This window comes from Oryctolagus cuniculus, chromosome 20, assembly GCF_964237555.1.
Source record: "Oryctolagus cuniculus chromosome 20, mOryCun1.1, whole genome shotgun sequence".
Classification (NCBI taxonomy): Eukaryota; Metazoa; Chordata; class Mammalia; order Lagomorpha; family Leporidae; genus Oryctolagus; species Oryctolagus cuniculus.
In genome coordinates this window covers 21,513,946-21,635,841 of record NC_091451.1, presented here as the reverse complement: position 1 = coordinate 21,635,841, position 121,896 = coordinate 21,513,946, and the positions used below count along the sequence as shown (strand labels likewise).

At 51.5% G+C, this 121,896-nt stretch overlaps 2 protein-coding genes and 1 long non-coding RNA gene across 5 annotated transcripts; 1 reads left to right on the top strand and 2 right to left on the bottom strand.

The window, feature by feature from the left end:
* Nucleotides 1-514: 514 nt before the first annotated feature.
* Nucleotides 515-63,739, bottom strand: FLVCR2 (FLVCR choline and putative heme transporter 2). Its single transcript, XM_002719577.5, has 10 exons — nucleotides 62,752-63,739; nucleotides 32,598-32,739; nucleotides 29,783-29,923; nucleotides 14,965-15,032; nucleotides 13,308-13,411; nucleotides 8,385-8,495; nucleotides 7,186-7,291; nucleotides 6,952-7,063; nucleotides 6,333-6,388; nucleotides 515-2,365 (listed from the first exon to the last, which is right to left on the bottom strand). The coding sequence occupies exons 1-10, from the start codon at nucleotides 63,418-63,420 to the stop codon at nucleotides 2,294-2,296; spliced, it is 1,581 nt and encodes a 526-aa protein (XP_002719623.1). The 5' UTR covers nucleotides 63,421-63,739; the 3' UTR covers nucleotides 515-2,293.
* On the top strand, nucleotides 40,242-42,153 carry LOC127484603 (uncharacterized). Its single transcript, XR_007911666.2, has 3 exons — nucleotides 40,242-40,375; nucleotides 40,471-40,566; nucleotides 42,073-42,153. It is a non-coding gene; the product is annotated as an uncharacterized lncRNA (long non-coding RNA).
* Nucleotides 63,740-85,541: 21,802 nt separating the features above from the next.
* Nucleotides 85,542-106,537, bottom strand: BATF (basic leucine zipper ATF-like transcription factor). 3 transcript variants are annotated; one of them, XM_002719638.5, is made up of 3 exons: nucleotides 106,249-106,537; nucleotides 104,176-104,280; nucleotides 85,542-86,074 (listed from the first exon to the last, which is right to left on the bottom strand). In XM_002719638.5, exons 1-3 carry the CDS (start codon nucleotides 106,309-106,311, stop codon nucleotides 85,865-85,867), a joined length of 378 nt encoding a protein of 125 aa, XP_002719684.1. In that variant the 5' UTR covers nucleotides 106,312-106,537; the 3' UTR covers nucleotides 85,542-85,864. The 3 variants fall into 3 exon arrangements, with proteins under 3 accessions (XP_002719684.1, XP_017204981.1, XP_069921748.1); XM_017349492.3 differs by lacking the exon at nucleotides 106,249-106,537 and adding an exon at nucleotides 104,602-105,124; XM_070065647.1 differs by lacking the exons at nucleotides 104,176-104,280; nucleotides 106,249-106,537 and adding an exon at nucleotides 88,757-89,006.
* Nucleotides 106,538-121,896: the final 15,359 nt, after the last annotated feature.

Sequence of the window (121,896 nt, the reverse complement as noted above, 5' to 3'; positions counted from 1 at the left end):
CCCAGGTGAGTTAAAATAGAATTGTAAGAGTCTTTCCCCAACTGAAAATTGCTAATAATTATGGTGGCAGAAGCCTACAGGCCCCAGTGCAGCTCTCCAGGGAAGTCACGTACAGAAAACAGCAACAGGCCCAAGGTTAACACAACTCGGCCTAAGGTAGTGGCAGTCAGTAGGACGGTTGGGAAGAAAAATAGCACGGAGCCACAGACACGGGGACAGATCTGTGGACTCCAGCCAGAGCGAGATGATCGCAGAACAAACACTTCAGCCACCTTGTGAGGCACGGCCGGTAACGGCAGTGGGCTGTCCTCGCAGTCATGTTCAGACCTGTACACAGGCCGGAAAGAGGTTGGGGGCACAGGCTGGACCCGAGAGACAGCAGCCTTGGCGCACTCCAGGATGGCAACGTCCTCCCATGGGAGCTGCCTCACTGCTCCTCCAGGCCTCCCCACCCCTCAGACACAGCCCTCGAAATATGTGGTCATCTTGGGGACACCGTCAAATGACAAGGAAGACCGCTTTGAAAACCGTTTATTGCCTTAAAAGATCTGGTGGTACAAATAGTACAAATTTTATTTTTAAAATAAAGCAATAGATTCAGTAAACACTTTGTTAATATTAGCTCCAGGGGTAGAAGAGTAAACACTTTTCTCCTGATCAGAAAGTAAGAAAAAGTAAGGCACGTGTCTCCCACCCAGAACACTCCCTCCACCAACAGTGTGAACTTTCATTACAGTCACCCACACGTGCACCTGTGCACATGCATGTGTGTGCACGCTCACACACACACACACACACACACACACACGGCTCCCTGCGGGAGATGGGTCCAAGCACCCCAGCACTGCAGCCAGCACAGGCCGCTCTGATTTGCTGAGGCCAGGGGAGCGGCCGAGGCAAAACAGCACAGTGGTCAAGATCCCAGCTGCGTGAGACACAGAACTGCGGACATTTCTCTTATTCAGGAGGCACGTGAGAAAAGCCTTGACAGTAGCCCAGGCCCGAAAGGAGGCTGGCCCACACTGGCTGAGAGGACTCCCTTCACAGTTCGCGAGCGGTAGGGTGTTGGTTTCACCCGACTCTCGGGGTCTGTGTGGTGACTCCGCGCCTCTTGCTCCCACCAGGCTGCTCCTCTCAGAAACGAATCCACTGCAACATTGTTGAGAAATCAACAGCAACAGTAGGGAATGTCCACCCCACATATCATCTGGTCTGGCCCTGCCAAGGCAACGGCAGGTGAGACTCAAAATTCATTCCATCTATAGCAGGCTAATTTGTAAGCTGGTAATTCTGTAGGGCCTGCAAGGCTCACCACAGAAAAAGGGTTCCCCACCCCTGCCTGAGACTGATAAACAAAACATTACTGCCAGCAGGGGGTGTGTATGCAAATCCTGACCCCAGCAGAGGTGAGTAAGGCTGGAGTCCAGCAAACTCAGTTCCTGCTGGGGCCCCTTTCTTCTGCCCCTCCCTTCACAGTTCTCAGGACTAAACTTGGACTTGGGGGAGGAGCCATGAATCAGGACTGACTTTCAGGAAAGATGCGGGTTAAGGTGGCTGGGCTGGCCCTCGCAGGCCCATGGCAGTGTTTCTCACTGCAGCCTCCAGAGGAAGGCATCCATCAGAGGTGACAGTGACAGTGACACAGAAGTCCCTGGCCATGGACTTGTGTAGAAGAAGCCCTCCCATCCCCAAGGCAAGCCACCAGAGCTCCCAGACACACTGAGAAGTGGGCCCTCCCACCTCAGCTAATCCTCAGTGGCCACACAATGTTTGTGTCCAGTTTATTGACGTTTGGTTCAATCAGCTTTAAGAGGACCTGGAAACAGACCCCAGCATTAGGCAGGCTGCTGACCCTGGAAGGGCCCTTGGGCACGGCAGCTTGCCTTACAGCTCCTCAGGGGTCAGCTTTGCCTGGGCGTCTTGGGAGACTAGAAAAAGTGAAAATCCTGAATAAGCTTTCTTCCTGTGATAATTCTGCAAGCATGGAGTTAGAAAGGGAAGGCGAGGAGCTGAGGTAGGATCTGCTGTATGTCCTCCTCCAGCCTGCCCCAGCACCAGCTCCCATGACCTAAAAGGGGGCAGGGAGCAAGTGGACTGCATCTCATGAAAGGCCCCGGGTAAACCGCGCGAGCTCTTGAGCGGGTTCCAGGAGGCACGGCCATGCAATCCACAGACATTCCAGCCGGTTCCCTCCCAAGGCTTCTCCAGCAAAGACCTCTGTGCTGGCAGTGAGAGCTGTTCTGAAAGAGGTGGCTGTTTGCTGGGCTCCCTGAGTTGCCACCACCTTCTTCTCTCAGAGATGATCATCGGACACAGCAGTGGGCGCCTTGCTGGTGTTGCTCTCCTCCTCCTCCTCTGGCAGCTTCTGCAAGGCAGGGCAAGGGGCAGCCCGGTGGGTCAAAGGCCCAGGGCTCCACCCAGGCTGGGGCAGCTGCCTGCCCACAGCTCTAATCAGTGTGCACACAAGAGCCAGAGGCTACTGAGCACCCCTCAGAGTAAACAGAGGCCACAAGAAAGAACCAGCCCCTGCCTGATGCACTCCCCAAACACATGCACCCCCAGTGACACGGCCTCACCAGAGGCGGAAAGGCCAGCATTCTGTGTTGCCAGGGCTACCACAGCCCCCCACCCCGAGTGCCACGGGTCCAGAAGCAAGCCCACTGTCCCTCCCCATTCTGACAGCAGACACGTGCCTTGACTACCCATCGACAGCTGTCCAAAGTGCCAGGGCTGTGATACCTTGGTGCTTCCCATTCCCCCCTTTTGGGGGAAGCCCTGGGATAAAGAATGTTATAATGCACATGCAAGGAGGCCCCAAAGAGGCTGGATCACAGGCAGCCAGCACAGCTGGGTCTGTCGACTCAGTGCCTATGTGTGCACGTATATTCTACACAGAAGAGGAGATTTCAGAGCAGGTTGGCCCTGAATTTCTCAATGGAGGATGGCACAGATTCTCCTGGGTCACACTTGTTACATGGGCTGGGAGTTAAATATGGTCTGGACCTAAACCTATGGGCCTCAAGGTACACACTGCCAACTTGGACATTTATCTACTCTTTGGGTTTTTTAAAATGTATACATTTTAATGAACACATAGTGAATGTGTAATTGTCACACAGTAATTGTATGATTGACATACAGTAATTACATAGTGTTATATATGGGGTACAGTGTGACATTTCAATGCATGTATGCAATGAGTCAGGGTAACTGTCATCACTATCATTTCTTTGTGTTGGGAACATTCAAAATCCTCTCCAGCACCTATTTTGAAATAGCTGATAAATTGTCGTCAATCACAGTTATCCTACTGTGCCACAGAGCATTACAAGTTATTCCTGCTCTCCAACTGCGCCCCTGTAAGGCTACAGTTTTAACAAGTGCTTTGCCTCTTACCTCCAGCGGACTCCTAATTAGCAAGCAGGCCTTGGGCACAGGCTCAGCGCTGCACGGCCAACAGCACTCAAGGCCTGGAGGAGCATGTGCAAAACCAGGCTGCATCCAGTGTCAGTCACACCCCCAGTGCTTTCCTTCCCAAGGAGGGTTGCAGGGCTGGGCCAAGGCAATAGCAACAGCTGTGGAAACCTAACTTTCCCACTCTTTGCCTTGCCAACTTTTTGGCACCAGTTCAGCCTCAACCATGAGGAGCCTTCATTCAGGCTACCAACAGCCTATTTAAGTCAGTCAGTCAGTCTCTCCCATCTGCTTGACAACACACACACACACACACACACACAGGCCTGCCTCCTGCAAAGCCATCAGCATGAAATCATTATCAGAAACAGAGGTTAGTAGGGGCAGAAGCACAGCTAAATCGCCCATGTGATGGAAGAGAATGAAAAGCCCGAATCAAAATCCTTTTCAGAGTCAACGTGGGTCATCACCCTTGTCCCAGAAGTTTGATCTCTTTTCACCTAAACTGTACATCTCAGGTCTGCTGCATGCCCTGTCTTCACCTGGCTCTGACAATGAACTTGTCAGCAGGTCTCTTGAGTTACACTGAGTGCTTTTCTGGGATGTGTAACGACAGGTGTCTGCAGGAGGGCTGCTCTGCATCAGCCCCAGCAAGACCCTGACCACCCCGTGAAGCCAAGTTGCCACAGCTGGCAGTAGGCCCAGTGACAGAGTGAGTTATCCAGGGACACAGGACAGTTGAACGCCATTGACAGAACTTAAGTCTCCAGTTGCTGTTCACTTTTAATTTCCAGCTCCTCCTGTCCAAGGAGATTGAACCAACAACTACAAGCTCACAGACAAATGTTCCCTTTACACAAGCGTCTGGCTACAAGAATCATAAAAGATTACGCCAAAATATTAAGCAAGATGGAATTTTGTAGACATGAGGTTCTGGTAGAATGTTAACAGTGCGGAAAAGTTGTCAGGCTATATTTAGTAAACAATATAGCCATCAACTGATGATCAGATAAAGAAAATGTGGTGTATATATACACAATAGAATATTACTCAGCCATAACAAAGAATGAAATACTGACATCTGCAAAAAATGGATGCAACTAGAGATCATTATGCTAAGTGAAATAAGCTAGATCCAGAAAGACAAATATCACCTGTTCTATTTGTGGGAATTAATATAAAGACTATAAAAAAACAATATAGAGGGAAGGGTAGAAAATGAAAATATAAACAAGCAAACCTATAGACCTCAACACTAGCAAATGGACTAGAATGCTTCTTGGTGATCCCTAGGATGAAGGATTTAGGTGACTTCTGTTTCCTCCTTGTTTGCCTAAATCTGCCAGCATAAACACAGATCATAAAGTAAACACAGCAGAACCTCACGTCACCTGACACAGGGCATCACATCCCCCTTTATAACAGACACTCTCCCCAGGCTGTTTCATCTGCACATTGACCAGCGTGTGCCAAATCAGCACAGGTCCAAGCCTGCATCCACGGTGGCCCTGGGTTGCCATGCAGGTCTAGAGAACACTGTTCCTGCTGGAAGGCCTTCCCTGTCTGCCTAGCAAGTCTGCTGTTCTAGGCTCCTCCTTCCACATGTACCTGCTGCTGCCTGCCGTGGTATCAGAAGACAATGGTAAAGGACTGAAGATGACGATCTTAGTAGACGTAAATGCTAAAAACCTCTGCTGCAGAAAACTATTTTTGTTTTGGAAAACTGGCCAAGATTTTCAAAATGAAACAGTCAATGTTGGCGCTCTTACACAATGCTATAACCTTATTGGCAGCACCTTTCTAGAGGGTGGTTTAGTAACACATACAGGGCTTAGAAATGTGCACGACCATTGATCCAGTTCTCAAAAAAAATGCGTCCACTGAAGAACAGTCACTAAAATTCAGCTTCCAACATGTGAATCACAATATTATCTATAACGACAATTCAAAACCACCTAATGTCCACCAACAAAACTATTAAATAATAGTTTATCTATATAATGGGACACTGGAGCCAGTAAAAGTGTGCTGTCAGAGCAGCTGCCTGATAACATGTTTGCAACAGAAGCAAACAGAACAGATCCCATTGTCTCAAAAAAGGAAACACACACATATTTGGATACAAAAATAAATGCAAAAAAAATTAAGAGCATCTCATTTCATCTCTAGATGATGGAATTACTGGGTGAATTTTAAATGTTTGTATATTTACTATGTTTTATTTTTTAGCTTTTCTACGAAGAACATATATTACCACTATAATATGTTTGCTATTTTTGTTCTTTTAAAGTATTATCCCATTCTTGCTGTTGTCATATTTGTGATTTTTTATCCTTGCCCAGATTTGACATCATTTTGGCTAAAGTGGGTCTGTACTTTTCTATTCTAGATCCTTCTCCTGGCTGGCTCCTCTCCTGTCACCATCAGCTCCTGATTCTTGACGTGTCCTTTGAGAGCCCCACTGACAACCTGTTGGTTCCACCCCATGGCCCTGCCTAAGGAGAGCCACTGTCTTAAGGCTACCATGTCAAGGAGGTCAAGCAGCCTCCTATCTTCCCTCCCCGGCAATTGACCCCAGGCTGCCAGCAGTAGAACCAGGGCCACAGGGTTTGGCTGAGGACCCAAGGGGAAGACACTGCTCAGCAGAGTCTGACAACAGTCACACGCCCTGGGGACCAGGACAGAGGAGTCACAAAGAGGACAGGAAGTGGGCGAAGAGCCTGGGCAAGAGTAGCAGGAAAGCAGTGCAGGAACACCAAAGAAACCTTTGCATGCTGTGTTTGTGAGAAGCGAGCTGGCCTCAAAGCCACCACAAACCACTCCCTCCGAGAGCATCTCCTGGCTCCATCTGTGTGGCCACATCCTCACCAAACGCCAAGGACCCAAATTTCAGCCCCACCAAGCTCCAGTGTACTCACAGTCTCAGGAGTTTCTTTGTTTGCCTTCTGCCTCCGGAGATCCGCCCTAATGAACGCTGAGATCAAGAGAGAAGAGTGGCAGAGACACAGTCACCAAGCAGATCAATGGTCAAGTTCATCCAGGAGAGGGAACCTTCAGTGGCCTATGGGTCACAGCTATCCCTAACCTACTTCAGATATTGAAGGCAGCCGGGGACACCATCAGCTAACTCAAGCATGCCCAGGGGTCCCTGATGTCCCCAGAGGCAGAAGCCAGTCATGACTCTGGCCTTCACTGATGGGTCACTTACAGTTACCAGGGGCTGCACGCATGTCACTAGCCATCACAACAGTTCTCACTTGGCAGATTAGGAAACTGAGGTTCCCAGAGATGAGTCCACTTGCCCAAGGTCAGTGGCCACAGAAGTCAGTGTCACAGTCTGTGATTCAAGCAGGAGTCTTCTGGATCCACAGCCCATGCTTGTTCTACCAAAACATGTCATTGCCTCCCAACGAGATGGCCCAACACGCCCTCCCATGTGCCCCCTGCATGTGCACTTCCCATCTCTGGGGTCCCAAACTGCCAACAGCCTTGCCCATAAGCAGTCCGTGCCTCCTCTGCCCTCATGCCCCAACTCACCAGTGAGGGCTGCGCCGAGGCCAAGGAACACGCACAGAAAGATGTTTCCAGGCATGGTCCCAAAGTTGTCAATTATCTGGCCCTGGGAGATGGTGAAGATGATCCCAAATACCTGGAGGGACCAAAGGAAGACTGGAGACAAGGCCCCAGGCAGCCGGCCCACAGGAGGACAGGGCCGCCACGATGCAATGCCAGCCCAGCCAGGCAGGGAACAAGACGAGGTGAGAGCTGTACCTGTGCGGACACGTTGAGGAGGCCGGATGACATGCCTTCTGACTCTGGGTACGTGAGCTCCACGGCAAACTCAAATCCCAGAGGGAGATAGCCAGTCATAAAGAAGCTGAAGTTCAGAGCAGAGAGACGAGGTGATGAAGAAGCTCCCCAACAAGCAGGATGGGGAGCCCCCTCCTCCCTTAGAGCTCCCTCTCCTGCTTTTTGTCTTCCCATTGGTGCAGGCCGGGCCCTTGAGCAATCTGATCTAGCCAAGCCGAGGTGGCAATGCCAAGGGCAAGGAGATCCTTGCAGACCCGGAAGAGGGTCCCAGGTGGACCTTGTGCTCAGGGGGCCACTTGGGTCTCCTGCATCTCCATCGAGCCACCAACGGCAGGGTCAACATTTACAGAAAGGGCAAGGATGCCTGCTGGGTTAAGCTGAGAGACTCCGTGCCCTGGGCCCCGTGCCCTGTGCTGGCAGTGGGAAGTCCCTGGGTGTTGAGCAGCAGCTCCACGGCTCTCTGGTCCTGGCAGGAAGAGCTTCAAGTCCTCCCATTTCCCTCCAGAAAGTGGCCAGCTGAGATGGACTGCATGTCCAAGGTCATTCCTTCTCTCTCTCTCTCTCTCTCTCTCTCTCTCTCTCACACACACACACACACACACACACACACTTCCCTGGCCACAGGAGAATACCTGGAAGATGAAGCTCGTCAGAGACCTCTTGTGGTTTCTCATCCCACGGGCCTAGAAAATTCCAATTCTAATTCCTTACAGCCATGCCACACTTCTTACTGCTTTGACATCCATTCTTTGCCCCTCAACAACTCCACGAGGCAGACCACTCTCATCCTCACTTACGGATGAGGAACTGAAGGTCAGCGGTCAGTGAGTGCCTGTGGTCTAACAAGTAGTCAGCGGTGAAACCCAGAGTTTCTGACCCTAAGCCCTGTGTATTTTTTGTGACCCCAGCTTGTCCTGGGCAGAGCTAAAAGAGACAGAGCGTTTGGAAGCAGGGTGTGCTCCACACTTCCCTCCATCCCCATAGCACAGCCAGGCTGCCTTCAGAAGTGCTGTGAGGATTCACAAGCCCCTGGGTGCCACTCCCACATCTTCTGAGGCCAGTGCGAAGGCTGCCAAAGGGTGTTGCATCCAGGAACACTGGCAGCTCCGGGAACCATGGGGTGGTGTTTTCCAACTGAACGGGTCAGAAGTGGAACTTACCCCATTGTGCCAGCAGTGATGAAGACTATCCACAGGTGTCCCAGGTTCAAGGTCAGAGTGTACACCACCATGCCCACCAGAGTCATGATGTACACCACCAGGGTCGTCTCCCTAGGGGCAGAGGCAAAGAGCTTGATGCTTCCGACTTTACAAGGAGGGATCATTTATGCTTTCCATAAGTATGTACCGGGTACCCACTGTCTTGAACCTCTCTGTGGGGATGGGCCATGTGCTGTCACAGAACTTTCTTCCACGAGAGTGATGGACACTGCACCTATGATCACACATAGCTTTTTAATTATATCATCATCGACGCTACAGAGGGTGAGGCCAGGCAGCTGCGAAGCCCAGTTCTCTTCCTGCAGAACCCTCCCAGCAGCAGAGCAAGCCACCCTGGACTTGTCACATCCTTCCACAGGCAAGAAGGGCACAGCCCTTCCCTTCCCTGCCCCGGACCAGAGGAAAGGGAAAAACAAACAAACACAGGACAAACACTGGCCATAGTCAGGTGGAGTGACATTCAAGACTACCCCCGAAGCCCCCAGTTCTGCTTGTGTGCTTTGTCCCAAGACCCCCAGGCAATGCTGGACAGTGATCTGACTTTCAGACGCTGTCACCTGTACGTTCTTCCTGTTGCCTCCTGCACAGGCCCAGCCCAGCTGTTCCTGCTGGGCCCGAATGACTCAGTCCAGATGGAGAAACAGAGGGGACCAGCGCTATGGCGCAGCAGGTTAAGCTGCAGCTGGCAACACTAGCATCTCATATCAGAGTGCCAATATGAGTTCCAGCTGCTCCACTTCCGGTCCAGTTCCCTGCTAATGTGCCGGGGAAGGCAGTGAATCATGGCCACATACTTGGGCTCCTGTCACCCACGTGGGAGACCCAGATGGAGTTCCTGGCTCCTGGTTTAAGCCTGGCTCAGAACTGGCTTTTGTACCCACTTGGGGAGTGAACCAGTGGATGGAAGACCTCTCTCTGTCTCAATGATTCTTTCAAATAAATAGATAAAAAAAATTTTAATAAAAAGGACTAAGAGAATGTTCTCTAGCCTTGAACTAAGGGCCTGAATGCAAAGCCAAGGCCAGAAATCCACACTCTGTTACCTCTCCTGTGTCAGTCCCCTCAGAAGTACCATCAGCAAGTTCTGGTTTCTAATTGAGGCTCAGCCCTGTGGTGCCGCTGCACACAGCTGTCTCCCTGTGGTGCCAACCCAGGACTCTGCTGCGGCCTCAACTCCCACACGTAGACCATTACTGCAGGGTGCAGGCTCTGCACATTCTTCTTGTTTTTTATTTTATTTTATTTATTTATTTATTTGAGAGGTAGAGTTACAGAGAGAGAGACAGACAGACAGAGACAGAGAAATAGATCTTCCATCCACTGCATTACTCCCCAAATGTCCGCAATGGCCAGAGCTGCGCCGATCCGAAGCCAGGAGCCAGGAGCTTCTTTCAGGTCTCCCACATGGGTGCAGAGGTCCAAGCACTTGGGCCATCCTCCCCTGCTTTCCCAAGCCATAGTAGAGAGCTGGATCGGAAGTGGAGCAGCTGGGACTTGAACCGGCATCCATATGGGATGCTGGCGTCACAGGCTGAGGCTTAGCCCACTATGCCACAGCACCAGTCCGTGCACAACCTTCTGAACACCAGGTTAAGAACCTTCACACATCTCCCCTGTATCCAGAAACACAGTGGGGCTCCAGCAGCACACCACAGTTATGCCAAACTAATACCTACATTACTGGGTGCCAAATTCCATTAAGTGCTTTACATACGTTTATCATTTCAACTCAACCCTCATAAAAATCTGGCAAGAAAGAGATGGCTATCCCTGCTTTTATCAATGAGGGAACCGAGGCTCAGGCCACTTAAGTCCCCTGTCCACAGTCACTGACAGATAAATGCAAAGCTGGGACTGGAACCCGGAGCTGAGCTTGAAGGCTGTGCTCTCTCTCCTGCTATGCACAGGAATGACATACTAGGCAGTTACCCATCTGGAAAAACTCAAGATCACAGTCTCCGAAGGGCACGCTCCCACCCGGTGCTTCCAAGCAGGTGTCAAGGCAAGAGGAGCTTCTCCTCTGCCTCACCTGCTCCCCTCCCACCCACCCTGCAGAAAGTAACTTTAGTATATGCCGGCTTTTCCCAGTGGTCCAGCAAGCTCACCAGATATCAAACGTTATTTGAGGCCATGCTTGTTCAACTACAGAGTCTGCTTAAACCACTGGCCAGTTGAGGACAACTACTGTTGTCCCATCCAGAAATTAAAGGGAACTCTCCACCCAATTTCCAGCCTCCAAAGTAAACTGGACACACACAAGGGCCTTTGGGAGACAGGGCATGGAAATGACAGAGGCACACAATGCCATCAGCCCACTGAGGGCTGGCCCTTCCCAGCCTGGCCAGAACAGGGACAAGACTGTCTCATGCTGACCACTGGAGCTACACATCAAATGACGTTAGGAACTGGTGATGCTGAGCTCCCAAGAGGGCCAAAGACGTATTCTCCCCATCCTTTCATTACATATTCAATGAGTCAGCTGGTTGCCCACGCCTCGGCCCAGCCAACATTCCAATCCCTCCCTTCTCCTGCCACAAGGCCAGCGCTGGAAGAAGGAACAGTGCCACTTGCTGCTTCGGGGTGGCCAGTCCTTATTGCCCTTGTGTCTGCCCGAAGCAAGCTACTAACAGATGGCAGAGACGAGATGGCAGCCAAGCTCCACCAGCGGTCATTAAGCCGAGCCAGGCAGCCACGCCCCTAGGCATGGCCTCAATCAGCCTTTGACGAGGGCTCCAGAGTGAGACCTGGTCACCCAGAGCCTCACAGAAGCGTGTTTGTGTGGCAGAGAACAGGTCTGCCACTGTCTGTCATCCCCAGACACTGGGAACTTTGGAGGCCTTGACAAAGCAGCCCAGAACGCCGCCCTGCCCCAGCGCAGGGCAGTCCTGGCAGCTGCCCACCGGCCAAGGAGCACTGGGCAGTCACAGCACCAGGAGGATGCAGTATCTCCAAGGCTGCCTACGGTTGCCTTTTTTGTTTTTTTTTTAAGATTCATTTATTTATTTGAAAACCAGAGTTCCAGAGAGAGAGAAGGAGAGGCAAAAAGAGAAAGTTATTTTCCATCCATTGTTTCACTCCCCAGTGGCTGCAACAGCCAGGACTGGGCCAAGCTGAAACCAGGAGCCAGGAGCTTCATCCAAGCCCACTTGGGCATTCCTCAGCTACTTTTCCCAGGCCATTAGCAGGGAGCTGGATTGGAAGTAGAGCAGCCAGGACATGAACTGGTACCCAAATGGGATGCCAGCGTCACAGGTAGCAGCTTTACCTGCTATACCACAGTGGGCCCCTAAGGCTGCTTGTTACACGTGCAGATTTCTCTAATGAATTCGCATCCATGGAGGCGGGGCCCAGGGATCCTTATTTTTAATTAGCATCCTGGATTAGCTGATATTTGCTAAGACCTTTTACTTTTTTTCCTAAAGCTCATCCTTTATTTATTTCTTTATTATTATTATTTTTTTTTTTTTTTTGAGATAGAAACAGTGAGACAGTTAGACAGATCTCCCATCCACTGGTTCGCTCCCGAAATGCCTGCAACACCCAGAGCTGGGCCAGGCCAAAGCCAGAAGCCATAAACTCAATCAGGTCTCCCATGTGGATGGAAGGTACTCAATCACTTAAGCCATCACTGTGACCTCCCAGGATCCTCATTAGCAGGAAGTGGGAATCAGAAACGGAGCCAGGACCTGAACCCAGCACTCCAGTATGGGCTGCAGGCATCCCAAGCAGTGTCTTAACCGCTACAGCAAACATTCATCTCCGCTAACACCTTTTGAGATGGCACTGGGCTCTTGGAAATGCACTGGGTATTCAGGTCCAAAGCGTGTCACAAAACTTACCAACAAAGTACAAGTAAAGCAAGTAAGATAATTTCTGAGTGTACTTCAAAACTGGCATGGAAACTGGAGTTAAAAAGGGAAGTTTGGGTGCAAATTCTTTTGAAACCAATGGAAAAAAAAAAAAGAAACCAATGAATACAAGATGATCTTCAAAAAGTCTGTGAGGGGCAGGTCTTGTGGTACAGCCAGTTAAGTCCCCTGCTTGCGATGCTGGTGTCCCATATCGGAGTGCCAGTTTGAGTCCCAGCTACTCTACTTTTGATCCAGCTCCCTGCTAATGTGCTTAGAAAGCAGCAGTGGATGGCCTAAGTACTTGAATTCCTGCTACCCAAGGGGAGGCCCAGTTGGAGTGTCTTGCTCCTGACTTTGGCCCGCAGTGTTGTGGGCATCTGGGGAGTGAACCAGCAGACAGAAGGTGTCTGTCTCTCTCCTCATCTCTCCCTCCCTCTCTGCCACTCTGCTTTCACATAAATTCATTAACTTTTAAAGGTTTGGAAAACTGAATATTATAAAAATATGCATGGGTCCTCATTTTTTTGCACCGGAATAAACTTACCTTTTAGTTCCATTTTCCATGAACTTTTTGAAGTGCCCTGAAACTCTGCAAACTGGAGCAAGCACCCAGCACCTCCATTAACGCCAGGGAGTCCACAGGGGGCCCCAGAACAGAGTGGTGGAGTCACTTCTTCCTCTCCATCTTTGGGCTTTCCAAGGCTAAGATTTTTCTCACCTCATTTCATTTCTCCCACGTTTGCTCCTTCCTCAAAGCTACTTGAGAACGGGGGTGGGGAAAGGACTGAGCTAGGCCTTCTGTCCACTCTCTCTCTCATCTTCCTACCATTCCCACAGGGCCAGGAGAGTTTCCCTAGCTTCAAAAATGAGGGAACAAGCTAGGCTCAATGATGAGAAATCTCAGGTGCCTACTAGGCCACAGAGCCCCTGGTGGGGAGCCCAAAGCCTTGCAGTCACATTGCTAAGGAGTCTGTCACGTCCATCAGGGGTCCCCGGGTCCCAGTCCACTCACTTGTAGGTTTTGGACCTGTCCAGCCAGACGCCTGAGATCACAGCCCCGAGCATCCCTGCAATAACGATGGTCAGGCCGATTCTTCCAGCGTTCACTTCTTCCCCCTGGAGGCACAGCACAAAGATCACCCAGTGAGGGGACAAGACCCGGGACACAGCAGTCACCATGGGTGAAGGGGCACAGGCACAGAACCGTGGGCTCCACTGCAGCCAGGATGCAGAGTCAGGACGAGATGGCCTGGAAGGAGGCGCCAGAGGGCAGAAAATCCTAAAGTCGCAGCTTCTTCTCCCAGCACCACAGCCCTAGATGTGTGTGGATGATCCTGGAGGCTGCAGTGACACGCTCAGGCCGACTTTTGTTAATGTAATCCTTATAGCAACTCCTCCATCTCATTCATTATTATTCCCGTCTGACCAATGGGTGAACTGACATACCTATGCCCAAGTAGTCCAGTTGTAGGCTTTGTGAGCTATAAGTACCAAAAGAAACAGGAAGATACCTACTGTTGAGCACTTATAATAAGCCAGGCACCAGGCCTAAGAGCTTACATCATTATCTCATTATCTCATCAGTTCTCACAATCCCCCACCATAAGGTCAGGGCTCCATCTTCCCCATTTTACAGATAAAGAAACTGAGGCCCAGTGAGGCTGGCCTGCTGGCCCAAGGTCATGAGGCGTAGATTATATACAGACGTAGGATTTGAAGTCAGACCTGTCCACCTCCAAAACTGGAAGACTTAACCATGACGGCCCTACCAGCTCTGCGAGGCTGAGAGCCTAGTCCTTTGGAAACACAGGGGACCTTTGCACTCCTAATTCTGAGACACTCGGTGTCCCATCCCCAGCATACAGCTTCTGGTAACTTCTACAAAAAGCGTTCATTTATGCAACTGAGGTCAAATAAAATCTTACCCTTATTTTACAAGTTAGATATTTCATCTGGAATTTTATATATACACACACACAAACACAAGTTAGATATTCCATCTGGAATTATATATATATATACACACACACACTCGTTAGATATTTCACCTGGAATTATCTATATATAAATGCTGTAAATCTACGTATTGACTAGCAGCACTGCCTAGCCCTGTGCTCTATATTTTATACATATCATATGTAATAAATAAGATTTTAATATATGAGGGTCTTCCCAAAAATTCATGGAAAAATACAATTGAAAGCATGATTTTGGTGCAAAAAATGTTTGAAATCCATGCACAGCTTTTTCAAAATATACATTTTCTGTATATTATGCAAAAAAATTTTGTACCAAAATAAACTCATACTTAATTTCACTCCATTTTTCCACTAACTTTTTGAAGTACCCTTGTGTAGACATAGTCATACATGATATTATTTATTCTCCAACCCTAAAAATAATCCTGCAAGAAATTATCATGCTTCCTTCTGCAGGAAAGAGAGAGCTGAGAGATGCTAACTAGCTTGTCACACAGTCACCCCATCACACAGTTTAGCACTGTCCCAGCTGGGGCTGAGTCCCAGGGCACCCCCCTCCAAGTCCCACCAGCATTCCACCACACCTCACTGCCCAGAACTGCAGGGAACCAGGAGCTGAGGCCCAGCTCCCGCTGAGACGGGGTGAGAAGTGGCAGAACCAGGCCGAGCATGCTCAGGGAGCTCCCTTACCGGGTAGTGCAAGATCACCATACGATTCAGCAGAGTGGACAAGGCATAAAAAGCACCAGCATTCAGACCTGCAGGGAGGAGGGAGAAACAGATTAGGGCCAGCCTTCTCCTGGGGCCATAGCTAACCTCACCCCCCAGCCATTAGGGAGGTCAGAAATCTTCATCCCCTTTGCCACCCTGAGTGGTGTCATCAGAGGAGAAAAATCCAAATAGAGATGAGGCTACCTGTAGTTTTTCTCAAAGAAATACTTCAAAGCAGCCAAAAGTAATCATCTTAACCTTTTCTTGGTTAAAATGATTTTCTTGCCCCTGGACACAGGCTCTGTACGGTGCTCTTGGGACTCTCAGATCAGGAGTAGCCATGCTCCTGTCCCAGGCGTTGACCAGACATATGGGGTCAGCAGGTCTAACAGACACCCTCCACCTGCTCCTGACAACCCTGTCCCTCTCTAAGCTGCTCTAGACCTCAGGGGTGACCCCGAAGGCTGGCAGTTTCCTCTTCCTCCTACAACTTTCTTCTCTGATTCGATGTCACACAAAATCTATCAAGTGAAACCAGAAGACGCCTTCAAGAGCTACTTCATCAATTCATTCAACAAACAAAGGCTACATCAAGAATGTGTCCTTCAAGAATGAGGCCATTTGTCCAAAGCCATACACTGTGTTAGGAGCTGAGACTGGAACTGATCCCGAAGAGAAAGTAACTCCTGGTCTCCCTGCAAGAAAACCAAGGACAGTGGCAGCAGCACATACGTGGGCACTGGACACTATTCTAAGTCCCTTCCATCTTTTTATTTATTTATTTTTATTTATTTTTTTGACAGGCTGAGTGGACAGTGAGAGAGAGAGGCAGAGAGAAAGGTCTTCCTTTGCCGTTGGTTCACCCTCCAATGGCCGCCGCGGCTGGTGCGCTGCGGCGGGCGCACCACGCTGATCCCATGGCAGGAGCCAGGTACTTATCCTGGTCTCCCATGGGGTTCAGGGCCCAAGCACTTGGGCCATCCTCCACTGCACTCCCTGGCCACAGCAGAGAGCTGACCTGGAAGAGGGGCAACTGGGACAGAATCTGGCGCCCCGACCTGGACTAGAACTCGGTGTGCCGGCGCCACTAGGCGAAGGATTAGCCTAGTGAGCTGCGGTGCCGGCCTCCCTTCCATCTTTATAACACTTGCAAAGGCAGGGAGTATTATCCTCCCCATCTCAGACATGAAGAAAAGGCACACAGAGTTAACCAAACAAATCTAGTCCCTCCACGACTCCCACCAGGAGTCTTTTTAGCTTTAACTAAACATTAAGGCTGTCAGCACACTTGACAATGGGTGTACTTAGGCGGGTCAAAGACAGGACACATAGCTAGCAGGTCGGACAGCCTCTGGAGCTGCTCTGTAGTGGAACCAGCCCAGAGAAGCTCTGTCCACCGAGCATGCAGAAGCTGTTCTCTTTGGCCCTCAAGGTGATGGCTGAGGTGCCAGGAAAGGTGGCTCCTCTCAGAGGAGTCACTATCACTTGGAACACGGGCAGTTTCCAATGTCCCCATAAAGGACACACAGGTGAAAAGTATCACTGTTCTCCGGAAAGCATGAATAATGGCTCCCTACCAGATATGATTAGATCTCTGTGTCTACTCTTATCACAAGAGGTCATTTTTAGCATATGCAAGTTTGCCCAGATGTAGTTGAAACACTCCCTTTATCAGACTCCCAGAGCAATGAGATACAAAGTTAAGTGAAGGTCAAATTTACAAGCAAAATGAGAAAGAATTTGCCTTACCACTCCTACTACGACATAGCCATGAAGTGCTGGGGCTGAGTTTGAAGGCAGATCCTGCAGCTCCAGAGTTCTTGATCTTAATTACTCTACATCTGCCCAAAGCTAACACCCTAAATCCAGATTGCCCCAGCACAGGCCACCGAATCATTTCCTCCTGCCCAGCCTCTCCCTGCAGGTTACTCCAAGGATGCAAAAAGCTGGGCTCAGTGCAGCCTCCTGAGCATCACGGGGCCAGGGCGGGCCAGCAAACCCCGTGTCACGAGAGCTTCCAGGCCGGCGGCCATGATGCCTTTAAGGCTCACCCAGCAAGGATACCTGAGGAGCCTTCATGCCACACACCAGACACTTGGGAATTCCATTCCTGAAGTAAGAACCACATTCCTAAAAAGGGGGCGGGCAGGGAGAAGCAAACAGCTTCCTGTCCTGTCTGATCCCTCATGTGTCTCTCCTTGCCTGCCACACACGAGGCAAGCAATGAAGCAAACCAGCTCAGCTGCAGGTGCAACAGTTGCTCTCTGTTGGGATGAATAAGAAGAGCAAAACCCACAGCAAACAGCAGGAAATTAACCAGAAGGATGGGGAGCAAGACATGCACCAGCAACCTCATGACCCTGGAAAAGGCCCAGGGAACTGGGTTCTGAGCAGGCTGAGCCACACTGGGGAAGCTGAGCAGCTGCGGGGACTCAGGGGGTTGTGGAAGGTGCTCTGAGGCCCATCAGCACCTCCTGGGAGCTTGTCAGAAATGCACATTCCTGCCCCCACCCCCAACACTGCAGCAGAAGCTATGAGACAGGTGCTGGCAATGTGTGCTTGAGCAAGCCCTGCAAGAGATCCCAGTGCTCAAGCCGGAAGCCCTGGTTCCACCAGCCCCATATGGCTGACCAGCAGCAGTCCCCGTTCCCAGCCAGCAAGGAGAATGAACAGGGGGGTGGGGGGCAGAGGAAGGGGGAGCAGAAGTTCTCCCTGGAAGGCTGCCAGTCCTTCCCCGCGTTTCCCAGTTCCACCCCAGAGGAACGGTGAGCTTCTGTGTGCTTTCTGAATCAAACTGTAGTCCAGATGGCCCCCTCAGACTGTTCAACTCAACTCCATTGCCCAAAGCAAGGGGTGGGCACCCCACCAGGGGGAAAATAAAACACAAGCTCAGCCCTGAGTGAGTTCCCCTTCTGGGACCACAGGGGACTGCACCATAGTAGATCTAATTATCCCCATCAAGGGTGTGCTGGGTCAGACGACCCACAAGGAGAGGCCTGGTCACTCCTGGTCATTGTGAGAGAAGAGCTGGCCACAGGGCAGAAATGACCCAGTCATAATCCTGAGTCTCTCTCCTCTCTCTCTCTCTCTCTCTCTCTCCCTCTTTCCCTTGCTATGACCAACATTTTCACTTTGGTCCAGAGACTACTTAACATTAGAATGCCTTAAAGTTTAAAAAACACGTATTTTGGGGCCCTGCCCTAGACCTACTAAGTCAGAATGTCCTTGTATGGGGCTCAAGGATCTGTATTTTTTACATTTGGAACTGACCCACTAAAACTGTACATACGTATAGGGCACCATGCAGAGTTTTCATACTTGTATAACATTCATGTCATGGAAAACATATCTATCTCATCAAACATTTAACATTTCTTTATGGTGAAAACATTGAAAATTCTTTCTTCTAGCCTTTTCTTAAAAAAAGAAACATACAGTCCATTTTTACTACTTAGAGACATCTGACTGTGCAACAGAACACCAAAGCTTCTCACTCCTATCTACGGACAACTTGGTAGGAATCTGCATTCTAACAAAACAAAATAAAAACCCCAGGAATTCCTTAAAATCTCTGGAGGGTGGGAAGGAGTGACCTTGGGAACCAAAGATCAAAGATCAGACCCAGGCACCCAGGCGGCAGAGTGGAAGCAGCAGGAATATAGGAAGGGGTTTTAAGACCCTAAGAATGTTCTAAAACACAGCTACTTGAGCGGTTTCAACTGCGCTCCAAATCACAAATTGCCTGCACTGCTTATGAAAAGCGACCCCAAACAGACTTTGCACATGAGTTTCCAGAAGAGAGGCGTGGAAATCCACACACACACACTCAGCCAAGCACTGCAGAGATCCCACCCTCACCTTGGATCACACCTCGGGTTCAGTGTTTTCCCTTTGTCTTTCCTGAACTAAAGTAAAACCTTGTGAAAGGGCCGGTATGACCTCAGCAAGACTCCCAGCAATCTCAAGAAGGATTTTACTTTATTTCATTTTTAAAGAAATAAATAAATTTGCTTGAAAGGTAGAGCAACAGGGGCTGGCGCTGTGGCACAGTGAGTAAAGCCATTGCCTGCAGTGCCAGCATCCCATATGGGCACCGGTTCGAGTCCTGGCTGCTCCACTTCCGATCCAACTCTCTGCTACGGCCTGGGAAAGCAGTAAAGATGGGCCAAGTCCTTGGGCCCCTGCACCATGAGGAAGCTCCTGGCTCCTGGCTTCAGATCAGCGCAGCTCCAGCCATTGCAGCCATTTGGGGAATGAACCAGCAGATGGAAGACCCCTCTCTGCCTCTGCCTCTCTGTAACTCTGCCTTTTAAATAAATAAATAAATCTTTTAAAAAAATTATTCATCACACACATACTTAAGTAAATATTGATTTACTATCCAGAAAGTAAAAAAAAGAAAGGGAGAGCAACAGAGAGAGAGGGAGAGAGAGAGAGAGAGTGATCTTCTATCTGCTGGTTTACTCCCCAAATAGCCACAACAGCCAGGGTTAGGCCAGGCCAAACCAGAAACCCAGAACTCCATCTTGGCCTCCCATATAAGTGGTAGGGGCCCGAGGACTTGGGCCACCTTCCGTTGCCTTCCCAGGCACATTAGCAGAGAGCTGGATTGGAAGTGAAGCTGCTGGGACTCAAACTGGTGCCCATTATGGGATGCCTGTGGCGTTGCAAGCAGCGGCTTAATCTGCGGCACCACCACAGCGCCCTGCAAGAGGATTTTATGATTCATTCTTTGGCCAGGATCTTCAAGGGGACACAGAGCCCCCTCTCGAGGCTCTTGTAGATGGGACAATAATGAAGAGCCTGGGCCTCCAGGGAAGGTGCTTTCTTGGTTGAGCCTCTGAGTTCAGATGCCAGACGCGCTGGAGGCGAGGCTGGGGGTGACAGGGGAAGGGTATCCCTCTTTGACGACATTCTCTAGAAAAGGAGGCTTTCTATGACTCAACGGTTACATCACTGATGAAAAGACAGCAGAGGAGGCCATGCGAAAGTTACGCTCAGAGAAAGCAACCCAAGAAAAGTTCTTTTCTTTATCCCATCCTACCCCACCCCAGTGTTGACCCACATTCCAGCCCTGCCTTTTCCCCCAGACACTGGTGGACCCTTGGGATTTCTGGATCCAGCCCCAGATCTTCCTGCATTGCCAAACATGGAGAAGGGTGGGTAGCTTCCTGTGCCGCAGTGTTTCAGGAACAACAAACACAAACCCAGCCCTGGCATCTCCGCCCTGCTGAGCTGGATTGCCAGGTTTAGGGAAATGCTAATACTAACAGGACAGCTGGGTAAATTTGCATTTCAAATAAATGAATAATTCCTGAAGGATAAATACACCTCAACTATTTCCTGGGACATGTTTATACTAAAAAAGTATTTGTTGTTTACTTGAGGTTCATATCTAACTGGACAGCTATCACTTTATCTTTCCACCTTCCCTCTAAAGCTGTGGCCAGCAGCCTGGGGCACTGCCAGCAATACCTGGACCTTGAGTTTCCAATCGTGGTCAGTGCTGACCCCCTGTAAGCTCCTCAGTTGCTATCGGTGCACATGAGCTCCGAGCAGCTCAGTTCAGAGGATCCCTCGGAAGCCACTTCAAATAGAAATACACTACCACCAGCTGCAGGAGAGGTACTCCCTACTTGGTGAAATCTAGTTCAGACCCAAAAAGGATGTTAGAGATCGGCAATGGGTGCCTGCCATGTCTTTCTTCTTAACTGCTTTAAAGCTTTCCCTTCCATTGAGAGCACCTCAATGGGAAGCATACATCATTATTATTTTCTGGCAGAGGTGGGGCGTATTCGAGAGATGAAGGAGGGGCACTCAGTAGCTGGCAGAGCTGACACCAAAGCTCAGACCTCTCATTCCTTGTGAGTCAAGTCGGAATTCACAGGTCCAGCACTCAAAGCTCTTCCTGCAAGAAATGTCCACCCAAATCCAGCACATGTGCCCACGAAATGCTGTTTTCTGCCTGGTCGCCAGCTCCATGCTCTTAGGTACATATATGAGGGGTCTTCAAAAAAGTTCATGGAAAACATGCATTATGAAAAAAAGGTGGAGCCGGCACTGTGGTGCAGCGGGTTAATGCCCTGGCCTGAAGCGCCGGCATCCCATATGGGCGCCAGTTCTAGTTTCAGCTGCTCCACTTCTGATCCAGCTCTCTGCTGTGGCCTGGGAAGGCAGTAGAGGATGACCCAAGTCCTTGGGCCCCTGCACCCACATGGGAGACCTAGAGGAAGCTCCTGGCTTCAGATTGGCACAGCTCCGGCCATTGCGGCCAATTAGGGAGTGAACCACCGGATGGAAGACCTCTCTCTCTCTCTCTGCTTCTCTTCTGTGTAACTCTGACTTTCAAATAAATAAATAAATTTTTTTTTAAAAAAAGGCAAAGAAAGTACATGTTTTTCAAAATTTTTTTGCACCAAAATAAGCTTATCTTTTAATTCTATTTTCTCACAATTTTTTTTACATGCTGTCACAATTTAGAACAAAATAGAAACACTACCTGCACAATGCAAAAAGCATGGCCCATTTTACTCTCCAGAGGCCAACCTGCAAGGAGGTTTGGGAGGCTTGGGATAATGCTGGGGGATTTCAAAGCCTCTGGTTAATGTGGAGAGGACTTTGTGGTTTGTTTGTTTTAAATGGAGCAAAGGCAGTGGAAAAAGAGAGCAGAGATAATCAGTTGGATTACATGTCAAACCCTGCCTGTATAGAACCTGTGAACCTTAGTCACACTGAGGCTGAGATACCAATATCCCCAAATCCCAGAGATGTATGCTGAGGGTTCCTTCTAAGACCTTCCAACTCCAGACTCTGACCCTAAAGTAATCAACACCCAGGCAACTGGTCAGGAAGACTGGGCCTGAGAAGGACATACTCCCCTAGACCAAAAGGAAAATGCAGGCAAGTGCAGCCAAGAAAACAGCCCCGGCTCCACCTGCACGAGGCTCCCTTCTGCACCATCAGGCAAAATGGTGCAGTGTTAGGAAGACAGGCTTTGCGTCAGACGGAGAAGTTTAAATCTAAGCTGTCCTGGTTATGGACAAGGAACTAAATCTCTCAAAGCCTCAGTTCTTCACATATAAAATGGATGAAAGGATTTACGTTGTGGATTTGTTTTGAAAATAAAGTGATAATGGTGTCTGACATACAATAATGGCTCAATAACTTTATTTTTTCAAATCTCTGAGTACACTTAAGAATCATCTTCTTTTTGGCAAAGAGCCCTGTCACCAAGTCCAATTCTCTACCATGGCTAAAAGGCTTATAGTTCTGTGGCTGTAATGAAATGTATACAAACACCCAGATTAATTTAACTCACTCTCACTGGGATAATCTGAGACCTTCAGATAAATGCTGACACTGATACATTCTATCTATGCAAGACAGAGCCAAGTGTTCCAGAGCTCAGATAGTAGCACTATCTTGATTTAGATAACAATTTACTCCCACCCTATTCTCTTTCCTCTCCTTCTGAGACTTCCGTTTTGCATTTATTTGGTGGTATCTCAGAAGTCTCTAAGCCTCTGCTCATTTTTCTTCATTCTTTTTTCTTTCTGTCCCTAAGACCAGATAATCTCACTTGACTTCTCTTCAAGTTTGCTGTTTCTTTCTTTTGTAGCTCAAATCTGCTATAAAGTTTCCTAGTGAATTTTTCATTTCAGTTACCGTGATTTTCAACTCCAGAATTTATATTTCTTTCCTTTAAAAAAAAAAAAAGATGTATTTATTTTAAAGGCAGAGTTAGAAAGAGGGAGAGAGAGAGAGAAATCATCCACCTGCTGGTTCACTTCTCAGATGGTCACAATGGCCAGCATTGGGACCAGGCCAAAGCCAGGAGCCAGGAGCCAGGAACTTCTTCCAGGTCTCCCATGTGGGTGCAGGGACCCAAGCACCTGAGCCATCTTCCACTGCTTTTCCCAGATGCATCAGCAGGGAGTTGGAATGGAAGTGGAGCAGTTGGGACATGAACCAGCCCCCTATTTCTTTTTTTAAAATTTCTCTTTATTGATATACTCTATTTGATGAGGCATCACTCTTAAGTTTTTTCTTTAATTCTTTGTATATGATTTCTATGTTCTTTGGCCACACCTATAATAGTTGATTTACAATCTTTATTATGATCAGTGTCTGGGCTTCCTTAGGGCAGTTGCTATTTACTGCTTTTTCTTCCTGTGTATGTGTTAGACTTTCCTGTTTATCTGCATGTTTCAAAAGTTTTTATTAGAAACTGGACATCTTATGTTTTTAAATTTGTATTTTTTTTAATTTGTTTAAAAGGCAGAGATAGAAATCTTGCATCCACTGGTTTACTTCCCAACTGCCTGCAACAGCCAGGGCTGGGGCAGGCCAAAGCCAGGAACCCAGCACTCCAACTGGGTCTCCCATGTGGGTGGCAGGGACTCAAGTACTTGAGCCACCACCTGTTTGCTCCTAGAATACATGTGAGCAGGAAGCTGGAATCAGGAGCAGAGCAGAGACTCAAACACAAGCATTCCAATATGGAATATGGAATATGGTGATCCCAAGTGGTCTCTTAACTGCCAAGGCAAACACTTGCCCTGGAACACTGGACACTGAAAATAATACATGATTCTGGAGATGATATTCCCCTCCCCAGGACCTGCTGCCCTTTGTTTGCTTGTGTTGCTTGTTTATTGACTTTCCTGGGTTAATTTTGTAAAGTCTGCATTCTTTGTCACGTACAGCCACTAAAGTTGGTGGCTTGGTGATAAGATAATAGTTGGACAGAGATCCCTTCAATGTCTTACACCAGTGTGTCTCCCACCTTTGCTGAAGAGCCGTGTGCGTGTGCGTGTGTGTGTGTGTGTGTCTGTGTGTGTGTGTTGGGTCACCTTCAACACCCCAGTGGACAACTCTGCTTTAGCCTTTACTTGCTGCTTGTGCAGAGCCTCAAGGCCACGCAGAGGTGAGAGCTCAGAGCTTTCTCCACGCAGTCTTTCCTGAGCATGAGCTTTTGAACATGCAGGAGAACTTCCAAATCCCTAAGGACATAACAGAAGTTTTTCAAAGCCTTCTATGGATATTTCAGTCTCCAGATTGTCTTTCCAAAACTATAACCAGTCTCTTATTTGTCCCACCTAATACTGTTACCTTAGATACCTATGTGTTTTAACAGTGCCACTGACTGTTTACAACAAATACCATGGAAATAGGGCTTTTCCCACATTAAACAAAGACACAGCCTGGGAACGGGGCTTTTCTAGGCATCTACCAGATAAGTCAAATAGCGATAATTCTTAGGAATGGGGCTTTAGGGGAAGCTTCCGTGGCTGTGAGGGCTGGTTTTCACAGCTACCATTGTGCAAGGCTGCTTGTTGTCAAGGCTACTGCAGAGTCCAGGAAAGGAGAATGAAATAGGGAAAGTTAAACAACAAAGTCAAGGTAGGCACTCGGCTCAGCAGTTAAGACACGGCTTGGGATGCCCACATCCCATACCGGAGTGCCCTCAGGTCCCTGCTCCACTCCTGATCCAAGTTTCCTGCTAATGTGCATCCTGGAAGGCAGCGGGTGATGGCGCGAGGACTTGGATTTCTGCCATGCACATAGGAGACCTAGAGGAGTTCTTGACTCCTGGCTTCAGCATGACCCAGCCCCATTTATTGCAGGCTTTTTGGAAGTGAACCAGTGGATGCAAGATTTCTCTCTCTCTCTCTCTCTCTCTCTCTGCCTCTCTCTCTCCCTCTCTTTTTCTCTTGCTCTCTGTGTGTCTTTCAAATAAAATCAATGCCTAATCTCAAATAAAATCAAAATAAATAAGAATTCTTAAGTGCACTGTTCTTACTGATATTCACCTTTTTTTTTCTTGAGTAAATGTTGGTTGCTAGCCTTTGGCTGAGAATCCTGAAAAACAGTGATTTTGGCCATTTTTGACAGTGTTCTTGTTACTTTTATGGAGGAACAGATTTTCTAAGGTGCTTAATCCACCATTCAAGAAGTGCTTCTCTATCTATTTCCTGTGTTATCGTTTAACTAAGCAGATAGGAAAGAGTGTTCAAAAGTACAGGCTGTTAACCACTGTGCCAGACTAAGGACCATATAAAGACCCAGTCGTGCAACACTGAACGAGGAGTTGCTTTTGGTCTACAGCAAGGGCCTCAATGATCTTTGTTTTTATTTCTTGCTTTCATGGGTCAGACAGTGACCCACCCTGCCACACATGGCCTGTGGAATGGGACCACTGCCCAGCTGGCAGCACTATCAGATTTTCAGCCACAGAATACATTTATTAAGCACTCATCCGCCCTGGAATCCTGAGGTAGGCCTCAAATACCCTGTTGTCACTGCAGTAAAGTTTATGGAGGTAAGAAGTCAATGCACTCAAGATGTGTAACTCTAGAAAAAAGAAAAAAACCCTTGGAGTCATGGAATCCTGAGTCTGGAAGAGATCCAAAAGTCATCTGCTCTTTCTTTCCACCTGTAGCCTGAGATTGCCCACCACAGCCCCTCACCAACTAGTCGTTCCTGTCTATGCTTGGCCACCTCCTGGTGACCAACAACTCACAACCTCTTTAGCTGGACACCACTATGTGTAGGAAACTCTATTATGGGTGAATAAGGAGATCTACTTAGAGAGAAACAAGAAGTTGGAGGAAATGAGAAATGGAGAACTGAGACTTGTAAGACTAATCTGGATATGTAGAGCTACTCCAGGAGAGAGGTCACTTAACTACTGTGTATGACTTAGAAAACTCCAGACTGCTACTCTTACCAGGTGCCACGGCAGAAAACCACTTTGAGATAAAGGGCATCCATCAGCCTAAAATGAAACCCTGGACCAACTCTAAGCCAGAGTATACGGATGATGACAGAATAGGCATTAAGAACACATCTTTGGAGTCAGACAAATCTAACCTATCTGAGTTCTGGCTCTGCTACTTTTTAAAGTGCCGTATGGGGGCCGGCGCCGTGGCTCACCTGGTTAATCCTCCGCTTGCGGCGCCAGCATCCCATAAGGGCACCGGGTTCTAGTCCCGGTTGCTCCTCTTCTAGTCCAGCTCTCTGCTGTGGCCCGGGAGGGCAGTGGAGGATTACCTAAGTGCTTGGGCCCCTGCACCCGCATGAGAGACCAGGAAGAAGCACCTGGCTCCTGGCTTCGGATTGGTGCAGCGCTGGCCGTAGCGGCCATTTGGGGAGTGAACCAATGGAAGGAAGACCTTTCTCTCTGTCTCTCTCTCTCACTGTCTATAACTCTGTCAAATAAATAAAAAAATGAAAAATAAAAATAAAGTGTTGTATGATGCTGGGGTAGTTAGCCCGGCTCTCTGAGTTTCATTTTCTTTTCTTTTTTTATTATTTTTATTTTTTTATGATTTTTAAAATTTATTTGAAAGTCAGAGTTACACAGAGAGAGGAGAGGCAGAGACAGAGAGAGAAATAGACAGAGGTCAGTCTTCCATCTGCTGGTTCACTCCCCAATTGGCCACAACAACTGGAGCTGCGCTGATCTGAAGCCTGAAGCCAGGAGCCAGGAGCTTCCTCACGGTACAGGGGTCCAAGCACTTGGGCCATCTTCCACTGCTTTCCCAGGCCACAGCAGAGAGCTGGATTGGAAATGGAGCAGCCGGGTCTCGAACCAGCGGCCATACAGATGCCAGTGCTTCAGGCCAGGGTGTTAACCTGCTGCGCCACAGCGATGGCCCCCTTTTTTATTTTTTTTTGAATATATTTCTTTTGATTCTTTTCTTTTAAGATTATTTGCTTAAAAGGCAGAGTTACAGACAGAGAGAGAAAGAGACAGAGACATAGAGAGACAGAGATCTTCCATCCACTGGTTTACTCCCCAAATGGCCCCAATGGCTACAGTTGGGTGAATCCGAAGCCAGGAGCCATGAACTTCTTCTGCATCTCTTATGTGGATGCAGTAGCCCAAATATTTGGGCCATCTTCCAGTGCTTTCCCAGGCACATTGGCAGGGAGCTGGATTGGAAGTATAGCCCCTGGACTCAAATCAGCGCCCATATGGGATACTGGAGCTGTAGGTGGTGACTTTTCTCACTACACCATCATAGCACGGGTCCCTGAGCTGCGTTTTCTTCATCTGTTAATGGGGATAATCATAGTATCTATCTTTTTTTTTTTTTTATCTATTTGACAGGTAGAGTTATAGACAGTGAGAGAGAAAGACAGAGAGAAAGGTCTTCCTTCCATTGGTTCACTTCCCAAATGGCCGCTACGGCCAGTGCTGCGCTGATCCAAAGCCAGGAGCCAGGTGCTTCTTCCTGGTCTCCCATGCAGGTGCAGGGCCCAAGCACCTGGGCCATCCTCCATTGCCCTCCCGGGCCACAGCAGAGAGCTGGACTGGAAGAGGAGCCATCAGGACTAGAACCTGGTGCCCATATGGGATGCCAGCTCCGTAGGCAGAGGATTAACCAAGTGAGCCACAGTGCCAGCCCCACCATAGTATCTATCTTACATGGGTGTGGCTGGAGTTACAATAAAATCATATATTAAAAGTTCCTGGCACACAGTGAATGTTATTGCCGTCATAAAGCATTGGTTTGTGAGGCCTGTCCTGTGGCACAGCTAGTTAAGCTGCAGTTTGAGACTCTAGCATCCCACATGAGCATCGGTTCAAATCCCAGCTGCTCCACTTCTAATCCAGCTCCCTGCTAACGCACCCGGAAAAGTACTTGGGCCTCTGCACCCATGTAGGAGACCCAGGAGAAGCTCTGGCTCCTGGCTTCAGTCTGGCCTGGTTCTGACCCGTTGCACCCATCTGGGGGATAAACCAGCAGATGGAAGATCTCTCTTTCTGTATCTGTCACTCTACCTTTCAAATTAATTAATTAATTAAATTTTTTTCTAAAGGCATTGGTTTGTGAGCCTACTCAAAGCATGTAGCCACAGCAACTAGAGTTTCACCAAGAATAAGTCATGTCAAATCAATAAATTTCATTTCTTTGTTTCATACAGTTGCATACTTATTGACTTAATTTTAATCAAACTTTAACCAGCAGGTGAAACGGTCCAACGTGATCTGGATAGCAGCACAGCTGGGTGGATCTGTAACTGCCTGAACTAAGAGGGAGTACCAATGGATAAACTGGTGTTCACCAGGAGGAGACCTTTTAATGGAATGGCAGGAGGCTCTGTCTTGCCCTTTCCCAATTCACTAGTCTTATTAAAGGTTGGAAAGAAGATACAGAAAATACCGTGCAGGCCAGGCAAGTCAATACAGCAGCATAAGATCCCAATTTATCCTGCCCAAAACCAAGAAAATTAAATAAAAAAGAGGGATACTGTCTTGCACTCAGGTTTTAAAAAAAGTGATCACAAGGTGAGGGAGGACTGGGTGAGGAGTGAATCATGTAGCAAGACCCATGCATTCATTCATTCATTCATTCAGTAACGACTGGCTTAGCCACTCTGGATCGGCCCCTGCTGACATCCTCTAAAGATGAAGACAGGAATGCGTGTTTGGCCTAGTGGTTAAGACTCTGGTGAAGATACCCACATCCCTCAGGGATGGCGCTGCGGTGTAGTAGGTTAAGCCTCCACCTGCAGTGAGCGCTGCAGGTTCAAGTCCCAGCTGTTTCCCTTCCAATCCAGCTCCCTGCTGATGGCCTGAGAAAGCCCTGGAGGACGGCCCAAGTGCTTGGGCCCCTGCACCCAAGTAGGATATCTGGCAGAGGTTGCTGGCTCCTGGCTTTGGATTGGCCCAGCTCCAGCTGTTGTGGCCATTTGGGGTGTGGACCAGTTGATGGAAGACTTGTCTGTCTCTCCCTCTCCCTGTCTGTGGCTCTGCCTCTCAAATAAATAAATAAATCTTAAAAGGAAAAAAAAAGATGCCCACATTTCACATCGCGGTGAATAGACTCAACACCCAACTCTAGTTTCCAACTAACGTCAACCATGGAGGAATGCAGTGCTGATGGCTCAGCTGACTGGAGTCCTTCCACTCCCATGGAAACCTGGACTGAGGTTCACCCCAACCCAGCCTGGCTAGTGCAGGCCTGTGGGCAATGAAGCAGCTGACAGGAGCACCCTCCCTGTGACTTGCTGCCTCTCAAATAAATAAATAAAAATTTTTAAACATATGAAATGACATAAATCTCTACTCTCACAGAGTTCTGTCTAATGGAGAGATACCCCTAGAAATGGCATTTTTTTTTTTTTTTTGACAGACAGAGTGGACAGTAAGAGAGAGAGACAGAGAGAAAGGTCTTCCTTTTGCCGTTGGTTCACCCTCCAATGGCTGCCGCGGCTGGCACACTGCGGCCAGCGCACCATGCTGATCCGATGGCAGGAGCCAGGTACTTATCCTGGTCTCCCATGGGGTGCAGGGCCCAAGCACCTGGGCCATCCTCCACTGCACTCCCTGGCCACAGCAGAGAGCTGGCCTGGAAGAGGGGCAGCCGGGACAGAATCCGGTGCCCCAACCGGGACTAGAACCTGGTGTGCTGGCGCTGCAAGGCGGAGGATTAGCCTAGTGAGCCGCGGCACCGGCTCAGCATTTTTTTTTTTTTAATGGTAAGTTTTAAGACGTAAAAGGAACAGCATGATCAGAGAAGGGAGGTCACCTGACACTGTTTTCCAGAGATGACAGCAAGACGAGACTTGGAGACTTGCATTTGTCAGATAACCTGGCATAGGAAGGAATGATCTCCCAGGTAGATTCTACAACATGTGCAAAAGCACTCAGGCACAGCTGGGTCTCCTGGTTGATCCTACATCTACATGCACATTTGGGATTTGGAAACAGGAGGAAATGGAGCTATCAGGCCTCTCATTTCACACTCCCAGTTCAAGTACACTCCTGGGAACGCCTGCCCCTTACCATATGTGATGACAAGCAGCACGAAGTTGAGGTTTTTGAAGAGCCGGATGATGGAACTCAAGTATGAAGCATCAGGGGACGCCAAGGCATAGCTCAGGGACTGGGCCCTGCTCGGGGGATGTTTAGGCTTCTCCTTGAATACTGAAAAGAAAGAAACAGAGGTGACTGAGAAATCCTGTAGGCCCACCCAGCAGGGCTGGCTGCACACAGACGGGAGCTGGCTCCATCATCTAAGAAGGGGCTGAGACAGCCAAAGGAAGTGTTAATTCTCCAATTAAATCCTTGCAGCCTCCTCTCTTGAAGCTGCCTCCCATTGTCTGAGGCTGAGCAAGTGGTCCTGGGATTACTTTTCCTTGACAGCCTCTGGAAGACTGAACTCGTCTGGCCTCCCAGGCAGTGTTCAAAGCCCAAAGAGTTCCATAGTGACCAGCAGATAACCTATCACAGAGCACTGAAAAACACAGCCACAGTGCCCGGCTGGGAAGGGAGCAAAAGCTGAAGCTTTGGGACTAGTGAGCCCAGTTACTGGCTTAGAACACAGCTCCTACTGAGGGTGTCGGAACTGTGCTGCGTGCTTAGCACAGAGCCTGGCCACTGACCAATAAATACTCCCTGAGTAAGTAAAAACGATCTTCAATAGAAGAAACACCTAGATCCCCCTCCTGGCTTCACAAAGTCTGAATTCAACATCTTTCCTATGAAGGGGACCAGAGGATCAACAAGCTCCTCTGGGAGTGGACACTTGAATAAGGGCTGGAGAGGGACGGCAGAAAACCACTCCACGTCTATACTATTTTCAGGACCACTGGTGCGATCACTTTGACTGCCGTGATGACCACTCCACTTTCAGGGCAGGGGACACAGATCAGTTTAACTAATTGTTTGCTAAACTGGTCCCCGGATAAAAGTCCAAGCCAGCAACACACAGCCTCCCCTACACCCCCTGAGCACACTCTGAAAGGCCATTAGACCGTGTCCAGTTAGAGGAAGCGCTGCATATGAGGTTGGCTCTCTTGGCAGATCAAAGGGCACCCCCCTACACTGAGAAGACGCCCTAGGACTGATTTCAGAGCCCTGCTTCCTCCATCCCTGGAAACAGTCCTGGGTAACTTCCACACATTGCAACCCCCTCCACTGTCTTGCCTGTTGACTTCCCCTTCCTCGGGGGAAGAAAGCTAGGCAAGAAGGTTACCTATCTCTGCATCAGCAGGTGTTGTGGCTCAAGGATTTGGCAACTGAAACCAAAATTCAGATAAGATTCTTCAGCTCTTTACTCAATGAGCTCTTTGCTATGATTGGTAATAATAGGTCAAAACACAAGAAATATCTTACCCTCCAGGTTCTCAATTACAAAGACCCAGGCCCCCATCTGCTACAAACACAAGAATCTGGAGCCAGATACTTGACAGTTTAAAAGTCTGGCTGGGTAAGGAGGAGGCTACTGGTTACATCATCATCTCCGCTCTCCCCCACAGTTCCCCTGCTCCTCGCCTTTGCAGGAGCACCAGAGCTCTGTCAAGGACATGCTGCCCGCAGCTCTGCCTCAGCCTGCAACCAGGGATGGGAGGATACGGGGAGCGGCAGCTGACTCTGGGGGTGAGGCCAGGGGGCAGGAATGGAACCTTGAACACGGGAGCTGGAACTTCAGTTATTAGGAGGGAAGCTGGTTAATCTTTAGACGGTGACTAACTGGAAAGAAAAACCTCAACCTTGTTGTTTCGGATTTATCAGAGCCCACAGAACATTACTCAGATGAAAAAGAAGTAAAATGCTGTCAATCAAACACCTCAGTGTACCTGCATATAAAATAGCAATGGCAGTACCTGAGGTTGGAGGAGTAACTTTTTCCAGGAGAAGTTCATGGTCATTCCTTTCTTTATGCTATGTTTATTATTTTAAAATCCTTTTAATTTATTCACTTGTATGTATTCAAGAGGCAGAGAGAGAGCTTCCATCTGCTGGCTTACTCCCTACATGTTGCAATGGGCAGGAGCAGGGAACTCAGTCTGGCTCTCCCACATGTGCCACCTCCTGCTGTCTCCCAGGTGTATGTTAGCAGAAAGCCGGAATCAAGAACTGAACCCAGGCACTCTGATGAGATTCTGCTGTCCCAAAAGGCAGCTTACCTGCTGGGCCAAATGCCTGTGCTGCTACTTTCATTTTTAACATTTTCCCATAATGACCATACACCACTCTCATAATTTTTAAAAATGCATTAAAAATGTGATCTCCAAGTACACTCAGGTTAACCTATGAGATTATTGGTGATTCTGGGTCATTTTCTGTTTTCTTTTGTTTTTCAGAAATGCAGAGTATGAAGTTAGACAAGCTTAGACTTGAATCCAGTCTCTGTCAGGAGCTACCTAATCTTGAATGACTCCCTTCAGCTCCCTCACGTCTTCCTCTTTGTTAAATGGGACTGATAACAGTAGCCCACACAGAGGGTTGCGGGGGAGTGTATCCCATCAGGCATATTTCACACCAAGGGCCTAAGTGCCCTAAGTGATACCCTAAGTGCCCACTGATGTCATCAATGAGACAGGAGTGTATCCATTACCTCTGTGAGACAGGACCGCAGAACAGCTCAACTGCAGTCAAGCCTGTTTGGATCTGCTAGACAAGTGCACGAGACCAGTGTGTTGGGGAGAGCTACTCAGGTGAAAACGTTTGAAGACAGAGAGAATCCCAGCTTTCAGTTTCTGTAAACATCCATGGTGTTTTACGGCCCTGTTCCCAAGGGCCCCACCCAAGATCGCAGAACATTCCATACCTCTCCACCTCTCTGCCCCTGGCCCTTTCAGTCCAATAACCTTACCGATGATGACAAGGATGAACAGGAGAGTGGCCACACCTCCTATTATGTAGAACATGATGCTGATGTGGTAGGCAAGCTTCTCCTGGTCTTTGATGTTGGGTACCAAAACAGGAGGGACCAAGAACCCAATTGCAATTCCAAGCTATAGAAGACAGAGACAATCAGTCACAGTTAGCAAAGCCTAAAAGGTGACAGTACAGGTTTAAAGAGGTTCCTAAAAAACAAACAAACATAATTCTCAACTTCCAATCCATATTCAAACCCAAACAGGGATCCCTGCCCCATTCCAAGATAGCAGAGAAATCTTTCTTTTGATCGACCACTTGACTCCCCCACTACCAACACCTATTTAAAACACTGTAGTTGGGGGTCTCAGTGCAGACTGGTCCTTCTCTAGCTGCAAACCAATGAACCATGGTTCCTTTATCCCCATCTCTGGAGAATAAAACAGTGTTGTTTTTTGCCTTGTGCCATTTAAATTTCTAGTTGCACTGCTTCTGCTTACTTGGAGCTGAGAGATCAGCTGGGGACACGTTCTACACATTCCAATCCCAAGAACTTGTACTAAGAGTCAGAAGTCTAAAATTGTTACCACATTTACAAACATGAAAGCTCAGTTCATTGTGTGAATAACTGAGCAACTTCCCAAGCACCTACAGCATGAAGTCACACACAACTGCATGAATCTATACACCCAGGACATGGGCACATGCAAAATGGCTACACACACACACACACACACACACACAAACACACCTCAACAAATTAAAACATCGCCTATCTGGATTGGAGTCCAAACGCCAGGGACTTGACAGGTAACATGACTTGAGGTGTTTCTGAGGTCAGAAATGCTTTGCTTCAGCAGTACTTGGCTGTGATACAACTCCCAAAAGTGTGCCACACATAACACCAAGGCAGAACCCGGCAAACAGCTTGTGACTTCAGGGAAGCTCAAACTCCTTTGCTGTGAGGTCTCTTTTGTTGAATCTGGAAGGAACTGCAGGTAGAGAAGCAATCTGTGCTCACTACACACAACTGCACGTTCAGCAGCTGCCAATCTGCTGATGGCCTTGACTGGTTTTCCAATCTGTCCATTACGGACACTCAGCACGACTCCTGGTGGGTCTCAGCTCTGACGATTCACAAAAGGTATCAGCAAAAGGCTGAGTGTAGGGCTCCCTCTGCCAGAGTATAAGCGACACATCAGACATATCTTTAAAAACTTCTAGTTTGTGGAAAGGACTCAGCTAGACCTCTTAGCAGATAATGAAATGTATTAAGCAAGGCCCTTGCTTGGAAGGAGTTGTATGATAGGTGTGGGGGTGGGAGGGATATAAAATAAAAATACAGAAGATACCACAGATGGCCATGTTTGTGGGTTGAAATGATGGAATGTAACAGTTCGAAAGCTCTTTTGTAATCCTCTAATACAACCCCAAAGTGGAAGGACCCGACTGGAGGCTCGGTGAGGCTAAGCTCTGGGTTGTCCAGGGCTCTACCACAGTTGAGATGCTAAGACAGATCTCCTGGCCCCTCAGGACAGGGCTCCTCCACCTGGCCTGCACCAAGGCCCTCCAGGACCAAGACTCTTGAGAAAGGCCCCGGAGAGCAGGCACCTCTGGAGGAGCAGCTATGTCATGACCTTGGAGTTATCCCTGTTGCTCAGGCACAGCGATCTGTCAGGGTTGGTCTGGCTTCTTAACTGCTGATCTCTAAGAGTTGACTGGCACTCAAAACCAGTCATAGAGTAGTGTGGTGGCTGGCCTTATGGTGTCAGCTTGGGTGGATGAAGAAATACCTAGAAACATGGAAAAGTGTCATTTTGTGTGCATACATGAGGGTGTTTCCAAATGAGATTAGCACGTGAGTCTGAGTGCAGGAGGTGGGAAGACCTGGCCCTGATGCGAGCAGCTGGAGTCTGGAGACAAAATCCAGGGGGCGAACTGAGAGCTGGAACACACTCAACTCCTACTTTTTTTTTTTTTTTTTTTTTTTTTTTGACAGGCAGAGTGGACAGTGAGAGAGAGAGACAGAGAGAAAGGTCTTCCTTTTCCGTTGGTTCACCCCCCAGTGGCCGCTGCGGCCAGCGCACTGTGGCCGGCACACTGCGCTGACCTGAAGCCAGGAGCAGGTGCAGGGCCCAGCACTTGGGCCATCCTCCACCGCACTCCCGGGCCATAACGGAGAGCTGGACTGGAAGAGAAGCAACCGGGACAGAATCTGGCTCCCCAACCGGGACTAGAACCTGGTGTGCTGACGCCACAGGCGGAGGATTAGCCTAGTGAGCCGTGGCGCCGGCCTCAACTCCTACTTTCAATGGCAGCTGCCAGTCTTTGGACGCCCAGGACTTTAGCCAGCACCCGCCTTGCTGGCACTCGTGCTTTTGGCCTCAGAGTCACCTCAGCTTCCCGCATTCCGAGGCTCTTGGACTTGGCCTGGGCCATGCCACTGGCACCCCAGAGTCTCCAGTCTGAAGGCGAGACATCTTAATATTGCTTAATACACCTCGATACCTGCTGAGAAGTCATAAGACTTTTCAGATGCCATAATGATGTTAGCCAGCTCCTCTAACAGATCTTCCTCCCTATGTCTACATGGATTCTGTCTCCCTAGAGGACCTGATTAGTACGAGGGGCAGATGCAACCTTCTTCATGTCTGGGACCCCGGGTCAAGTCCACATCGTCTGGCCTCGTAGACCCTTTGGTGTTGGAAATCCAGAAGGTAAGGAGAATTTTTGGTGGGTCCCATTTGTGAGTACAAGGAAAGACACAGACATCACTCAAGTCTCTGCCACTCCCTCATTTCCAAAATGGTGACAAGAACCCTGAGACCTGGAAGCAGGATACCATAATCCCTGGTCAGCTTCTGCCTCCCTCTGTAACTCTTCCCAGCAGGAGTCACACTACAGACCTGACCCCGCAGGCTGGACTCTGTTCACTCCATCTACACACCAAGCCAGAGGGAGGCTCTTCTACTCCCACACCAGCATCCGGGCTGGCTGGCTGGCAATACTGTCTCATGGTGACCTTTCTCAAGAGGAAGGTGGCTTGGGATTGGAATTGGCAGAAATCTGGCTTTTATGCCCTGGGCAGAAAAACAAGACATGGGGATTTGACTGTAAGCTGCCGAGGCTTTGTGCTTTCCCAGACACATATTTTCCTGCGCTTTGAGAGCAGTCTTCCGTGGGAGTCCTCAGCTCTATTTCCAGATCCCAGTTTCTAAGTTTGCCCCATAGTCAGTACTCAGTCTGTGGGTGGGTGGCTGGCTGACTGGCTGGACAGACAGATGGAGGGTGCATGGACTGATGGATGGATGGTGGGTGGATGGACGGGCAAATGGTGGGTTTGTGAACCAATGGATGGACGGATGGTGGTTATGTGGGATGATGGATGATGGACGGGTAGATGGGTAGATGTATGGGCACATGTTCAGATGAAAGTGTTAGAAAAATCTTGCCTACACAAAGGTCTGCCCACTAAAATAGGTACAGGTTCTTTCTATAAACCACACTGTGCCCACAGTGGTAGGGGGAAAAAATTCAAGTACGGGAAAGTAAGGCTGGCCTACCATTTCTTGAGCATCTACTATGTGCTGGGCATCTAATATATTTTATCTGCTAGTTTTACCCTGATAATGTTACAACTGAGAACAAGTGTCCAAGGTCACATAGGCAGCTAACAAAGAGTTGGGATCCCAAGACAACTGTGTCTGACCCCAGAACCCAGCTCAACCCCCTGTCTCCCAGGAAGCATCAGTGTGACACTAGCCAGCCCAGAAGTCTATGCGTTTACCCATCTGAGTTCTGACACATATCTGATAGGCTACCTGTAGGATAAAAGTCAGAGACCTGGAGCCCAAGTCAATGCAAAGTTAGCTCCAGAAGGCGGGAGAATGCTGCTCCTGGGCGGGAGTGATGCAGGCACCTCTCCTGCACTCACAGCAAAGCCAGAGACCAGGTCAGAAACATAAATGACTGAAAATTACCACTGACCGGTTTTGAGCTGACTTATGTCCCTGTATTCATTCTAGTTTTATCGTTCTCAACAAAGTACAAAGTCATGGGCAAAATACAAAATTCAGAGGTGGGTGCTGTGGTGCAATGAATTAAATTGCTGGTTAGGATACCTGCATCCCATATAAGAGTGCCAGTTCATGTCTCAGCTACTCTGCTTCTGATCTGGCTCCCTGCTAATGCGCCTGGGAAAGCAGCAGAAGATGGCCCCAGTTCTTGGGCCCCTGCACCCATGTGGGAAACCCAGATGGAGCTCCTGGCTCCTGGCTATGGCCTGGCTCAGCCCCCCTCATTGCAGCCATTTGGGGAGTGAAACAGCAGATGGAAGATTTCTGCCTCTCCTTCTCTCTCTCTCTCTAACTCTGCCTTTCAAATAAATAAAATCTTAAAAAAAAAAAAAGATGGCACAAGTACTTGAGTCCCTATCACCCCTATCACCCACGTGGGAGACCTGGATGGAGTTCCTGTCTCCTGGCCCAGCCCCAGCTATTGCAGCCATTTGGCAAGTGAGCCAGTAGATGACAGCATTCTCTCAATTTCATCTCTCTCTCTCTCTCTCTCTCCGTCACTCTGCCTTTCAAATAAATAAATAAGAATGCAAAATCTACAGTCACACCAAGTCACAGTCCTAGTCTTCAGAAGCTTATTCCAAAAACTGCTTTTACAGTGGAGTGAGTGAGGCTCTCTTCACCTCCACCCATCCCACAGCAGCAATTCCCAAGCTCGCCTCCTGATAAAGGTCACCGGCCCCACCCCTGCCATCCTCCCTCCGGTGGGGCAGTCCAGCATTTTCGCAAGCAGGCAGTCCTTATCAGCCAGCATGGGTGCCTTCCAGCGGCTCCCTCCAGGGGTTCCCCGTGAGACTCCGTTCCCAGCCATTCTCCACGGCAGCTGGTGAGCGTGGGAAACATGACCAAAACTGGGGTCTCCTCAAAACCCCACCAGGACTTCCCCTGCTTTTACATTAGGGGCAAAGGTCCTAAGCACAGCCCACCAAGTTCTGTACATGGGGTCTGTCCACTGGTCAGCTACGGGTCATCTCCTTGCTCTCCAAGACCCTGACACACTGGACTCCTTTGTAGCTTTGAAATGTTCAGAGCTCCCTCACAGCTGAGACCACAGGGACTTTGCACAGGCTCCTCTGCCTGGACTGGAATGCCAATGCACCCCCCCACCCCCGCAATGCAGACAACCCTTAGGTCTGAGGTCAAGTTGCACTTCCCCAGGGACCCATTTTCTGAAGCCTCACCCCAAGTGAGCTCCCTGCAGAGGTGACCTTCTCTCTGAATGATTATTTATCAATATCCCTCTCCCCAGGCAGACCATGAGGGCTCACATTCATCTCTGAAGTCTAGTACCTAATAATGGCCATCACAGTAAACCATACAGTGCTTTACGGGGGATGTCTCAGTCCCCACAGCAATCCCAGACAGAGGCTGCAACACAGTCTCAACTTGACAGATGCGGGCACTGAGGTCCAGAAGGGTTCAGACACTTGTCCGAGGTCACACAGCTGGAGCTGGCATTTCAGCACACAGCACCTCGGAGTCCAGGGCAAGCATAAAAATATCTACAGCTTACTTCACCCCCAAAAGACGGTGCTGGCAATGATGTGGTGAGCAAAGGGACGGAGAAGCAGCCTTGGATGCCCCATTTTCATGATCTATTTCATTGTCTGCCTTTTCTGCAAACCCCAGGGTGATACCTAGCGCTGCTGCAGTGGCAGCGGCAAACATTTCCCGAGCAAATGTCACAGTCGCCAGCACATGTGCACAGCCTCAGAGCTCCGGGTGACGGGAAGAAGCCACAGCTCGCCCCCGTCACCTGTCGTCTGGTCCACCCAACTGGGAGAGAACAGAACTGGAAAAGCACAAGGCTGCACCTGGAGTAGGATGTCCACCCGTCACACAACACAACACGTCAGACAGCTCCGATATCCATGAAGCCTCTGCCCCCAGCCGCCATCAACAAGGTCACAACTAAATTAGAACCACAGCATAAAGATGTCATTCTGAGTTTTGGGGTCAAGAGAGAGCCAGGCCTTCAGGGGGAGGGTCCCAGGGCTTCCACAAAAGGCAGGGAGCCCTCTGTCAACACAGGCACCTGGCAGTGTCACCTGAGCCCTGGAAAGGCTCCCAAGGCCTCCTCCAGGCTGTTGACAAGGTGGACCCTGCCCTTCTGGTTAGGAGATAACGATCCCAACCAACAGGTTCTCACCGACCCAACCTCATTCTTCCCTAGGCACAGGCAGCCCACCCCGGTCGAGGCAATCGGTCTCTGGGTTGGGCCCCTGTGGGATTCAGAGCTCCCTGGCGTCCCCTTGTTGGGGCAGCATCTTTCCCTGCGGCATAGCCCCTTGGCCCGAAGGCTTCCTCCAGGCTGGGGCTCCTCATGACCTCCCGTGGGTGCACTCCGCTCCTTAAGGAGCTCATTGGGTGCTCTGCCCCTTTTAGCGGAAACCCCCACCTCTCCTGCTTCCTGCGCCAACACTGGCATCTTCATACTGGCACAGGGATGAAGGGCTCACACTCTGGGGTCAGGAAGATGAGTTCAAAGCCCAGCTCCGCCAGTTACTCAATGTCTGATCTTGGCAAGGTCATCGGCCTCTTCCAGCCTGCCTGTTTCCTAACCCACCAAAGGAAAACGGACCAGTTAGGGTTCATTCTCTACAGGCAAGCTCGGCTCTCCAAGCCTGCACATGCGCAGTGGCAGTGGCCACAAGGGAGGCTTCTGGGACAGCCAAGATACTTGGTTTGTGTATGGTGCTCATGCAAACCATGCCACCTCTCCACTTCCGTGTCAGCTCGCTCGCTCTCTCTCTCTCTCTCTCCCTCCCTCCCTCCCTCCCTAAGATACTATTTACTCGAAAGACAGAGTAACCGGGAGACAGACATTCCATCCACTGGTTCACTCCCCAAAACGCACAGCCACATCAGTCAGCGCCAGCTCCAAGCCAGGAGCGCCAGGTTCTCCCACGTGGGTAGCAGGGGCCCAAGCATCCCCGTCATCTTCCGCTGCTTTCCCAGGCACATGAGCAGGGAGCTGGATCAGAAGTGGAGCAGCCAGGACTCCAACCAGTCAGTGCCCATACGGGACGCCAGTGTCACAGGCGGTGGCTTAACCCGCTGCGCCACACACCGGCTCCCTGTTCTCTCTCAACGCTCCTGCTCATCTTGAATTCTGCCTCCTACATTGGCTCCATCCCAGCCCCTCCCCAGTCGTCCCTCCAAGTCCCCCAGGGTGCGTCCTCTCCCCCTGCAGCCCTGCCGCGCCTCTCCTCCTCAGGCCTGCGCCCCAGGGCCACCTTCCTCAGCGACCTGCAGGCACCGACGGCCCTCACGCAGGAAGTCCCGCCCTGCGGCGGGCAGGAAGTCCCGCCCCGCGGCCTGCCGCTCAGGGCTTCCTCCACCCGAGGGTTCCCCAGCTTTCAAGTCCACTTGCTCCTCGGTCCCTTTGCAGCTCTGTGTCCCGGTCGCGGCCCCAGCCTTTCACCCTTCCGCGCTGCCCTTTAGCCGCGGCTCCGCCTGGTTTGTTCTCTGAGCCCGCGTGGGCGCTGTTCCCTCGGGCTCCTGGCCAGCCGTGACCTCCTTCTGATGGTTTCCCACCATTTTTTGGACACATTTTCCTGGTGCCAGGCAAATGGAAGAGGCGCTTGCTCAAGAAATGGGTGTTGGTGACGTAGGCGGCTGCAGGTCAGCCAAGGAGACTTCCACGCGGATGCCTGGGGGAGCCCAGAGTCACAGAAAGATGCGGATGGAAACTGAGGTCTAGGCAAAGGTCCCGGGGACAAGTCTGCTGCATAACCTAGCGTGGTTGAGAGTCCTATGGAGTTTTGAAATTTTTATTTCTTTATTTTAAAGGGAAAGAGAGATAGAGAGTCTTCCATCCACTGGTTTCTCCCCGAATGCCTGCAACAGGAGAAGCCAGGAGCCAGGTTCTCAACCCAGGTGGCCCAGGTAGGTGGCAGGGACCCAGGTACTTAAGCTCTCTCCCAGGGTGCCCGTTAGCAGAAAGCTGGAATTTGAAACGGAGCCAGACACTCAGATGAGGGCTACTGGCATCTCAAGCAGCCTCTTAGCCACTGTGCCAGACACCTGTCCCTGATGTCAACGTTGAACCTAGGTGTCCACGTCAGACTAAGGTCCAGGAGCGCGGATGAGCAGCTTGAGAGCATGTAGTGTGCTGCCCGCACCAGCTCCCCCACAGCATGTTGTCCACGATGAGAAGCCAGGTAAAGGTGTGCATCTGCAGCTCCACACGCACTAGTGGTGCCTGAGCACACAACAGGACGGTGGAGGGAGCTGCAGACTGCCTTAGTGTGAGAAGTGTTACTACACATTTACAGGCACCAAAATGTGCTAATGCACTATGTCCAGTTTCCATTCCACACACAGACATGCCACATTGGACATGGGGCTGCACAGCCTGGCACTGTGTCCCTGGAGAGCAAGGCTACCACCAAAGCCCCGTCCATCACCCAGGACCACGTCCACATGGGGAATTACATGGGAGCGACTTCTACACTCACTGTTCTGTCCCCACTGGCATTGAAAGGCCATGCAGAGCTGCACACTTCACTCGTCTGGTGCCATACATACCACATTCTGTCCTTTGGCTGCTGTCACTTAGATGTTTGTTTTCACCTGCTAAGTGGACGCTCTGGGCGTGAGCTCCGGGACCCCAGCTGGGTGGGGTGAGGTGAGAGTGCAGGCCCTCTGCTGGGCGGGGCACCTGTGGGCCTGTGCAGAAGGCTCAGCCGCGGGTGCCCCAGAAGGAATGCAGGGAGACCAAGGAGGCCGCAGGGACTCCAACACCCCAGAGTCGAGAGTACAGGGCTTGCGTTTCCCCAGGAAAGGGAGTCCCCAGCCTCCTGGGCATGCCGGGCAGCACCGGGGAACTGGGGGGAACGTGCCCGTGGCAAACAGTAAGCACACACAAACCCTGCTCATAGGACTGTGTGTCTGTAACCCCCAAACCCAGGCCCTCGGCTTCTTTCCTAAAGGCCTCCCAGGATTAAGGAGGTGGCAGGCTTTCAGGCACAAAAGCAGCCCTAGAGACTCGGGGGGAAATCACTCATGACAGGACTTTGTGCGTCTGAGGGCTAAGCTTCGTCTCTAAGGACTTAGGAAGCGGGATCACAGCTGCTCAGTCCAGATATCCTGGGTGCTCCCTCCCCCGTCACCGGGTCCGGCCTCAAAGCTGTGATTATGCGGTTTTGCTCTTGGGTTCCCGTAAGCCCTCTGAAAGGAGAAAGGTGAGGGAAATGCTTAGGGTAGCTCGTGATCACTGGTCCTAGGGAACAGAACAGTGGTGATGAGAGCTGATGCTTCGGGCTTGCAACACGACAGGCACTGCCCTGAGCACCACACACATGTGCACACATGTACACATACACACACACATGCATTTCAGAAAGTTCATGGAAAGTGGAACTCTCTTTTTACTTTTTTTTACTTTTTCAGAGAAAAGCAGGATTTAAGTTGGAGACCTCCTGCTGAAGCGGCCAGGCAGGGGTTCCAAGAGAGGAAGACCCCAAAGTAAACATTTTATGCTTATGAGAGTCTTCAAAAAGTTCGTGAAAACGCATGTTATAAAAAAACCACACATGCATTTCAGAATCTTTTGCAGCAAAATAAGTGTACCTTTTAACTCCATTATTCTATAAACTTTTTGAAACGTCTTCGTGTGTGTGTGTGTGTGTGTGTGTGCATGTGCACTCTTTTAATCTCTATTTTAAAGTTGAGGAAATTGGCACTTAGGTAGCTGGTCCAAGATCACCTAACAGTAAGTGCTGAGGCTGGACTGCTAGGTCAGGCCATCTGCAGCGGAATGTGTATTCTCACCTTCTGGGCTGCAAGCTCTGGCCAGGACTGCTATTTAAACTATGCTGAGCACCTACCATGTGTGAGGCAGTGTGCAGAAAGGTATTTCACTGGTATCTCACTTAAGCCCTCACAACAACTCCTTAATGCTGGCAACAGCATCTTTGGTTTGGTTTTTACAGAGAGGAAAACATCAGTAATTCACCCAAGGTCACTCTGCTTCTAATGCCAGCCCTGAGATTCAAATCCATGGCTATCTGACTCCAAGGTCCTGCATGGACAAGGTGGAGGCCACAGAAGCATGGCTGCCCTCTCAGATCTGACCATTCTTGCAGGCTTGTGTGCTCAGTTTTGTAGTTCAAGGGTCCCCCCCACACATCCGGCTGCTGGAGGAGGCAGTGCCGAGAGGTGACCCCCACTAGTCTGGTTTGTTGACAGCATAGTTACACCCCATGGGTTTCTTGTTCTTATGGAATGCCTCATTTAATTTTGTTTCTCAACCTGTAGGGTGTTGTCTCCCCAACTAGACTGTTAATACCACGAAGAGAGAAGTAACATTGACTGATATTTCCTGTGCAACTCCTCTTACATGGTGTTTGGCACAGTGGCAAGAACAGAGATGGTGCTCACAAAGTATTTTCTGAGTAAAGCTATGACTCCTAGAACTGTGCAGCTCACCACTAACTCAAGCATTTCTAGTCTCCTCTGCAGCAAAACTATTGGGCCCAGCAGCAGCTTGCTGCATAGTGAGAATTGACCAACAGGAAGCAGACAAGGGACCAGCATGTGGCACAGGTTAAGCTACCTCCTGCGATGCCAGGATCCCATAGGAGCCCCAGCTGGAATCCTCCCTGCTTCACTTCCAACCCAACTCCCTGCTAATGCCCCCGGGAAAGCAGCAGAAGACCCAGGTAGCCGGGCCCCTACCATCCATGTGGTAGCTTAGGATTGAGTTCTTGGCTGCTGGCTTTGGCCTGGCCCTGGCCCAGCTGTAGCCCCAGCCATTATGGCCATCTGGGGAGGGAACCAGCAGATGGAAGCTCTGTTTTTCTCTATCTCTCCCTCTCTGTCTGTAACTCTGCTTTTGAAACAATTAAGTAAAACTTTAATTAAAAGAAAGAGGGAAGCAGACATGAGGTTTCAGAGTAACCAAGGAAGCCCTGACACAGGGAAGACCTCACATCTGGGGCTCCCGAAGATCAGGCCTGGAAGTCACGGGAATCTCTCCATCGAACCTACACTCAAAACGTACTGAATCCCAAGCACCCTTCTGAAGAGTAAGGGAGGAGACAACAGGTGCAAGACAAGGCACTCACTCCCACCAAGTAATTGTAATTATAATTTTTCTGATATAGCTTGATCTTGACCTGCAGCCTTGGTGCTGCATTCCCTCCTCATCTCTGGGGGTGGGGGTGAGGGGGGTCGGTGGGTACAGGGTAGCTGAAGAGCAGAGACACCCTAGGCTGTGAACGGAGAGCAGAGAGGCCCGAGTTCTGTAGGGAAACTTTTCTGCTTTTGATGCTGACACAGGAGTTGTTTTCTTTTTAACTCTTTCTTTCTTTTTTTTTTTTTTTCCTGAGCCCCTATTTATGCCTGCTTCAGAAATCACCAACTCGGGAGCCCCTCCCTTGAAGGGCTGGGTGCTTCTCTTGAAATCATCCTCATGGTGAACCCTGGGAAAGGTCATGCTAGGTCTCCCCAGGGCACACAAGTGGAGCCCCCTCTGCCTCCCCTCGCACTGAGAACACAAATCACTGTGGCCTCAGCACACGGATGTCCCTTGGCTCACCGCGTGGATGGCTGACCGCCATGGGCTTGCCGAACTTCTCCAGGACTCGACCAGGAAAGAGGGGAAGTGGCAGGGTAGCTGTCAACCCGCACAGCCAGCTGGGATGGCATCACACAGTCCTCAGCTTCTCTGGATTTTTCATTTCCTTTTTTTTTTTTTTTAAAGATTTATTTATTTATTTGAAAGGCAGAGTTACAGACAGAGAGAAGGGATCTTCCATCCTCTGGTTCACTCTCCAAACAGCCACAATGGCCAGGGCTGTGCCAGCCCAAAGCCAGGAACCAGGAACTGCTTCTGCACCTCCCACGTGGGTCTAGGGGCCCAAGAACTTGGGCCATTTTCAGCTGCTTTCCCAGGCCATTTGCATAGAGCTGGATGGGGAAGTGAAGCATCTGGGACTTGAACTGGCACCCACATGGGATACCGGCACTGCAGGCAGTGGTCTAACCCACTATGCCAAAGTGTGGGCCCCGATTTCTCACTTCGGAAGCAGGCAGCAAACAGAATTCTGTTGAAATGCTTTGGCTCTGTTCCAGCCACCAGCACTCAACAGCAGATAGATGCTAGGGCCCTCCCTGCCCTTTGACACAGAACAGCCCAAAGGAAAAGAAGTCTTTGCTGTCATTCCTGAAAGTGGTGCTCATGTGACCCTCGGTGATCCTGCTAATCTCTAAATCTGGAAGGACTTCCCTGGTGACAGCCCTCCCACTCCAACCCGGTAGTGAAACTTGGGCCCAGGCAGTGACTTATCGACAGGCTCTGGACACGTCATTGCTTCATGGACTGGCACGAGGAAGACCCAGTTCCTCTTACTTGAGTGGACACTTCCAAAAATAGACAGGGTAGACCTCAAGTAGCTTTTTCATAAGCAGCCAACTTCTTGGGTGAACTGACCCTGCCTCATGACCTCAGAGAGAAGTTTGGGGAGGAAAAGAAATCTAAACCTATACCAACAGGATGATTAGCCCGATACCTACAGCATATGATGATCAGCCACCCCCATCGTACTCCGCCCCGAGAGAGCGGCACTCTCAGCTCTGACCCTGACGCTCAGGGAGTTACCCAGGGAGCTCTCACGGAGAGGCAACTCCCAGCATCCTGCTCTGCAGCCACCTCCCCTCCCGCCCGGCCTGACGCTGCCACCAGTTCCCCTCGGTAAGGGACAGGCGTACTGTCCAGTCTCTCCTCCCTTCAGTGTGGGCCCTGTGAGACCTGGGCCTTCTCTTTCCTGTTCACGGCGTCATCCCCAGTGTTCTGAACGCTGCTGGCCCATGAGAAGCTCAATAAATATCTGTTCAATAAATAAAAATAAAGGCTGGAGTGCACCCTCTCAAAATGAAACCCAGCCAAATAGGACAGGCCAAGGAGTTGAGTGCCTCTGTCCTCTGGTGCTAATGTGTCACATTCCCTGCTGTCCACTGGGGAGACAAAGGGTGGCTGGCTGGAGGAGTAGTGACCTGGGACAAGTAGGATTCAAGCCAAGATAAAGACTGCATGGCCGGGAGACAGAGATTTGGCCCAGGCTGGGGGCATCCTAACATTGGATGGGTTTTTATGTGGGTAACATGAAGATACAGGACCAGGCATACCGAGGGCAGAAACTGAGACCCTCTCCATGAAGAGAGACAGAGGAAGCTGGAGATGCCAGACAGAAACTGCGACACCTTCTTAGGGCTCTGACCTCTTCCCGGGGATACCCAACCCCGCGCATCCCCAGGGTTACCTGGATCCCTACCACTTGCTCTCTGAGTAGCCCCTCAGGAGAAAATGCCTTCCTCCCAGGCCCTGTCTCCAGGGAGGGGCTAAATGAGCTCTGTGCCGGGCCACCCCCACCACCTTCCCCCACGGAAGCCGGGAGCGGGCTAGGTGCATGCCGACTGCAAAGCTACAGCCTGCTGCTCCTCTGCACAAGTCCTTCACAGCCAGCTATGAGCTCCGTGAATCAAAAGGTGTTTGGCTCAGGAGTTAAGACACTGCCTGGGATGCCTGGCTTTGAGCCCCAGCTCCACTTCCAATTCCAGTTTTCTGACAATGTGCACCCTGGGAGGCAGAAGGACTTGGATCCCTGTTATCCACATGGGAAACTCGGATTGAATTCCTGGATCCTGCTTTCCATCTGGCTCCTAGGGGCATTTGGGGAGCAAACCAGTGCAGGGAAGATCGATCTCTCTCTCCCTCTTTCAAGTAAAATGAAAAAATAAAATTTTAAGAAGAAGAAGAAAGGTCCACTGGACTCCTGAAGCTGCAGAAGGATCAAGTCAGCCAAGACCGCCGACCCCCTTTATGGCTGCAAGGAATGTTCTAGAACAGAGAAGCTCAGGGAGACGTCCTACAAGCAGAATGGCCAGAGTTCACTCTGACAGTGAGCTGATGGCAAAGGCAAGCATGCTGAGCCCTCTACTTGAGGGTGCAGCCCCTGACCCAAGCTGCACCTCACCAGACAGACAGGGCATGGCGTGTGCGCAGGGAAGCCCTTTCATTGTCCTGTCAAGTGGCGAGTCCAGAGTCTTTGTTTCAAGTTCAAGCAAAGTCACTGAAATCAACACTTACTCAACACTCATACTTCACCACGCTCGAGGCACCTGCACCTCCCCAGCCTCAAGCAACACCGCGGATCAACCACAGGATGCCTAGCACACTGTATGGGAGAAGCCCGGGGGCCGCCGCCTTGTCCGTTTCATAGCTGAGTTTAAGCAACTTGCTGAATTCCCAGAGTTAACAGGTGGCGAGGTCAACACCAACACCTCAGGATCCATTTCCAGTCCTGCCCTCGTGCCTGGGAACCCCAGTGAGCTTCAGCAAGGCACTCCCAGCGTCATCCAGAGGGGGTGATTGGCAGCTGAGGAATGTGCTGCCCTGTGCTCTGCCTGCAGAAAGCCCGGGTCATTCTAAAGAGATAGCATTAATTAGTGTGCACCCCTTATCAAAGTCCTTTCTGAGTCAGAGGGCATTCCAGGGAAAGCAGCAGATGAGAGTGCGCCCCCGAGTCCCTGCGTGGCCTCCCAGCCGTGACCTGGGCCCTGGGAGCACAACTCCTGCACAGCTGCAGCCTGCCGAGAGCCAAACATTGGCACGCAGCACCGGCCTCACGCCAGAAGGAAGCAGAGGGTTACAAGGCCGCCCAGCGGGCCAGAGGCTGGGGATGTCTTTGGGGGACAGGGCAGTGGCACGAAGGGAGCTGGAGGGTGGTGAGGTCTGCCGGAAAGGAAGCAGCTCCAGGGGAGGGGCGGCCCCCAGCCCAGCCAGGCCCTGTCAAGCAGGGGCTCGACCACCTGCTGCTCTTCCCAGAAGCCACTTCAAAGGCTTTGGGAATTGAGGAAGTCAAGTGCAAGGGATTTTCTCACGGGACCAGCTACAGATAAAAGGTAAGAAAGATCAGTGAGAGGTTTGGGGTAGGCTGTACCCTCCCCCCACCATAACCACAGGAAACGCTCTGGAATGTTCTCTCTACAATGAGGAGATCTTCCATGGTGAGGCAAGAGACACCCAGGCTGGAAAGAATGCGAAAGATAAAAGCACAGCGCGACTGCAATCAGCACCTTGTGGTCCATGCGTTCTGAGTCCCCCGTGTGGACACGGCCTCTCCAGGCCTTCTGTCTCAGGGTCCCTGTTGCTGATGGGGCTGACTTCTGTCTAGAAGCTTGGTGCTGCTGGCCCCACCTGACTCTCCAGGAGAGACAGTAGACAGGTGGATCGGCTCAAATTCCCAGTGTATACACCAAAGAGGGGGGATCTGTCCCCCAAAATTCCAGGGAGGGGCAGCCTTAATTGAAGAGAGCACTGGATTCAAAAGATGCCATGAGGACGACTGTTAAAGCAGGAGTTTGGGATAAAAGGAGAAGCTGGAAGTGCATTGAGGAAATGTTTAGGGAAGGTTCGTTGGGTTCCAGGAACGTTCATGGGGACACAGCCACATTTAACTTTCATGGTAACCCTACAGGCTGGCATTGATGAAGCTGATGGCCAAAGAGGACAACTGCTGGAGGCCGCAAACGTGGCTGCTGGCAGAACTGGTCCAGCTGCCCTGCCTTCCCCTCCAAGAGTTCTCAAACTTCCGTGGGCGTCACAACCCTGGAGAAGACTCAGAAACAGTCCTGGGCTAATTCCTGGGTCTGCCCTGGTGCCTGCCCTGGTGTCTGCCCTGGCCTGCATCTCCAGTAGACACTTTAGGTGGTTTTGTTGCTGAAGGTTCAGAGACGACTGCTTTCAACTGCCCCAAGGGAGGGGACCAAGAGGCAGCTCCCAGCGCTGGATTCTTCCAGGTCTCACGGGAAGGGGTGGCAGTGAGAGAGAGAAGTGTATTCCTGTCCATATCCAGTAGATGATGGTTCCTGGAGTGCGCTCCCATGGGTAGCTCCACACACATGTCCAGCCGCAAACAGGAAGCCAGGACAAAGATCTGAGGCGGCCTGGATCGCTCACCAAACAAACAGCCCCTGGGAATGGGCCCTGCTGTACCATGGGCTGCTCACTCACCACATTTCTCTGAGTAGATGGTCACAGCCAACAGCACTGGGCACAGATACGAGGGTACTCCCGAGAGTTCATGGAAAATGGAAGTAAAAGATAAGTCTATTTGGGTGCAAAAATCCAGAAATCGATGTGTAGTTTTTTTCATAATATGGATTTTCCCACAAACTTTTTGGAGTCCCCTTATATGCATGGATTTCAATTTTCTTTGCATTGAAATAAACTTATCTTTTAATTCCACTTTCCACGAATCTTTTGAACCTCAAAGCTGCCTCTGGTGCCACAAAGGAAACCCAGCCATACCAACTCGGTTATTTTGGGCACAAATCAGGCATTTCCAGGAGGAGAGGAGGACAAGAAAGGAGGAAAAGCCCCCACCTGGCCCCAGCTCCCTCCCTTCTGGAGCCAACAAGGCTGCCCAATCCAAAGCGCTCTCCTGGGACTGAAAGGGGTTTGTGTTCACCTCTCTGGAGGAGGAATCTGACCGGAGCCAAAGCAAACACCACTGCCCCGGGGACACTGTCTAATCCCCAGCCATGTCCATCTCCCCCTCTGCAAACACGGGCGGCACTGCGGCTGTCTGCCCTCTGGCTGGAGCAAGGCGAAGGCCACGCACGACTTGAGTGACTTGAGTGTGGGGGTGACAGCTGAGCTCAAGGTTTTGCACAGTAGGAAAAAGGAAAGACACCTGCGATAAGGTCAGAAAACAGAAGCGTCCAGCTGGGCCGCCCCAGCCTGCAGGGAGCCCTCCACCTCAGAATGACTCACCAAAGAAAAAGACCCTGGGTTCTGCAGCATCAAGGCCACCCTGTTAGGGGGAGGGCAGGAGGGGTGCCAGGTAGAAAGCCCCAGACAGAGAGTAAGTGAACAAAGAGGAAACACCGCCTTTCACCTTGACCCTGCCTGCCGCTCTCCATCAGCCCTGATGGGGCTCCCACCCTCATCCTGCATCCACATGGGGCTGTTTGATGTTGGAGCTTGGGGGCAGCTGAAGTATGGAGAAGGACATCCTGTTAACACCATTGCTGGAAGAAGATAAAGAACAGGGCGGTGGAAAACAGCTGTGCGCACCTGATAAGGCTGGGTGTACTCCCCCACTGAGGAGCAGCTCAGGTGTAGGAGACTAAAGTCGGCAATGCAGGCATGAGAGTGGCCCACTGCCCTCCTCCCAAGGTCCTCATCACAGACAACAACAGCTCTCACCACCACACTCCTGGGAAAGAACACCCTCTCCCAGCACCTGAGTGTTAGTAAAATGGCGCAGTCTTATCTATGGCACGATCTACACCCTGACACCATCCTAGGCTCTAGCCCCGTCCGCCATTGCTAGAAGCCAGGTGGCCACATGGCCCAACCACTGCTGTCAGCTCCACCCCTGTCCTAATAGGATTCGCTGCTCCTACTTCCCTGCCCGCCCCCTGGCAAAGTTTTAAAAGGACCTGTTTGTTCCTGGACACGTGTGGCTCTCTCTGCATCTCCTGATCTCTGTCTCTCTCTCCATCTCCTGACCTCTGTCTCTGTCTCTTGATCTCTTTCTTACGCTCTCCTTGCCTCTCTTTTTCTCCTTCTTTGCCCCTTCCCTCCGGTCTGTCAGGTTTCCTCCAATAAACCCTTTCCCTTACTCCGGTGTTTGGTGTGTTTTGTGGCGGCCCTACACTGAGGAGCTCTCAAGAGAGGCAGGTCCCCAACAGGATGGTACTGGAAACGTCCTGGAAGGGCCCATCCTCTGCGTTCAGCTCCTGGTCACGTCAGGCATTAAGAATCTGCTCAGGGACAAGCATTGTGGCACAGCCTGCACAGCTGCCCAGGAAACCTGCAGCTCACCTCGTGGTGCCTGGGATTGAGTGCTGCCTCTGCCTCTGATCTAGCCTGCCGCTAATGGGCACACGACCTGGGAGGCAGCAGGTGAGGGCTCAGGTACTTGGGGCATTGCCACCCACGAGGAAGACTTGGATGGAGCTCTTGGCTCCTGGTTTCAACCTGGCCCAGCCCCAGCTGTTGCAGGCATTTGGGGGAATGAACTAGTGGATGAAAGCTCTCTCTTGCTCTTTCAAATAATTAAAAATAAATTAACTTTTTTTTTTAAAAAGCATTAGCTCAGAGAGGGATTTGGCTTAGCAGTTATGCCCATATTCTATATCAGAGTGCCTACACTCCTGTACCAGCTCTGCTCCTGATTCCAGCTTCCTGCTAATGCAGACCCTGGGAGGCGGCAATAATGCCTCAAGTACTTGGGTCCTTGCCACCCCTGAGGGAGACCCAGATTGAGTTCAAGGCTCTGGGCTTCAGCCTGGCGATCACAGGCATTTGGGGAGTGAACCAGCAGATGGGAGATCTATCTGTGTCTCTGCCTCTCACATAAATATCTAAAAAAAATACTGTTTTAAATAACGGCAAAGTGATCAGCTCAGCATCTACTCATTGGTGAAGGAAGCTGTCCTGCTTGCTCCCCACTGCTGTCCTGCGGGGGTAAAGTCCCCCTGCAGCTGCGCTCCCCTAACAGCTGTGCATATACACAGACACGGTTCAGTGTCGCCCTCGCCTTCCAGATCAGAACACACAGGCAAACACCTTACCTGCCGCAAAGGCGCAGAACACCTGTTCTTCCTTTCACACACCTCATCTGAAGAACTCTGCTGGCTAAACGCCCTCCACATATTGTCCCGTTCAATCTTCTGCACCATGTGCAGAAGCCAAAAGTTAGCACAATTATGGAGCCATCAGAGGAAACACAGCTGAGCTCCAGATGGTGGTTCTCAACCACCCCGGGGCTGGCATTGCTGGATGCACACGGCGAGGGCTTAATAGTTCTTCAATATGACATTGAGTAATATCAAGAAAACAACCCAGGCATGCTAAGTCTTTCTTCCAATTGTCTGCACTCAGTTAACATGATTGGTCACTTTAATCCTTTTCAGGAAGTGAAAGTCTGTAATTCATCCATCCATTTGCAAGCACCTGTTCTGCCCAGTACTCTGCTCTGAGATACAGAAGAGATGCAATCAGCCCAAGTCCCCAGCCTTGGGTAAGTTTGCCATTCAGCCAGAAAAGCAGGTGGAAGAGGAGGGAAGAGGGATGATGGAGATGGAGAAATACACAAACCAACAGAAAACAAAGACCACTGGTTGAGTAAACAAAGCAGCAGGTACCCAGGCCAAAAAATGTATTCCTCAGAGCACCCAATGTTATGAGGATGCTGGCAGAGGTGAGCAGGTGCTCCAGGTGGAAGGAAACACAGTCATAGGCAGTGGTTTTTGTTTGTTTTTTTTTTTGGTGGTGGTGGTGCTGTTTCAATCTACACAGTATTCAGCTTTAAAATTTTAACTGTAACAGTTCCTTCACATCAAGCACAGTCCAGGTGTGTGCAACCATCACCTTACTCCGTCTTGTTTCATCTTCCCAAACTGAAGCTCTGTACCCATCAACCAGTAACTCCCCATGTCTCTGCCTGCCCCCATCCACAAGCAACCACCATTCTACCTTCTGCCTATGAAGTTGACTGCTCTAGGCACCTGTGATATAACAGAAACATCGCTTGGTCATTATCCCGGGTGCCTGGCACAGAGCTCCACAACACCTTGGGATTTCCTGAGTGATAGGAATGCCTTTGGTCATTCATAAAGAGTCCCTTTCCAACACCCTGATTTATGATGCTACGTGATTTAGCTTAGGGCCCCTCCCTAGCCTCAGGATGAGGTATTTAGCCTTATGAGTGAAAGAACAAGGGGGCCTTTCAATCCCACCCCCGGGGAGGAGGAGAGTGGGCTGCAGATTGAGCTGGAGAACTCCTGGCAACGAGTTTCAGACAGCTTTGAGGCTGAGCAAATGAGTTGCTGGGAGAGCGATGCCAGGACAAGGCATGGGTGCTCCACACACACCCCCTTCCCCACATCTGGTCCCATTTGGCTGAGCTGCATCCTTTATAAGAAATGGGCAAATGTAAGTTGGTGTTTTTCTGAGATCTGTGAGCTGCTGCAGCAAATCAGACCTCTGAGAACCTCCAACTCAAAGCCACTGGGACTTGCAAAGGGTCTCTGCAGTGGGGACAGCCTTGTGGGACTGAGCCCTGCCCCTGTGGCGTCTGCCAACCAGGGGAAGTTGGTGTCAGAATTGAACTGAACTGTAAGACACCCAGCTGGAGTCCACAGGGTGAAACTGGTTGCTCTCAGAAAAAAGCAAAAAACAAAAAAACTTCTGTATCTCATATAATCAGAATGACAGTATTTGTCCTTATGTGACTGGTTTATTTCACTTAGAACAAGGTCACCACAGTTCAGCTGCATTGTAGCATGTCTCGGAATTTCCTTCCTTTTAAAAAAAATATTTATTTATTTATTTAAGAGGCTGTTAGATTAAGACAGAGAAGAGTGCGCACACATACTCTCACTCACTAGTTGACTTCCCAAACACCCACAACAGGATGAGCAGGCAGAAGCTGGGAGCCGGGAACTCAATCCCAGTCTCCCTGGGTGGCAGGAATGCAGCTACTTCAGCCAGCACCACTGCCTCCCAGGGTGTGTCCTGGCAGGAAGCTGGAGCCAGGACTCGGGTCCAGGACTCGAAGCCAGGCGTTCTGATGTCAGACCCTGGCGTCTTAACTGCTGGACCACACATCAGCTCCGAAGGCTCAATAAAATCCCACTGTGTGCACATTCTGTTTCTTCACCTGTGGCTGGACAGACACCCGAGATGCTTCCACCGTCCAGCTGTTGGGACTCGTAGCGCTATGAGCACTGAGTACACAAATACCTGGCGAAGCTCCTGCTTCAATTTTTTGGGTATTCATACTCAGAAGTGGAAGGATTGCATCATGTGGTAATTGTACTTTTCATTTTTTTTTTTTTTTTTTGAGGAACTGCTGTACTGTTTTCTATGGTGACTGCACCATTCTGCGTTCTCACCAGCAATGCATAGGGTTCCACGTCTGCACCACCTTGCCACCACACACACACACACACACACACACACACACACAATTGCACAACGGCAATCCTAGTGAGTCTGAACTGGTATCTCATTGTGGTTTTGATTTGTATCATTCTAATGCTGAACATCTTGTCATGTACTTATTAACCACTGGCATATCTTCTTTGGAGAAATATCTATCCAAGTTCCTTTACCTAATTTTAAATTGGGTTATTCATTTGCTGTCGAGTTGTAGGAGTTCTTTGTAAATTCAGCATATTAACCCCTTATCAAATCTGATTTATAGATAAGTTCTTTCATCCTTGAGGTTGCCTTTTCACTCTGTTGGCAGTGTGCTTTAACACACAACAGTTTTAAATTTTTATTTAGCCCAATTTATTTTTTCTTTTGACACCCCTACTTTTGGCATCATATCTAAGAAATCACTACCAAATCTAATGTCATAAAGCTTCTCCTGCTTTTTTCTCTTCTAAGAACTCATGTTTTTGGTTTTTATGTCTAAGTGTTGGACCCATGTTGAGTTAGTTTTGATAAGTTTGAATTAGTTTTGATCTTATAAGGCAAGATTCTAATTTTATTAGATATCTAATGTAGATATCTAGTTTTGACAGGGATTGCATTGAATCTGTAGACTGCTTTGGGTAGCATTAACATCTTAATATTATTGAGTCATCCAATCCACAGACATGGCATGTGCTTCCACTTAGGTGTATCTTTTTTTTTTTTTTTTTTTTTTGTCAGGCAGAGTTAGACAGTGAGAGAGACAGAGAGAGTTATAGACAGTGAGAGAGAGACAGAGAGAGACAGAGAGAAAGGTCTCCCCAAATGGCCACTACAGTTGGCGCTGTGCTGATCCAAAGCCAGGAGCCGGGTACTTCTTCCCAATCTCCCATGCAGGTGCAGGGACCCAAGCACTTGGGCCATCCTCGGCTGCCCTCCCGGGCCACAGCAGAGAGCTGGACTGGAAGAAGAGCAACCAGGACTAGTAGCCAGCGCCCCAGGACTAGAACCCGGGGTGCTGGTGCTGCAGGCGGAGGATTAGCCTAGTGAGCTGCAGTGCCAGCCCAGGTGTGTCTTCTTTAATGTCTTTCATCAACATTTTGTAATTTTTGGAATATGTCTTTTATATCCTTGGTTTATTCCTAATTTTTAATGCTATTTTTAGGTGAAATTGGTTTCTGAACTTCCTTGTTGGATGGTTCATATTAGTGCACAGATATACTGTTGTGTTAAAACTGATTAACATGTTGCAAAGTCAGTCTGCTGTGCCCTCACCAGCTTGCAGAAGGGAGCCAGGGACTAGAAGGCACAGCTTGGGGGAGGAGGTGAAGCAAGAGGGAGTTCAAAAGCGGTGACATTTCCACATTTCCTACCATTCTGAGTGTGACTTTTTCTTAGTTGGATGTGCTTGGTTGCAACAGACCTTTGATTTCCAGAGCACCCGTAAAGAAGTGATTTTAGGATCCCTGATCATTTACTGAGTGTTTCCATGGGGCTTGGAGCCTCCAAGGCATCTCGCTAGTGTCACATTCCACATTCCACAAGGAAATAGATCTTCAGGGAGACAGGGAGACGCAGAGGAGAAAGCTTGGAGATAACAAGAGATAGGCCAGAGAGGACAAGGGAGGGAGCAGGTGTCCAGGAGTCCTAACTGAAAACTTAGATTCAATCCACAGAATTAACAGGCACCTGTAACAACGCCTGGCCATTTCCACCTGGACACCAGACCCAATACACAGCAAGAGAACAGTCGGCGCTAGCAAGGCCTGGCGACGAGCAGGACAGTCCCTTCCTGCACACACTGCTCCTCAGTCCCGAAGGCTGCCAAAGTGCCTGATCACGAACCTTACCTGGAGTCCGGGCCCCTTCCTTAAAGCCTCTGAGAGACGCACACGGGGCCTGGGCTTCTGTATTTTCACCCAGCCCCTCCCTCGGTGACGGGAAACAGACGCCACCACTGAGGATGACCAGGTGAGTTTCCTCCCCATGGCACCGGCCCCTGAGCTCGGTTCACCTGCCTGCATGTTCAGGAAGAGTTCAAGAAAGTTCCACTTGGCTCGGCTCAGAAACTCCAACCCGGCAATTTTATCAGACCCATAGTTTTGAGACATAAAATACAATTTAAAAACTAACTTCAATTTAAATTGTATTTAAGATACAATTTAAAAACCAGGCTTCCAGCTGGACCCCTGGAACTCTCAAAGGATGAGGCTCTGAACTGGGAGAGATAATATCTGTATTCTACACTTTGTGTTACCCAGGAGGAAACAACTAGAAGCCATCAAACTCCAGGTGGTACTCCAGATGACGCCCCCAGGAAACCTGCATTCCCCAGATCAACTCTACAGCAGGAAGCAGCCAGAGCAGCCGGCACCCCCCATGTCCCTAACAGCAGTTAGGGTCCACTCTTCTGGGGGCAGGTGACAAGTTAGATGGGCTAACAGGTAGTTAGGCCACGTCCCTGTTGGATGAGAAACAGCGGAAGTCTCTTTTTTAAGAGAGTACAAAATGCAGGCTTCTCCCAAAAAGCCACCTTCAGTGAGACAAAAGTGCCAATCCTACCCTCCTGAGTTTCTCCTTTTCTCATGAGACTAGAAAGAAGAAGTTACCCTTGTGATGGCTTTTTGGTTTTGTCATCATCGGGCTAGACAGGATTACAGCTCTGGCCTTCTGATGGGTTTTGTCCCCACCCTTTATTGCCTGATCCTGAATTATGCCTAAAAACTCCTCTCAGTTTCTCGGGTCGAGCCCCTCTCCTGGCTGTTGCATCAGGTCTCTGACTTAAATAGACCTTGCTTTGCTCAAAACAAACTTAGAGGAGGTACTAGAACAGGGACAGGAAATACGATAGAGGCTATGGAGGCAGGGAGTAGCACTGGAAACGATGAAAAGTTTTGAGTACAGGTAGTGGTGACAGTTCTAGAATACTGTGAAGCTATGCAATGCCACAGGCTCGTACATTCATGGTTAATGTGACAAATATGTTTTACTATAATTTAAAGAAGAACAAATTTCACTAAAAGTCTTGATTTCTGGTTTTTCTTTAAACAAAAGTGAAAATCTGACAACTCTGGGTCATGCTTTGATATCAACCACTGGTGGGAGTGGGAGCAGCTGCTGCCTTCAGGTGGGACACACGTTCTCCAGTTCACTGGGGCTCAGCCAGGCTCCAGTGTCACTGACGGGGCCCACTCCACTCACTCTGAGGACCTGACTGGCTCCCAGGGCATCTGAGAGGATGGTCTTGGACCTACCTCACCCTACTTCTATCATCACCAGCCATGTTCTGCTCTCCCAGCCGCTGGCTCATTCTGACTTTTTTTTTTTTTTTTTTTTTTTTTTTTTTTTTTTTTTTTTTTTGACAGCAGAGTGGACAGTGAGAGAGAGAGACAGAGAGAAAGGTCTTCTTTTTCTGTTGGTTCATCCCCCAGTGGCTGCTGTGGCTGGTGCACCACGCGGATCCGAAGCCAGGAGCCAGGTGCTTCTCCTGGTCTCCCATGGGGTGCAGGGCCCAAGCACTTGGGCCATCCTCCACCACACTGCTGGGCCACAGCAGAGAGCTGGCCTGGAAGAGGAGCAACTGGGACAGAATCTGGAGCCTCGACTGGGACTAGAACCTGGTGTGCCGGCGCGGCAGGCAGAGGATTAGCCTATGTCATTCTGACTTCTTAAAAAAAAATTATTTATTTGAAAGGCAGAGTGATGGGCAGGGTGCAGGGAGAGATCTGTCCACTGACTGACTCCCCAAATGTCCACAACAGCCAGGGCGAGGTGAGACTGAAGCCAGAAGCCAGAAACTCCATCTAAGTCTCCCACATGTGTCAGGAACCCAAGTATTTGGGCCATTACCTGCTGCCTCCCAGGTGTGTTAGCAGGAAGCTAGATGGGAAGCACAATAGCTGGGACTTGAACCAGCACTCCCATATGGGATGCAGGTGTCCCAAGTGACAGCTTAACCAGCTGGACCACAATGTCCACCCCCTTCCTGTCTTCTGATGCATAAAGAGAGGCCAGAAAACAGGGAACCGTGTGGACAAGCACTCTGCATGCCAGAACTAACAAAAGCCATTGAGGGGAGTAAACAGAAAAATTTACCTTCCTGCCTCAAACTTCACTCTGATCTTAAAAGTCCTCTGACATTAAATCCAGCATGATAAGCCTGGACTTGAACATCTCCACGTGGCCATGACTGTGGACTAAGACTGGTGGGACCACCCTTCTTCTAATTCTTACTCCGCAGTCATCTCAGAAACTCAGCTGCTCTGGGTGACACCACAGGACCAGCCAGTCCAACAGGCACAGCCTCTGCAAGCCCAGAGTCAGTTCCCTGGAGCACATTCTTACCTGGCAGAATCTGATGTCCTCTGCTGAATAGCATCATTGTTCTGGACCTGCACTGCCCACCTGGTGATGCAGCACAGCCCATCGCTTACTGGGAAAGGTGACCAGTCTGTAAGTGTGAAACGCACGCCAATTTGCAAGGACTTAGTAATGAACAGAAAGTAAAATGGCACATTACTGATTTTACTATATTGATAACATGCCAAAATTATATTTTGGATACACTGGGTAAGGAAAATATATTACTAAACCAGTTTCACCTGTTCTTTTTACTTTTTAACATTTTTAACATGGCTACGGGACAAGGTAGCTAGATATCTGGCTCACATTGTATTTCTAAAGGACAGCGCTATGTATTTTTGGCATCAGCATGGCTTCTGTAAGGTTCCTGTATCTTCTGTACCTCTATAGGCAGACAGATTGTCTCCGACTCTCCAAATATTTCTAGGTGGCACTGGGCACTGGGCTGAGAGAACTGAGGGGCCCCTAGGCGGTCCCTTCCCCTCCCTCTGCTGCATGCCCTTTATCTGAGTTGGAGCTGGCCTTGACACTCTCTTGCAACTCCTACTCTATCTTGTCCTGTGCGTCACACTATCTGATGCTAACATAAGGCTTTCTTCCAGTGCTGGTGCAGTAACAATGTGTGCATGTCACTCAGACCCCCACAGGGATCTGTTTCCCTTGAAACAATGCTGCAAGTGTTGCTTTAAAAAAAAAAAAAGCCAAGCTGTTTCCATAACCTGGAAGCAACTGGGCAGAGTTTACCAAGAAAAGGAAAGAGCCTCAGTTACAGTCTAGAGCCTCCTCTTCCCTGTCAGCCCAGTGAATCCGGCTGCACTGGTTTCTTTCCCCAGACATGCTGACCGCACCTTCTAGACCATGCAGTGTCACTCTGCTAGGTTAAGAGGTGGAATCAGCCCTCTAGCAGGAACTTCCAAACAGAAGGCATTTGGCACAGTAGTTACATCACTGCTTGGGATGCTGACATTCCACACTGAGGAGTGACTGGGATCAGGATCCCAGTTCCAGTTCTGATTCTAGCTTCCTGCTGATGTGCACCCTGGGAGGCAGTGAGTCACTGCTCGAATAGTTGGGCCCCACCATTCATGTGGGAGACCCAGATGGAGTTTCGGGCTTCTGGTTTCAGCTTGGGCCAGCCCTAGTTGTTGTGGGCGTTTGGGAAGTGAATCAGTAGATGGAGGATCCACGTCTACTTGTCTCTGCCTCTTTGCTTTTCAAATAAAAATAAATAAGCAAAGAGAAGGCAGTACTAGGAGAAGTGTTGGAAACTTTAACACCACCACCAACTCCTGGAGACACAAAGGGCAAAATGAGACCCTCAGAATCCCACTTTCCTTTTTTCCACACACATGGATTTTATTTTAATGGCTACTGACATGAGCTTTAGAAGTGGAGTTGAATTCAAATCTCCCTTCCACCCCTCGGGGATAAGGTGGCTAGATTTCTATAGGTCTGCATTGCCTCGTCTGCAACACTGAGACAATTCCACCGACCTCACAGAGTTGATCACATTAAGCAATGGATGAAAAAGTGCCTTGCCTATAGTACGTGTTACACAAACATCAACTTCCTTCTCCTTCCTCACCCTTTACCATAGCAACTAGGCAAGAAACTACTAAAAACCTCGTGGAAAACTGAACATAAATCCTCTATTTTATGATCTGGTTTGAATTTTTTAGTAACCTGAATCTTGGTGCTGATAGTTTTAGTCTGGTATAGGCACTCTGTGAAGGCAAGGCCTACTCTGCAGCCCTAGGCCAGTGTCTGGCAAAAGGCAGGCGCGAGGTAAATGCTTGTTGAATGAATGTATGTTGAATTTAATGCAAGCAGAGGTCAGTGCCTGTGTGGGTCATGTAAGAAAGCTTCCAAGTGATAGATCAGGGGCAGGCTCCATGGCACAGCAGGTTAAGCCTTGGGACACAGACATCCCATATCTGAGTGCTTGGGATCCAGTCCTGCCTCTGCTTCCAATGCAGCTGCCTGCTAACACGCACCTGGGAGGCAGTAGATGACGGCCCAGTACTTGGGACCCTGCTCAGATTGGGTTCCACGCCCTTGGCTTTGTTCTGGGCCAGCCTCAGCCATTGTGGGCATTTGGGGAGTAAACCAGCAAAGGGAAGATTTCTCTCTGTCTGCCTTTCAGATAAGTAAATCTTTTTCTTTTTTTAAAGAAGAAGTAATAGGTCAGAATCACCAGAATCTTCTGCACAGTCCAAGTGAATGAAGCTGCAGGCCGTGAAGAACGATTCTGCAGAACGACATCTGAAGTCTGCTGACAGCTTGTAAAGTGTTTTTTTCTAAGCACCACGGCTCAAGGTGCTCTGTTAATAGTTCTCCTCCATCCAGCCCTACTTTACCACAGAAAAAGCTTAAATCACATGCAAAGAAACAGCCGTCTCTACGTGAGGAAGTACACACAATGCAGTTTTTATAATGTTTAACTTAGCACAGAGGATTACACCTAAAAGATCAAACCTAGCAGATGTCTCTCCACGCCGCAGATAAAGCCTCTGTTTGCAGACCTAAAACTCTTAGCACTTCCTGACCTTATCAGGGGAGGGGATGAATAGTTATTCCTATTACATTTTAAAGACCCGTCCAGTACTAAACTCCCTCGCAGGGTGTGAGAAGCCTGTTAGATTGCACTCTATGGTGAACAAATCGCCTATCTTGATGGCGACTGAGGGACTTCTCCAATTAGTGATCCTGCCCTCCCCAAACAGTGGGGCTGGGATGGTGGCGACCTAGTCTAAATCCTATTCTGCTGCTAATAGGTTGGAAGCCCCCATCCTTTATCCCCCAATTCCACTGTCCTATAAAGGAAAAACCTAATGCAATGGGGATATTAAAAATCCAGTCAACCACTTTGGGGATAGGAGGATGATGGTGTGGTCCTCCACACTTGCTTTTAAGTTGCCCTGAACAAAAAGCCCATCTGGTTTCATCCCCAGGCTTTAAGTCCACAAAATCTTCAAAACATTCAAATCTGCAGGTTTGGGCCAGGGATTACCGCTGTTTATATGCTAAAGGTGGCCTCTCTGTTTGCTTCCATTGATTGCTTGCACTAACACCAACTAGCAGAACTCACTGATAGAGGGAAATTCAGCTCAAGTTACCATCCTGGTGGTGAAGACTAACAGAACCAAAATGTGCCTTTAGGGAAGCTTTGGACAGTTTCTGTCCCAAATGACAATCTGACTGATATGAGCAGATGCAAGAAAACAGGCCTATGAGAATTGGGGGCTGCTGCTCATGTGAAACACACAGCCAGGACCTCCCGTGCTTGGAAAAATAAGAGAGCCGGGCAGTAGTCCCATGACAGAAGACCCAAAAACCTGTGCTTCAAATACTTGGAGAAGGCAGTCATTTTCATAACATACCAACTTTCCGGATCAGAACTACATGGAGATGCAAAGAAATTTGAACTCTGCTTCCAAAAAGAAGGAAAGAAAAAGGATTAAGAATATGAGCTAAGGGGGCAAGTGTGTGGTGCGGCGGTTACGACACCACTTGGAATGCCCACATCCCATAACAGAGGGCCTGGGTTCTAGTCCCGGCTCTGATTCCGGTCCAGTTTCCTGCTAATGCACACTCTGGGAGGCAGCAGTTGATGGCCCCGGTAGCTGAGTCCCCACCACCCACATGGCAGATTGGGACTGAGTTTCTGGTTCCTGGCTTCAGCCCGCTGCAGCCCCAGCTGGGCATTTGGAAATGAATCAGCGGATGGAAGATCTCTCTCTCTCTCTCTCCTCTCCTTCTCTCTCCCTTTCAAATAAATGTTTTAAAAAAATCAAAGAAAAGAAAAAAGAATACGAGCTACTTATACCAGAGCCTTCTTGGAAATGGAGAACGAGATCTCTAGCCATCCCGTGGGTCTCGGCTCTCAACCCCAGGGAAGGAGTCTGGCACCAGACGTTGGTGCTCCTGTGCTGGCTTCTGCTGTGTGTAAAGGAGGTGAGAACAAGGCCACGCAGCACCAGGCGTGGCTCTGCTGTCCTGTGCTGGGCAGGAGACACAGCACTCGAGGGAAGCTGCTTGGTCCAGCTAAAAACACCTGCCAAGTTCTGATGACCCCAGAATGGTCGGATGCCCGAGTCTGCTGGCTGAGAGAGAAGAGCTCTCCGGAAGTCAAAGGTCGAAGCTGGGGGCCTGCATGGTGGCGCAGGGAATTAAGCTGCTGCCTGGGACAACCGAACCCCACGTCCAAGTGCCTGGTTTGAGTCTGAGCTACTCCAGTGCCAATCCAGCTTCCTGCTAATGTGCCTGGAAGACAGCAGGTGATGGCCCTAGCACTTGGGTTCCTGCCACCCACATGGGAGACCCCGATGGGGTTCCAAGTTCCTGGCTTCAGTCTGTCCCAGTCTGGCCTGGCTGTTGTGGGCATTTGGGGAGTGAACCAGTGGATGGGAGATAACTCCCTTGTCTGCCTTTTACACAGAATGAAAATGAATAAACGTTTTTTTAAAGGTCTAGGTTTGTGGACCGACACAGGGTAAGAAACAACACCACCACAGCAGAGCATGCTCTGGGAGCTTGCTGTCTGCTGTGGTTGACCAAAAATCGCCCCTGCTCTTGCTTGCCATTTACCTTGCCATGTGACCCTGTCACAATCACCCAATGACACTACCAGTCACAGGCAGGCATGGAGTCCCCCGGAGTCACAAAGGCTGTGAGGTGCACTCAGGTGCACAACCTAACACACCCCTCCCAGCCACCGGGGCAAGCCGCCCACTCCTCTGAACGCCCACCCACCCACCGGCTCCTCGGCTCACCTGATTGCCAAAGACGGCCACCGAGCAGGCTGTTGAAACCTCGTTAGCTCCGAACCAGACGGAAGCAATGCGCGAGGGCATGCCCAGAATGAAGACCTGGGCCACCGAGCAGATGATCTGGCCAAGCACGGTGACCGGGAAGAGATGCGGCTGCAGGCTGCCCAGTTTCACCCAGGCGCCCAGGCAGTTGAGCGCCGAGCCCGTGAGAGCGATGGTGCGCAGGCCGAATTTCTCCAGCAGCCAGGCCACGGGTAGCAGCAGAGGGATGTAGGTGATCATATAGCACATGGACAGCCAGTCGATGGCGAAGGCGCTGACGCCGTAGAAGTGCATGAAGATGTTGTTGATGGAGCCGTACTGGATCCACTGGAAGGCGTTGCACATGGAGTAGCAACTGAACACCAGCACCACGGGCCAGCGGCGTCGGCTGACCTTGATCACGCTGTCCTCGGGGCCCGAGCTGCTGGGGTGCGCCAGGCTGCCCCGCAGGGCCAAGGTACTAGGGTGGGCAGAGACGCTGGGGTGCACCGACACGCTGGGGTGCACCGACACGCTGGGGTGGATGGACACGCTGGGGTGCACCGACACGCTGGGGTGGACCGACACGCTGGGGTGGGTGGAGACGCTGGGGTCGCCGCGCTCGTCCTGGCTGGGATCCTCGTTCCCCATGGCCGCAGCCTCCCTCGGGAGCCCTGGGCAGGGGCGGACTCCGGCAGTCCCAGGGCGCAGTGAGTGGCCTTTTGCTGGTCGCCTACAGCCGTCCACTGGCTACTAGTGAGGAGACGCGAGGCCGAGTGATTGCAGCGCGCGGAGGCGCCCCGCGCTCACCCCTAGGCTCCCGCTCCCACTTGTCCTCGGGAGCGGTCCGTCTCCCACCCGTGGCCGCAGCTGTCCCCGGCCGCAGATGCCTCCGCGCGCTGTGGGTCGAGCCCGGGACAAGTCGGCTCCCGGCGCAGCCACTTTGCCGGCCCTGTGAGCGCTGGGGCCGGCTCGGGGCCTCGCCCCCTCGGGCGCACGTGACCGCCCCGCCCCCTCCCGCCCGGCCGCCCCCACCCCCGACGCCCTCCGCACCCGGCCTCTCCCGCCTTCCCGAGCTAGCCCCGGGGCGGTGCAGTTGTTTCGCCATAGTTTGCGGGACATATTCCTCCCCCACGCCCTGGGCGCCATGGAAACCGCCCGCTTAGCCTCCCCCCACCCCCCGCAGGGGACCCCGCAGCAAGACGCCCCTCCGCCCCGCCGAGGTCGCCCTAGCCCGCCCAAGGAGCCTCCCGGGTGCGAGTTCGCCTGCCCAGCGCGCGGGCGCGGATGCGCGGCGCCCCCGGCGAGCTCGGGCGAGTCCCGCCGGGATCCCCAACTTTCTCCCCCTGGCCTGGACTCCCCAGCTCCTGCCCGAACTTTTTCGGTGTAAAGAGACTGGCAGGTTTCTCGGTTGGCTTGCGCTCCGAGGTCAAGAGCGGTTGCAGAAATCTCGCGTTTCCGCTGCCTTCCCGGGTGGACGTGGGCTTGCCTCGGGGAAGTCGTGTTTGAACTTGGGACGCGGGGCTCTGATGTCCTGACGAGCCCCGGGCAGCTGCCACGGCGAGGACCCGAGGATGGCGGAGCGGCGAGACCTGAGAGCTTAGGAACTCGCGGGGGCAGCGCGGCAGCGCCCACCCTCCCGCCGCCCTAGGCACGGTCTGGAAGATGATGCTGGTCCCCAGCTAGCTCGCGGCTGCCCCCTGCCGGTGCCAGCGCCTTCAACCCCTGCCGCTGGAGAGCCGGGCTGCACGGCGCCCTGGCAGGTGCGCGCCGGTTCCCTCGGGGATCTCAACCGTAGCTCAGAGCTCCATTCCTGTAGTAAAAATGGGGATGATGAAAGAACAGCACCCCCTCTCATCGTTGTTGTTGAGGCTTGAGTGAGGGGATACAGAGAACGACTGGCAAGGTAGTCAGTCAGCGTCCCTTGAGCGCAGGCTGTCCTAACAGAAGGCTGACGTCTGCTGTTCGTTGAGAAACGTGTTGCGCGCACCAGCCCGTTTCAGCGGCACAAGAGTTGTGTGAGGGGCCCGGAGGTGACGTGCGCCCAGCCTTCCTCATCCAGCGATCCCACGTCCCGGGGCTGCTTGTGGCCTGGGAAAGCAGTAGAAGATGGCCCAAGTGCTTGAGCCCCTGCACCTGCATGGGAGACCCGGAGGAAGCTCCTGGCTCCTGGCTTCGGATTGGTGTAGTTCCAGCCGTTGCGGCCAATTGGGGAGTGAACCAGAGGGTGGTCTTTCCCTCCCTCTATCTGTAACTCTACCTCTCAAATAAATAAATAAAATATTTTAAAAATATACAAGAGAATGTGCATAGATTGAATGCAAATTCAGCACCATTGGATACTAGTGTACTTCCAAAAGGTCATGAAAAATGGAACTAGAAGATAACTTTATTTTGGTTCTGAGGCTGTTTAATCTATTCATAGTTTTTTTCATAATTACATTTTCCATAAATTTGTTTATGGAAAAACTATGCATGAATTCAAATATAGTTATTTCTTTATTCGGAAGGCAAAGACAGAGATCTTCCATCCTCTGGTTCACTCCCAGATGCCCGCCTGGGCCAGGCTGAAGCCAGAAGTCCAGAACTCAGTCTCAGCCAGCCATGGAGGTGGCAGGAACCCAACCACCTGAGCCATCCCCGGCTGCCTCCCAAGGTGTGCTTTAGCAGGAAGCTGACACAGCAGAGCTGCAGCTCCAGCGCAGGCACTGGAATATGGGATGCAGGTATCCCAAACGGTGGCTTCACTAGTGTGCTGCACGCCTGTCCCTCAAAAATAATTTTGCACGAGATAAACGTCTTTTAATTCCATTCTCCATGAACTTTTTGAAGTACCCTCATACCCTGGCAGATGGCAAGCGGCTCCTGGAGTCTTGGCCGTCCATGGATTTTAGTATGGGAGAGGCAGTGTCCTGGCAACCATTTCTGTGGCTATCAAGAGAGACTGTAACTTCTTCAAGGTCCCAAGCTGGCCTGCAGAGCCATAATTCTCATTCAAATCTGAAATCACTTGAGCTATCGCCCATTAATTCAAGTATGGTCTCTGTGGGTAGTAGCAGGTGCACCCGGTGAGAGCTGTTGGAAAGGCAGAATCCTAGCCCTTCCTCCTCCTGAATTAGGAGCTGCATTGTAACAAAATTCCCAGGGCCTTGGTTTGCACGTTGATGTTTGAGAGCCATAAGGCACCACTCCTTTCTTCTTCTTTGTTTTTTTTTTTTTGTTTTTTTTTTTTTGTTTTTTTTTTTTTTAAACTTTGGACCACAGATGAATGATTTAAAACTCTGGAGCAGTAGTTCTGAACTTGGGTTACAGATTAGAATCACGTGGGGGCATTGTTAAGATTCCCAGTGCCCTGGCCACACCCACCTGAGAACCTCAGAAGGTGGACCCGAGCCTCTGCGTACCAACAGCTCCCAAGGTCATCCCAATTTAGAGCCAAGTTAGAACCGCTGACTCCCAGGAGAAAACTGGGCTCAAACTGTCACTCCCTGCTGGGAGACACCCACTTTTTGGTAGAAACTGTGGAACGTTGAATTATAATCGGACTTTGGTGTCTAAGAATTTCTGTAGTACTCACATCCTAGATTCTCAAAATTCTTCACTTTGCTGTATCGGTCTCCATGGACAGCAGCACTTCTGTTGTCTTGGAAGGACTTCTGAGAACCTTCACTGTTTCTTTTCCCTAGATCATCATGGGCCTCCCCTAAAACTCTTCCATATACATTATTTTTTTTAATGTATTTATTTTAGAGGCCGAGACAGACAGAATTCTCATTTGCTGGTTCATTCCCCAAATGCCTGCCGTGGCCAGAGCTCAGCCAAAGTTGGGAGCTGGGAGCTGAATCCATGTCTCACGTGGGTAGCAGGGATCCAGTTATTGGAGCCATCACCTGCTGCCTCCCAGGGTCTGCATCAGCAGGAAGCTGGAGTCAAGAGCCAGAGCCAGGAGTCAAACACAGGCACCCCAGTGTGGGACAGGGGCATCTTAACTGCTAGGCCACACTCCCACTAATAATATTCCGTTGTATGCAGACTTTGTTGATTCACCCAACAGAAACTTGGGTTGCTTTCACGTTTTAGCTGTTGTGAGTCGTGCTGCTTATAAAATGACTGCACAAATATCTTGGCCTTTTTTTTTAAGATTCTATTTATGTATTTGAGAGGTAGAGATACAGACAGAGAGAAGGAGAGAAAAGAGAGAAAGGTCTTCCATCTGCTGTTTCACTCCCCAAATGGCTGCAACGGCTGGAGCTGGGCCGATCCGAAGCTAGGAGCCAGGAGCTTCCTCTGGGTCTCCCACGTGGGTGCAGGGGCCCAAGGACTTGGGCCATCCTCTACTGCTTTCCCAGACCATAGCAGAGAGCTGGATTGGAAGAGGAGCAGCCAGGACTAGAACTGGTGCCCATATGGGATGCCGGTGCAACAGGCAGGAACTTAGCCTACTACTCCACAGCACTGGCTCCAAATATCCTGTTTCAATAATTTGGGGCACACATTCTCAGAAGTGGGTGCACATACTCAAGAGCAGGAGCTGGGTATCAAGCCCAGTATTCTGATACGGCATAAAGGCATCTTAACCAACAACTTAACTCCTAAGCTAAGCACCTGTTCCCGTTATATTCTTAACATCATTTTTGCAAAACTGAGGCCAGAGGCAGGTGTGCTTCTCAGGGGACTGCAGCCAATGAGCATCAGAAGAAGCAGCAGCACTAACTCTCCCCCCGGTGTGGCCTCTGGGACAACACTTCATTTTGCTGACAACCACAAAGCTCTAACCGGGAGTCACATGGTCTTTGATGTTGCCTTCGTGGTGGAGGAAGTCACATCTGTTGTGAGCTCTGGGTTGGTTCTGCTCAGTTTGGAAGCTCGTGTTACTCAACCTCTGTCCTATCAGGATCAAAAATACCTACCTCAAGAGCTTGTGAGAATCAAACAAGATATTATCCATATGTTGTTCTCAATAATAATGACAGCATTGTGGCAGCCACCGGGGCAGTGCTGACTCTGAGCTGTGTAAGTACTGTGTGGATTTGAGCAGTGGACGATGAACTGTATGTATCTCTATGTTCTATCCAGAGAAACCTGGAGGCACACCTTGAAGGTGAAAGAGAAGTGCTTATGAAAGGGGGGCTCTGGTCCCTAATTCTATCCAGAGCGACTTCTCAGAAAACTGGAGGGAACCTCTGGCATTGAACTTGCTGGCCCTGTGAATGGTGGCAACACCAACCTGCCAGAGGCCACCAGCAGCTCCCCAGAATGAGAGCAAGACATGAAATCCAAATGTCACACACACCCTCACTGACAGGTCATGGTTATTGATGTGGGAGGCCTGGAGTTTGTTGAGTGCACGGAAAGACTAATTTCTAATGAAATTAGTCAACCTGAGATGCTGAATTCTTATCCCTTAGAAAAATACCAGTGCCTGGAATTTATGAGAATGTTGTCTTTGGCAGCCTTGCAGGTGTAGTTTATGCATGTACTGCTATGTGTTATCAACATTCTGCTTGCCTTGTGTCCACAATTTCCCCGGACTTATAACCATCCAAGGACTTGTATATGTCTTTGCATGCCTGGAACATTTAGCAAAACAAACTGTATAGCACACACTTTCAATATGTGTCTGTAGAATTGAGCTGATGACACACTGTCATGGAATGTCAGAAAACTGAGGACAAAGAGGGCAACCAGGAGGATTTCAGAGAGATTAAAAAAAAACAAACATGTTTCATATAAGGTCTTCAAATAAAAAAATAGGTTCAAAATGTCATGAGTGTTATCAGGTCAGTGAAACAATGCCTTCTGAAAGAAAAATATTTCCTGCCTGGAATGCTATAAACAAACCATCAAAAAATAAGCATGAGAAAAGAAATATTTTCGAATACGCAGAGCTTCAAAAAAGGTACTGCCCTATCCTCTCAGGAAGCTGCTAAAGGATGTGCTCCAGCAAAACAAAGGAGGAAACCTACAAGGAATTAAGACCTAAGATCAAAGGGAACTGGGAATCAACACACAAGAGGCAATGGGAATCACCACCTGAAGGAAAATCCCAGGAGCTCAGCTGGGAAAGCTCGGGGAGCAGCCAGTGCAGGGGCAGGCGCTGTGGTGCAGCAGGTTAACCCACTGCTCAGAATGCCTGCAGCCCATACAGAGCACTGACTCAGGTCCTGCCTACGCTGCTTCCAGTCCAGCTCCACGCAAATGCATCTGGAAAGCAATGGATGATGGCTCAAGTCCTTAATTTCCTGCCACCTATGCAGGAAACCTGGTTGGAGTTCCTGGCTCCTGTCTTTAGCCTGGCCCAGCCCTGGCTGTTGCAGCCACTTGGCAAGTGAACCAGAGGATGAAACATCTCTCTCTCTCTCTCTCTCTGCCTTTCAAATGAAGCTCAGGACCTTGTACTATGCTCACCACGTGTCCCTTGTGCTCAGAGCTGAGCTGACTCCACGGTGAAATGCCTCGCCACCCCTGGCACCGTGACTCCTTCCTGCCTCCCCTCCTCCCCAGGCCTCACTGACTGAAAGAGGAAGAAGCGAGTGCTTCAGGTCAAGACCCCACAGAGTCTTCCTGAAGCCCCGACTCTCCAGCACACCGGCCAGGCGCGAGCTGTCGGTAACCATGCAGGTGGGGGGTTGTCAGCCTCCAAAGGGAGTGAGGTTCTGGGTGAGAGTGGGAAGCAAGCTCCTTGCCTAGTGCTTGGGTCCGAGCACAGAGGGGAGATTGAGTCGTGGCTGTTGCACCACTGAGGGTACTGGGCGATGGAAGAGTCTGAACCACTGGACCCAATGACCGCTCCTGGAGTTTGAATCGTGATCTGACATTATGGAATGTTTGGGTAAGGGTAACACCCCATGTGTCAGCGGCAGGGGGTGTCTGTTCCCAGTCCATGCCAGGCACGGTGCTGCCACTCAACAAAACACAGCAGCCAGCAGCACCAGAGTTTCGCCTCTTCACAGCTTCAGCCGCCTGGGAGAGGCTGCACTGTTTTTGACCTAAATGTAAACTCCTAGATGCCAGTTCCCAGCCTCATCAACCATGAACTTGGAGGCCAGGGCCATATGAGAACAGAGCCACTCTTTTTTTTTTTTTTTTTTTTTTTTACAGGCAGAGTGGGCAGTGAGAGAGAGAGAGAGAGACAGAGAGAAAGGTCTTCCTTTTGCCATTGGTTCACCCTCCAATGGCCGCCATGGCTGGCGTGCTGCGGCCGGCGCACCACGCTGATCCGATGGCAGGAGCCAGGTGTTTCCTCCTGGTCTCCCATGCGGGTGCAGGGCCCAAACACTTGGGCCATCCTCCACTGCACTCCCTGGCCACAGCAGAGAGCTGGCCTGGAAGAGGGGCAACTGGGACAGAATCCGGCGCCCTGACCGGGACTAGAACCAGGTGTGCTGGCGCTGCAAGGCGGAGGATTAGCCTATTGAGCCGCGACGCCGGCCCAGAGCCACTCTTAAAGGGGCCATTTTGGAGTAGGGGAGAGAGACAGAGGGGGGCCAGTGCCTCCTGCTAGCCGCTGTGCATGGAGAACTGAGGGTGCTGTTGCCACTCTGGGCTTCCCCAGGCGAGACACCAGGCGGTGCGTTCAGGGGTCACCCGGAGCTCAGGGCCGCTGACAGCAACTGTGGCAGGGACTGGGAGAATCCGAAAGTCCTCGAGTTTCTTTTGGGAACTGTCCAAGTCTGATTCTTCCACCTACGCGCAGAACCCAGGGGCACCCCTCCAAGGGGCCTGCCCTGGAGCCTTGAGGAGCTGGGAGGCCAAGGAGGCAGTGCGCACAGGACCTGGTTACTTTCCACACAGTTTGGCTCTTGGCTTTCCATGGAGCTTCACGCTCTGAGTTCAAAGGAGGTTCTCCGGCCTTTTGATCTGGCAGGGCCAGAGGTGGCTGCAGGGAAGGGGTGGAAGCAGAATCCAGGGAGGAGAGGGAGCGAGGAACAGGAGGCGGGGCCAATCACAGCCTCACTCCCCTTTACGTAAGACAGAGAGATGGAGATGCCGATACAGACGTGACGGAGATGCGAGCAGCCCAACTGCTAGGCCAAGCGCGCAGCCCCTCTTTGTAAACTTCGTGGTGAAGCTTTGTTCTACCCCAGATGGCAGCCCCACCCCCCAGGTGGCTCCCGGCAGGATGTCCTCCCGACTTTTCCCTTCCCTCTGGCCCCCTAAAACCCCAGACCAGTCCCTGGCCGTCTTACGTGCCCCCTGCCCTTGTTCAGTCCACAGGTCCATTCTTGCCTAGGTGACCACAGCAACCTCCTGTGAGATGTCTCCGTCCTCGCTCTAACCGGATTCTCCACAAAGCAGCCAGAGCCAACTGTCTGAGTGACACTTCTGATAACGTCCTGCATTTGCCTAAACCCTCTCTGTGGCTCCCCCCAGTCCTGCACGTGAGCATGACTTAACATTGTGGTCTGGCTGCTGTGCCTCTCTCCAGCCTGCCTCTCACCCTCAGTTTGCTCCAGCACAGGGCTTTGTTCAACTCCTGAAAAGGACTCTGCTCCCTCGTGGCTCAGGGCCTTTGCATACTCTGTGCCCAGTGCCTGGAATGCCCTCCCTCCCTCTTTCACTAAACTCCATTCTTCCTTAAACTCTGACCTCAGATTCAACTCATCCGTTCCTCTTTAAAAATTCTTACCGATAACACACTTTTACTTGCACACATGTGTGTGCGTGCATGTGTGTGGGTTTGTGGGAGCGTTTGATCTTTATCTTCGCATGTAGACAGTAAGCTCCATGACAGCTGGGAGGGATGACTTCTGTTTTGCTCAGCACTGAATCACCACCGTCTGCCACGGGGCCAGGCCAAATCTCACCTGCTCTGAACACTGTGTCCGACATCTCTACGACTCCTCCCCCTGGTCGGTCCATGAACCAGCCTGGACCTTGACCATGGCTTTCATTGCGCCTCCTGCAATGATTTGCTCACCTATCCGTCTCACCACTGGCTTGTGGGTTCCAGGAGGCAAGAACCTGCTCTTGGTTGAGCTGGTTTCCCCTATCCCCAGGACAGTGCCACCTGCAGGAGTCAAGGGGGTGAATACAGAACAGCTCTGCTCCCTGGGCCCCGGTTTTATCCCCCTAAGCCAGGGGTCAAGCCAGGTGACCTTGTGCGTCCTGTCTGTTCCAGCACCTGGTCCCGAGTCACATACCTGACCCTGTCAGTGCCCCCTCTGCTTTGTTCCCCCCCACCACCATGCCTTTGACCACTGCCCTGGCACTCGGGGAATGCTCCGTTGTACAAAGACAACTCATGCTCCTGGGCTTTCTAGAGATTATAAAAACAAAAAGAACCATTTTAATATCACCCTTCTTCTTGTGCTTTAGTTAAGGCTTTATTTTATATGTATGGGGCTACTTTTTTGTTTTCTAATTTTTTTTTTTTTTTTTTTTGGACAGGCAGAGTTAGACAGTGAGAAAGAGAGAGACAGAGAGAAAGGTCTTCCTTTCCGTTGGTTCATCCCCCAAGTGGCCGCTACAGCCTGTGCGCTGTGGCCGATCCGAAGCCAGGAGCCAGGTGCTTCCTCCTGGTCTCCCATGTGGGTGCAGGGCCCAAGGACCTGGGCCATCCTCCACTGCACTCCCGGGCCACAGCAGAGAGCTGGCCTGGAAGAGGGGCAACCGGGACAGAATCCGGCGCCCCGACCAGGACTAGAACCCGGTGTGCCGGTGCCGCAGGCAGAGGATTAGCCTAGTGAGCCGCGGCGCCGGCCTGTTTTCTAATTATTAAGAAGTATTTACAACGTATAAAAAGGGGGGTGGTACAGCAGTTAAGACAACCTGGGGACATCTGTATCCCAGGTGAGAATGCCTTGGGTTTGAGTCCTGGCTCCACTCCCAGTTCCAGCTTCCTGCTAATGCACCCTGGTGGGTAGCAGAGCCCCCTTCCATCCACCTGGGAGACTGGGCTGGAGTTCCTGGCTCTTGGCTTTAGCCTGGCTAATACAGGACATTTTGGGGGGAATGAGCCAGTGAATGGAAATTCTCTCTCCTTCTCTCTGCCTTTCAAATAAAATAAAAGTAAACAAAAATTTTAAAATAAAACACATCAAAGGCATAAAGATGAACGTAGTGGCCCCCATGAACCTACCAAGTGGACAAGAGCTGAGGCCAGAAAACGTGACCCACGTCCAAGGGCCTTTCCCTCACAGAAAGCCAGAGCGGCTTGAGGCCTCCCCAAGGAGGCTCTGGTGCTTCCGGGAAATGCAAACCCGGTGTCCAAGCGTCAGAGGCAGAGGCCTTTCCTCTCCTCCGAGGAGAACCGGGGCCCCTCTCGCCCTGGGCCAGAGCAGGCCTTGCGCACGTTTCCTCTGCAAGGACAGGCCCGGGGAAGCCGAGCGGACCCTAGAGGTGAACCCAGAGAACGCCTTTGCACGGGCATGCCTTCTAAACCAGCCCAGCCTCTGGGCTTCCGCAGCTGCGATAGTGAGGCCCGAACGCCATGGGGAGGCACCTGGGAATCCAAAAAGGATCACAAAATAGAGGAGACGCGGGCATCTGCAAGGAGCCGGCCCCGTCCGCACGCACTCTGAGGCCATGTGGAGTACGGTCCATCTAGGGAGGGCACCTAAGAATCCTATTGCACCCTTCCTAGCCCTTCTGGGGGCCGACATGGAGCTAGGGCTGCAGTCTGCATATGACTGGAGCATTGCACTCAGAGCCCCAGGATTAGGGTTCAAGGGCCTGCTCTGTGCGCATGGGCGGACGGTGTCCATTTCATTGGGCTTCTGAAGAAATGAGAAGCTGCTTCCTGACTCGGTACCTGGAAGCCAACAGGTGCTTCGTGGATGAGAGGACTCATGCTGAAGGCAGAAGGATGTGATCCACCCTGTCTTCACGGCGGAATGTCTCCCGAGGCTGTGTGTGGAGACCACGCTGATCCCCACACCGGCGAGACTTCCAGCCCTGGTCCTTCATTCAAATATCTCCTCATGGGGCCGGCACTGTGGTGCAGCAGGCTAAGCCGCCGCCTGGGGCGCTGCTGTCCTACATGAGTTCCGCTTTGAGTGCTGGCCGCTCTGCTTCTGATCCAGCTTCCTGCTACTGTGCCTGGGAAGGCAGCAGATGATGGGTCAAGTGCTCCATATGGGAAACCCGGATGGAGTTCTGGGCTCCTGGCTTCCTCTTGGCCCAGCCCCAGCCATTGAGGCCATTTTGGGAGCGAAAGAGCAGATGAAAGATTTCTTTCTCTCTCTGTCTGACCCCCTCCACCCACCCCCCATTGCTCTGCCTTTCAAATAAATCTTTTTAGGAAAAAAAACAACGACCACAAGTATCAGGAGCTGGATGGGAAATGGAACAGCCGCGACTCGAACTGGCACCAACTGGGATGCTGGCATCGCAGGCAGCGGCTTAACCCACTTCATCACAGCACCAGCCCCCATTCCAGCTTCTACCTAAATAATAGTTGGCTACTAGTTGGAAGTCAAACTTGGTCCAGGTCCAGGGCTGGGAAGTGAGGGTGTCACAGGGAGGGAGCGGATGGATGGTGTCCACAGTTCTCTCTGTTGTCACTAGGTGGCAGCACCAACTCAGGACTATGCCCTGTCTCCTGGTTGTAACCCTGGGGCTGGGGAAATTGCCCCCAGGGGCACTCAAGCTTGGGGTGATGCTCCCATGCGGAGGCAGCAAAGGGAAGTTTGAGTCCCATCTCCACACTCAGCTGTGTGGCCTTGAGCACACATTTAATCTCTTTAGGCTGTCTCTCTGTAAAATGGGGCTAATAACAGGTCCTAAAAGAATAGCGTGCACAGAAGATACAGCAACTGATAAATGACAGCCACTGTCACGCCACCCATCCCTGGCTCTTCCGAACATCAGTCTGACTTCGCACCCTTTTTCTCTTTCAACAGCACCCCCTAATGCCTATTTAAAATGAGCACAGGGCTAAACATTTTGGGGTTGTGAAGTCGGGGTCGGGGGGCAAAGGGAAGGGCATAGTGTGATTTTTCTCAAACAGACCCAACTTCTCCTCTTCCTTCACCTCCTTCCACCCCTCTCTTCCTCTTCATTTTCTTACTTCCACCCCAAGAGCTTTATTTGCAAATGCACATTAACTACCGACTCTGTGCAGCACCCTTGGCTAGGGAAGGACAGGTGCCGGAGCAAAGGGAGAGGCGAGCACCGGGCAGAGTTCCCCCTTCCGAGGTGCTCACAGTCACAGCTGGGATCCAGGTGTGCACTCAGTGCAGCTGAACTGGCTGTCCAAATATTGAAATGTTTACATCCTGGCTGGCAGGTAGCCTGGGCCCCAGCGCCCCTGCACGTGACCAGTGCCAGAGCCTGCATCCACCCTGCTCCACCTGCGGCACCCACTGCGAAGAGCCAGTGCCTGGCCTGCATGTGGAACATTCTTCCTCGATGAGCCAGTGGGCTGGGCTCCACAGAGAAGGGACTGAAGGGCGTGGAGCGAGAAGCTGGGAGCTGAGCTGCAGCTTCCCCAGTGGCGGTGTTCAAATCACAGCCTTGGGTTCCTGCCAGAACCCTCCGGGGGTCGTATCCAGGTTGCACGCTGCAGAGGCGGCTGCAGCTCTGGCTGATCGCAGGTCCCTGCCGTCGCCAGGGGCCTCCCAGCATGCTCTCAGAAAGCACTCTACGCCCATGAGCCCCTGAGACCGAGGATCCAGGGCCCCACGGGAAACCCAAGTGTGATTCACCAGTTTTTGGTTTCATAAAAGAAGCTGACTCTGACTGACTTAAGCAGGAAATGAGTTTGTTGGGAGGACAGCGTGCGGCTCGTAGAATTCAAAAGCTGAAGGCAGGAATCGGAACAGGCCTCCGCCACAGGCACTTCTCAGGCAGGGCTTCCCCCCACCCCGAGCAGAGGGGCTCCGGCAGCTCTGGGGTCCTCGCCTTTGCTGTGCTCAAGGTCAGAGTCCCTGAGTCACACGGCTGCACCAGAGACGGCAAGGTACCTTGACTGACAGCTCTACGTGTGGGGAAGAGAGAATTCTTAAAAACGAAATTAAGGTTCTTTACCAGTTGAAGGGGGAGTGGATCCTGGATGGTAAATATGGTCACCCTATTCACCTGCGTCCGCTTCTACGTCCCGGTTGAGTGACACGCCGTCTTCAGCTCAGAGGTTAGACCCAGAGAGACCCAGAGAGCCCTGTCCTTGCAGTAGTGCCGTGACCTCCCCGAGGCCGCCAGGAAACCCAGTCAGCCCCGTTCCTCAGGATGGGAGGCTCCTAACTCTATAAGGCACGGTCCAGGCTCCGCACGCTCAGCCTCAAGTAGAGCAGCCTTGAGATTGTAGGAGAGAATGAATGACTCAAGTTTATCATTCCCTGATTCACTTCTAAAACCTGCTGCTATGGAGTCCCTGCTGGGCACTGGCCATAGAGCAGGAAACAAGACACATGCAGTCTCTGTCCTCACCCACAGCTGAGTGAGTGGCTCTGGAGACAGCCACTAGGCTCCTCCCATTGGCCACTAGGCTCCTCCCATTGGCCACTAGGTTCCTCCTCATTGGCCACTAGGCCGGGTGGTTTGTCCATGAGGTGCTGGATGCCTGGTCAGAGGAGGAACCAACACTGCTGTCATCCCAGCCCCCACCTGCCTCGGCCCAGCGTGACTAAGTGAGCTCCGCACCATGCCTGTGCAGTACCTATCAATTGCCTGCAGGCACACAGGGCGGTGACAGGTTAACAACTGCTCAGCACCCTAACCCTAACCCTAACCCTAACCCTAACCCTAACAACTGCTGAGCACCCAGATTCTTGGCGGGACCCCTGCAGCTTCAGCCTCTCAGCTCTGGCTCCCCCACACCACTCTCCTTGCCTCCACACTGGCTTCTGTCGCTCTCCCCAGCTCTGGACGTGCCCTCTGCCCTCAGAGCCTGTCTCTTGGAGCCTTCGCCGAAATGCTCATTCCTTGGGACCCGCCCCTTCCAGCTCCTCAACACCTACCTTTCTACGCAATACCAACCTGGGAAATTTTGGCTGATTCCCAGACTAGATCACATGGTTTCATGGCCCCACACACTCTTCCTGCACAGCCACCAACACGGACTTTAATGTCACATTTATCTGTGTGGTTACTTGATTAACATTTCTCTCTGTCACCAGATCCTGAGTTCCACGAGGGCAAGGATTGCCTCTGCTTTGCTCGTCTTTTTCTTAGCCCCTTGCCTGCTACACAGCAGGACTTCAATAAAGATTTGTGGATACATAAAGTGAGTGGATGGCTGGCTGGGTGATAGAATGGGTGATTAGTTGGATGGATGGATAGGTGGGTGGATGGATGGATGGAGGATGGAGAGGTAGATGGATGGAGGATGGATAGGTGGGTGGGTGGGTGGATGGATGGATGGATGGATGGATAGGTGGGTGTGTATGGGGATGGATGGATGGGTGGATGGGTGGATGGATAGATGGGTGGAGGGATGGATGGATGGGTAGAAGGATGTCTGGAACACAGTGCCTGTCTTCTAGGACTATGAAATCCAAGACAATTCTTATTATGACAACAGGATACAGGTGCCGACCTGACCCTCCATTCCCTGCTCCAGTGGCACAGATGGGGAGAGCTGGCCTCTGGGGCCTCTGTCCAGGGTGGCAAGGTGCAAGATGGTGGGGAGAGTGCTGTGTCAGCATCTGGCATCTCTGACCTGGATGTCTCCACAGAAAACAAGAAGGGAAAGATCCTGTCGGTTCCTGGGCCTTGGCGCTTTTGGAGCTTTTGTGTTTATAAATTTAAATGTAGGCATTTTAAATATGAAGAGTATAGCTGATCTTGGTTTGGGCCAACACGGAGGTCTTATTCATCCTTTTTACTCCTTCTTCCCTATTCTTCTGTACACACTGACAAGCAACAGTGGGGGTGGGTGGGTATTGTGACGCAGCGGGCTGAGCCCCCACTTGTCACGCCTGAGTGCTGCTCTGAGTCCTGGCTGCCCCGCTTCCACTTCTGATCTAGCTTCCTGCTTATGTATCCTGGGAGCCAGTGACTGATGGCTCAGTGCCTGGGCCCCTGCCACCACTCGAAGGAGTTCCAGGCTCCTGGCTTCAGCCCAGCCTTGGCTGTTGTGGTCGTGCTGGGGAGTGAACCAGCAGATGGAAGATCTCTGCCTCTCTCTGTCACTCTGCCTTTCAAATATTTTTAAAAAGAGAGATTTAGGGGCCAATGCAGTGGCTTAGCAAGCAAAGGTGCACCTGCAATGCAGGCATCCTGTATGGGTTCCAGTTTGAGTCCCGGCTACTCCACTTCTGATCCAGCTCTCTGCTATGGCCTGGGAAAGCAGTGAAAGATGGCCCAGGTCCTTGGGGGCCCCTGCACCTGTGTAGCAGACCCAGAAGAAGTTCCAGGTTCCTGGCTTTGGATTGGCCCAGCTCTGGCCATTGTGGCCATTTGGGGAAAGAACCAGCGGATGGAAGACCTCCCTGCCTTCTCTCTCTCTCTCTCTCTCTCTCTCTCTCTCTCTCTCTCTGTAACTCTGCTTTTCAAATAAATAAATAAATCTTTAAAAAAGAAAAAAAAAATAGAAACAGAGACTAAGGCAGTTACTGCTGTTTAAAAAAAAAGAGATTTTTAAAAATGGATAAAATTTAATAAACAGATATAAGCAGATGTGGTGTAATGAAGTCGTGCTTCTTGCAATCAGCTCGTGCTATTCATACGACAATCACCAGGGAAGCTCGTTAGAGATGAAGGTTCCTGGGCCCCATCTGAAGACCCCCCCGCCCCTGAGAAGAGGAGAAAAGGATTCCAAGCAGAGAAGACAATATCTGAGCAGGGGAAAATGTGAACCAGGGTCAAGCGCGTGACTTTCAGCCTGGCCGCTACGTGCTTGTTTCCGAGGTGTTGGGCAGGTCGGTGGAAACACAGGGCAGGTGCAGAGAGGCTCGGTCTCTGCCGTTCATCCCTGCTGCTGCGCGAGTCTCTGTGGTGGAGGTTGCCCCGTGCACTGCAGGGTTTTCACAGCACCCCTGGCCTACCCACCGGGTGCCAGGAGTAGCTCCCTCCCAACGTGGAGCGGTAGGATCAGACACTGCCAAATGTCTTTTGGGGCTTGGGGATTCACCCCAGCAAAGAACTGCTGAGCCAAGGATGGTTTAGGTTCCTTGTCTGGTTGTTTGGCTCCTGCATTAAGCAGAACTGGGTTAAACTACACTTAATAGAAAATCCAACTAGAACTTGGGTCATTATCACATTTCTGCAGTATCATCAGGGCTCTCTGTTCTCCTCTGTATATGTGGGTTCTTCATGGTCCTAAGATGGTTGCCCCACCCCTATGGTTGCACCTGCCTTCCAGGCAGATAGGAGAATGGCATGTTCCCGTCTAGACAGCCACACCTGTTAGGTGCTTCTCCCATAAGCCATACCTAGCAATTCCTGCTTACATTTCATTGGCCAGAACTGTGTCACATGGCCATTCCCAGCTGCAAGGGAGTCTGGGAAGTGTAATCTTCTCATGTGGGCGCATTGCCATTCTACACTCTGTAGTCAGGGAAAGGGAAGAATGGCTGTGGGAGGGTGAGCGCCGGCCTCGGCCACTCTCCCAGCCTCAGTTTCTAGTCCTGTGATAAGCTCAGCAGTCTCTCAACGTGAGCCTTCCAGAGGAAGTCACACAAACCAGGGCAGCGACGGCATCTGACTGTGCAGGCTTCCCCCACCGGATCCCTCTGGAGAAGGCTCCCTGCCTCCACCTACAGCCGACTGCTCAACCAGAGCCAGGTTGTTGTTTTCTGCTCATGGAAGTGGATTAACTTAAATCGTATAGCAAGTGGGTAACCAACAAGATTCCCAGGGTACATTTCTACCCCCTTCCCACCCCCCATTTCCTGCTCTCCTGATCGCTACCCAAGGTTGATACAGCAGCTGGCCATTCTCATGGCTAGATTTCCATGGGATATCTCCTCAGCACATGCTACAAAGCCTAAAATGCCATCATCACTTGGAGCTCCCTACTTTGGGTCAAACATTCCTCCAAGTGCTTCTAAAAAAAGTATATTTGGGGCCAGCATTGTGGCTTAGTGGGTTAGGCTGCTGCCTGTGACACCAGCATCCCATATGGCTGCCACCTTGAGTCCCGGATGCTCCACTTCCAATCCAGCCCCCTGCTGATGCCTCTGGAAAAGCAGTGGAAGATGGTCCGTGTTCTTGGGCCTCTATACCCATGTGGGAGACCTGAATGAAGCTCCTGGCACCTGGCTCAGCCCTGGCTGTTGTAGGCATTTAGGGGATGAACCAGTGGATGGGATGAGAGATTCTCTCTCTCTCTCTCTCTCTTTCAAAGAAATAAATCTCTTTAAAAATGACTATTTTTTTTAGAAAAGAAGAGAGAGAGAGAGAGAGAGAGATCCCATTCCATCCACTGGTTCATCCCCCAAATGCCTACCACAACCAGGGCTGAGCCAGGAGCCAGGAGCTTCATTTGGGTCTCCCACATGGGTGGCAGGCCCCAGGGACCTGAGCCATCTCCACTGCCCCCTAGGGTGTGCATGAGTAGGAAGCTGGAGTTGAGAGCATAATTGGAACTTGAACCAGGCACTCCAATATCGGATGTGGGTGTCCCAAGCAGAGCCTTTACTGCTGTGCCAGACGCCTGCCCCTCCAAGTGCTTCTTTGAATGGGGATCTCAGATGTCAAATCCTTACTATCTTGGTGTTGGCCTTAGTCTCCCCGCCCTTCTTCCTTCCTGGAATTGTTGAGAAGCTCTGGGGCCTGAACACCAGTGGGGCGGGGAGAACCAGGACAGAAGAATAGAGATAGTCTGTCTCCTGAAGAAGTGGGGCACCCAGCTGTCTCACCTCCTGCACCACAAAGCCACAGCCACCCCTGCGACATTGGCTGGAGATATTAATAAACAGTGCTGGTAAGTTTGGGTCCAGCAGTCAGCAACGCTGTGACCTTTGAGTTGACTTGACCTCCCTTGCTCTCCCCACCCACACTTCTCAAGCAGAGGCCTGAAAAGCTGGCTTTCTCGTAATCTGCTTTGACACTCACTCAGGGAATAGCACTGCTGGTAAGAGGGAAACACCAGAGACAGCAGGTGGGGAGGCAGACACGCGTCAAAGCAGGAGACAACAGTAGCACTGCACTGTGCCCGCTTCTGGCTACACGGGGCCTTCCCACGGGCTGGGCTTTCCAGGGACATGCTATGACCTAGATCGCAGGGGCACACAGGCAGACCCCCGACTCAGCAGCAGGGATTCCTGCTCAGGGACCGGCCCTGGCCGACCTCCTACTCTCCCTCCTCCCATGGGGCAGGGAGGCACGTAACCTGGAGCCCTCCATCCCCTTTATATTTTTTATTGTTTATTTTTATGGAAAGCACAGAGACAGAGGCAGATCCCCCATCTGCTGGTTCACTCCCCAGATGCCCACAACAACCAGGGCTGGGCCAGGCTGAAGCCAGGAGCCAGGAACTCAAAATGCAGTCTCCTATGTGGGTGGCAGGGACCTAACTACTTGAGCCATCACCTGCTACCCCCAGAAGCCCGAATGGATAGCAGAGCCCGGATTTGAACCAAGCACTCCGATAAGGGAGAGAGGTGCTCCCAAGTGGTGGCTTCACTGCTGTGCCAAGTATCTGCCCCCCTCTGTCTGCTTTAAGCTCACGCTCCGTATCACCCAGGGTGCTGGAATCCCCCGATGCTGAGCAGGCTTCCAGCAGTGCCACCCTCTTCCCCAGATACTTCTCCCCCAGGGTAGACCAGATCAGTGGCATACGCACGCCTGGACCCAAGGTCCCCAAGAGATGGCCATCCGTGGGGGTGGAGAGTAGATGGGGCTTCATATTTTCTTTTTTGACAGGCAGAGTGGACAGTGAGAGAGAGAGAGAGAGAGAGAGAGAGAGAGAGACAGAGAGAAAGGTCTTCCTTTTGCCGTTGGTTCACCTTCCAGTGGCCGCCGCGGCCAGCGCACCACACTGATCCGAAGCCAGGAGCCAGGTGCTTCTCCTGGTCTCCCATGGGGTGCAAGGCCCAAGCACTTGGGCCATCCTCCACTGCACTCCCGGGCCACAGCAGAGAGCTGGCCTGGAAGAGGGGCAACCGGGACAGAATCTGGCACCCCGACCGGGACTAGAACCCGGTGTGCTGGCGCCGCAAAGCGGAGGATTAGCCTAGTGAGCCGTGGCACTGGCTGGGGCTTGATCTTGTAGACTGCTGTGTCCACCAACATGAACCTGAGGCCACTGTGGCACGGGGACAGCCCGAGGGTGAGGGGATGGGATGCGAGCAGGTGCCCTCTGAGGGCAATTTCTTGCTACTGCCCTGCGCCAGTGCAAACTCCCGAGCAGCCCAAGAATTCTAAATTCAAGCGCAGCCTCTCAAGTTGGGATGACTCTGTCTGTGTTGAGGGAGGATGAGGGAATGTATTTTGTTAAGGATTTGTGAGCTTAAATAATCAGACGCAAGGCATTGGTCTCTGTTTGCACCCTTGCCTCAGGCCCTACAAAGGTTGCAGGCAGATCTGGCCCACCAACATATTTCACTTGGTCTGCAGAGTATTTTAGAAGTTGGGAGAGCTCACTTAGATATTCTGAGTTTTAGCTTTCCACAGGGCAGCCAGCGAGAGAACCGAAGGGCAGTTGCGTACTCCTTAGCTTTCCACACTCTCCACCACTCCCAATTGTCTTATATCCAGTGGGTCGCACACATGGACAGTGCCTGCCTGGAGCTGGCGGCATCTGAGTGTGAGTCAGCTGGTCTACCAGCCTGGGGCAGCCACACTTGTCATGAGTGGGAGCCAGGGATGCAGACATAGCCAAGGTCAAACTCCAGAAAGGCTCGTCTCCATTCGTGGCTGCTGCTCCTATATCCTTCCGTGGAGGTGAAGCCGGCGGTGGCGCTTGCCCCGGGCTCGGCCACCCACTGCCTCTACCAGGCTCATCAAAAAGGAGAAGTGGAACTTCCTGAGGTCATTAGAAAGTGGAGACTGAAAGGGGAAGAGAAGTCCCCGCCAAGAGATGGAGACTGGGGCACGTGAGCACTGCGTTTCTCGTTCTGGCCGTGAACCTTGTGCCGGGAGATGCCCGCTCGGGGTCATGTGCCTTCTGCGGGGGTTTCTGGGGGGGAATCACAGCGCAAGAGCAGGGGTGGGGGAGAGAGCTCCCACTGGAAGGAAGCCTGCCTATGAGAGGCCAGGCCCCGGCGGAGCGAGCTGCAGAGAAAGCCAGAGCTAAAAGTCCGTGTCCAACTGTGCAGGGGAGGGGCCCCTGTTCAGCAGGTGCGCTACCTGGAGTGGCCACGGCTTCTTCATTCTGCCCGGTCGCAGAGGGAGGGGAAAGAGCTGGCAGAGCCCCAGCTTCCAACCCCAGGTCCAGAGGGAACGCATGAGAGAGGCCTCCGCATTCAGGCCCGCATGGGATCCCCGCCCCGGGAGAGCCATGCGCTTTGCTCAGTGTTGTTGGGAAACCAAGGTAAACGTGCCAGGTTCTGCACTGGCGGTGTCACAGGTCACATGACAGCCGTCAAAAGATCCTAACTGGCAATTGGCTTGATTCTACGGTTCTAGAAGCAGGCAACACTTTCCTATATGATAGGAGGAGAGTTCCTGTCGGCTGAGCAGAAGAGGTGGGGTTTATAGGCAGAGGAGGCCTGAGAAAAGCAGAGGCAATGAACAAAAAGTGGATTTGCCACAGCAGGTGTTTGCCACAGCAGTGCAAAGGCCACTTGCGGTGCCGCATCCCATATCCAAGTGCGTGGGTTCAAGTCCCAGCCCTGCTCCCGATGCCAGCTACATGGTAATGTACGTCTTGGGAGGCAGCAGGTGACTCAAGGACTTGGGTCCTTGCCACCCATATGGGAAACCTGGATGGAGTTCCAGTGGCTCCAACCTGGCACAGCCCCCAGCTGTTGCAGGCATCGGGGGAGTGAATCTCTGTCTGAGTGTCTCTCTCCGTGTTTCAAATAAGTTTCATTAGTTAATTAATTTTTAAAAATAGACTGGTCATTTCAAGGGGACTTTCCTAGTAAGATGGAGACAGGGAGACTGAAGAATAGAAAAATAGCTGATGGGTTGACAACAGGTTACTTGAGGTTACTTCTTGTACAGATTAGACTTTATCACATGCCTGTTGAAACGGGCCTGTTTGGAAAGTAGGCAGCTGTCTCCCTCCTCAAGTATTCCCAGGCCAGGCAACAGGGAACCGCAGAGGGGGGTGTGGGTGGGGGGCGGAATCCATTTTGGTTTTTAGCCTGCTCTGTCGGGGCCCAGTGCAGGAGCCTTGTCCAAGGTGAAGGCGTCTAGTGCCTTTAATAGAGGCCCTTCTGGGCTGTGCCCCCAGCTCTGAGTCGTGGGACTCAGCCCAGCGGTCATGTCTGGGGTATCCCTGGGCAACAGCTTGCCAATGGGAGCCCACCGGATTGCAGTGTGCATGTAGAGCTTTGTATTAGGCTCCTACTGTATACGGGCAGCAGGGAGGTGAGGAAATGCATGCTGGGACTGCCTTCCCAGCCCTCCGTGGAGTGATGCTGGCATCATGCCCGAGGGGTAGGCAGACACAGGCAGCTACAGCCTAGGGATGCAGGCTGTCCTCTGCCTGTCAGCCAGGGTGGAGCAGGCGCTGACCCAGGGGGACGGACTGCTCTTCCAGTCCCTGCCCTCCCACAGTGGCCACCCGCAGGGTGGCAGTGGACAGCAGCTGTGGCTCTCTTCCTGAATAGCTGAGAATGAGGCTGGGGGCGGGGGGCTGCATCAGACCCCTGGAACGGCAACCCCTGTGGCTTTGGTGGCCAGCAGGCTCAGCAGGGGCTGTGTTCTGGCAGGCCTCCCTTACAGCCTGGGCTCATGTGGCTGTGGCCACTCCTCGGAGTGTGGTGAGCAAGGGCTGCAGGCCAGCAGGCATGCGGCCTGGGGCTCTCAGGGTGGGCCAGAGCAGGGTAAATGTGGCATGCTGCCTGAAGACCACCTCCCCCCACCCCCAGCCTGCCTGGGCAGCCGGTGGAGACTCGTGGAGACAGGCAGTCATGGGCTCTGCATTGCTGCTCTCTATGCAAGGGGGTCTGGCAGGGGGGTCTCTGCATTCAACCGCGTTCGGCCCCCTGAGAGTATCAGGGAAACACTGCCCTCCTGTTGCTGAGAGAGCTGGCAAGGGGCCAGCTCTGTGACACAGCGGGTTAAGCCACCACTTGACCTTGGCACCCCTGGCGCTGATTCGAGGCCTGGCTGCTCCACTTCTGATCCAGCTTCCTGCTAATGCACCTGGAAAAGCAGAGGAAGATGGCCCAAGTATTTGAGCCTCTGCCACCCATGTGGGAGACCAGGATGAAGTTCCGGGTTGCTGGCTTCAGCCTGGCCCAGCGCCGACTGTTGCAGGCATTAGGGGAGTGAATTGATGGATGAAGAATCTCTCTCTCTCTCTCTCTCTCTCTCTCTCTCTCTGCCTTTTAAGTAAATCAGTACATTTAAAAATGCAGCTGGTGGGGAGCCTGGGGCATCCTTGAGACTTGGCGGTGCGGGTGCATCTGCGAGCAGGAGGCGACAGGACCCACCTGGCCTCCATCTCTCTGGGTGACATCCTGCAGGGGTCCTTCTGCCCGGATGGAGGGCCAAAGGAGGGAGCACAGGAGGCAGGGAGGAACAGAGCGGGGAGGGATCATGTTGAGGGGACTGGGGCAAGAAGATTTCAAAAGATGCCTAGAAACAGATGGAAGATGCTTTGGGAAAAAAAAAAAATCAGGATCCCAAGCTGATCAACAAACCCCAAACAGAAGCGCTGCTGGCAGAGGCTCCCCAGCTTTTGGGGGGTGCTTGAGGTCAAGACCACCCCCAGTGAGTTCACCCCCAGTGAATTTCAAGGGACAAGCTAAGAGGGACACGGTCCTGCCAGGCTTGCTTCTTTTCAGACGTTTATTTAGAAAAACCACCCTGCCCAGCCCTCCTCCCTCTGTGCCGTGGGATTTGGGCTGCAAGCTCCATTCTCCTCGGGCTCGGCCTCCCACCTCCACGGTCCAGCCCAAGCTGACAGCTGCCCCAAGGCTGGGAGGCCTCGTGCCCCTCGGGCCGCCACAGCCCTCTTCTGTTCCGTCCTTGCCTCCGGCTCTCCAGGTGCAGGGAGTGCTGGGAGGGGCAAGGCAGCGAGGCCACAGTCTGTGTGCCCTTCCAGGCCTGGCGGGCCAGTGGGGGACGGGGCTGTGCTGGCTCCTGGTGCCGACGCTCAGGGCTGGAAGCGCGGGGAGCTGACGTGAGGCTGGTGGAAGGCGTGGGCACTGTACACCACCTCGGGGGGCGAGGGCGCGCTGGTGGCCAGCACGGAGCACAGGGGCTCGTGACTGCTCAGCACCGACGTGAAGTACTTCATCTCCTCCGTGAGCTGTTTGATCTCCTTGCGTAGAGCCGCGTTCTGTTTCTCCAGGTCCTCGCTCTCCTGCAAAGGCGACAGATGCACGTGGGTGTGAGTGTCAGGCAGGCAGCGAGGCCGTGGGACACGGAGGGCTGCAGGAGACTGGGACGGGCGTACTGCTGGCATAGCCGTGGAGAAGTACATGGGAGAATTTTCCCGCACGTGTGTGCGTGGGTAGGTTTCAGGACGCCCACGCATGTGTGCGCATGCCCAGACCTGGTTATGAGGTTGAACCCTATGAGGCTGCTGGTATTTATCTGGCTCTGACCTCTGAAAACAGCTGTTTCATGTGTGTTCCACCTGTCTTAGTCTGTTTTTTGGTTGTGGTCACCAACAGCCGAGGCTGGCTCGCTTTTCAAGAAAGAGGTTCCCCAAGTCCAAGTGCACGGCTTGGCTTTTGGTGCGGACCTCGTGCTGCTGCCCGTGAGGCAGAAAGGCACCAGAGCAAGCGGGCTGTGCAAAGAGGCAGGCGTCAGGCCTGCTCTGCAGCTCAGCGACCTGACCACCGCGTCAAGTCCCCGGAGCCCTGCCGGCCGGGAGTCCGCGTGAGCCGCCATCGGGACAAAACAAAGCACTTGCGTGTGCGAGTCAGCACGGAGGCGCCTGCGCGGATGTGCTCGTTTGTGTGTGTGTGTGTGTGTGCGCGCGCGCGCGCACCAGGGTCTCTGTGGGCGCGTCTGCAGGTGAGCGTTGGCCGCGGGGGAGCCCAGCAGCAGGCCAGTGCCTGAGCCCCTGGAAGGCGTCCTCCGAGCGCCCCCAGTGTTGGCCCTCAGCATTACAAGGTTAATTGTCTCCTTGGCCCAAGTCTTCCTAAATATTCCAGGGTCAGTGTTTGCCATGACCTTCTGCCCAGCCAAGCCACCCCCCCTCCTTATTCTTGGATGATTTGTTCCAGAACATTCTGAAGATGTCTGAAATCTTGGTTACTACCAACCCCAATGAATCCCCTGTCATTTATTTCCTATACATGTCTACGATAAGCTTAATTTACAAATCAGACAAGTAGAAAATGAATAACAATCACTGGTAATAAAACAAAACAACTGTAACAATACACTGCAATAGAAGTTATTGAAAACTTTTGCCGGTGACGCGGCTCAATAGGCTAATCCTCCGCCTGTGGCGCCGGCACACCGGGTTCTAGTCCCGGTCAGGGTGCCGGATTCTGTCCCGGCTGCTCCTCTTCCAGGCCAGCTCTCTGCTGTGGCCAGGGAGTGCAGTGGAGGATGGCCCAAGTGCTTGGGCTCTGCACCCCATGGGAGACCAGGAGAAGCACCTGGCTCTTGCCATTGGATCAGCGCGGTGCACCGGCAGTTAGCGGCCACTGGGGGTGAACCAACGGAAAAGGAAGACCTTTCTCTCTGTGTCTCTCTCTCTCACTGTCCACTCTGCCTGTCAAAAGGGAAAAAAGAAAACTTGTGAACTGTTTATTTTCTGAATTTTCCATTGAATATTTTCGGACCGCGGGTAACTGAAACCACAGAAAAAAAATGGCGGCTAAGGGGGCACTCCCGTACTCTGGGTGTGTCCCAAGCCTGTGTGCAACCTTTTCCTTTGTTGCTTGGGAGACAACAGGTGTGTTCCCAACAGGAAAACTGAGGGAGGCAGTGCTGGCTCCCGGTCAGTCAGTTACACTGTGTGATGAGCAGTTACTGGGAAACAGAGGCACCTTTAGGGAGCCCAGGGGAACTGCAACCGTAAGGTCACGACCGTAAGGGTCACGTATCCTGGCTCAAGTAGACCTTCTCTGCTGACAATTGATGCCCACAGAGGAAGGGGAAAGAGCACTGGAGGTGCAAATAAATTGCTTGTCAATTCCAAAACCCAGCTGGTCCTTGGAGACCAAGTCTGGTTTTACATGGTTCAGATCTGCATTTTTAAAACGTGCCATTTCATCAGAATGAATAAAGTTGCTTGCTTAAAAATATTCACAAGTCCTTCCTAAAATCTAGAGATTTGAACTTGGTGGGCTCAGGGTTTGGGGCGATTTGGAAATCCGAGTTTTTAACAAGTGCCCTGGTCATTTCAAATCTTTGAGCAATTTTGAAAACACTGGTTAACTACAGTATTAAATTTCCTTTAGTTATTCAAGCCACTTACTGCCTATTTATCTCAAATGTTTGTTGACTAACTGATGACATCAGTTGCTGGTACAAAGAAGTTGACTAAAAAATAGGGTGGGTGGTGGGTAGATTCCAGATAACTTGACATTTGACATTTAAAGCCGGGCCTAAGGGCGTTTGGTCCAGCAGCTAAGATACTGGTTAAGATATCTACAGCCCATAGCTGAATACTGAATTCCATCCCATCCCATTCCATCCATTCCATCTCTCTCTCTCTCTCTCTCTCTCTCTCTTCCTCTCTCACGTCTCCTGTGTATCTGCTTCTCAAAATAAACAAATCAACTTTGCCCTAAATCACCTATCAGGAACCTGAGCTGTAGGCTAATGAGAGCTGGATAGGATTGGTCAGTTCCACTGCCAGTCATCCCAACCCCTACACTCTGGGAAGGGAGTGCTTTGTAAAGTGGTGCAGAAGTTCTGACACGGACCGGACCAGAGCGTGCTCAGCCTCAGCCTGGCCTTTCCTGAGGATGGTTCTGAGCTGGAATTAAAAGGGACGCCCATCGCAAAAAGGGGGCTGGCGGTGGCGGGGTGGTACCTCGGCCCAGCCACTGCCCCTGCAGGCTGTGGCCGGCACGCTCACCTTGCTTGTGCTTGCTTCCTGGCATGTCCCAGGGTGAGGGCATTCCCCACCCCGCCCCGCCCCTTTACCGAAAGGTAAGATAAAGCTCCATGATGAGACGGGGCGGTGTGGGTAGCACGGGAACTGGGGGCCAGGAGTCCTGGCCCCTTCCTTCCTTGAGCCCTTCTTCTCGCCCCCTCTGAGAGTTTCCACTGGTGACACCATTTACTGTAAATTCTGTGCTCCGAAGAGCCTGGGCAAACCCCGAGCCAGAAGGGAGGGGCCGGGGTAGGCCGCTCTGACCTGCTCCCCGCCTTAGAGGCAGGCCCAGCTTTCGGGAAGTGACAGCGGCTCCTTCCTTGCTGAGCGCGCCGCCCGCAGAGCTCTCTGACCTTGTCTGCCTCGCTGCTCCCTGCCTTGCAAATCCCAGAGCTCTAGAAGTTGTGCAGAACCGCCGCCTGCTGCTGCCGCTGACAAGTCGACAAGAACTTGCCTTGACCCTGGGAAGAAACCCTGCTTCCTGCCAGGGGGGCCCCCAGAGAAAGCCGCGCGGCTGTCCCGGGTCGGGGTCAGGCGGTGTGCAGGCAGCCTGCGCTCGCAAGAGAAAGGAGTTGACTCCCCGTGCAGGAGGAAGTGGCTGAGCTTGGGCCTCATCCTTCTAGCTCCCGCCTGCTGTTGCTTAGGCCAATGTAGCCCTCCCTGGGGTGGTCTTGCGGAAGGGACCACAGCAAAAGTGGCGGGGGTGGGGGGAGCGGCTGTTTACCAGAGGCAAAACCGTCTCATCCCCAGCATCCCCCCAGGGACTGGGAACCTGGAGCTGAGAAGGATATCTCGGGGCGGGGGGGGGGGGGGGGTGAGGGGTGAGCTTGCACCGAGTGTCCACGTGAAACAGTGCACACATTTGCTTTTTGGAACTCATTTAGGTCTCCGAGGCTTTTCACAATCACGCTTTGAGATGTTATATTATTCCCACTCTACAGAGGAGGCCAACTGAGACCCCAGGACAGACCTACTCCACCTACCCCTAGAAAGGACCTCAGGCTCCTGGCAGCAGCTGCTAGGAGAAAGTGCTTCACCATCTGCCTCGAGACACTGGTTTTCTAGAAATGCAGAAACTGCAGCATTGATCCAAAGACCCACAACCGAGGAAGAGAAGAGCGAGACTTGAGCCACGTGGTCCTTCCGTCAACACCCCCAGCGCCGACTTCTCCTGGGAGGCTCCAGACAGGAAGACAAAGGTCTCCAGGGAGCCCTAAGACGTCCTCTGTCACCCAACAGTCTCCCAAGAGAAAGCTGGGTCTTGATTTTGGTGGTCTCAACCCCAGGACGCTGAGTCAGCCACCCTGGCGGTCTGCCCCCTGCACCGCACGGGGAGGGAGTCACCTGCCAGGCTGCTCCGGAGGAGGCCATCCCAGGGCTGAACCAGAGCCAGGTCCTGGACACCGGACCCCCTGCCTCAGTGCTGGGTCCTCGTCCTGGCTAGGTAACCCTTGGTGACCCACTTTCCCGCCCGCCTTGAAAACAGGAAGACTGGACCAGAACACTGATGTGCCAGCTTAGCCACACACTGGGATCCCCACCCCCGGGGGGTGGGGGTGGCCTTTGACAACTACTCGGGCTTGATTCAGATTTAATAGCTCTGGGCTAGAGCCTGGCATTGGGTTGTTCAAGTCTTCCCAGGAGATCTAATGTGCAGCTAATATTGAAAACCACAGCATCAGAAAATCCCCGGTAATTCAGATTCCGAACTGACTGCCCTGAGGTTACAAAGTAGCGCCTCCGACCCCCTCTTTTTGGGAGGGTGTGGAGAGGGGAGCAGAGGGGGTGCAGACTCAGTTTATATGAGAAAGATTAGTAGAAACCAAATTTTTGAAAGTGTTGTCCCAGCTTGACTTCCAAATAACTAATGCACAGCGGATACTACCAAGGTGGCAATCACTCTTTGAAGTACTTTAGGGTTGCTCTCTAGTTTAATCGTGGCAGCGACCGTGTGGCTGGGTAGCATTATCCCCCCATACACAGAAGGAAGCCGGGAGGTGTGGAGGGTACATGTGCAAGTGGCACCAGGGCTGGGGTGGGGCGGGCTGGCTTCAGAGCCTGGGCCTTCCCTGCCACGTGGCCTTGGAAGCCCCTTTCGTCCTGACGGCGTTTGACAATGATCTCCTGCCCTATTGGCTTCCCAGTGTCATCTTCCATCTTTCCCCGTCTCATGCAAATGCCAGTCCTGTGTTCACAGTCCAGCCTCACCTGTGGGGTCACCTGGTGCCACCTTTATCCAAGCCATGAGCAGCGTGGGAGTGGCCGGGGCACAGGGAGGATTCTGGGAAATCCCCTGCTGGAGGGGCTGAGGGGGGGCACTTAAAGAGCTCCTGAACGACGGGGAATCCCCAGGCGGTTCCCTTACCCCGGGGAGCCAACTGGGACAAGACCAAGGCCAGGCGGGCATTTGCTGGCAGGGCTCGGGCCCAAGGCTCTGCAGGGACTCTCCAAGCATGCAGAGCAGGGCTCAGGCCTCCCCCTGCCAGCCCTGGGTTAGTGCCTGGACCTTCTCCTTGCATTGTCTCATCCCAGATTCCAGAAGGCTGAGAACAATCCCTGTGTCTTTCCTGCCTGACAGAACGTGCAGTCGTCACAGGGAGCTCCCCTTTCACACTGCAACAAGAGCGTGCGCTCTGATGCGTGTGCCCCGTGCCCGGCCCTTCAGTGTCTCTCCGTTGTCATTCCCTAAACAGCAAATGTAGGCCGGAGGCGGTGCCCACCATCCCTGGAGAAGGCTTAGGACTGAGAGGTAGGACACTGTTCAAGCAGGGGGGAGATCCGTGCCTACAGCTGCCACCATTCCTTAAGGAAATTAGCCCTGGCCTCTGTCTGGGAGGGAAGAAGAGAAATCACCAACCCCAGAATCAGACGTGCACCGACTGTCTTTGCACCAATTGAGGCGCGTGTCTGATTCTGGAGGGGTCTTCACTTTTGTGCCTTTAGGGCCAGAAGTGCCTTTGTCATCGATGGATGTTTAGGCTGACACCTGTTCCTTGGCTTTCAGTGACTCCGAGTAGGCTCACTTGGCAATCACCCCAAAGTCCTTCTCCCTTGCCCCCATCTACAGAGCCCGGAGAATCAGTAAGTAACCCAGCTTCCCCTGCAGCTAGGCCACCCTGCCTCAGCGGAGATGGGCGCCTGGAGCTTCAGCAGCCGTCTTGCAGCCTTGAGGATGGAGGAAGCCACACCCTGAGGATGGTGTGCAGACGGCAGCTGGGGGTTCCAGCCCTGCTCCGTGCTCTTCTGCACTTCTTGCTTTGCAAGAGAACTAAACCATGACTTGGTGGCACCTCCAAGTCATGGCTTGTCCGTTACTGTAGCGGCATGCAATCCCGACCGGCACCCCAGGTTCGAAAGGTCGCCACTGGCAAGCCCAATTCTGAAAAGCAAGCGACCAACAACCAAACGACCGATAATTGCCATCACAACGAACTGCTTTGTTTTAAGTCGCCGGGGAGCTGGGACAGAGCGTTTGGGGATGGACCCACAGAATCGCTCCAGACTCACTGCCTGCCTTCTGCTCCATGAGTCTGCTGGGTTTCAAACCCACTCACTGCTCCTGGTTCTCAACCCTGGCTGCCTACTACAGCCACCTGGAGAGTTTTAAGCAGCCGCAATCCCTGGACTTCACCCCCCAGAGATTCCTGTATCCTTGTTCTGGGGTGTGTCACAGGCATCAAGGTTTTAAAAATATTTCCCAGCGGGGCTTAATGGGCAACCAAGTTGGGAATTGTGTTCATAGTGGATTCTTCTTCCATACAATATAAATATATAGCATTTAATTGTATTAGATGCATTTTGCGTGTTTATATTATTTAATGTGTTTTATAATGTATAGTATAAGAAACATAAAGAAATTGTAAAGTGTCCGGGAAACATTTCCCAGTTAAAATTTTTTTCTAAAAGTAACAAGCTCTTTAACTTTATTACGTGACTGCTATTAAATTTGCCAAAAACAATTTCAAGCAGCCTGGTCCAGTTCTCTCTTATGATGGGAAGGCAAGAAGTAGCAGAGCGATTGAAATCTCATTGATTCTAACTTTATCAGATTAGTTACCCCAAGATGTTGATCTTTATGAGGGCAGGGGCTGTTATTGTCTGCACTGTTTTGTCCGACATAGTAAGTGTTCAGTAAACTCACACTGCTTGCCTGACAGTGTGGAATCTGTTAAGAACTAGCCGAAATATGGCAGGCGCTCAATAAGCTAATCCTCCGTCTGTGGTGCCGGCACACCGGGTTCTAGTCCGGGTCTGGGCGCCGGATTCTGTCCCGGTGGCCCCTTTTCCCGGCCAGCTCTCTGCTGTGGCCTGGGAAGGCAGTGGAGGATGGTCCAAGTGCTTGGGCCCTGAACCCACATGGGAGACCAGGAGAGGCACCTGGCTCCTGGCTTCAGATCAGCGCAATGCACTGGCCACAGCGCACCAGCCGCAGCGGCCACTGGGGCATGAACCAACGGCAAAGGAAGATCTTTCTCTCTGTCTCTCTCTCTCTCACTGTCCACTCTGCCTGTCAAAGAAAAAAAAAAAAGAAAGAAAGAAAAAAGAAAAGAAAAGAAAAGAAAAGAAAAGAAAAGAAAAGAAAAGAAAAGAACTGGCCAGAATCTGAAGAAACAGTCTACCAAGTAGATTTGTGATGTCCAAGAGACTTCCAAAGGGGGGTTTAACTCAAAGTTCAAGTTCTTCAGCGGCTTCTACTTTGCTACTCTGGGGCGGTTTCACATGAGTCGGAGAGATTCACTTTTCAAAAGCGCAAGGTCAGATCCCTGCTTAGCAACACTTTTGTTCCCTAAACTGTAGCTATGGTGTGGGAGTCGCCGAAGGACAGCACTTTCAGAAGAACTCTGCACGTAATTTCCCCAGCTCGGACTTGACCTTCCCCGTCCACACCAGTGCAAGAGACGGGCAGCTGTGAAGAGTCAGGCTAGGGGAATGGCTGGTGTTCTCCAAGCTTTCACACACAGCCAAGACATCTGACTGATGTATGGGAAAGAGCCTGCCTGGGCATTCAGTAAATGAACCACTGTAACACCCTCCCCTAGGTAAAACTAAAGAAACTCACAGTACTGCACTGTCCCACCTTTGCCATCGACAGTCCCCAGGGGGTGCTGTGGCTTCCCATTTTGTAATCAAAATTCAGGTTCAGATAAATCTCCAGGCTGGAATTTGAATTGGTTCCCGTCCCTGTCTCAGCTTGGCTCTTGCTCCCTGTAGCACACCTCCTCCTCACTGCCTCCGGCCCCACCAGGCATCTTCCCACCTGACCCTGTCTCCTCTGTAATCACGTTTGCCCCCAAGGCTGGGGCCCTGGGGACGCCGTCCCGGTCACTGCCCCCTGCTCATCCCTTGGTCACTCTCAACGGTGCACTGTTTCATTTACCTATTCACTTTCCGCTACGGCTTCCAACTGAATGAAAGGGCCAAGGAATCAGAAAACTGCTGTTTTCCCAGTGCCTCCAGCAAACCGCCCCTGGCCTGGAGGAGGCCGGGCGGCACCGGTTGAGGGGGTCTCTCCTGTGATGGCGCGGGCTCCAGGACTGGGAATGCGGCCTTTGCGCGTGTGATTCTGTGCCCGTGACTGATCAGGCATTTTCTCGTGCAGGAAATTGCTCTGGGGGCTGGGAATCCAGGCCCCCCATCCCTTCTGGATGAAGCTCTGGGCTTCATCCCTTCGCTGGAGCTCTCAGACGAGTCCCGGGTCCCTTCCCTTGGGTCCCCTGAGTCAGGGGTGACTGGATAGTCACACTTGTCCCAGTGCACATTGGTGTGGTCCTGGTGTGACAGTTTTCCAGTGCACTCCATCACTCCCCAGTGTTCCCAATACGAGAATAAATGGAAAGTTCTAGCAAACCCTGACCCCTAAATTCTGCCTCGATCGTGTCCTCTTTGTGTTCTCAATTTTCTCACCCTTCTGTCTAATCATCTCCATCTTGTTTTAAATTTTAAAAATACAGTATAACTGTATTAACCATATTTTAAATGCCCATGATCCTTGTCGGCTAACACCCATTCTCATTTGTACAGATTTAAAAATAAACAAACGTGCAAAGCTATTTTGACAAACCTCAACAAGAACACACGTACAATTTGTATTTTGCTTCCTGTGTCAACTTTGTCACACCCACCAGTACCTCATCAAATCAACGATCCGCAATTTACTTAACAAGGTCTTCTAGGGCTGGATATCGTCAAGAACGCTGGAATGAACAGCTCGATGTCTCCTGGGGTTTGTCTTTGCTCAGCTGCCATCCAGGGTAATTCCTTGCAGACAGACTAATGCAGCCGAGGGCACAGTCAGTCTTCCAGTCTGTGGCAAGCACAGCTGTAACGAGGTTGTGTGAGCCTTGGCAGCTCATGTCAAGAGCCTCGGGTGGTCACTGACGTCATTCATCAGTGTATTAATTGTTAAGTCAACAACAGGAGTCACTGTGCACTAACTCCCCATGCAGGACCTCTGTCCTCACTGAGCTGTATTATGAGAGTTAACTGTAAAACCTGTTCGCAAACAGTTTGTATGTGTGTGTGCGAATTGTTCTAATCTGTACTTACTATAGAGTTGGCCTTCTGTGTATAAGGTTAATTGAAAATGAATCTTGATGGAGGATGTGACTGCGAATGGGGGGGAGGGTGAAAATGGGGGTGGGAGGGCGGGTGTAGTGGGAAGAGTCACTATATTCCTAAAGTTATACTTCAATAATTTGTACTCCTTAAATAGAAGATTTCTTTGGGGAAAAAAATAATATCCCTGGGCTGGGTATTGGCGCAGCTGTTAAGACACTGCTTGAAAAGCCTGCATCCCATATGAAGACCTAGTTCCCGGCCCGGCTCTGCTTCCAGTTCCAGCTTCCTGCTGATGCACAGCCTGGGAGGCAGCAGGTGACGACTCAAGTCCTTGGGTCCCTGCCACCCACATGGGAGACCCGGACTGAGTTCCAGGTTCCTCTCTCCAGTCCAACCCAGCCCCATCTGTTGCCTACGTCTGGGGAGTCAACCAGCAGATGGAAATCTCTCTCTGTGTCTCCCAAATAAAATGAAAATAAATAAAATCGTTAAACAACAACAACAGAAGAAGGCCGTGTGAGATACATAATGGCATCAGCCCTGAGTGCACGCGTCACTTTTGTCTCAACTTCCCTGGCACTGCACTTAGCTGTCCTAATTTTAAATCGTTTATTTTTGCCAGCTGACTTATGAAGGTTTCTTCCTTTCGCTTTAATGTCATGGTCATCAATTACTAAGGAAGAACAAGTTCTACATGTGTCTCCTTAGCTTTGCTCTGCAGGGAACACTGGGCAAGTTGTGGAAATGCTACTGTTTGCCACAACTTGGCGTGTCCATGGTGGCGGTGGTGGGGTGTCCTGTTGGTGTCTGTGGGTAGAGTTTATATTTTATGCTGCACAGAGCAACCCTTCCCCCGACAACAAAGAACGATCAAACGCAAGACGTCAGTGGTGCCGAGGTTCAGAAACCCTGCCTTAGCATGTATCGTGTTCCTAATCAGAATAGAAAATTAGGTTATTCTCGTGTTGGTAGGAAAAGTGTTGCGTAAGTTTCTGTTCATAGCCTCTGCCCACTTATCTCCTGGAGTCTGGGTGTTTTTCTTTTCAAGGATGTGCTCTCCTTGATAGTCAATGGTCGCTTACTTCACCTGATGCAAGCATTTCCCCAATGTGTCCCTTTAGTTTTGCAATGCGACATACAAGCCTCTTTTACATAAAGGAGCGCTTGGATTTCAACGCCCTCTCTCTCTCTTGGTCTCTTGCTGTATGCCAGAGCTTTGTAGCTGACAAGGGTCTGGCCTGGTCAAGCATTCCGGCTCATGGCCTCCTTCTTGACTTACGCTTTGCAAAAGGACATACAAGGTAGTTCAAAAAGTGTATGGAAAAAAAAAAAAAAAACAAAACAGAATTTGGATCCAAAAGGTTTTTGAAATCCTTGCATAGTTTTTTCATGATAGGAATGTCCCATGAAATTTCGTGATGGTCCCGTGTACGCATGGATTTCAGAATCAATCTATCTTTTATTCTGTTTTGAAGCGCCCCACGTGTGAACCACACCACCTGCAGAGCAAAGCTGTGTGGAACAAAACGGCACAAAAAAGCAGCCTGGTGGGAAGGCGAGAGGTTTGGGTGCTTGAGCGTCCTCAAGAAAGACGCTAGATCCCTATTGTTAACGAGGCAGGCTGGTCTAGCATATGTCTGAGTGTCCTTTATTATTTTTTAATAATATTTATATGAGACGCAGAGAGAGAGAAAGAGAAACATAGAGACACAGAGAGAGAGAGACAGAGACAGAAAGACAGAGACTGCAAGAGAACTGCCATCTGCTGGCTTACTCCCTGAATGTCTGCGATGGCTGGGACAAAACCAGGCAGAAGCCGGGAACTGGGAACTTAATCCAGGTCTCCCACATGGGTGGCAGGAACCCAATTACCCAGGGTCTGCATTAGCAGGAATCTGGAGCCAGGAGGCAGAGCGGGGGATGAATCTCACGTACTATGTAGAACGTGGGCATCTTAACCATTCGCTAAATGCCCACTCCCTCTGGATTCACTTTGAATTCTGTAATTCTACAAACAAGGTAGTAAGACCATAATTATTGCCAGTCCCTCAACAAGCCACGATGGATTTCTGTATGGACACCCCACGATGGATTTCGGTACGGACACCCCACGATGGATTTCAGTACAGACACCCCACGATGGATTTCGGTACAGACACCCCACGATGGATTTCGGTACAGACACCCCACGATGGATTTCGGTATGGACAGCTCACTCCAGGAAGCAGGGGCCTGGTTGGCTTCTACAGAGGACTGGGGACGTCGTGCAGCCTGAGCAGGGGCTCCCCTGCCAGACTTTCTCACATTTCTCGAGAGGAAGGGATCTAGCAGCTACTGAGCCAGCCAGCCTCGTGAAGACATCTGCCCAGGGGCAGCTGCCACTCTGGGACCTGGGAGCTGCAATCCCTTGTAGACAGGCACTTTTTAAAAAAAAAATTAAACTAACATTTATTTATTTGTTTTATTTATTTGAAAGGAAGAGAGACAAAGAGACAAGGACAGTGACAGAGACACAGACACACACACACATATACAGAGAGCAGAGAGAGAGAGAAAGAGAGAGAGAGAGAGAGAGAGAGAGAGAGATCTTCCATCCATTAGTTCACTCCCCAAATGTCTGCAACAAGCCAGGCTGACACCAGGAGCCTGGAGCCCCATCCAGGTCTCCTAGCTGGGTGGCAAGGATCCAAGTACTCCAGCCCTCACCTGCTGTCCCACAGGAGTGTGCCTTAACAGAAAGCTGGAATCACAAGTGGAGCCAGGACTTGAACCCAGGCACTCTGGTCTGCACGTGGACATCCTGGTGATCTTTCACTACTACATCCATCACCCTCCCCTAGACAGACATTCTTTCTCGTGTCCAGAGCTGTCCCTTCAAGTGTGCCTCACAGACTCAGCCATGCCCAGCCAGCATCAGTGGAACCAGGTTCGGGTGATCAATTGTCTTGGCATGCTTTTTGTCCCCAAATGCAAATCACCTAATGTTTTAGACAGTTAGAGACTACTTTGATTTTTAAATGGCACATATTCATCACAGTAAACTAATACAGAAAAGTACAAGGAATAAGATAAAGTAGCCAAACTCAACCAAGAAATAACTACTATTAGAATTTTAGAGAATTTGTTTTCAGACATCCCTTTGAGCTGCCACCAAGCCCAAAGCCTAAACCTGTTCCGGGAATGGGGTTAGCTTCTGCCTACTCTTTGTAATTTGTTTTTCCTCCTTAATCCTGCATCACTGACATCTTTCCACTTTGCTAAATACAGATCTACAACAGTCAGTTTAAGTGCCAGTGTACAGTTCTACTGTATAAAAGTATCCTAATGCACTTAATCCTATTGTTAGCCAAGCCAAGGATTACAGCTCCGAGGAAGGGCTCAGTGCTCACGGTAACGATGCCTAGAGCATCGTGTGCATCCTTCTTCCTTCAAAGCCTGCAGGTGGAACTGCCATGTCGGGGTTATCCCCATGTAAGATGTTAAATATTGCTACAAGACCTTCTCAAAAAAAAAAAAAAAAACTTCAAATCATATTTTTATAGATGCCTTCACTTTCTTGGCCAGACCTAACAATGGTTGGGGAAAAGCGTATATTTTAGAAAATGTTGCTTAAAAAAGCAGAAAAACATATTGAGGAAGGAGTTCAAGGAAGATAAAGGTTGGGGGGGTGGTGGAGAAGGCGGCGAGATAGCTTAGTGATTAGGAAGATGGGTTCTGAATCAGATGGGTGTAGTTACAAGCTCTGCAACTTCGAACAAGTTGCTCCACCTAATCCACGGGTTGTACAGTAAGATCTCTGTGCGGGTGAAATGAGATACTGCAGGCAGAGCACTTAACGGATATGCGCAAAGTCATGCGTACGATTAACACACATTTAAAAAGAAATTCATAGCGATGGAGAGGCAGAGATGCTTCTCCTTTCCAAAGATGGCTCACTGGCTCCACATCGACCCATCTTAGGCTGGAACTAGCCAGAATGTTCCTTTTATTTGTTATTGATCTATGACTTCCCTGTGCCCATAAACATGGCATGGTCTCCAAGAGAGAGAAGCCCAGCGTGAAGCCGGACCGCGGACTGCCCCTCCGCAGCCCTGCCTGGCCGCCCAGAGCAACAGTGCGGGTGTAAGGAGGCCTGGGGGGGCAGACCTTTGCTGGGCTTCTTTCCTTCCATTACCCGGTTTTTCTCCCATTGTACATCCTTTATCTCTCACCGCACCAGCTCAAAACTCCCCCTAAGGCATGATCTATGCTTCATAAAGGACATTAAGCATACACCCTGGAACCTATAAGGCCCTTTCTCTTCTTAAACTGGTGGGAGGCTCCTCCAGGAGCCGGTCCCAAGCAAGCCCCTGGCCCGCTGCCACCTAAGGGAGTGCCTAAGCCTGCAGCCCTCAAACTTGACCCTGTTACCCTCACTGGCTCCCCGACCATGGACGCTCAGCACGGCTCCGAGCTAACACTGCTGTCTGCCCCACTCCACCATCTCCCCAACCTTGAGTCTCCTCATGAATGAAGTTTCTGGACCCCGACCCTCTTTCTGCTCACCCTGGCCCGTGGACTCAAAGTCCTTCCTGCTGCTGGTCAGCACCAGAGACCCACACCGTCCACCAGGACGGCTGCTCTGGGAGGACCGCTTTGCTGCCCTTTCGGGGAGCTCCTTCTGTTGATGGCTGGGAGGGTCACCAAATCCCAGCTGACAGCTGCTTCTCCTCTAGGCACCAGGCGTGTACTGAGGATGTTCCCGGCGTCAAATGTCACGATGGAGGATTGCTCCGTGGGTGACATCAAGATCAGGAGGGAAAACATCTAATGCAAGTGCAGGGTGCTCGGCAGTGCAGGTTTGGTATTTGATAAGAAGGAAAGCACAGAGGGTGGGCTGTTCACAGCAGTGCAGACACTGCTCGGGGCGCTCACGTGCTGTATCGGAGCACCTGCTAATGTGCATCCTGGGAGGCAGCAGGTGAGGGCTCAGGTACATGGGTCTCTACCCCACAAGGTGGAAACCCAGAGTTCCCAGCTGTGGTCCCGCCCTGGTCCTGCCCTGGCTGTTGTGCCAGTTAGGGAGTGACCAGCATATCGAAGGTCTGTCTGTCTGTCTGTCTATCTAAATCCAAGCTAAATAAAAAGATAAAAATGCAAAGCACCTCCCTCTTGTTTCTTTAGTTCTACACTTCAGAAACAAATATAATTATCACATTTTGATAATGCACTCGAACATTTTCAAGTTTATATAGTTGTGCACATAGAAGTACCTTTCTCTTATTAAGAACACAAGTGGGTTGTCGGCGCCATGGCTCACTAGGCTAATCCTCTGCCTGCGGCGCCGGCACCCCAGGTTCTAGTCCCAGTTGGGGCACCGGATTCTGTCCTGGTTGCCCCTCTTCAAGTCCAGCTCTCTGCTGTGGCCCAGGAGTGCAGTGGAGGATGGCCCAAGTTCGTGGGCCCTGCACCTGCATGGGAGACCAGGAGAAGCACCTGGCTTGCAGTGCGCCAGCCATGGCGGCCATTTGGGTGGTGAACCAACGGAAAAGGAAGAACTTTCTCTCTGTCTCTCTCTCTCTCTCTCACTGTCCACTCTGCCTGTCCAAAAAAAAAAAAAAAAAAAAAAAAAAAAAAAAAAAAAAAACCACACACACAAGTGGGAGCAAACTAGGTACCATTTTCAAACCTTTTTTCACTTCGAATTACAGAATTCTAAGCGGTAACTCCTTCAGATGCCGCGGCTTGCTGTAATAGCTACCCAGCATGCCCCTGACTGCATGAACCACATCTTATTTAATCACTCTCTTGCCGAAGGATGCTGAGCTGTCTCCAGCCCGGGCCGCAAGAAACAACGAAGCAACCGTTGTCTTTACACGGTCAGGATGTCATTGTCTGTGTGCACGTTTGCGAGTAAACTCCCAGATGTCAAACTGCTGAGTCGCAGGCTCCGTGCGCTGACAGTCTGGGTGGATGCAGCCAGCTGCCCTCTAACGGGGCTGGCCTGTCTGCCTTCCTCCTGTCCTGACAGCGGCTGCCGGCCCCTGCTGCTCCTTGGCCTCGGCAAACAGGTGCGTTAGCGACACCTTTCCTCTTTGCCAATCTGTTGCTTCCATTAGCATTTTCCTAACCGAGCGAGGTCTAGCCTCTTCTCACGGGTTTCTCTGCTGTTCACCTTTCTCCTTCTGCACACAGCCCACTCGTGATTTCTCATTTTTCTTTTGTGTTGTTAGTCAGTTTCCTGGTCAGAAGAGCTTTCATGTGTTAAGGAACCATGGCTTTATTTTTTGTACCGCATGTGTGACAGATATTTTTTCCCCATTTGCCATTTGCCTTTGATTTTGCATATAAGTTTTTTGAGCCAGACAGACATTTTCAATTTTCATGTATAAATGTAATCATCTTTCCCTTATGGTTTCAGAGTTTTATATGCATTGTAAAATGCTGCTCGTTTTCATCTGCTTGAAAGACAGAGTGAGAGAAGGAGAGACAGACAGACAGACGAGAGGAAGATCTGCCATCTGCTGGTTCACTCTTCCAGTGCTGGCAATGGCCAGGGCTGGTTCAGGCTGGAGCTGGGAGTCCAGACCTCCATCCGGCCTCCCACATAGACAGCAGGGGTCCACGCACGTGGGCCATCATCTGCTGCCTCCCAGGAGGCATTCACTGGGGACTATTTGCGGGGGGTCTCAGGCAGCCAAGGTGCCTCTAAAATTTCTAGTCTTTAAGAAATCTTTCAACGCCAAGCTTCCATGATTAAGTAGATGTATGTGTGTATGTTCTTGTACTATCTTAATAGTGATTACTTATCCTGCTTCTTACAACGACCGTTATTATTACAGATTGAGTATTACTAATGTGAGATGCTTGGGATCAGAAGTGTTTCAGAATGCAGATTTGGGGGGGGGGGATTTTAGAATATTTGCATAATGAGCTACCTTGGTAATGAGACCCAAGCCTGAACGCGAAATTCGTTTGTGTTTCATATACACTTTATGCACACAGCCTGAATGATAATTTCACACAAGATTTCTAGTGCACCTGCATTTTGACCGAGACCTATCACATGAGGTGAGCTGTGGAACTTTCCACTTGCAGTGTCATGTCAGCACTCCAAAAGCTTTGGATTTAGCAGCATTTCAGATTCTTGCATTTTCCGATTAGGGATGTCCAAACTCTCCTACCCCTATTATACTTGATTTTTGTCAGTGTGTGCTGTATGCCAGGCACTGTGTTGAGCTCTTTTTTTTTTTTTCATCTTGTAGCTAAGGGGCCAGAGACTGAGAAGGGACCAAGAATCTCCGAGTTCAGACCCACGGTCAGCCAGCAGCGGAGCCGTGATTCAAACCCTGTCCTGACCCACAGCTGCCAGCCTGCGCTTAGCTCCCACTGAAAACCAAAATCACAAACGTGTAAAGCTTCTAACAGCTCTCCAGTCCCAGGACGTTGGCTACTTGCTCGAAAAGGACGATTCTCTGTATCCCTTGTCATCTTTACTTGTAGGCTTTCCTGCAGGAATATCGAATCAGAACCAAACTCTGATAAAGACCAAATTAGAGGTCAGAGCTGTTCAAGCCTAAGAGGGTGAGCCAGTGCGTGCGAGCTCCTGGCGCCCGTGAACTTCCAGACAGCACGTGCACAGCAGGGCTGCCAACGCCGGAACACCTGAGCCGTTGTTCGCAATCAGTACAGACTTGCTGATCGTTCATTCTGTTTTTCAATTCAGCAACTACTTGTGAACGGCCAACTATGTTAGTGTGCAATAGAGGAAATACTGCGCAGATCTCAACCGAGCCACAAGGACCTCATCAGAGAGGCCGGTGCAGCCTGCTCCCTACATCCTTTCAAAGCTCAAAGAAGCATCCTCCACCATCCTCCTGCACCCACAAAAGTCCTTCTGCGAGGTCTTCCAAAAGTTCATGGAAATTTTTATTATGAAAGAACTATTTTGCACCAAAATACACGCATCATTTAATTCCATTCGCCATGAACGTTTTCACCAACACTCGCATCTTTCCTTGAGAAGGTTACAACAGTTCTAACTGCTGACGGCTGTGCTACTCACCCTGTTAAATCCAAGCCTGTTCGCTTATGATGCCAATCATATTTTTCGCCCTTGAAAGCGATTGCTAGGGTCGAGAGCCATGGGAGTATTTCGGGAGGAAGGACTTCGAGGTAGGATTGCGAGAGCACGAGATGAGCGGATGGAAGAAAAAGGAAAGCAGTGCCGAGAGCTGGTGGAATGAGAACCGACCCCGGGCCGAGCGAGGCCAGGAGGGTGGTGAGGTGCGCAGGCAAGGAGGAAACAGAGTCAGGAAACTCAGCCAGGATGGTGAGCAGCTCAGATAAGAGCAATGGGATATCATGAAAGATAGAGGTTTCCAAATAAAACTTGAACGAGGCCCAGAAACGAGGAGCAAGGTGCAGCACCTGGGGCCCTCCGGGGCCCCAAGGCAGGGACATCTGAGTGGCTCCCAAGAGGCGGGGTTGCGTGTGATCCCCACAGCTCCCCACGCCCCTGTTCTCCATGGCTGATGAAGGACAGCGCCCCCTCGTCCACCCCTCCCCAAGCAGGTGGCCTCTGGGGGCTTCCCACAGCCAACTCACCTGCCCGCAGAGCCCTTTTTGGGGTAGAAAATCTCATTCCCCTACTGTACAGCCTCCTGGCCCGTTCCCTGCTACAGAATCTCCCCTGTATGCTCCTCAGAGACTGCCCCCTCCAACCTCACCCCACGGCCTCCCGCTCTACTTGCCCCCCCCCCCCCGACACATCCTCACTCAGGCAGAATCAAAGCTGAGGTCCTCACTTAGGGGGAGGGGTGAGTGCGGGGAGCGAAGGCCAAGACCAAGAACAGAGGGCTCACCAAGTGCAGGGTGTCGGCTTTCTGCGTCTGCCGCTGCCGGCTCTTCTGGGCAGCGATGCGGTTTTTCTCCCTTCTCTGAACTTTTCTCACATCATCGGAGGAGTCCTGGGAGGCAGACAGCGGGCATCAGGCAAGCCTGCTCCTCTCCAGCCATCCGCCCTCCCTGGTCTCCACCTCTTCATGCGACTCCATCCCCAAATCTGCACCCCCTCCTCCCCAGCTCTACCAGGAGAGCTCTCCCCCTGTCCCAGGTAGCCTTGGGGCCCTAGGGCTTGTTTTGTCCACAAGGCCTCCCTAGGACCGCACTTGGCAAAAACAGTGAGGACGGTGCAGCGTGTTTTATCACCTCTCTGCGCCACCACTCTCCTGCTTCATCACCCAGAACCTTTTTGCTGTTAACTTTTTGAGCGCTTCCTCTGCGCCCACCTCTGTGCAAGCGCGTTCTGGGAGGAAGTCCCGGTTCTGGGACATCCATGGCGTTGTTTCCATCTTACACGTGGGGAAACGGAGGTCTCTTCCTGCCTTCCCAGGACCCACTGTTTGCACTCCGTGGAGCCTGCAGCTGCACCTCTGAGCTGAGGGCCCTGGCCCTGCTCTGTCTCCTGTTTCCCCGCGGCACTTCGTTGAGTTCAGCCAATACGAGCACAATGCTTGGTCCAGACGAGATGCTGAGAAGAGAACTTAAGGGTGGCGGCTCCATGGCTGTGGTGGGCAGTGCATGGGTGCTCAGGGGGACGGCGTGGGGTCTTGGCAGGCCCTCTAATTGCATCCCATTGGCTGCTGCCTCCTAGGCTTGGCCAGAGAGGGCAGCTCCCGCCTCCCCCCGTGTGGAGACTCCTGCCCTGTGCCTGCTCGCATCCCTCAGGCTGCAGGGGCACCGATACCCGGACCGGGCATGTGAAGCCCCAGCGAGTCCAGGACGTGGAGGCCGCTGCGGGAACAGGGCACTGGGGCAGATAGGGAGGAAGCGGTCTTCCTCTACGGGGGATGGGGAGCCGGGTTACCATGGAAGCCGTGAGTAATTTCCTTCCGAAGAAGGGGCCAGTGCAGACTTCCAGGCAGCCTGAGCCGCTCCGATAGTATCTCAAGCCGAGGGCCAGAGGGGTCGCCCTCTGCAGGGCTGCCGCGGAACTCCGTCCCACCTGGTCGCTGCCGGAGTAGAGCTCATTCCTGCAGCATTTCGGAAGCTCGCCTGGATATCTGTGCCAAGCGTGCAGTTTTTACACCACGAATGTGGAGAAGACTTTAACCCCCTGATTTGCAAACAGTGAGTCTCGGGAAGGCAGGAAAGAGCGGGGATCTCTTCTAGGGAGCGATGCCAGGAGTGCAGTGGTGGAGAAAGCCCCAGGAGCTGGGAGAGGGGCAGGGGGCTTACATTTAGGGGAGATGCTCCCGTGGACAGAGTCTGATCCGGGCATCACAAGCTGGGCGCCCAGTGCTCCCAGTGTAAGTACCCCAGTCACCCAGTTCCCCCAGAGCCGCCCCTTCATTAGTTAACTCCCTCCGTCCTGAGGCCACAGGGGACCCAAGTTTTTTAGTGGTGGCCCCAGCATCCCTCGCTAGTGGCAGGTTCGGCAACAGGGGCAGTGCCTGGGGTCCTCATCCCTCTAACTTTCCAACCTGCTGTCTTGGGGATTCACTTGTCCCTGGCCTCCTTTCTCACCCTAGGGTGCTGTCCTGGGAACAGTAGCAGGATTTAGGCTGGGCATGGCAGCCCCTGGGAGCCTCTGCCTTAGAGAGCAGAGACCCTTTTGAAGTCCATGCCCCTCTTGGCTTCTTAGAAAGTTGCATGGGGCAGGAATCGCACTGAGGCAGAGGCAGTGGGAACCCCCCCACACCCCACCCCGGGGAAAGGAGAGAGTTCAAGGGGCTTGGGTAGAACACGCAGGAAAAGGAGGGTCCCCAACCCCCACCCCTGGACTCAGAGTGTAATTGCAAAGGTCATGTCTAAGACTCTCAGTGCTCACGCCACGCATCACTCCCTCGGCTCCCCGCACACAGCCAGGGGGCCTGCTCCCCTGGCCCACCCCGGGGAGAGGCAGAAGGCAGCAGAGAGAGGAAGAAGACAGCTACCTGCTTGCCAGGCGGAGGAGAGCGGCTGAAGCTGGAGTCACTACTGTCAGAGCTGTGAGGCATGGCTGGACTCTTCCGGCTCTCGCACACAGCCCCACGCGCCTCCGGGCTCTCTCGTCACCAGCTGGCCTCCGCCAGCCCTCCGGTCTCCACGGGTGCCGCCACCGACCCCTGCGTGCGTGCGTCCTGCTCTGGGGTGCGGAGGGACTGCTCCCCACTGGGACATGTCGCTCGCTTTGGGGCTGGCGCGCGCTCTCTCTTGTGGTTTCTGGTGATTGACGCTGGAAGTCACATGGGCGGAAACTTCAAGTTAGAAGTGAACTTGAGAAAAAAATACATCTCTGGGAAAAGACCCGCAGAATTATGTGAAAGAAAAAAAAATACAGCAAACCCAAGATACCTTCCGACAGTTGAGAGGCGGAGCGGCTCTCTTCAATTGATGAAGATAAAAGAGAAAAACAGCCAGGGCAGGGAAAAACCCCAGCCAGAATTAGCACTCTCTCTCTGTCAACATGGCAGAGAGCGGAGAACAGTGGCACACAGTTTCCACTGTCACCCGACTTGATTTTTCAACCAAAGCAGAGCCTCGGAGCTGGGATTTCTTTCTGGTTTTCAACCGAAAACAGATGCCCATCCTGAGTCGTGTTTTGAAGGCTTTCCTCGCTCCTGCCTCGGGGTGGTCTGGGGACAGGGCGGCCCAAGGCCATTGTCCCCCCACCTCCTGAAGCTCCAACACGAGTGGCTGAAAACCACAGAGAAGGTTCTGGAATGGAGGGGTGTGTTCCCCACCTGTACCTCTCGGCTCCTGCTCTCTCTAGAGGAAAGAAGGGGACGGCCTTTCAGGAGCTCCAGACTGAATCCTTACGATTCAAGGTCAGCCGGTCACAGCCCAGACAGGAGAAAAGCACAAACCAGTGCAAAAAGTGCTACAGTGGGACCCAGGGCGACTCTGTGTGTGTGCAGCGTTGGGGCAGCCACTGGAGCTCTGGGGCCCTCGCTGTCTGTTCAAGGATGTGAGATGGGCCGGTGCTGTGGTACAGCAGGTTAACGCCCTGGCCTGAAGCGCCGGCATCCCATATGGATGCTGGTTCGAGTCCTGGCTGCTCCACTTCCGATCCGGCTCTATGCTGTGGCCTGGGAAGCAGTGGAAGATGGCCTAAGTCCTTGGGCCCCTGTACCCATGTGGGAGACCTAGAGAAAGCTCCTGGCTCCTGGTTTTGGATCGACGCAGCTCCAGCCATTGCAGCCAACTGGGGAGTGAACCATCAGATGGAAGACCTCTCTCTCTCTCTCTCTCTCTCTCTCTCTCTCTCTGTAGCTCTGACTTTAAAAAAAAAAAAAGACTGTGAGACGTGCATGCCCAGCACTCAAGGTCACCATAAGGAACAGGTAGCGCGGAGGATCAGGGTGCTGCCCCGGGGCTGTGATGGGCAGAGTCCGGCCGGCCATGCCATGGGCAATTGTGGACCTGGAGGTGAGCAACCCGACTCCCACCTGGGCATTTCTGCTTGTTTCAAAGGCCTTGCCTTATTCCCAGGATGGCCCCAGCCCAGTCCTTGCCTTGCTTCATCTTGGGAGTGACAGGGAGGCGGCCCCTGTGGCGCTTTGGCACCCACTGAGGCGACAGCAGCCCAAGGATGAACTGAGCCAAACACAATCCCTTCCCTCCTTGAATTTCTACCTCTGCAAGGGACGCAGACAGCGAAGAAGTTACTGTCATCCATCTAAGAGTGGCAGGTGTAGGGATGAAAATAAAGCCAGGGAGGGACAGGGACCTCCAGGGGTCAGAGGCTGCTCTTTCTGTGACGTGGAGAGGAAGAAGAGCGCTCTGAAAGGGGGACCTCTGAGCAGAGAGCGGAAGACAGGGAGTAGGTACAGGGTGCAAATGTCCAGGGGGAGAACATTCTGAAAGGGGGATCAGCAAGGGCTGGCAGGGGGTGGCGAGGGGCTGGGACGCTGTGTTAGCTTCTTTGCCTTACTTACTGTGCTGGGGGTCTGGAGCAGGCTACCCTGAGGGAGCAAAGAGGTTTATTTAACTCACATGATTGTAGGCTCAGGGCATGGTGTCCGCATTGGCTGGGCTCTGGTGCGGGCCCGCTTGACTGCATCACATCATGGTGGGAGTGTGTGTGGGAGGAGTCACATCTCAGAACAGGAAGCCAGGGCCAGGGGTCAGGGTCAGGCTTTCACAAATGTACTTGTTTAGGATTTATTTTATTTATTTATTTATTTATTTATTTATTTTGAGAGAGAGAGAGAGAGAGAGAGAATGGGTAGATAAGGTCTTCCACGTGCTGCTTCACTCCCCAAATGCCTGCAACAGCCAGGGCTAGGCCAGGCTGACGCCGGAGCCTGGAAGCCATCCTGGTCTCTCTCCAGGGACGGTGGGTGGCAGGGGTCCGAGTACTTGGGCTATCTCTGCTGCTTCCCGCAGTGCACGTTAAGAGGGAGTTCCACCTGGACACCGAACAGCCAAGACTCAAACCAGCGCTCCAATACAGGATTCAGGCACAAGGTCCACCGCCGGCTCAGGCTTCGGCAACAACTGGCCCTGGAGACGACTCACCCCGGGAGATCAGCGAGCCCGCCCTGGGCTCCATCTTCTAAAGGCTCCACCATCCCTGGGTACCACTGCCAGGACCAAGCCTCCAACGCAGGAGGTGCGCCTAAACCACACCCACAGCACGGCAGGGCAGGGAGGGTGGCAGCAGAGGGAGTCAGTGCAGTAGAGCAGGAGGTCATGCAGGGCATCGGAGGCCACCACGCAGGCTGTGGTTTGGGTTCTGGAAGCCGTAGGAAGATGACAGAGGATTCACCATCCCACCCTCACCCCACTCTCTGCCCCAGCCACGGTTCATCCCATCACTATTTTATTAGTTTACTTACTTGTTTCTTCCTGTTTCCCTCATTGGAATGTCAACTCCATTTATGGATTAATAAGTAATTCATGCGTTCATTCATCCATTGAGCACCAGGCTTAGGTTTTAATGGGATCTCCGTGGACACCATTGAGAGCTCAGTACAGGGGAGCACAGTGGAAGCAGGCCAAGCAGTTAGGATGACAGCACTGGATTATCCAATGAGCCCAGGAAAATGTTGGTGGTGTGGACAAGTGAGCTTGTGATGATGGTGGCGAGGAGTGACCCTGCAAGCAGCAAAGACCGGGCCCCCCCTGCCCACAGTGTTGCCCAGTGCCTGGTAGATACCCTGCTGATAGTGTCCAAGTGAATCAGTGGGGGAGGGAGTCCCTATTGTCCTGCAGGGCCTCTCACCTTTAGCATATTGAAAGTTCATTTAGGACAATGAATGTCATATTTACATATTGCGAAGTTTTTTTTAAAAGATTTATTTATTTATTTGAAAGTCAGAGTTACACAGAGAGAGAGGAGAGGCAGAGAGAGAGAGAGAAAGAGAGAGAGAGAGAGGTCTTCCAAACAGTGGTTCACTCCCCAACTGGCCGCAATGGCCAGAGCTGGGCCGATCTGAAGCCAGGAGCCAGGAGCCAGGAGCTTCCTCCAGGTCACCCCTTTTCCAGGCCATAGCAGAGAAGTGGAGCAGCCAGGACTCGAACCGGTGCCCATATGGGATGCCTGCGCTTCAGGTCACAGTGCTGGCCCCTACATACTATAAGTTTAAGTGAACATTTATTTAACAGAAATCCAAGATCCAAACAAGACACATAGAAAGAGGGGAACAGGCCACTGTAAGTGTGGTGGGGCACAGAAGTCCTCAACTCTTTGAACACGCACCAGGAAGTCCCACTGAGTGAATGACTGTTTGATTCCGGGGCACCCAGTCCAGACCCTAACTTGAAGGTACACAGAGACAACTGGGGAGAGAAATGCCACTCAGCTCTTACACGGAAAGACGAGTCTCATTCCAGAGTGCTAATTAGAAATTGTTCTGAACTACTGAAAATTTTAAAAGAACAGACACTTATGTATCCACCCTGAAGCTTCGTGAACAAATAAGGATCAGAACTGAAGGCCCTGGTGCGCTGCCTCCTACTCTCCGTCCCTCCTTGCCCACGTGAGGTGGGTGTATCTTTCCCACACACTTCCTGGACTTGAACCACGGCCACGGGCACACCTAAGCAATACATAGTTCTACCTGCATCATTTCAAATGCCAACACTTTTGTTCCTTTATTTATTTTTAAATGTATTTGAAAGGAAGAAAGAGAGAGAGAGAGAGAGAGAGAAAGAAAAGAAAAGAAAAGAAAGAAGGAAGGAAGGAAGGAAGGAAGGAAGGAAAGAAAAGAGAGAGAGAAAGAAAGAAAGAGAAAGGAAGGAAGGAAGGAAGGAAGAAAGAAGGAAAGAAGGAAAGAAGGAAAGAAAAGAAAGAAAGGAAGAAAGGAAGAAAGGAAGGAAGGAAGGAAGGAAGGAAGGAAGGAAGGAAGGAAGGAAGGAAGGAAGGAAGGAAGGAAAGGAAGAGAAAAGGGAGCGCTCTCCCATCGATAGGGTCCCTCCCCAAATGCTCACAAGAGCCAGGACTGGGCCAGGCCAAAACCAGGAGCCAGGAACTCCATCCAGGTCTCCCACAAGGGTGCCAGAGACCCGGGCACCTGAGCCGTCGCTGCTGCCTGCCAGGGTGCACATTTGCAGGAAGCTGGAGTTGCGAGCAGAGCCGGCACTCTTATCAGAGATGCAAGCATCCCAAGCTGCGAGGCCAGACGCCTGCCCCTGATTTTCAACTTTTTGCACTGTTAACATTTTTAAAAATGCAAGGCTTGGGGAACAGGCATCCCCTGAGGTTGCTCTGCAGAACTCCACGAAGCCACCGAGTAGCAGCTGTAATACACGCAACACCAGCCCCGAGCATCAGGATGCTGCAAAGGTACTTTTGCTGGATACTTCAATCCCCTCTGCTGCCAGCTGGCTCACACAGGGTCACATACAAATTAGGAAACAGGGCCACACCTAGCTAGACAACCCCATGCCAAAATGCAAAACCTGGTAAACCCCCTTGAGCATCGAACAACCTACACAACTGATACAACCATCCCTGCCATATAGCACTTACTGTGTGCCAAGAATAATTTAGCAATTGACTCATGTAATTCTCACAACAGTCATGGGAAGTATCTACTGTTCCTCCCACCCACCAAATGTTTTATTTTTAATTTTCATCCATTTGAAAGGCAGAGAAGGAGACGGACAGATAGAGAGAGATTCCTATTGGTTCATTCACCAAATTCACAGCAGATGCTGGACCTGGTTGAAGCCAGGAACCTGGAACTCAGTCTGGGTCTCCCAATTTGGGTGGCAGGGTCCTAAGTACTTGAGTCATCACCATGGTACCTCAGGATGCACATTAGCAGGAAGCTGGAATAGGGCGTGGAGCCAGGACTTGAACCCAGGCTACAGGTGCCCCAAGCAGCATCTTAACTACTGTGCCAAGTGCCTGGGCCCCCATCCCTACTTTATGCACGTGGGATACTCAGACATAAGTAGCTCGAGTAACTTTCCTAGGTCACATCAAGAGGGTGGGGCTGGGACTCAGACCCGCGTGGTTTGGCTCCCAGAGTCGGTACCCTCAGCACTAACTGTGCTATATCTTGCTTTAATCTTCCCAAGAGTTCTACAGAGCAGGTGTGTAGTTAGATTTCCCAATGTCTAAATAAGGAGGACCGGAGGGCTGATACTTTGCCCAGGGTCACACAGCTGGTGAGCAGCAGAACCAGGATCTGCGTCGAGCAGCTGATGCACGTGTAGGGTACTCAGCCACCAGGACGCTCCGGGGCTCTGGGCTGTCATTGGAGGAATCCGCCTCCAACCACCAGCGCTTCACATCTCCTGCCGTGAGATAACGTTACTCGGCTTGTAACCCTTGCAATCACAGTTCTAACCGTGGAGGAACTTCGGCATGGCTGTGGTACTTGGTACAAACTTTAGAGAAACCCAGGCAGGAAAAAATGTTCAAAAGACCCCTCCAATTGGGCTGAATGAGGGGCCGGAGGGTGGGAGGTGGGAGGACCAGAGGAGTGACAGCTCCTGAGTTCCCCACGGGTGTTACAAGAAAGATGTAAAAGGTTTTACAAGCAAGGATGACCTGGGACTGGAAGACTCCCCCAAAGGGTCTGTACAGTAGGGTGTTAAAAAGTATGGTTTCCGAGGTCAGCGCAGGGCTAAGTCTCTGCCTACGGCACAGGCATCCCATATAGGGGTGCTAGTTCATATTCCAGCTGTTCTTCTTTCGATCCAGCTCTCCGCGTGGCCTGGGAAAGCAGTAGAAGATGGCCCAAGTGCTTGTACCCCTGCACCTACTTGGGAGACCTGGAAGAAGCTCCTGGCTCCTGACTCCTGGCTTTGGATTGGCACAGCTCAGCTCTGACTGTTGAGGTCACTTGGGGAGTGAACCAGCTGTTGGAAGACCTCTGTTTTCTCTCTCTCTCTCTCTCTCTCTCTAACTCTCTCAAATAAGTAAATACAAATCATTTTTTAAGAAGTGCAGTTTCCTTAGTGAGTAATAGCCGCGTGTGTTTAGGGAGCACGGAGAGATGCTTTGGCACAGAATCCCAGCGGGCGTGCATCCGTCAGGGAAATGAGCCTCTCCACTGCCCTCCTGTTTCTTTACCTTGGAGGCTTCAGGAATGACTTGATGGGTCGCTGTGAACCCTGGTCACCCTCTGCGCTGTGGGTCGCTGGTGTTTATGCTTTCCAGCTAACTGTGTTTCGGTGCACAGTCTCCAAGCCCCTCCCTCCTCCCCACTCCCCCATGCATAGCCCTTTAAGAGGACTAGCACTGTCTCCAGTGTGAGTTAGCTATTGCTGCATAACAATTGCCCTTAAAGTTAGCAGATTGTAATGCTAAGCATCCATTCTATCGCATGATTTTAAAATTTTTATTCACTGGGGCGCTGTGGCACAGTGGATAAAGCAGCCGCCTGCAATGCCAGCATCCAATATGGGCACCAGTTTGAGTCCTGGTTGCTGCACTTCTGATCCAGCTCCCTGCTAATGCACCTGGGAAAGCAGCAGAGGAAGGCCCATTGGGCCCCTGCCACCCATGTGGGAGACCCAGAAGAAGCTCATGGCTCCTGGTTCCATCCTGGCTCAGTGCTGGCCATTGTGGCTATTTGAGGAGTGAGCCAGTAGATGGAAGATCTCTCTCTCTGTGTGTCTCTCTCTCTAAGTCTGCCTTTCAAATAAAATCTTTATAAAAATTTTTAATAAAAATTTTATTCATTTATTTGAAAGGGGGAGAGGGAGAGGGAGAGAGAAAGGAAAAGAGAGGGAGAGGGAGAGGGGGAGGGAGAGGGAGAGGGAGAGAGGAAAGAGAGAGATTCCCCACCCACTGGATTTCCCAAATGTCCTCAACATCTAAGGCTGGGTCAGGCCATGGCCAGAAACCTGGATCTCACACATGAGTGGCAGGGAGTCAACCACTTGAGCCATCACTGCTGCCTTCCCATAGGGTAGTATCTTTGCTACCTTGTCTTCCTGGAGCCAGAATTCGGACCCAGGCACTCCATTATGGGATGCAGGTGTCCCAGCCAACATCTTAACCACTTCCCCAAACACTCACCCCCCCCCCACCCCTACACACAATCTCCGAGGGTCAGGAATCTAAGACGAATTTATTTTATTTTATTTTATTTTATTTTTTGACAGGCAGAGTTAGACAGAGAGAGAGAGAGAGAGAGAGAGAGAGAGAGAGAGAAAGGTCTTCCTTTTTCCGTCAGTTCACTCCCCAAATGGCCGCTGCGGCCAGCGTGCTGCTCCGATCCGAAGCCAGGAGCCAGGTGCTTCCTCCTGGTCTCCCATGCAGGTGCAGGGCCCAAGGACTTAGGCCATCCTCCACTGCCTTTCCGGGCTACAGCAGAGAGCTGGACTAGAAGAGGAGCGACCGGGACAGAATCCGGCGCCCCACCTGGGACTAGAACCCTGGGGTGCTGGCGCCGCAGGCGGAGGATTAGCCAAATGAGCCGTGGTGCTGGCCTCTAAGAATTTGGTCAGGTGCTCTGGCTGCAGGTGTCTCAGTGCCCAAGCTGCTGTTGGTGTTGTCACCATCTGAGGACTTGACTGGGGGCAGAATATCCACTTCCGGGACGGCTCCATCGCCCAGCTGTGGACAGGAGTCGAGTGTCCCCAGGAGGTGGCAACTGGCTCCCCAGGGTGGGGAGGCAGGCAAGCAGGGGAGAGGCAGGGGAAGGGGTGCTGGGAGGGAAAGCCCCAGAGCCTGTTGTGAGCAGCCCCGTGTTCCTGCTGTGCTCTGTTCACGGGAAGGGAAGCACTGGAGCTGGCGCTCGCGTGGGGGCGGCCAAGGAGGCGCCACCTCTGGAAGGGAGAAATGTTGAAGAAACTTGTGGATTTTTCTTAAGACCACAGCCTTCCCCCAGCAGTCCTGAGTGGACCTTTAGCAGATGTGGCCATCTGATACGAGATTGTGGGGTCCCAGTTTTGCCCCCAGCTGGCTCTGTGACCAAGGGAGGTCTCTGTCCCCTGCTGACCCCCTTATGCAAATCTGACAAGGGGTCATCCTTGTTTCAAACTGGCAGGATATACTGTACATAAATGGGCTTCCCAAGGCACAGTGGGCTAAGCCCCCACCTGCACTGCCCTCATCCCATGTCAGAGCGCTGGTTCAAGTCCCTGCCGCTCTGCTTCCCACCCAGCTCCCTGGTGGTGAGACTGGGAAGGCAGGGGAGGATGGCCCAAGTGCTGGTGTCCCTGACACCCACCTGGGAGACCCAGAAGAAACTCTTGGCTCTTGGCCTCAGCCTGGCTCAGCCCTGGCTGTTGCAGTCATTTGGAGAGAAAACCAGTGGATGGAAGATCTCTCTCTCTCTCTGTCACTCTGCTTTTCAAATAAATAAATCTTACAAAATACATAAGCAAAACACTACAAGCCCGCCCTATTCATACCAGGTCAGTTCTCCCATTCCTCCACTGTTCCCAGTCCAAGGACGCACAGAAGCTCCAGTTCTGTGCCTGGTGTACCAGCCTCTTTCCAAGACTTCCAGATGCAAGGGACCAGCTTTTCCCAGACCAGGACGCGCCGGCCAAATGGCAAGGAGAAGAGGACAGAGGACCCAAGTGGAGCAGGAGTGCGTGTGGCCCCTGGGCAGGATGGTTAGGGAGCAGGGACTCTTCCTGGTGACCGCCCCTGCACAAGTCTGACTCCTCCCTGCCCCCTTGACAGCCCGAGCAAGCCAGGACGGAGGAGGCCAACGCGAGCTTGGAGCCACCTGCAGCTCATCCTGGGCCATCGGTCCAAGGTGGGGCCTGAGCATGCGCACAGCACTGATGTGGGGTAAAGTGGGAGGCCCCGCGTGGCCTCGGGTCTAGGTAAGCTCCCCCGCCACAAGGGACAGGCGCCACCCGGGGCTCACCCCACTGCGCGCCCCTTCTCACCTCCCCGAGTGAGCACCCCAAGCCCAGATCTACCCTCAGGGTGTGCTCCAAGCAAGAGTGAACCCCTAAGTTCAATTCGCCAAAGCAGGCCAAGCACCAGCCCAGAGCAGGGCCGGGTGGCGTGGGGTGGGGGGGACCGGAAGTGTGAGAAGCCCCCGCCTCCTTGCCGGCCGCACCAGGGCCCTCTGCGGCTGCCTTCGCCTGGACCTGGGCTTCGGCCTTGACCTCTGCTGGGCGGTTTCACTTTCCTCGAGCGCCAGCCTCAGGATCCCTAGGCGCCGCTTCTCTCGATATGAAAGACGAAACCCAGGGAGAAGAAGGAAGAGAAGACTCTCCTGGGAGCGTATGCAAATGCCCCCGGGGCTCCCCAGGGGCCCCGCACTGCTGGAGGGGCAGGGGGTGGGAGGAGGAGGAGCCCTGGCCCGAGAGCTGCTGCCCACCCCTGCCAGGCCAGAATTCCTGGGACAGCCCCCGCCCAGTCAGTGCCCTGGCATGGGCCGCGGCCAACCTGAAACCAAGCCCAGGAGCCTTTTCCCTGAGTGCCCCTTTGAGGACGGATGGCCGCCGCGCCGCATTTGAAATCCGAAGGGCTGGCTGCCACTGTTTAGCTATTTGAGCAAAAATAATAAAAATCCCCTAGCTGCTTTAGAAATTTTTTTTTGGTGGAAAAAGCACATTATGGTACATCTTCACTGCTCAAAGATGGCTCGAGGGGATTTTTCTCAAAGTTTCCCAAACAAAGAGGGAAAACATTTACCTGAGAGCTAGAGAAAGGCTGGGGGGTGGCCAGGTGATGCCAGGGAAATCCCCCCTCGGAGCGGCCTCCAGCCCGGCCCTCTCCGGCCTGAAGCCCAGATGAAGACCTACCGGAAGCTTCTAAGGGGACTGGGCCGCCCGTCCTGAAGCCAGCCCTAGTGCAGGGCCCCTCATCTGTGGCCGCTTGACATTTGGGGACAGACGACTCCGTTGTGGGGGTTGTCCTGTGCTCTGTAGGACGCTTGGCGACGTCTCTGGTCTCCACCCTCCGATGCCAGCAGAACCCCCACTCTCATCCCCACCTTGTGACAATCAGGACTGTGTTTGGACATCGCCAGGTGTCCCCGCCCCGGGAGGCCGCCACGAGTCACTCAATGAGACCTGCTGGGTTAGGGACGTGCCTCCCGGAGCTTGCGTCCCCTTGGTCAGTGTGGATCCATGGCGTTCCTGTCCACCCCTGGAAGCACGGGAGGCTTCTGCCCGGGTGGGCTTGCTCTGCCCAGCTCCTGGGACTCCAAGTTTTGGACTTTGTTCAGTAGCGGAGTTTCTGGCAGCTTCCAGAACGAGCTGCAGAACTGCTTCCCGCAGAACCCTCTTCAGACAGGAGGGAAGGGAGTGAGGCCTCTCAGGGGCTGAGAGAGCGGCCTCTCCGTTCTTTCTACAGCTTAGAAAATGGAGCTGTGTCAAAGGAAGTCGTCAGAAATTCTGGTATGTTCTGGAAGCATGCGTCTGTGCTGGCCCCAGGTGATCGCGCACTCATGCAGGTATCATCTGGCTGCGGGAGGAACTCTGAAGCTGGGCGGATCCTCTCTTTTCTCAGGGCCGGCTGGGGACAGGCCTTCATGGATTAAGGTGCTTTGAGGCCGAATCACGTGACTCTTTGCCTCCCCACCCCTGAGAAGATGTGGAGAGAGACCACAGAGCTTTAGGTTTGCAATTGGAATCGGATGTTGTGTCTCTGCTGCTTGGTAACCGAGCGGTCTTTGGCAGTTGCTTAAAACGGCTCGGTTTTCTCATCTGTATAATGGGAGTGATGGTGCCACATCACAGGACTGAGTGTATTTCTAGGGCTTGCGGCAATGATTGGCGCCCGGTGAGCGCGTTGTGCCCCTCAGCTTTGTTTATTACTAACTTTCTAAAAATCCCCTTTATGCAATTTTCCCCCAAAGTCACCCTTTTCATGGCCTCAGTGCCTGAAAACCCTTTTTCTTCTGAGCTTTTTCTCCGTTAACTGTTTCCAAACATCACAGCCCTGTCTGTCTCGTCACTTGCTGAGCAATGGCCTGTTTGTCCCCAGGCCGGGGCCTACATTTCCACCCTCTCCTGGCTCCACAGGGCAAAGGTCACTACAGGGACCCTCCCTCCCCCCACCAAAAAAGGATACGCCATCCCAGGGCCATCTGCAATTTTTCCACCTGCTTTGGACAGTGGAGTTGTGCCCAGGATTTGGCTGTTTTGAGTCAAGTGACTGAATATTCGCGTGAAGTCTTTGGGAGGACGTTGGATTTCATTTCTCTTGAGTGAGAAGGGAATACCTGTACGCTTGCTAGCCTCACTTGTTGGATCTCGTGGATTTCTGTAGACTAGTCGGGATTTTCTTAGACGATTATGCTGTCTGTGAATAGAGTTCACTCTTCCATTTCCAACCCATCTGTCTGTTCCCTCTGTGTATTGCACTTGCCTTTGTGTTCCGTTCGATGAGGAATAAAGCAGTTGAGACTACAACTCCTCGGCCTGCTCCTGACGTGGAGAGACGCGCTCCGTCTCCTGCGATTGAATATCGTGGAGACTCGGGTTTCGGTGGGTGCCCTGTGATCCGCCCGAGAAATTCCCCTTCCATTTCTGCGCTGAAAGCCTTCGTCCTGACTGTGTACTGAATTCTGTCCTTTGACAAAAATGACAACTATCCGTTCTGAATCTTGTGATATGATTTCGTGATTTTGCTCCTTTGTTCCATTATTATAATAAATGTCATGGATTGGCTTTTGAGTGTTAAACTAACCCGGCTTTCCTGGGATACATTCTAATTTGCCCATTTTTCTTACTGTGTTTTAATTTTTAAATACGTGTTTAACATTTATAAACTATGGAGTTTATCCATGCACAGTGCATAATTCAGTGATTTTTAGCATATTCACAGAGGACAACCCCAAAAGAGACTCTGTCCCTAATAGCAGGTACTCCCCATTCCCAGTCCCTGGCAAGCACTGAAATACTTTCTTTTCTTTTTTTTTTTTTTAAGATGTATTTATTTATTTGAAAGTCAGAGTTACACAGAGAGAGGAGAAGCAAAGAGAGAGAGAGAGAGAGAGAGGTCTTCCATCTGCTGGTTTGCTCCCCAATTAGCTGCAATGGCCGGAGCTGTGCCAATCCAAAGCCAGGAACCAGGAGCTTCTTCTAGGTCTCCCACGTGGGTCAGGGGCCCAAGGACTTGGGCCATCTAACACTGCTTTCCTAGGCCATAGCAGAGAGCTGGATGGGAAGTGGAGCAGCCGGGATACGAACCGGGGCCTATATGCGATGTGGTGCCACAGGCGGCAGCTTTACCCACTAGGCCACAGCGCCAGCCCCTGATATGCTTTCAATTTCTATGGCTTTTCCTACTCTGTACCTCTCATTTAAATGCAGTCGTATGGTATGTGGTCTTGTATGACTGACTTCTTTTTCACTCAATATAATGTTTGCAGGGTTCGGTTATGTAGGAGCATGAATCACTGCTCCATTCCTTCTGGGTTCCAATAACATTGTATTAATATGCCACACTTGTCCATTCACCCCATAGGCAGTTAGGTTGTTCCTCCTTTTGGCAATATTAAAGGTTTTATTTATTTATTTGAGAGAGAGAAAGCGAGAGATCTTCCATCTGCTGGTTCACTCCCCCAATGGCCCATGCCGGCGGTGAGCTGATCTGAAGCCAGGAGCCAGGAGATTCCTCCAGGTCTCCCACATGGGTGCAGGGGCCCAAGGACTTGGGCCATCTTCCACTGCTTTCCCAGGCCACAGCAGCGAGCTGGATCGGAAGTGGAGCAGCTGGGACCGAAACGGGGCCCACATAGGATGCCGACGCCGCAGGCCGGGGCTGAGCCGACACCATAGCACCGGCTCCCTCAGGCCCCATTTTGACTCATGCAAGCACTGCTGTCCACATCAGAAGACATAGGTGTTTTTTTTTTTTTTTTTTGACAGGCAGAGTGAGATAGTGAGAGAGAGAGACAGAGAGAAAGGTCTTCCTTTACCGTTGGTTCAGCCTCCAATGGCCGCTGCGACTGGCGCACAGGGTGCCAGCGCCGCAGGCAGAGGATTAGCCTATAGAGCCGCGGCACTGGCCCTTAGGTTTTTGATTCCCTTGGGCATGGCATTGATGAGTCATGTATCCCTGCCTGCTTTTTCCAGCAGGGCCTCATTTGACATTCTCATCAGCAGTAAATAAGGGGCTTCTCTTTGTCCACATCCTCACAATGCCTGTTCTTCATCATCTCTTAGATTGTAGCAGTCTAGTGGGTGTGAAGTGGTTTCTCAGTATGGGTTTCTCTCTCTCTCTCTCTCTCTCTCTCTCTCTCTCTCATCATTGCCCTCTTAACAAAGTTGTCTTCCAGTCCATGTACAGGGGGTAGCATTCCACTTCTTAAGGTCTTCATTAGTTTCTTTTGATGATTTTGTAGTTTTTTCATATATAAGGTTTGCATATTGAAGGAGTAGAATTTAGTCCTCTCTTTGTCCCAGCGTGTGTGTGTGTGCGTGTGTGCGCGTTTGTGTGTGTGAGTGCCTCTCAAGGAACAAAGGAGGAGGCAGGCATTTGGCAGAGCAGTGAAGACCCCAGCTGGAGCACCTGCGTCCCACATCAGAGTGCCTGGGTTCGAATCCCAGTTCTGCTCCCAATTCAGCTTCCTGCTGATGTGATGGCTCAAGTGCTGCCACCCACCTGGGGGACATGGGTTGAGTTCCTGGCTCCCAGCTGAGGCTGGGAAGGGAGCCAGCTGATGGGAAGTCTCTGTCTGTCTCTCTGCCTCGTAAATAAATAAGGAGATAAATTTGGTGCTATGTATATTATTCTTGATTATAAATAGAACTGTTTTCTCCATTTCATTTTTGGATTGTTCATTACCAGTGTATAGCAACGTAACTACTTTGTGTGTATTGATTTTAGCCTAAAACCTTGCTAAGCTTGTTTATTGCTCTAATATTACACATATATGTTTTATAAGACATATGTATGTGTACATATGAACACATACATGCGCACATATGTGGGGTTGTGGATTCCCTAGGATCTTCTATAAGCAAGATCATCTCATCTATAAGCAGAGGTAGTTTAACTCTGTTCTTTCTGATCTTAGATGCCTTTTACTTCTTATTCTTGCCTGACTTCCCTGGCTGGAAATTCTAGCACAATGCTGAATAGAAGTGCCAGTGGAGATCATCGCCTTGTTCCTGGTCTTATTGGGAAAGCTGTCAGTCAGCATCTCACTAGCGAGCGTGGTGTCAGCCATGGGTTTTCATAGATGTTCTTTGTTAGATTAGGGAAGTCCCCTTCTACTTCCTAGTTTTTCAAGTGACATCATCATGAAAACTTGGATCTTGTCACGTGCCGTTTCTGTGTATATTGAGACAATCCTGTGACTTTTGTCCTTGATTCTATTGACTCAGTGTATTACATCGACTCATTTTAATTTGTGTAACCAAACTTGTGTCCTGGGATAAATTCCACTTGGTCATGGTGCATAATTTTTTTGATATATTGTTGGGTTCAAATGACTAGCGCTTTGTTGATCTATATCCATAACAGCTGTTGGTCTTTAGTTTTTAAGCTTTATTTGTTAATGTTATTTATTTGAGAAGGAGGGGAGGGAGAGGGAGAGAGACTCACTAGCTTACTCCTCAAGTGCCCAGGAGCTGGGAACGAAATCCAGGTCTCCCACGTGGATGGCAGGGAACTAACTACTTCAGCCGTCACCAGCTCCTCCCAGGGTGCACATTAGCTGAAAGCTGGGATTGGAAGCAAAGTCAGGATTTGAATTCAAGCACTCGGATATGGAGTGCAGATGTCCCACGTAGTGTCCTAACCGCTGTGCCAAACGCCCATTCCTGTAGCTTATTTTAGCTTGTGTCTTTAACTAGCTTTGGTAGCAGGGTGACATTGGCCTCATAGAATAAGTTTGGAAGTGTTACCTCCTATGCTACTTTTTGGAGGAGTTTAAGAAGGATTTTGTATTAGTTCTTTTTTTAAGAATAAGGTTTATTTATTTATTTGAAACTCAGAGTTATGGAGAAAGAAAAGAGACAGACAGAGAGAAATCTGCCATTTACTGGTTCACTTCCCAAATGGCTACAGCAGCTGGGGCTGGGCCAGACCAAAGCCAGGAGCCAGGAGCTTCTTCCAGGTCTCCCATGTGGGTGGCAGGGGCCCAGGGACTTTGGCATCTTCTACTGCTATCCCAGGCCATTACCAGGGAGCTGGATTGGAAGTGGAGCAAACAGGACTCAAACCTGCACCCATAAACGATGCTGATGCTGCAGGCGGGGGCTTAATCTGCTGT

Coding starts and splice junctions, on each gene's coding strand:
- FLVCR2 (XM_002719577.5), bottom strand. CDS start 63,420: ATGGGGAACGAGGATCCCAGCCAGGACGAGCGCGGCGACCCCAGCGTC. Junction 29,924..32,597: donor GTTCATCCTTGTCATCATCG/GTAAGGTTATTG, acceptor CTTTCTTTTCAG/TATTCAAGGAGAAGCCTAAA. Junction 8,496..13,307: donor GACAGGTCCAAAACCTACAA/GTGAGTGGACTG, acceptor CTCTGCCCCTAG/GGAGACGACCCTGGTGGTGT.
- BATF (XM_070065647.1), bottom strand. CDS start 88,960: ATGGTGTCACCAGTGGAAACTCTCAGAGGGGGCGAGAAGAAGGGCTCA. Junction 86,075..88,756: donor AGGAAGCAAGCACAAGCAAG/GTGAGCGTGCCG, acceptor TCGCCTTTGCAG/GAGAGCGAGGACCTGGAGAA.